This window comes from Festucalex cinctus, chromosome 2, assembly GCF_051991245.1.
Source record: "Festucalex cinctus isolate MCC-2025b chromosome 2, RoL_Fcin_1.0, whole genome shotgun sequence".
In the NCBI taxonomy this organism is placed as follows: domain Eukaryota; kingdom Metazoa; phylum Chordata; class Actinopteri; order Syngnathiformes; family Syngnathidae; genus Festucalex; species Festucalex cinctus.
The window spans coordinates 18,346,033-18,455,546 of NC_135412.1; the positions used below are offsets into that span (position 1 = coordinate 18,346,033).

The 109,514-nt window shown below is 39.9% G+C and overlaps 1 protein-coding gene across 2 annotated transcripts; it reads left to right on the forward strand.

Moving 5' to 3' along the window:
• Positions 1-40,651: 40,651 nt before the first annotated feature.
• Positions 40,652-96,336, forward strand: opn7b (opsin 7, group member b). 2 transcript variants are annotated; one of them, XM_077513479.1, is made up of 6 exons: positions 40,652-40,910; positions 68,724-68,811; positions 71,606-71,768; positions 72,248-72,375; positions 91,837-92,171; positions 94,417-96,336. In XM_077513479.1, exons 2-6 carry the CDS (start codon positions 68,724-68,726, stop codon positions 94,912-94,914), a joined length of 1,212 nt encoding a protein of 403 aa, XP_077369605.1. In that variant the 5' UTR covers positions 40,652-40,910; the 3' UTR covers positions 94,915-96,336. The 2 variants fall into 2 exon arrangements, with proteins under 2 accessions (XP_077369605.1, XP_077369606.1); XM_077513480.1 differs by lacking the exon at positions 68,724-68,811.
• Positions 96,337-109,514: the final 13,178 nt, after the last annotated feature.

Consider the following 109,514-nt stretch of genomic DNA (forward strand, 5'->3'; position numbering starts at 1 on the left):
TGAAGGCCAGAGTGGGAGGTTGAAGTACGGGGGGTAGTTTCTGCTGAGATGTCCTTAAACTATAATACTCACTACACTATGACTAAACAACAACCCCATCCACAGCACGGACTAAGAACTGATGATGCATGCTGGTGTGCTAAATTAGCACTAAGTGTGAAAACAGGAGCACTAAACCTCAGCTGCTTCGATTCCTCCAACACAGCTCAAGGTCCAAATGACCACGTGTCAAATATTTCCTTTACTTTTATGGAATTATGCAACGTGTAAAAATTTGCTGCAAAATGAGCCATTGCTCACAAGGTTCCGGGCCAGTCAGCCGATCACTTCAAGGAAAAACGCGTGTTCATTTTTCACTCCATGTCGGAGTGGAGTTGCTCTCGCCAGCGTCTGGCGGCAATGGTTTATGCCACATGTGAGACATTTGATGAAATGTTACATGTGGTGAAACTGACCGCTCTGTTCACAGTGAGTGGGGAAAAATGACCAGTTGAAATGAAAAATGAATTTTGGGTTGCAACGCGCCCCCGAGCAGTCTGGACAGGTGGCGGCATGACGCTTCCATGGGACAGGAAATGAAGAATTCAGTTCTTTCTCACAGTGTTTTGTTTCATTTTTACTCCTGTCTGAGGAGACTAATATCGATCTACTGGAAAATGTGGCTTCTATACTCGTTTGCTTTGGCTGTGGCCAAAATAGCTTCATAGCTAAAAATTCAAGGCACTTTATAGACAGTGTGACGTCACGTTGAAGTGCGCCCCTAGCGGTGGGGGTCTGGGCGTCAATGGGAGTGAATTAGAAAACAATCAGTGTGAGCTAGAACACAGGTCAAACAGTTGAGAAATCAGCTACCAATTCGATGGTGAACTTGTGCGCGGCCGATGGATGCTCTAAATAGCTCAAACAGAGATGAGATCATTCTTTCGGCTGTTGGCAGCGATTCTAAACCAGACGGAAGACATTGAGAAGTGAAAGACAAGCACGGTGGCTAGCGCGACTGCGAGCGAAACTACGACGCAACTGCTTTGCACCCACAAAAAGTACGAGGATATGCCCAGATCATTTTATATCAGGTAGTTTTTCTCTTTTTCACATACAGCTGGTCATAACATTAACCTCTGATTGTAAATTGGGCTTTATTTCTGCTGAGGGATGTGTAGTAAACGACGTGCGGTGTGTTTGTTAGTAGCTAGCAAGCTAAGATAGCTCAAAGATTTCGATATACAGCAAGATGACACAAACAATTTAATGAATGACAATTTACACCATGAATGTAGTGATCGACATACTGTTTCAACCAAAAACAACATACCTTAGGCTTCCACTTCCACTTTGCCCCCCAACAAACTCCATTTATTTTTAGCTAGCGGCTCCAAACGACTGGTTTCAATGAGTCGCAGTAATGTAGTGTCCTACTAGGGACGTTTTTTTGTGACACTTGACATAGTTCCCACCTTTTAACGAAAACGCTCGCCGAAAGTCAAGCTCTCTACATTCATTTGTTATGGGATGTTTGCCCCCCGGGAGGCGCTGCGGGAGCTAAGCAGTGACGTCAGCTGGAAGCGTCTATTGTCGTACCAGCACATTTACACATAAGGCACTCGAGGTCCCAGATTTTGTACAATAAGAGTAACGTATAAAATAAAAAAAATAAAAATTTACAAATATCAATTTCCCCAACACTGCTAAAAGAGCAATCTTGTAATTGTGATGATATTAGCCAGTGTTGCCATACAGTACTTCTCTTCTCTCAGTATGAATTATCATCAGCGTTGAGCAGGTTTACTGGCTGGCCCTGACACTGCCAAGCCTGTCTTTGTAAGCAACTTAGACAAGACGGAATGGTTCATCGACATTCCGCTACCCCCGGGACACCATGTAACATCTGCTGCCCCCAGCTGCTGGACTCACATGAACACAACTGGAGTACGTGTGGCAGCGTGAGCATTGTCCGTGAATACAAAACCGGCGGCGTAGGTTATGGTCGCAGCAATATCTACACTACAGCTGTCCAACTGCGGAGAGATGTCAGATTGTTTATATGCCATTTTACACTCCTCAAAAAAAGCTCATCATTGCACTTTATAGGAGTAGATTGCCATGTTAAAACTGCTAGCGTAGAGACTTGAACTCAGTTGTTTGTAGAAATGATTGAAGACCGAGTTGAACTTTGAGGATAAAGCATATTAAAAACATGAACTACAATTTTTCTTATTAATTTATGTTTATTTTCCCTTGTTTCAATTCAATGGTGTTGTGTGCTGAGAGGTTTGGATTCCAAAGGCGTAGACACAAATAAGATTTTATCTATTTATTCACATCGAGAGGCACAGAAACTCGAAGACACTGTACAAAGGAACAGGTGGACAATAATCCAGCAAAACACACACAATTCTCAGACCTTTAAATAGATAGTCAATCAATCTCATTGGTTGTAGCTAGATGTGAGTACTAGTACTGACATGGAATTCTCTGATTGGTTGTTGACTGGTTTCTAACCATATAGAGAGATTAAAGAGTTTTGACATCATCTAGTTACAAGCCGATTGCATCAGTTCAAATAAAACAAATAGAACCAAACATTAGACATTTGCCTCAAACAAATCATCAGTTCACATAAAGTCAACTATCAGACATTTGCCGCAAACAAAACACAGTCATGATAGTTTAACCCAGGAGTGACCCCAGACATGAGACAAGACCCAAACATTACTTCTGCATGACTCGAGTCATGATAAATGGTTTCTCAGAACTTCTGCTGCATTTGAGGATGGTCGGAAGTCGGATATATCCGAGTTGGTTTTTCCCCAGCTCCGACGTGAAAGCGTTCGAGGCGAAAGTAAACAACCAAAATGGCGATTAGTGATAAATTGTTTTTTTTATTTTGGTCCTCAAAACTCATTTTGACCTCCAGCAAACTTGCCTTCTTGCAATTTTGCTTAATTTGTTGTTTTTATCTTATTTCATAAGCATTCCATACAGCTCAGTAGTTCACCGTACAATTTCATGCAAGGAGATAGCGGCATACTATCACGTGCGTTGTGTTACGTGACATGTTGAATATTTATGAATGAAGAAAGCTATCTTGTTTCATACTCGAGAAAATTGTGTTTTACCATTCACGGTCTATGGTCGCCATTGTCGAGTGAAGTCACTTGTAGTCCGTCGGTGAAGTCGGAGTCCTTTTTTTTTCTGACTTCGCAAGTGGAATTTCCAAATTCAAAGGGGCGTTCCTGACACAGTTCCTGGTTTCAACTCAGAAAAGTCCGAGTTCAGACCATCCTCGAATGCAGCATTAGTTTCCTTTTAGCTATTCCACAGCTACTAGGAGGTACAACGGCGATGGTGGCAAAGAGTAGTCTGAGCACAGATTAGGAATAAACTTTCCTTCTCAGATGATAGCAGCTCAACATGTGTCTTTCCTATTCTTGCCACAGGTTATTAAAATGCACTAACATCTTTAACAGTTTTAAAATATTAGCAGTGAGCACTGTAAGTGTATCCACACTTTGATTTAATTATTATTCATTTTGGTGTTTAAAATGTTAAGTTCATTTACGTAAATTCATGTTTGTATTTAGCATCAATAATTGAAGATATAATGTTGCTTTATCTTGTATGCATACATGGTCTCCTGTTATTTTGGAGCGCGCACTTTCATTTCCGGGGTATAATTCTTATTGTTGTTTGAACTTGCACTACTTTTAGTTTGATTTGTATGTGTATTGTTGATTGTGCATGTTGTTCAATAAAAAAACAAACAAACAAACAAAAAACAAACAAACCTGTGGCTACTTGTAGGTTATACCTTATAGCCGCTACCAGAGTGTGACTGTGTGAGCGTCTTTGAGTGTCCAAAAAAGCGCTATAAATGTGATCCATAATTTTGTATTAAAGACTTAACTGTAATTTGCAAAAAAAAACAAAAACAAACAAACTTTAATTTCTGGGGTTGTATTTCCCTGTCAGGCAAGACGAAAAAGAACGATGCAGCAGGCGTGACCACGCGGTCAGTACATTCGATTTTATGTTATTAAGGACACACGGACTTCAACAATTCAAGACTAATTCCCTCTTTTGTGGCAGCAGCCAATGAGGTATTTTGTTTTCCTTTCACCGTGTGAAGTTATTAGCTATTGTGTAGCCATGTTCATTGTATTATTTCTGGACAGTTTTCATGGTTCAGATGGAGAGAAACTAAACCAGTCAAACAAAGCTACTTGAGTTTGTCTTGCCTCGAAAGGCACCTTTAGATACTGTACCGTTGCGTGCTTGTAGAGGCGCTGCTTATGCAGTAATGGAAGAGCATATTCTAATGCAAATTTGTGGACATAATTGTTTAGGGATTGAAATTGGAAAATGGATCACACTCATACAATGACATCCTTCCCTCACTGACGTGAATTGTATATCTGGTGATTTGGCTAATAATGGTGATGGCATATCCGCTGTTCTTTGTCAACACTGACCACTCCAGCTGCATATCTTTCCTGTGTATTCCAAAAGCTGAAATGGTCCGCAATCTCCATGTGGCTGATTTGCATTTGATATTGTCAGCTGGATGTATTGGCGGTAATTTGAATTCAGCACCATCACCGACGTCTCTTTCACATGAGCGTGCACACGATGATGATGATGATCCCACTGTAACTACAGCTCATTCACAGACTAATGACACAGCATGAGAAGCAATTAGGGGATTCAGTGTGCGGCTTGGAGACATTTTGACACTTGAAGTCAGTGGAGGATCAAACCAGCAATCTTTTAATTGCAAGACAGCCGCTCAGCCTCCTAAGTCGCATCGCTGCCGCTACATCAAGGCTTTTTCCTTTCCTAACCGCTCTTTCGACTGAGTCAATTTCAAATGAATTGAGTTGGGATGAATGTTTGGATTAGGGGCCTAAATTCCCATTCACCCAGGCACAGAATCTTCAGCGGAACCAACAAGTACACCCACCCTTTGAACTGGTCTTTGCATCACACAAAGCCGAGACTGTCGTAAACTGAAGTGACTTATTCTGTGGTTCTTAACTTTGTTGGAGGTACTGAAACCCTTCCTATTTCCTGTGCACATTCAACCCCTGAGACTTACTCACAGATTAATCACAAGTCAAGAACCGCTGGAATAATTTATTCAGAGGAAGGTATGGTGTCAAATATTTAAGCCGGAACTTTGTCATTGCAAAACGATCCTAAAGTTTGGATGTGATAATGGCTCATTCTCTTTGTATGCCTGCGTGTATGTGTGTTACGGGCTGATAAGAGTTGCTTGGACGTGTCCTCTGGATGTCACAATACCCTGTGGGAGAAGGTGTCACAGAGGAGGAAATCAGGCAGAACGAGGACGGCTCCGTTCTGTGATTGTTGTGTATGTGTGTTTATTACTGGCCCAGAACTGGCAATACAGTGCACATTGGTTCATAAGTCATTCACATTTACATGTTTGGCATGTCATGGCCATGTTAAAGATGGGTTCAAGGATATTTTTGTGGCTGCGTCTTCCGGGTGGATCATCTTAACGATTGTTTCTCGATCCTGTCAAGCAATCTGCGTAACGACGTCGCGCGTGCTCGTTCCTAGCGCACTTTGAGTGTTTGTAGCATGTAGCTAGCTTCGTGGAGTGAGCGTCGGATTCGGCCATTCATCGTTGTAGCTCCACCGAGCTGACCGCGTACTTTGAAAATAGCTGAGAGCCGCAAGAGGACATCCGTATGAAGCGAGGCGTGCAGAGACTGATGAAGATGATGATGAAAATGAGCTCGGATGTTAGCGACATTTGAGAGGCGTTTCCCCCAGACGAGCAGGGAACCATGGTAGAATGGTCTTCCGCAGTTTTTTAAACGTGACAAACAGATGTTTGGCTTCCACTTTTCAAGAACATCATTGAATCCACCTTTAATGGACTCCGAGTTTCAAATGAAATTATATTTCTCCAGTCGCATTGTATGATCACAATATCATGATTACATACGTTTAACAGTTATTCCATACGTTCACCAGTTAAATAGTTTCTTCCATGTCAATCTATGGAAAGATTTTACATTGTACATTAAAATAACTTACTTTAACCACCAGGATCTCTCGCTGTGCACAGGCCAATGGCAGAACCCAGGGTGGTTTTTCGCTTTTGCTGAAAAGTCCTAAGTCCGTCCATGTTCTGTCAAACCAGCTAGCTAGCGCTAAGCTAACCTGGGATGGTTCGCTTCTCTGGTTCAGTGTCCAAGTTGTATACTCCCTTCGTGCTAGGACTGTCAGAGACCAACAGTGAAATAATGACACGACACGTATACACTGCCTAGATTGGCTTTTAAGGACCAATTCAACAACACCAGTTCAAGTGATAACTGCAGGGTCGCTACTCTGCAGTAATTAAAACAACAGGAGGAGACAATGCTTTCCATTAATGTATTGTAGTGGTATGTACCACTGACAGTGGTACATAAATCCATCCAACCATTTTCTTCTTTTTGACAATTTATTTAGTTTACAGTACCATGTTTTTAAACCACTAATCAGTGACATGCTTCGGTAAAGTGCAACGTGTCACAAAACACAACTTATTTTTACAAACAATTTATTTTGAAAAGCAAATAAGGAAAAAATGATGATGTACCTGTTGCTCGCCTCTTGCTTTTATGCTTTTTTTTTGGTCCCCGCGTGATGTTCTATGACTGCTTGGCATGACTGCTCACGTCCACATCACACCGGCAAAGTGTGCAGAACCCGCGAAACGAATCTTGATCTCAATCGTCTCATTTTATGTTTTTGCATTTTTGCTAGCGCCGCCTTTTTTGCTGCTGTCAAAGAGGACTGCGAGGATATGACGTAGTCAGCCCCACGTGCAGCTTTGATTACATTTATTGAAGCAATGTTATACGAGATTTTTACTTGAAGCCACTCTTGGCCAATAACAGACCAGTTGTGACAAACGTTGAGTCACATAAACTCAACTGCGGCTCATTTTCTTTAGAGGAGGACAAACCAGCATCCTGCTTAGGGTTGCGCAGGGCACATAACTAAAATTAGGACTGTCCTGCCTAAATCAGGACGCCTAACCACCCTAGTGTTCAATGAATTTTTGACTGACTGCTCGTCAGTTAGTGATAGCGAATGCCTTTTCAACCATTCAGAGCACTTGTATTTTTGTTTGAAGATTGCCTTGCATATTTTTCCAAGTGACCATACAACGGGTCTAATTTTTATTAAAACATTTCCTCATGCTTTTGGCACTGTTGCAAACTTGCTGCGCTGACTGACCACCTGCTCGACCATGTCCTATTTAATGCATGAGCGACGATTAATTGACTTCACGCGATAAGTGCCGTTGAACAGCGGTAAAGTCAACACGTCGATTAATTGGTTCAACCCCTACTACCTGCTGATTGATGTTCCTAATTTGATGGCGACTGATGTTCACAGTCGATGCTACTTGGTGTGAGTCTCACCAAAAGGGTCTTAACGACGGTGCACCAAAGAATGACATATGAAGTTAGCTGATGAGCAGATCATATATCAGCTGTGTTGGAGAAGGGAAACATCCAAAACTTGAAGGACTCCAGCCCTCGAGGACCGTGATTGCCCAGCCCTGCTAATATAAAACAAAACTAAATATATACAAAACAATGCAAAAGTCCACAACACACAGTTCAGTGTTTCATGAGTTTGTCCTGATTACAGTCCAAATAACTGCTGTAATTGCGCTGTGCTCAGTGAGAATAATTGAGAGTCGAGCTAACGGGGTACGGAGAAACAACTTTGCCATTGTCAAAAATGATGCCTTTGAGTGTGCTGCTTGTTATGAACTCTGCTAATATTTCTTTTTAATTTCTATTTTTCCAACCTCTTTTTTTTGTAGGTCACACAAATCCATTGTGGGCTGTTTTCAGTGTTTGTGGCTGTGGAACGGAAGTGAAGTGAGAGATGAGTCAATGACATGGAATAATTGATCCTATCCATTCTTTCTCGGTGTTTCTTGCCACCGGGCGAACTATTGGCTGTGACAAAACAGATAATTCCACGTCCGAGAGAAATTTTGAAGACCAAAGTCTACTTAATTGTTGTCGACAATTCACAGAGAGCAAGACAGGAAACTCACCGTCTTGATAGCAGACAGCCACTGGGACTGGCAAACGTAAGTTTAAATGGGAAAAACGGAAATGGAATGAAAAAAAAAATGGAAATGGAAAATATTGAATTTGAGGTTCCCCAGGGATCCATTCTGGGACCTCTTTTGTTTATTATTTACATTAATGATTTTGCATTTTGTTGCAGTGATTTTCACAAAATAATCTTTGCAGATGAAACACATTTATTTGTGTCCAACAAAAGTATTGATCAGATGGAGAAACTGTTAAATAAGCAGTTAGGCAAGGTAAATACTTGGTTCAAGTGTAACAAATTATCACTAAATATTTGCAAGACTTTCTATATGGTCTTCCATCCTGGCAACCATAAGTTTATAGGTCCAGTTTCAGAATGTGACTCTCGATGGCATCTCTATTAAAAAAGTTGATTCCAGTTGAAGTTTTTAGGCATCTTCCAAAGGGAAGAAGCTTTGGTATGTCTTGATTGGAAAAGATTCTGACTTTTTTTTTTTATGATTGTGTTTTTATTTTATGATTTGTTTACAGTGCTTTGGTACAACTGCATCTGCTGTGAATGCGCTATATGAATAAAGTCGAGTTGAGTCTTCCAATCGCATACTTTTGGTATCCATAGGACAAAAGCGAACAAAAATCTTTTTTTTTTCCTCTATTACTCAGTCCTCGGTTCTTGATCGATTATTAACACCTTCTCAACAGAAACTTTATGCCCTGCAGACAATGTGGCAAAGGAAGATTAATTGTAACTGGTATCCTTTTTTTAAAGTACATATTTCTGTATACATTCCCTCAAAATGTGTCCCTGTGCTATATTTCTGAATCAAACCAGACATGAAAGAATCCAGAATGAGAATCTTTCGTAATTTCTCAGCCCATCAATAAGCTCCCCTAACTTTCATCTCCTCACATTTCCCAAGATGAAGGCCAAGTGATTTTTCACTTGCTGCTACAGTAGAAGAAATACCCTCAAGGCTGTGTGTTCAAAGATTTTCGAGGGGGAGAAAAAATATCTGGATACTGTACATTGAACAGGAAATGGGTTAAAAAATGACCAAGACATGAAGAAGTTAAGTAATTCCCAAAATGTTTCTCCGAACGTCGTTTTTTCATTTTTCATTTTTTTGAATTTTCTAATTGGGCAGTGCTCTTCTTTGAAGAGCATCCGAGGTTGCCGTTCGCTGATTGAATTGAGGGAAAATGATGGATCAAAATGTCTTAGTTTTCTGGAGAATAGAGAAAAGGAATTTATCAGTACAAGTGTGAAGAATTCTCTTCAAGTGGGATTTGAATATGTCTATTGCAACAAGTGCTTTCTTTCAACCACGAAGTAAGGCCGCAACTTCAAAGTTGATCAAGCTTTCAAACGGCACGACGCAGCACTTGGATGCGCAAACTTTCAGACGTGTTACTGTGCCAAGTTCATATTGTCATAAAAAGTTCCATTTAAAGTTATTTAAAGTTATTTCCAGTTCTTGTACTTTTACACAAAAGCCTTTTCTCATGCTTTTCTATGTGGCCTGAGCTAATGACCCTGAAACGTTGTCATTTCTGCAAATAAAGCTGAGAATTTCTTTTAAACGTCATAGTCATATTAAGTTGATATTGTGCTGCTAGGAATACATTTTGGCCAAGCTCACACACGCACACGCAAAAGTAACTACAAATGCACATGCAAACAGCCAAATGTGAGCTTACTGACAGGGTGGACATTTTTGGCTAATGTTGGCATTTAATGAGCAAATGGTGGTCCTTAATTTAGTGACATGATTTACTTTAGTAATTTACTATGACAGTGTGGACATGTTGCGCTTGACAACACCCAACTACACACATGGTTTGATGAAAATTATGAAATGCTGGTGTAAATATTTATTCTACAACTATCTGCGGTTTCAGCCCCCACTGAAGAAAGACAAAATGCTGGTCGTAATTAGGGATGTAACGATAAGGGAAATATCATGATATCGTGATATTCAAACTTCCACAATATTGTCGTTGTCATATTCACAATATTTAAAAGGAACACATATGTTAAAAAAAGAAAGGTTGATTTCCATTTGTGCAGTTCTAGCACCCTCTAGTGTCTAGTTTATTCGTGCAATTAATTTTCATTAGGGATGTTTTGGCCTTCTATGTTTAAAATGTATGCTAATTGACAGATGAAGGGGAACCTAATTTGCTTGTGAAGGGATCAATGTGTGCTTGCATTAGCAAGTAAGTGCCTCAATATTGTTATTAGAGATTGTAGCTGGTTTATATGCATTGCTGTTATGTACAAAAGCACAATATTGTGCTTTTTTTTTTTTTAGTATGAATTCTTTTTTTTCTTTTTTTTTTTTAACAATATTGGGATCTAATTTAAATACCCCCCCCCCCCCCCCCCCCACCCACAAACACACACACACACACACACACACACACAATATCGTGATAATTATTGTATCGTGACCTTCATCATATTGTGATAATATCATATCGTGATGTTTGGCTATCGTTACATCCGTTGTAATGTTACTGGAAAACAGGAATTAAAAAAAAGAAAAAAAACTTTCTTAAACTTCATAATGACACAGCGGACACAACTGCGAAATGTTCAAAAAAAATTATGAAAACGGGCGAGTTAAGTATCATCCATCCATCCATCCATCCATCTGTCCGTTGTGGACATGCTGGAGTCTGTCCCAGCTGTCTTTGGGCCATGGGGAAAACATGCAAACTCCACACTGGAAGGCCGGAGCCTGGAATCATTAAACCACTTATTACACACGCTCAAGTGATCAGTGTGGGACGTCCCAAAATTATGTACACCCAATGAAAAAAATAACATTAAATTAAGGAAACAGTTTAGGAGACACTGTACTATTGTGCATGCAAATGTTTATCACTTGATTTCTCTTACATTTTGGTGTAATGCAAATATATTAAAATAAGGAAATTTTTAACGTCTGTTTTAAACATCTTTTTAAAGTATTTACCCAGTACAGACAAAAAGGTGTATTTTTAAACCTTTATCTATATAGCAGCGGTAGGAAGACCCAGAGGGTAAGTTGGTTTATTGGCAGTGACACTAGAAAAAGTCGAAGAATCGTTCAAGAAAAGCCCCCATATGACACCATGATCTTGAAAATGTTCAGTAAAATGAGGTCCAAAGGGGAGCTGGTTTCATTTTGTGATGATTGAGCAGCCATTTAATGAGCTGCAATTTGTGTGCCTTTCCTTAATCACTAATCACATGTTCACTTTGAAAACCAAGCGGGCTAATACTGATTGGAATGTCAATCAGTATACGTTTAATTCCACTAAGTGCGGTTGCAACTTAATTTAATTTAGTGACGTGCTTTCAACCCTACTCACACCGAAGTATTCTAGATATGGTATGAAATGACAGACCCATCCATGCATCTGCAGTTTTCTTTGGTCAAATTATATCACACAAGTAAAGCCATCGGGTGAGAATTCAGTGGATAGCTTAATAAAGAAATGTTTGAATCAGCACTGAGAATTAATTCAACTCCGTGTTTGTCTGTTTCGTAAAAGTTTGCAGTTATTGATTATGAGATGGTAGTGACCTGAACAGTTTGCATTTTTAACTGAATGCTGCCTACTATCCAAAGGCCTCAGTAATGCTCGACTGCATAAATATTGACAGCTCACATTTACAAATGCACATCTATTCATTCATCTTGAGTAAGAGTTTCAACTCTGCCACCCAGAGCCATTTTTTTCACGACATAATGACCCTGACAACTCCACTTCTGCAACGATGCAATTTATGGTTCTTAAAGCACTGAATTCTTAACTTCCATTTCCAACAGCCTATCTCTGTCAAGATTTTCTGCAATAAAGGTCACCAAGATAAAATTACAGAGTAGATTGGACATACAGTGAATATAAAAAGTCTACACACCCCTGTTCAAATGCTGAGGTTTTTGTTATGACTGTGTTTTGCGTCGGGTCTTGGGGTCATTGTGCTGCTATGATGTTGTCAGTTGCTATATCCCTTATGATGATGTCAGTTGCTAACGCTTTCATGATGTTGATGTTGTCAGTTGCTATGCAGTTTCTATATCCCTTGTTATGATGTCAGTTGCTATGCAGTTGCTATGTCCCTTATTATGATGTCAGTTGCTAACTCCTTCATGATGTTGATGTCAGTTGCTATGCAGTTGCTATGTCCCTTATGATAATGTCAGTTGCTATGCAGTTGCTATGTACCTTATGATGATATTAATTGCTAACTTCTTCATGACGTTGATGTTGTCAGTTGCTATATCCCATATTATGATGTCAGTTGCTATGCAGTTGCTATCTCCCTTATGATGTCAGTCTCTAACTCTTTCATGATGTTGATGTTGTCAGTTGCTATGCAGTTGTTATATCCCTTATGATGATGATGTCAGTTGCTATGCAGTTGCTATGTCCCTTATGATGATATCAGTTTCTAACTCCTTCATGATGGTGACAGTTGCTATGCAATTGCTATATCACTTATGGTGTCAGTTGCTATGTCCCTTATGATATCAGTTTCTAACTCCTTCATGATGTTGACAGTTGCTATGCAATTGCTATATCACTTATGATGTCAGTTGCTATGCAGTTGCTATGTCCCTTATGATGATATCAGTTGCTAACTCCTTCATGATGTTGATGTTGTCAGTTGCTATGCAGTTGCTATATCCCTTGTGATGATGTCAGTTGCTATGCAGTTGCTAGGGTCCTGCCTGTGTTAGCAACTCTTAGTTTGTCTAATCACTCCTATTTTGTCATTTGGGCCTTCATTCTGTCATACAGTATTGTGCCTTGCCCTAGCGGGAGTTACTGAGTGACAAATTTTTCAGGACGTTGAAGTTATCTATTTGAACACTGAGGTTTCTTTTCCCTACACTTCTGCGCAAGCGGATCTTTCATGTGTTTGAGGTTGTTTCCATGCATCCAGCCCTGTTCTCTCAACTGAGGCTTCTGAGTCAAGGTTTCTCAAGTGTTTTAACCGAGGCCATCTGAGGCTCTTTGTTTTTACTGTGCTCTTTGTTTTTACTATGCATTTTTGTATATAAAGACTCAGTTCCCCAACTCCGGTGTCTCATCTGCATTGGGTCCAATTTCTGCACCTCACGTGACGTTTTTGCGATTTTAAAAAAAAAGAAGAAGAAAGAAACCAAAGAGAAACAAAAGGGGATGTGAACCAAACATGGAGGTAATGGGATTGCATAAATGTAGACACACTCATGTCAAATTGTTGACTTTCATCTATATTCTTCCTCTTCTTGGTCACTCCACCAAATCCGAGCCACACATCATTACTAGTCCATCATTGTAACTTTAAATCTCGATTGCCATCTCAGCTTCTGCTCTCCTCTCTGATGTTGTCCTCTTGCCTCTTTGTTTCCTAACTCTTGTCCTGCTGCATCATCTTCATTGCTTTCATGTTTTCCCTCCTTTCTTTTCTGTTGTTTCTGATGTCGCATCTTGTCTAAATTCTTCCATATCTCTCTGCTCATTTGCATCTCTTCGCTGCCGGGCCGTTGCTCACTTGAAACCAATCAGGGCTGCTGACTGCGCTCAGTTAATTGCTCCCTCGCTCAGCACAGCCTCAATCTTTCCAGGGGTGTGAGCAGGATGGAGTCGTTCATGATTCAGTTGGTTTGGTCAAGCATTTTGCAGTAGAAAGTAGAAGACGTTACATGCTTATATAAAGATTTGTTGGGAACTTACCAGATCCAGATACAAGCGGGCATGAAATAATAGCTTCTGCTCTCGGCTAAAAACGGGGATAATCATTTTTTTTCTAAATTATGACGCCGGGTTAGATTATGGATTCACTGGTCTGAATTTATTCAAAAACAGAGTCAAGGCAGCTTTATTTATATAGCACATTTCCTACACAAGGGAGCTGAATATGCGCCACATACAGTAGTTACAAATGCAATATTCAAAGGAATTCACACACAAAAAAATAGAATTTAAGTAATTTAAAAGCAAAATAAAGAAATAGAGTAAAATATAGTTTACTAAAGTTTACTAAAAATGATTTAAAAACACAGCGTAAGAATAAGATTTTGGAAAAATTGAATAATATAGAAATGCTTTAAAACAACTGAGGTATGAGGGAAAAAAAGCATAGTTTTAAACTTGGATTTTAAATCATTTACACTTAATTCTGTTGGAAGCATATTCCTTTTGTGTGCAGCATAACCACTAAATTCTGATTCGCCATCTTTGCTTTGAAATCTGGGCTCCACTAATTGACCCAGAAAGATACTGAAAATATACTGTAACTAGCGCATGACAGAAATTGAAAATAATGGTCTCCAGAGCAGCGTCTAACGGTCGGTCGAGTAGGCACCGGGTGAAAACTGACTGTGCCCGTGTTCTGCTCTTTTATCTTTGGCCTTTCTCCTAAGCCAGCATGTCCCTGGGTGATGTCATCACCGTCTGTTTAAATGGGAAAGAAACTGCTCTGGTACACCTGGGAAAATCCCTGCCTTGTAGCCTATATGTGAGCCTAAATAAGTTATTTGCCATTTCAAAAGGATTCTACAAAACACCCAGGATCCACATGTACAAATGTGTTCTGCCCTCCTAAAAGTCAAGGTTACAGTTTGAATGAATAATCCATGCACCTGAATATTTCACATTTAAATTTAATATGAGAGCCTTGTGTAATAATTAGGTTGTTTTGTTGATCAGAAGGAAAAAGGGAGGCTTCTTAACCCTGGAGATCCAGGATTGCATTTTTCCAGACGCCGCTGAAGGATGAATGCATGTATTAAGTGGCTATGTAGAGATTAAGAGCCTCATGGGACATTCTCAGCTTTGCAATTTTCAAATACATGACTTTTTCTCATATTTGGCAAAACTGTCAGTACGTAGTACATCAGTAAAATGAGTTGTGGAAAAAAAAAAGAAAAAGCCCTCCCTGGTCTTGTGCCTTTAATTTTATTTGTAAGAAACCACCACACCAGAGGAAAAATAACCAATCAGAGACACAAGGGCTGGCTTGGGCTTCAGGAGCTATGCTGCATCTATGGTGGAAAATCCTCTTCTCCTAAATAATAACTTTTGTCACGACGTGAAGAGGTAGGACCCAGACGCAGGATAAGGTAAGCCACCAAGGCAGCAGGTTTATTTCCGGCCAACCAGCGTCTCCTCTCAAGCTGAGAGGAGAACGGGGAAGCAAAAAGGTGGAGAACAAAAAACGCTCCACTGGGGAGGAAAAAACAGGCAAAAGGTATAGGGGACAACAAAAGGCGCTCCGCTAGGGAGGAAAAAGGCTCAAGGCAAAAGGGGTAACTAAAGGCGCTCCGCTGGGGAGGACAAGGCAGGTGGCGGCGTGACAGTACCCCCCCCTCAATGGCCGGCTCCTGACGGCCATCCGACCCAAAGAGTCCAAAAACAAGGGCGGGCGGAAGGGGGCACGGAGGTGGGAACACGGCCCACACATCCGTACAGACAAAAAGCAGTTCAGGAGGGCGTCCTCGACGCCCGACAAGAGAGTCCCAGCGGGGCCAGTCAGGAGGGCGTCCTCGACGCCCGACAAGGAGCAGAGGTGGCGGCGGGGTGTTCGCCGCCAGATGAGGAGCAGGAGGCGGCCGCTGGCCGGGCGCCGCCGGAACTGGTGCAAGAGGAGGCGGCCGCAATCCGGGCGCCGCCGGTCGAGGAACCGGAGGTGGCGGCCGCAATCCATGCGCCGCCTGACGAGGAACAGGAGGTGGCGACCGCAATCCATGCGCCGCCTGACGAGGAACAGGAGGTGGCGACCGCAATCCATGCGCCGCCTGACGAGGAACAGGAGGTGGCGACCGCAATCCATGCGCCGCCTGACGAGGAACAGGAGGTGGCGACCGCAATCCATGCGCCGCCTGACGAGGAACAGGAGGTGGCGACCGCAATCCATGCGCCGCCTGACGAGGAACAGGAGGTGGCGACCGCAATCCATGCGCCGCCTGACGAGGAACAGGAGGTGGCGACCGCAATCCATGCGCCGCCTGACGAGGAACAGGAGGTGGCGACCGCAATCCATGCGCCGCCTGACGAGGAACAGGAGGTGGCGACCGCAATCCATGCGCCGCCTGACGAGGAACAGGAAGTAGTGGCCCAGGCGAAGCGGCCAGGGACTGCGGCGGCAGCGGCCCAGGCGAAGCGGCCAGGGGCTGCGGCGGCAGCGGCACAGGCGAAGCGGCCAGGGGCTGCGGCGGCAGCGGCACAGGCGAAGCGGCCAGGGGCTGCGGCGGCAGCGGCACAGGCGAAGCGGCCAGGGGCTGCGGCGGCAGCGGCACAGGCGAAGCGGCCAGGGGCTGCGGCGGCAGCGGCACAGGCGAAGCGGCCAGGGGCTGCGGCGGCAGCGGCACAGGCGAAGCGGCCAGGGGCTGCGGCGGCAGCGGCACAGGCGAAGCGGCCAGGGGCTGCGGCGGCAGCGGCACAGGCGAAGCGGCCAGGGGCTGCGGCGGCAGCGGCACAGGCGAAGCGGCCAGGGGCTGCGGCGGCAGTAGACAAGGTTCCGGAGCGAGAGGCTGTAGCAAACGAGGTTCAGGGGCGAGAGGCTGCAGCAGACAAGGTTCAGGAGCGAGAAGCTGCAACAGACGAGGTTCAGGGGCGAGAGGCTCCAGCAGACGAGGTTCAGGAGCGAGAGGCTCCAGCAGACGAGGTTCAGGGGCGAGAGGCTGCAGCAGACGAGGTTCGGGGTTCTGAGGCCAGTCCGACCCTTCACCCCAGTCGCCACGGTCCAAAGCCATCAACTCTTTTATCTCTGCAATGACTCGGGCGATGTCTTCAAGCCTCTGCCAGGTCTCCAAGTTGGACACTCCCGCTGGGTCCATGCTGGCCGAAGTGTACTGTCACGACGTGAAGAGGTAGGACCCAGACGCAGGATAAGGTAAGCCACCAAGGCAGCAGGTTTATTTCCGGCCAACCAGCGTCTCCTCTCAAGCTGAGAGGAGAACGGGGAAGCAAAAAGGTGGAGAACAAAAAACGCTCCACTGGGGAGGAAAAAACAGGCAAAAGGTATAGGGGACAACAAAAGGCGCTCCGCTAGGGAGGAAAAAGGCTCAAGGCAAAAGGGGTAACTAAAGGCGCTCCGCTGGGGAGGACAAGGCACAAAAACAAGACAAGGCACAAAAACAAGGCAAGGCACAAAAACAAGGCAAGGCACAAAAACAAGGCAAAACAACAAGGCAACAGGAACAAGGAACAAGGAACAAGGAACAAGGAACAAGGACTCGAGGACTGTGGGACGCTTCCATGCACTAACTGTGTGTGACACTTCGGCAACGGAGGGGAGAATGCAGGTGGCTTTTATTGTCTTGGTTGATTGGTGGCAGGTGGACATGATCATGGGCGGGGACCGGTAATTAGTGAACTGCAGGAAGGGCAAGTGACCTGGGGTGCGAAGGGAATCAGAAATTCAAAATAAAACAGGAAACATGACTATGACAATAAAGGCCTGTCACGCAGGTGGCGGCGTGACAACTTTTAAAAAAAGAAAAAAAAAACATCCCTTGTTTGCCAACACCTGGACATAAAACTAGCAAATAGCAGTAAAGCAGGCAGCTGAGAGGATTCAGAAGCGATGTGGCATTTTAAAAAATTCTGTTTGAAAGGTAAGATTATCACCTCGTTCTGAGGTTTAATCAATTGTGCATTCTAAAAAAATGAAACTTCAAACCGATAGCATTTCCTGTTTTAGTAACACATTCTCCAATGCAAATAAGTCATGCTATCAACATAGCAGCCGTTTTTTTTAAAAGTGCTAATGCTAACTTAGTATTGCTCGCACTGCTATTTTGGCGACGCAGTATATGCGTTATTCATTTATGTTTGAGAATCACGATCATGCATGTTATGTTAGTGATGGGGCGTGGCATTGGTAGCAACTCGAGCGGGAGTCATTAGCGAAGTTGGATTCAGGGACGACTTCAGGATTCTTTTTTCTTCTAGTGCTAAAGGGGCTTGACTGATACATACTGTATGCCGGCGTCTTAGAAAAATCATTCACAAATCTATTTTTAAAATATCAAATAAAATGCTAGAGGGGCTTACACTGGGGCTACACAGATTTCTAACGGTGCTATAACCCCCTAGCCTCGGTGCAGCGCTCACCCTGCTTACATTTAAATCTTGTTCACATCATCTTGTTCCCCTTTGAGTTTCAATAAACATGCTACAAACAGGAATGTAGATTTTCTTTTTTCTCTTGCTCTTCTGAGAAGTTGCCAATTAGTCGCTGGAAGCCAAAGAAGGTCTGTGGTACGGTCCATCTCAGATTGCTGACCACCAGTAAGTCCGGTCGCAGCCTTTCAGAGGAGAGACTTTCAGATTGCACCGTTTGATATGTTTGTTCCCGGAATCATCTCGTGAAGTGAACCAAGTGGATAAAACAGAGAGGGGCCTATTCACTAAAGGTTTGCGTCACCTTTGCACGGCGCTAACCGGCAAAAATGGAGCAATCTGTGAGCGCCTAATTCACTAAACACGCACAGATGGGGAAAAATGGACACTAAGTTCGCGGCCAACCAGATTGCGCCAAGGTGCGCCGGTGTTATTTGCGCATATGTAAATTAGGTAATTTTCATACATTTGACGCAAAATATGCCCACCCCAATGCAAATGAGACTCATTGATATACAGCGTCTAATTCACTAACGCCAGCGCAAATAGCCACACCGCGTTTGCGTGACGCAAATAACGTTTTTGGAAAGCATGTATTAACCTGACGCAACCTCGATCTCCGGCAGTGCATGCCATTTGCCGCACAACATGCGCGGCTCATGACGCAGAGATGAGAGAGAGAGAGAGAGAGAGAGAGAGAGAGGGGGGAAATATTTCCGTGTTAGTTTAGGACACATAACGTAACCCGGCAATGGCTGGCGGGGAGGCATTTTACGATCATTTTTACTTGCCAGATGCATACTGTACGCCCACGCCAACCTCTGAATATATATTTATAAAAAACGATCACACCAATAATTTGTACTTCATGAATGAATGACGTTGTTGTCGTCCTCTCGGCTCTGCACAGCTTAATGGCGTTATAAACGCTTACTCTTGGTCTAACCTTGCTTTCTGATAATGTCATCTTTCTCACAACTGTTACTAAAACAACCAACAAACAACAAAAAACAATGTTTTTGGCGCAAATCCATCACCATGTGTGGTAAATCAGGTGCAAATTTGCTCCAAGCTGTCAGTTTTGTGGGCGTGGTTGCGCCGGTATATGATTAGAGCAATATCGTGAGTGAATAGGTGGGTAACTTGGCGCAGACTGCGGGTGCAGTTGTGGTGCAATATTTCATGTTATTACCGGACGCAGCGCATTCTTAGTGAATATACCCCAGAGTGGTGCCGCTGCAGACTGTGTAAAAATAAAATGGAAACTAACAGAGCCTTAAGAGACTGTTGAATAGATGATGCTTTTTGTATTCCAAGCACAACTTTGCTCCTGTTAGATGAATGCAAATGAAAGTGAAACAAAAGTACATAATAGTATTTCCTTTCCGTGCATTTAACTGAACTAACTTCATAGCTTGAGTTTGACAGTCTCAGTTGAACTATGTGAAAATGATTAACATAAGCCTCTTATTATAATCACATGCATATATAAGATGTAACTGTGAGATACAACCTGTAATTACTGCATTCTCAGATCACCAAATGTAAATTTGAGCAGTAGCAAGAAATCAAGATGTTAACCAGATGATTATTAAATATGATCAATTAGACCTCACACCGTTCTGATCGGCTGGATCGGGATCGGATGATATTTTGCATTTTATGTAAAATTGGTGATTGGCTGTAATGCCTTAATTTGCCCACTTGATCGACAATATTGATCGGCTACATGAAATAAGATATTACGTGTTATTTAATGTTTATCAGCGTTTGTTTTTTTGGTCGGCCGGGTCACTCGCTATCCCCCACAATGGTGGCGGTTGACCATAGAGTAAGCAGAAAAGTTGTTAAAATATTTTTTTCCCCCCCACACTGTCATCAGCCAAAAAATCCTGATCAAGTAAAGCCTGTTATAAATTCTTTGATTCATTCCATTCACGTCACACTGGAACAGTTGAGCCATGACCCCAGGTTTTCACCGGATGCGGTTGCGGTGCGGTTGCGGTGCGGTTGCGGTGCGGTTGCGGTGCGGTCCGGCGACGCAAGCAATTAGATTCCATTCATTCGAATGGTGCAGTTTACACCGCTTGCGGGTGCGTTGCGTGTCGACTGCGGAAGGCCTGCGGTGTGCCGCAAGCCTTCCGCAAGGATAGACCTATTTTCTATTTTTGCCGGACGCCGCAGCGGTAGGCCTCCGGCAAATGGCAAGCTAGCACAAAACACATCGAGCGGGACAGGAAGACCGAGGCAGTTTCAAAATAAATTTCCGGTTACCTTTCAGAATAAAACACTCGCCAGCTCCTATTTCGCAAGGTTTTCAGCAAAACGTGACGTGGGCGTCGCCGGGCCATGTGCTCATTCACGGTTTAGACACCAGCGAACATGGACGAGGAGAGGTTTATATTGGAGGTGGAAAACCACAAAATAATATATGACACGGCACATCCTTTTTATAAGGACAACCAAAAAAAGGATGCTGCATGGAATCTCATAGCAGAAAAAGAAGAAAAGGTTAAATCAAAAGAAGTCCACCTCTCTTTCTGCTTCTCTGTTGAGCACAGACTTTCTGTATGTTTGTCGTTGTGAAATGCCACATGATCGCGCGCGCGCGGTCCCGCGAGACACGTTGGAAGTGGGCGGCGACGGAGCTGCCGGACCGCAGCTGTGCGGAGCCGGTGTGGATTGACAAAAAAATTGACCCGTCCGGAGCACGCAGTCAAGACGCACCGCACCGCAACCGCACCGCAACCGCATCCGGTGAAAACCCGGGGTGAGGCCGCCTTGAACCTTTTTCTCGGGAGGATTTGAAACCTACAGAGCCCCGTAAGCAGGGTTGTCACTGTATATTGGCAATAAAGGTCATAATGTCCTCATAGTGGTTCTGGAATCTTTTTTAGTGTCATGATCGGAAGGAATGAGCAACATGTTTTACCGTACACACGTGTCAATTCATATTCTTGTAAATGTACAGCTGACATTGTGCAGCAGCAGGACTGTAGTGGCAAGTGTACTACAGCATGTTGAAACGGCATGCCCTGTGAAGAAGCATTTCACACAATCCAAGAATGCTTTGTGTAGGTTTTGCTTTCAATGAGTGGCGCCTTGCAGTGATTATCCTCCAAGCACAGATTGCCGAGTGGAGAAGCGGGCGATAACCGTGCAAACGGAATTAATATGCATTCTGAGTGTGAAGGGGTCATCAGGATGGAAGAAATAAAGCAAAGGAGACGTATGAGGGTCGTATGCTGACGTTCTATAGATGATGGTGAGAGAGTTGACGGAAAAAGGTAGAAAGATGCTTTCTACACAATACATTCAGAAAGAAGAATCTTGAATCAATTGTTTTCGTTTATGAATACATTTCGGTTCAAGTTTTTGCGTTGAATGTTATGATTGGTGAGCTTTACAGCTGCTTTACAAACATGATACAGCACTGCTTTCCTTTCACTTTGGAAATGGCCTCCCTTGTCCATCGAGTGACCTCTCGTTTGAAGTGAAGGTTCCAAGTAATACTGGTAAAAATGCTTGAATGACCACGTTTCATTCCAGACTGCAGATGCCCCAGGCCTAATTGAATAGTGTGTTCTTTTAATTAACACCATCACCTTCTGTACTCAAATGCGCAACGAAGTCACATTCACATTATTACTCCCCATCCCTGCAAAGATATCTCTTTAAAGGGTTTGAAATCATTTTCATTTGTGTTAAGTCGCTTTTATAGGTTCTTTCCACATCAAGGTTTTCATCAGTAGGCGGAAACTGCAGTGCAAACATTTTTAGGATTGATCTTTTTTATGAATAAATGAAAAAACGTCTTATCCAATACACTAGGGCTGGCCAATATATATATAAAAAATATTGATATTGCGATATTAGCTCATGCAATATGCATTATCACAAAGACATGCAATAATTTTCATATGGAATTTTTTGCTTTTACCTGAATTTGACCAATCAGACACAAACTTAAATGTGCATCACCATCCACTAGTTGGACATCATCTAGGGTAATTAAAATTAATTAACTACGAACACATTAAACCTGCTTATTTTACCACATTAAAAAAATTGTATTCTTTCATTCGATAATAAAATTATTATTTCATTAGTTAAATGTTAAATATCGCAATAATATCGATAACGCAACTACATCACATATCGCATGTTTTTCCAATATCGTGCAGCTAATATACATACACACATATATGTCCACATTCTGTGCAAATATAAAGATGCACTATATATAATATATATACTATAATAGCCAGCCTTATTTCAAGGTATCAGTACTGCAAACAGTATTGGCTTTAAGCCGTATTACGGTCACAAACTAGGAATTAGAAGAATAGAAATTTGCTATTAATTTCATGCAATTTTTAAGGAAAAATGCGACTTTGGGATATATCGGTCTTTCTTTAAAATGAACTGTCATTGTTTTTGTTTGGAATTGTTATCAATCAATCATCCATTTTCTTGACGACTTATTCCTCACAAGGGTTGCGGGGGTGCTGGAGCCTATCTCAGCTGGCTTTGGGCAGTATGCGGGGTACACCCTGGACTGGTTGCAAGCCAATCGCAGGTAACACAGAGACGAACAACCATCCACACACAAGCACACCTTGGAGCACCCACTTAACCTGCCATGCATGTCTTTGGAATGTGAAAGGAGACCAGAGTACCCGGAGAAGACCCACACAGGAACGGGGAGAACATGCAAGCTCCACCCAGGAGCACCCAGGAAGGCCGGAGCCTGGACTCGAACAGAACTGGGAGGTGGACGTGATAACCAGTCATCCACCTTGCCGCTATCAACCAATCAATTAATCTTTATTATAGTACATTTGCAGTACATTTTCGTCTCATCTTCATTAGTCGACGAAAATACTGGTTTAGTCACAATTATTGTTTATTGTTTTAGTCTAGTCTAGTTATTTATTATCTGCCTAAAAATGTGTGTACAAAAATATTTTTGTTTAGTTTTTATTAACAAAATTAACACTAGTTCTAATTACATGTGATATGGAACTGCATGCTTACTGGAGTTAAAAAAAAAATGTAATTATGATGGTGATTAAAAATCCAGTGCCATTAGAAAGACTAGTTGATCCAAGTAAGTACAATACCAGAAACTATTGCCGTCGACCATTAATTTTGTAGCAGTCTGCGCTCCCAGTGAGCTCGTTAATCTCTGCTGCGTTATCTTTCAGATTGATGACCCCTAGATCATCTACGCTGATGAATTGCCTTTGATACCTAATCAAGGAACGTTGTCACTTGGAAATGTGCAACAGTTAAGGTCCTAGTAAATGAAGCACTTGAGCTATCACAAGCAGTGACCAAATTATGACGCTTTTAATCCTGGTGCCGGTTAATGCATGTTGATCAGTGAATATTTATCATGTGCTGGCCCACATCTCGCGATTCCATTCACTGTCTGAGAGACGCGAATTTGTTCCTGATGGCAATTAATTCAAGATGAGCAATAATCACGTGTGGTTCTTTGCGCTCAGCGCAACGCCCTGACAAATAACATCATCAATGTGACGGCAAATAATTCAGAGTTAATGATGTAATGACGCTCCGTCCTCTCATTTGCAGCTTTGTTTCACACTTTCGTAGCATGACAGAGTGACAAGCGGTAAATCATGATTATGGATGAAGACACGCTGTTTAAATGGAACGTGCAGGTTGTTAAACATCTGAGCTATTAGCATATGGGCACCAAGGATCACAAAAGTACTTAACAAACCAAACACTATTCCTAGAAATATAAAGCAGAACATTTGCAGGATGTATCTGACATTTTTTGTGATCTTGCTGTACACTACAGGGAATAAATTGACATTAACAGGAGCCTAATTGGGGATTGAATCTGAAATCTTCCCCCACTGCTGTGTTCTACAGACCGTGATATTGAAAAGCCGTTATTTCACTTTCTTCTCCTGGCCTTAAAAGGATATGAGCCTAATTGCAGATTTTCTGCAGGTTTTTAATAATATTACTATGATAATGTTGACAGTAAAGGAATATTACGAAATAAAATGAGAAGATCAACCCTTGGATTTAAAGCTAGCTTTTAAAAGACCCCCACAAAGCCCCTTGAGCCAAAAGTTGTGTTGTTCTATTTCAGTCAATTTAAATCAGATTGGTTGGATTTTAACATGCATACCAATTCCATTATTCTGAGGATAGTTCATGTTCTGTTAAATAGCTCAATCATATGCGGGGAAGTCAACCCAAATATTTTCTATACAATGATATGTTGCATGTGCCCCCACTAATCTAAACACGGCATTCTGATTAATATTGCATATGTGCAATATGAGTTTAGCAGCAAAATCTACCCAGCCTTTAACGACCAATCATGGCTCACCTGTTTTGATTGGTCATTACTGTCATGGATGGTGGTGCGTGGATGTGATGGAGGACCCAAACGCGACAAAGCAGGGCAAGGAGGCAGAGATGAAGTCAAAGAGGGATTTAATAGAACCAAAACAAGGAGGTAAACGAGGTACTGGTCAGAAACACCAAATAAACTCCGGGAAGGCAAACTTGGGAGGAACTATGGGGCAAAAATGTGGCAGCATGTCAGGAGGAAATAATAATGAATCGATGCAGAGAAAGGGGTGACAAGAGACTAAATACACACACACACTAACTGATACAACGAGACACAGCTGGGCAAGACACAAGTGGCAGAAGGCGCTGATTGGTTGACACAAGAGGAGGGGTAGGCAAACACAGGTGGACATGACAAAACACAAATCACGACAATAACTCAAAGAAACGAGGACAAAATCAAACCAAACCAAAATCAAACCCGAGCCATAACAAAAGTAACAAAATCAACCCAAACCCAACCCAAACCATGACAGTTATCGAAGCCCTGAGCAATTTTGATGTCCTTTTCAGTGGCAAAATGGCTGCGCCCTGAGATGCGTAAAAACGGCCGGATTGTGCTCTTCCCTCATATTCCACAAGCACAATATTAATCGGAATACAGTGTTTAGACTAATGGGGCTGCATAAATGTTATTATCCATCCATCATCCATCAATTTTCTTAACCGCTTGCTCCTCTCAAGGGTCGCGGGGGTGATGGAGCATATCCCAGCCGGCTTCGGGTAGTAGGCGGGGTACACCCTGAACTGGTTGCCAGCCAATTGCAGGGCACACAGAGACGGAGAACCAGCCACACTCACAATCACGCCGTAGGGACAATTCAGAGCGCACAACTAACTAGCCTAGACGTTATTACATCAAGATAATTTTTGGGTTGACATCCCCTATAAAGGGGAAATTGATTTAATAATAATGTAGTAAAAAGTCATTGTATATGCCAGCACTAGCACTGCACTCAGATTAATAATGTGTTTAATAAAATACTAATTAGTGTCATCTGACACATTATATAGAGTGATGGCTTTACTTACGTGATCATGTGTACACCAAGTCTGAGACGGAAAACATGCACAGAGCAGAAAGTGTACCAAAGAGTTAAATTGTTGAACATCAACATCTTGAAATAAAAGATCTGCAAAAAGAAATCCATATCAGCTCTCAACTTGGTAACCGCATGGCGATATTGACACTGCTTTTGCACATGTAATCAAGTAGGAAAAGACCTAACATGGCGGCCCCCATACCCGACTAAAATGAGGCAGATGTGATCCTTTTTTTTTTTTTTTTTTTAAAGAATAAATACTTTATAAATTATCATAAAGAGCAGCTGCTAAAAATATGCACATTTGAAATACAAACTACAATTAAGATTACACAATAAGATATTTAGCACAAAGAACGAGTGGTGTGACCTCTCCGTGCAAAACAAGAAGGCCATCGCGTTTGAGGAACACATTTATCAAATCTTTCACCGTGACCAGCAGTCGGCTGACTCACCGCTGCGTTGCTCATTTCTTCAATTCATTTATATCACTGACACCCACACACGCTTGAACTCCCAGGCATGAACCCGTGGGGCGAGACAATCTGCGTGAGACCGTCTGAGGCGCAAACGAAGGGCAGGCTGGCGGAGGCGGCCATGCCGAAAAAGACCAGGAACCAATGGTGAAACTTGACATCAAGGGCAAGGCTAATGCTTTAGCATAAAAAGCTGGCTATGATTAGACGGACAGGAGCGCTGCCTCATCAGACCGCGTCATTGTCGAACGTGACACATGCTTATCATGCTGGGAAAAAAAAAAAAAGGTACACCAAGAATAAAAGCTGAACCTTGATAAACAATTCATCCCATGATATCACTTAATTGGCTAATCAATGCAAACAAGCTGCTTTCTATGCAAGGCTTGTGGAGACAGATTAAAAATCGGGCGTAAATCACAAATGTGTGGTTTGATTCAATTACTAAGAGCAAATCTTTAGAAGTGATTAAAGTCTGAAAATGCCCTTAAGTGAAACAACGTGATAAAATGTGATTATGTCTTCATATAAATCCTATCTTTTTACAAAAGCAGTCATTCTCTCTCTAACTTTAGGCAGAGAAACTCTGGTCAGTTTTTATTGGGTGACATTAAAACATTTTATTTAATGTCAGATGAGAGGACATTTTTCTTGAATGTGGCGTTTGTTTGTTGTCTTTTAGAGTCTCTGCCATTCTTGCATTTGACAATATGTGATATGTGTCAATGTTGATGTTGTCGGTTACTATTCAGTTGCTATGGTCCTGTATCTGCGATTGGCTGGCAACCAGTCCAGGGTGTCCCCCGCCTACTGCCCAGAGCCAGCTGGGATAGGCGCCAGCTCCTCCCACGACCCTTGTGAGGAATAAGCGATCAAGAAAATGGATGGATGGATGGATGGATGGATGGTCCTGTATTTGCCACTCTTATTTTGTAATAGTGGCCTTTATTTTGTCATCTAGAATTGAACATGGCCCTAGCACACAGTAAATTCTGTAATTTAAGTGGGACCAAATAGACTCAGTTTGTAGTGTAGGAATAATTGTAAATAATAAGTTATCATACAATTGCTGCAATGAATAACTGCTTCTGCTTGTAATGAAAAATGCTTTGCTCTGTTCCCACCCACTCACATTCACATAGCCGGGCTATTTGACGATGACTCAAAAAGCTGAAGAACCACAACATCTAACGCAGCAGAATGGTTCGAGTCAGTCTGCTGATGTCGCCTGTTTTCTGTGCAGAAATGATTGCAAACTTGACCACACATGTACTCGGCAATCTTCTACTCACATGCACAACACATAGACAAACAAGTACACTGTGTTCTAACTATGCCTTGCAGTTGCATTTTTAGGGTTGGAACACCCATGTAACTAGGGGCGTGGAAAGGGCGTGGAAAACCAAATAAATAGAGAAGGTGAGGAGAGGAATCTTCAGAGAGTGCAGGAGTGAATTGTATCAGTCAGTTCCTCTCCTCTCTCCTTGCGAGCCCTGAACTGAGTGTCTTCTCTCCTTTTTGTGTCATGTTTAATAGATGTCAAACAGGTAACTCTGACAGTTAGTATGTTGCTCTTGTCAGCTGGAATCTTCAAACTCCAAGAGACCAAAAAGATGTTTTTTGGTCTCCTTTTGGATGTAAGCTACCAGTAGGAGAAGCATAGCTCAGGTGGTAGAGTAGCACTCTCCCAAGCTGAAGGTTGTAATTTTGTTCCTCAACCCTTGAGTGACTTTTATTTATTTTGTTCAATTCTTTATTTTACTCTCTTCCAAATGTAAATATGACTCTAAAACTAAATCTATTTGGTCCCACTCTATATAGAGTAAAATTTGCTCTGCAGAATTTACTGTGCTCAGTGACTCTTTTGTCAGCACGTCAAGATTTATTCCATGTGATCTGCATCCAGCCCTGCTCTCTCAATCGAGGTTTCTAGGTCAAGGTTCTTCATCAAGGTTCCTATATCAGGTTCTTTCTTTGAGGTCATCTGCATTCAGCCCTGCAACCTATTGTTACTTTGTATTTTTGTCTATAAAAACTGTTTTTCAACTTCTGTATCCTGTCTACTTTTAGGTGCAAATTCCTCACACAAAAGCTTCCTGCCTCAACTGATATGCAGCTAGATGGAAGCACTTGTTTCTTTTTTTAACCTGTTCCACAAACATTACCAAAAAGTAGTGACTATTTACCTGATGCTGTAAATCTCTCGTACACAAACTGCAGTATTAAGCAAGTTTCTCAGATAGCAGTGGAACGGAAATGATAACACTGGGGAGAGTATATTCACTAAGAATGTGCTAAGGTAATTGCGCAAAATATTGCACCACACTTTTTTTTTTTTTTTTTTTTTTTTTTTTTTTTAAAGAGACGGAATATTGCACCACAACTGCACCCGCAGTCTGCGCCCAGTTACCCACCTATTCACTAAGGAAACTGCTCTAATCCTTTACCGGCGCAAACACGGCAACAAAACTGACAGCTTGGAGCAAATTTGCACCTGATTTACCACACATGGCAATGGATTTGCGCCAAGAACATGGTTGTTATAGTAACAGTTGCGAAAAAGATGACATTATCAGAAAGCGAGGTGGACCGAGAGTAAGCGTTTACGCGCCATTAAGCTGTACAGAGCAGAGAGGACGACAACGACGTCATTCATTCAAAAAGTACAAATTTTTGGTCCGATCGTTTTTAAAAATATATATTCAGAGGTTGGCATGGGCATACAGTATGCATCTGGCACGTAAAAATGATTGTAAAATTGACGATCAGCCCGGGCGTTACGTTATGCGTCCTCAACCAACATAGAAAAATCTCTCTCTCTCTCTCTCTCTCTCTCTCTCTCTCTCTCTCTCTCTCTCTCTCTCTCTCTCTCTCTCTCTCTCTCTCTCTCTCTCTCTCTCTCTCTCTGTCGTGCATGTTGTGCCGCAAATGGCATGCACTGGCATGCACTGCTGTCATGATCCCGGGATCGAGGTTGCGGCAGGTTAATACATGCTTTGCATAAACGTTATTCGCGTCACGCAAACTACATGTGGCTATTTGCGCTGGCATTAGTGAATTAGACGCTGCATATCAATGAGTCTAATTTGCATTGGGGTGGGCATGTTTTGCGACAAATGTATGCAAATTACCTAATTTACATACGCGCAAAAAACACTGGCGCACCGTGGTGCATTCTGGTTGGCAGAGCATTTAGTGACGGATTTCCCCATCTGCGCGTGTTTAGTGAATTAGGCGCTCCCGGATTGCTCCATTTTTACCGGTTAGCGCGGTGCAAAGGCGACGCAAACCTTTAGTGAATATGCCCCCATGTGTTCTGCTTGATGTCCAACTTTTCTACCCGATGTCCAGTATTTTACTTAACGCCCCATGTTCAAATTGATGCCTAGTATTCTCCCTAATGTCCATGCATTCTAACTCATGCTCAAGTATTGTCCCTGACGTAGTGTTCTTCATTATACCGATTCTTCTACCTTATGCCCTAAGTGTTCTGATGCACAATTATTCTACCTGATGTTCAGTATTCCCCCGATGTACAGTGTTCGACCTTATGCCGAGTGTTATATTTGATGTCCGAGTATTCTCACATTGTCCTAGCTGACGTTTGAGTGCTCTGATGTCCCTTTGATTGGTCCATAGAAGGTGAGATATCTCGGGTGCTCACAGCAGAGTAGGACATAGGGATGACAAGCTCAGTCTTCCCTTGTTTCCTCCATCTTAGTGCCTTTTAAAGGCGCCTTCCTGGAACAAGGAACATTTACTGACTTGAAGAAGAAGAGGAAGAAGAAGAAGACGAAGAAGAAGAAAAGGATTATCTGATGAATACATCTCAATATCTGTGCATGTGTGTGTGTGTGTGTTTCTTTATTTATTTTACAAGAGTTTCAGCCCAGAAGCAGCACAGATGTGACTTGTGGTCGTCTGTCGCACTGCAATCTTTATTTCTGGTCTCATGATTTAAACATAGTCTCGTAAAAGATATTCTTGGAACACTTCTAACAAAATCTCATCCTTCAAACACCCACGTGGATGACTTGAATGCTCTTTTAATCACTGTACTGATTCGTTTGTGTTTCTGCATCAGTTCTTATCAAAGCGCGAAATGACAGAAGGTCAAACACCGACTTGGGAAAAGTGTCAGTTCTGGTCTTATTAGATTTCAGTGTGACGTTTGATTCAGATGATCATAAACTACTGTTGAACAGAATCATGAATAGGACTAAATGGAACAGTCCTAAAATGGTCCAGGTCCTACTGGGTAGAAAGTTATGTTGTGGCCATACAGAATTGAAATCGGCGCCAATTAGAAATATTTTTAAGTCAAGGTTAAAAGTTTTTTCCCCCTCATATTTAGTGCTCTTTTAAAGATTTTTTAAATTATATACAATTTTTAGCATTGGTATCTACGTGTGTAAATACATAAACTTGCCTTGCCTATACAATAATAAATAATAATGATAATAATACATTTTATTTGCATAACGCTTTTCATGAGATTCAAACATTTTACAAGAATCAAACAACTAGTAACGACAGTCAAAAAGAACGATTACATGATTACAAGATTCCAACTGGTCTCCAGTGATACGAGTTTAGTGTTGCCAATGACCGAATGAACACCAACAAATAAATCACACAATTAACTATTTTGCTTACTCATATAAACACATGGAGGATGGAAGGTAACACAAATGTAGTGAAATATTATGACCACTGTGTTTCAGTTCTTCTTTATTCATTTGGCATAAACAGCTTTTGCAGAGAGGGGATATGAATGTTAGGCAGAATGCTTAAACTAAGATATAATGTATAACATCATATCCATCGTCCCAAAAAAAAAACAAGAAAAAGCAAAACAAGGGTCAATTTTGCACAGTCCGTGCAAGACTAAAGACTTTCCCCTGACAAATGTATTAAACCAACAAATGTGTCAGATTGGCCAAAATGTGTTGTGTATTTCATAGACTAACTGAAAGTAGACCTTTTTTTTTTTTTCAATCCTATTCCGAAAGAGCAACTCCATTTGTCTCAGGAACAGTGACAGCAAGCAGGCAGCAGCATTCAAATCAGGCAAAGCTGTGTTGAAAACAAGTGTCATTCTGCTTTATAAAATGATGAATTACCTGCTGAATGTGGACACAAACAAAAATTAAGAATGAGGTTGATAGCCGTAATAGAAATGAAATGAAATTGTGCATGGGAAAGCATTTGGTCAATACAGTAATGTTGATGTTTTCTGTAAAGACTAAGAGTCTTCAAATGCACTCAGTGGGTGGTGAATTATTATTATTATTTATTTCTTTTAAATCAATGTTCTGTTTCAGGATGTATGAGGTGACCATGCAACATATAAATTCTGTCATTAGGAGTTTCCATGAGCACCTGTCCTGAAAAACTAACATCCATCCATCCATCCATCCATCTTCTTATTCCTCACAAGGGTCACAGGGGATGCTGGAGCCTATCTCAGCTGGCTATGGGCAGTAGGCGGGGTACACCCTGGACTGGTTGCCAGCCAATTGCAGAAAAACTAACAAAGTATTTAAATATTGCAAACAGATGACTGTATTACACAAGCCTGTGTACACAACTGTGTACTGTGTACTGTGACTGTGTACACAAGCAATTATAATTATCACTGTAGGTGCGTATCCGCGTTGCCAGGTGGGAAATATAGGACTATCGTACCATAGACTCAAAATTATCAAAATTCAAAATCAAAATTATCGTATTTTGATGGAAATTATTGTACACCCGTCATAACCAAAATACACTGATTCGCAACAGTCAAATATAGTCGTTCTTGTGGTTAAGAGCACTCGCACTCAGGCACGGATTAACATCACTGATCTGTAAATATTACTGGATAGCCAATAGGCCAAGACTTTTGAAGCGCGAGGCCGCCATTATTATTACTCCCACGAAAGAAACGTTCCTCGACATACGAGCCTATACATTTACAGCACATTTGAGACAGTACTTTGTAGAAACAGCAGGATTTATGATGTTTTATTAAATTCGTTAAACGTAAACAAGGGGACTTCAGACATTTTATTACTTGCCTTAAATACATATGCTTAATGATGTTTACAGGAGGAAACTTGTATATTTGTAATTCAACAATAGATGCCTCTGCCAAATCTTTTATGAGGGTCTAAGGAACTAAATAAAAACTACCGTATTTTCACGAGTCGCACCTAAAAGCCTTTAATTTTTTCAAAAGCTGACCATGCACCTTATAATCCAGTGCGCCTTATATATGGATCAATATTGAGCCGCAACAGGTCTCGGTGACGAGCATGCGCAAAAGATCCCGCCATCTTGGATCGCTAGCTAATACTAATACTTTACCTCAGAGAAAATAATAAAACAGCTGTTTATTCATTTTGGGAGTGAATGGAGTTGTCAGAAAGCTGGTTTGTAAACTATTAATAAAGTTTCACTGACCTATCTGACTGTTTTGTTGACATTCCCTTTAGCGCAGCACCATCTAATGGATGCATAACGAAACCCCAGCCTCTACTATAGCGCCTTATATATGGAAAAAGTTTTAAAATATGTCATTCACTGAAGGTGCGCCTTATAATACGGTGCGCCTTATAGTGCGGAAAATACTGTGATAGAAGAAAAAGGGGTGTTCAACGCAGCACTTTTTTTAAAACCATTATTTCAGTCAACAACTCGGTGTTGCAACAACGGAAAAGGCTTACAATCGCCCGCAGGTTTCAAACAACCGGCAACGTGTGCCTGGCTTTCTCATTCTTTTATGTGTTTGTGGAAAACGCTGCTTATTTCTTCTTTCTTGACTCTCGTATCTCCTCACTATCTCCTTCAATGGAATTCATTTTGCTTCTGTTTATCTCTCTTTCTCCGTCTTCCGCTTTTGCCTCTCATTCACATTGTTTTGGTGGTTTGAGTCTTGCGCGATTTCCTGTCTGGGAGTGTCTCCTGGGGGCGGGCACTTACCGTTCAGCCAATCAATGCATGGACGTCACTCGTTTTTCATGCTCAGCAAAGCGCAAAAAAAAAAAACTGTCAGTTTCAGTTTCACCAGCAATAATATGAAATGGTCAAATTATCGTACATTTGCAATTTTTTAGGATTACTGATCGTACATCGTACAGAGGGTCAAATTATCGTACAAATACGCTAATTATCGTACACCTGGCAACACTGGTGCGTATGTAATGCATCAGGGTTGGTTGCATTCTCTCTAAATGACTTGATTGTCCCACCCCAAGGTCACTTTTGTCATTCTGTAAAACTAGTTTCAGAGGGGTGAGCAGATAAGCTTCTTGTGCAGGATTTAATGCAAATATTAACAGCGACAATATTACAAAGTGGCCTTGAGGCAAGTTTTGAATTTGAAACCATGAAAAATAAAATCAAGCAAACGGCTTACGGATGTCGTTGATTTCTGTGAACTGTGGGCGGTGACGCTGTGTGAGACTCATTTGTGGATGAAAAATGAAAAATTCATATATTAGCCGCATCATTGTATAAGTCGCAGGGTTGAAAGCGTGTGGCAATTACGGTACATGTTTATGGGAGTCCAAGGTGATAGTTTTCTCAAACCAATAGATTCAATTAGCAATTTATGACGTTCACAATGTGAAGGGACTTTTGATATTTAATCACCACGGCCCAATAAACCGTTCTGTCAATGACAGGTAACTGTCCTTACAGTTTAAATATTGCATTGGTCCATTTTGCCTCCAAGCACCACTAATTAATAAACTACATTAAATAAATAATGGAGAAACAAGGCTAGCGAAAATCTGTGGATTGGTTGTAACCAGGATGGTATGTAGTCCCCCCCCCATTTCATTTATGTCACGCCGCCACCAGGCGTGGCGGTTCATGCTTTTATTTTTGTGTCTCTGTTTCCCGTTTTACTTTGAAATCCTAACTCTCCTCTCACCCCAGGTCACTTGCCCTTCCTGCCGCGCCATAATTACCGGTCCCCGCCCTTGATTATCACCACCTGCCACCAATCACCTACTGCAATAAAAGCCACCTGCATTCTCCCCTCAGTGCCGAAGTGTCACAGTCAGTGCATGGAAGCGTCCCACAGTCCTTATGTCCTCGTTCATGTTGCCACGTATTTTTGCCTTGTTTTTGTGCTTTTTCCTCCCCAGTGGAGCGCCTTTTGTTACCCCTTTTGTCTTGTGCCCTTTTTCCTCCCTAGCGGAGCGCTTTTCGTTGTCCCCAGTACCTTTTGCCTGTTTTTTCCTCCCTAGTGGAGCGCTTTTTGTTCTCCACTTTTTTGCCTCCCTGTTCTCCTCTCAGCTTGAGAGGAGACCCCTGTTGGCCGGTAATAAACCTGCTGCCTTGGTGGCTTACCTTACGCCAGCGTCTGAGTCCGACCTTACCTCGCCTTGTCAATTTATTCATTTGTCAGATGTGCTGCGGTCCATAAATAGACTGACATGTCAAAATGTAACTCAAGCACACAATATTCCACTTTTAACAAACTGTACATTTCTTTTCCTTTTTTTTTTTGTGTCACTGTGTCACATCCTCACATCCTGACACCATGGTTATTACCATAATACATTAATGAGCAAGCAACAATCTTTAATTGCTCGCCTGACTTAAGTGGCCTCTGCTGTATTGGATATTTTGCTATGCCATATAAATTGCATACGGAATGAATGTGACGGTGTATTGATATATTAAACAGACACCATTAACTTATTGACTCGTATTATGCATACATGTGAAAACAAATGTTGGAACCTCTGCGTTAAGGGAAGAAAAACAGTAAAAATAAAAAGATGAAAATCAGGCGTTGCTTTTGAATTGTGGCTCAACGGAAAAAAAAATAAATAAAGAGAAACTCACAGGCCTGGACAAAAATGATGTCTTACGTATCCTTACCTTACTGTAATTTATTTTTTTTTCACAACCTTTTGAGATAATCAGTGCAGTCAAACATTTTTTGGAACTTTCAATCAGACTTTTGAACCTTTCAGCAGGTGTTTTTGTCATGACTCGGGTCATGCAGGAGTAATGTTTGGGTCTTGTCTCATGTCTGGGGTCACGCCTGGGTTAAGTTTGAGTAGAGTTCATGACCGTGCGCCAGAGTTCATGACCCGTTACGTCTGTTTTGGGTATTGATGTAACAGCATCCAGTTTCAACTAGTTTTAGGCTTTATAATGTCTGGACTATATGATGTCAGGAATCTTTTATGCTATATGATGTTTGTTGATGTCAGGAACTATCTGTAATTACTGGGTTAACAGCCAATCAGAGAATTCCATGTCAGCACTGGTACTCACATGTCTAGCCACAACCAATGAGATTGATTGACTGTCTATATAAGAGTCTGAGAATTGTGTGTATTTGTCGGATTATTGATCACTGTCGTCTGTGCTACTTTTCAGCCCAAGGGGGCTTGGCATCTCATGATTCTCGATGCATTCTCGTTGTTTTTAGTTTAGTCAAGTTATGTGAATAAATAGTTAAAACCTTATTTGTGTCTGTGTTTTGGGATCCAAACCCCTTCAGCACACAACAGTTTTGCCCCATGCACAAACTGCTTTGGTTGTCCCAGGTATGAAGGGGTCGATCGCCAGACAACATGATTCTGCTACTTCCATAAATGTTCAGGATTGAGATTGATTTTACAGAAGGTTGCTTCAGAATACGACAAGTACAATGTGTAGCCCTTAGCCAACCATAGGTCTCGGTGTGCTGACCCTTGTCATTGAAACGTGGCTTACCTCCCAGGTGGGTAAGAACAGTGTGGGTACCAATTAGACAAAGTTGGGCTGACCTTTCCTTGGTAATTGCTCTTGAACTAAACACCTTGGGCGGGATTGCACCACGTTTCCATCATAATTGAATGAAGCTGCTGGACTGAGGAGTTCAGCTGCAAGCACTGAAAATCTCTATTTTTACACCGCTGCTCTACTTTTCTCTTTCTTTCGGTTTGGCTACACAACTTCCAGGCATCAATTCGACAAGAATTACACAAGATTGGTTTAAAAAAAGAAAAAAAAAAGGGGGGGAAAGAAAACTTCTTGAGGCAATGTGTCAGGAATAACAAGAAAAAAAAAGAATTTTATTTTTCTTAACACAAGCAAAACAATCATTCGCCAAATGAGCGTAAAAACTTAGCCCTGCAGTTCAAACCAAGATTTCCGATTGGTCGTCCAAATGTGTTGTGAATCAATTCTGTTTTGGGTCAATGATTGCTAGAGTACAATCTTGTCATTCTGTATAACTTACATCTGCCTGAGAAACTAAAACAACTTCTGATTGTTTTTGAAGGACAAGCAAAGCAACACAACATAACGGTACACGTCAAACCTGGTAACACCCCGAGACAAATGCTGGTACACCTCATATTCAGGTCGTTTGCACATAAATGGAATAAACTGCCAACAGAAGTGATGTCAGCTCCGAGTGAAAATGAAAATGAAAATTTTAAATCTTAAAGCTTGAAAATTTAAGCTTACAAACTTTGCTTCCTGTCCCCTCTTTACCTTTGATTAATGTCTTTTAAACATTCTTTAAGTCGTGTTTTTTTTTCCTTTTTATTATTTTAGAAAACTACTAATTTCTTTACTCTAAATGTGTCACGGTGGAAGGTGTGTGGATGTGGAGTGGGTGAGGGGAGATGGACCCAAAGGCGGAGAAACAAGGCAGGGAGACAAACAGGAAGGGCGGCGTGAGGAACTTTATTAACAACAAAGATGGTGACGGACATGACGGAATGGAACGTGGACAGACTGGACAGGATGTAGACAAACTTGGCATGACGTGGACAGACTTTGATGTGAGAGAGGAACATTTTGGCTTGGATGTGAGAGAGGAACACTTTTGCTTGGAAGAGAGAGAATCTTGACCAAACGTAGAGGAACTTGACCTAAGAGCACCAGCGGCAGAAATAGCCGTCTTCGCGAGCCGGTCGTGAATCGCAATATTTCATCCATGGTGGTCTACATTAAATTGTAAATATGGTTCAATGTTGGCGCGACTTGCCACTCGGGAAATGTTATCTCAGATCCGCACGCAATGCAGGAGTGCAACCTTGACGTGGACGGTTCAAATGTTGCCGCCCCCTTCTCGCCGTGCGCCAGTTGTAATGGAAAACCGGCGGTTGCTGTCTGGTGTGGTTGCGTGAAGTGTGGTGTGGTGTGGTACACGGCCGTGCGGGCACGATGCAAAAGGCCCACATGATGAGACTAGGGGAGACAAAACCAGACAAAAGACAACATAAACACCCAAAACTAAACCAAAACCCAAACCCCCAAACCCGAAACATGACAAAATGTTTTTTTGTTTTTTTTTGTAAAGTTTACTGTTAATTTGTTTTAACATTGTCAATCTATATTGTTTTTGTAATTATGGTCAACTACTTTTGTTTTCTCTGCTTTGCTTCTGAGTGTTAACTGTTGTTGATGATTGTAGGTGTTGTGTCCTTGCTTGTGTAAAGCACAATGAGTTGCCTTGTGTATGAAATAAATGTGCCTTGCCTGACAGGAAGTGTTATGCTAACTTTGTAAATGCTTGTTTTTTTTTGTTTTTTTTTGTCTAGTTACTCTCTAATTATTAATTTGAATAGTACATTTTTATCATGGGACATGTAGTATTTCCGAAGTGAGAATTATTGACCATACACTGTTTTGACAAAGTCGGGTGAACTTACTTTCTCTGAGAGCTCAGGTACACTTTCTGGGAATCTGGAATGTGAATCAATATATAATATATCTACAATATAATAGAGCCTAAAGCTTGAAGCAGACCTCGTCTCACAAGGCAAGGCATTGACGCAATTGAAAAACTGCATAATTAAATCAAGAATTCATCATCAAGGGTGTAATAAGTGCACCGAGTTCCCCTTCATGCATATGCTTAAAGGCAAAGATGAAGAACTGACCTTGACAGCACTTGACAATCCCTATGAAGCCATAATTATCTAACAAAAGGATAGACGATTGTAATCACATATATGCTGAAGATGATATAGCTGCCCACGGCTGTTCATTTTAGTATTTGCATTTCTAGTGGCCAGCAAGTGAAAGTCCTCTCATCTTCTTCAGTATTTGATTGTGATCAGGGCATTACATTTGCACTCAAAAAGGGGGATGTAACCCAAAACATGTGAGTTCTAAGAACACAAACAAAAGAACTGCGATACACACAATGTTATTGGGTCATTGTTTAAAAAAATAAAAATAAAAAAATCGCTGCTGCACTGCTTACATCAGCCTCAGGCTATATTTTCATTTGCATGCTACTTATGACTTGTCGCTCTGAAGGCATGTGCATCGGATGATTAATCTAATAAGTTAGGCCCTGCGGGCATCCTGAGGTAATGGCTCTGCTCTTCATGGCACTTAAGCTATATGAAAAATGGTCGATGATGATGGCAAACTTCATTCCCTAAAACAAGACAACGGAGAGCGCTGCGTGTCCTTGTTGCACTCTGAAACGTACTGTAATTAACAAGTGTACATAACTTTGCTTGTGTGTATTACAATGCACTTGTGAATCTGTTATTGTTTTCTTCCAAAGGGGGGCCGAGACAGATATTTTTTTTTCCCCCCATGTGGCCACACTGGCTTGCAAGATGCAGCAGAGATGGCCAGAGGGACATGTGAGCAGCAGGATCTGTCTCAGTTGGATTCATCTTCACGGTGTTCAAAGGCACACAACAAAGCCACAACCCCTGGCAAAGCAAACAAGTAAGTACTGCCCATGAAAATCTCAACTTAGCACAAGACAATTTTAGAAAAGGTACTCTTCTCAGTATAATACCCATAATGCCACTGGTACATGCACAACTCAATACCCAGTCAAATTATGGTGAGGGGGAAATGCAGTATGGAAAGCATGTTCTGTAGACTTAATAATAAATCATAAAAATAATGAATAAACAGTCAAAAAAGCCATATATATATATGTGTGTGTGTGTGTGTGTGTGTGTATGTATTAGGCCTGCACGATATATTGTTTGAATATCGCAATTGCGATAGCCACATCACAAGATGTGCGATGTTTTTATTTATGTTTTTAGCGCAAGCAAACGTTTGTTTTGCTTCATAAAAGGTAGAAGCTACCTCTCCCGCTCCCCCCTCCCTTCTGCTAATCAGTCACAGGCGCTAGTAATTTGAATATATTTGCAAGTGCATTGTTGAAAATGTGTTTGAAAGTATTTAAATATGTCCGTACGTACCTGCAAATGCAGTATGTTTAAACGTATTTGCCAGTCATAATGGTCTTTATTCCGGATTGGCAGTTCCAAGACTGTGCAGGTGAGTATATTAACAGTAATTTACAAGATCCTTGCTCGCTATATTCCATTTCATGGACAAATAACTGAAAATACATCTGTGATGAAAATGATAGATATGCCCTCTTGATGAACCTGCATTTCCTCTGCTCACCCTTAATGGCTGCTTCTTAGTGCACCCAGCGAATTAGTCATTAACAAAATCAATTGACCGAACAAACTGGATTGACAGATTTCTTCTTAAGGTACCCAAGAAGACGCAATTTTAGACTTGACACGCCAAATGCTGCCAAAGGAGATGCCAGCACATTATTTCTTCAGGAAAAGAATTAAGTTGTGGTTTGATGAATCTGCTGTATAAGTATACTATAGTAAAGCTTCAGCCTGTAAGAAAGTGGCCTTCTTGTGGGCACTGAGGTATTCATGTAAGCAGGAAGTTACCCATCCAAGAAGACATGAACAGATGGTGCGGTGAAAGCAAAGGATGCCCCACAATGGCAGCGCAGAGAGAGAACTGAGAGGAAGAATTTGATTTATCGTATGCTTCGCACGTACGTTTATACTGTCCAGAGAGTAAGAGAAGAACAAGAAGAAGGTCTGCTCAAACTTGATATGATTTGATTGAATTCGCACTGGAAGGTTTCACAACACATCACGGGATACGTCATCACGATCACGTGACCAGGATAATGCCGTTCACCACGGTATGTTCTTATTTTGATACTCAATCGGTTTAAAGGTCACGCGGTCATTCACTTTCCCCCTTTGCAGTGCAGACCAAGGATGTTTTGTTTTGCTTTTTCTTTTATGAATTGTGCTCGCAGTCATGTCCGCTGGAGTTTTCAAAAATTGCATTTGAATTGGACGTGGCACATGTGAATATAGAAACACACACAGGCGTGCTTTCGCCACTGGCAACTATCTGGGCTGACTGGCTAACATTAAGCATGACGTTTCTTTTGCACTTCAAAGCAAAGCTGTGCCACCCGTGTCACCTTCACCCACCCTACAGGAACCCCCATGTGAGCGGGTTGTGATTTTTCTCCTCATATTGTATCTCCTCGGTGGCATACCTTTGTCCCATCCTAGGGTTTTCCCATGTGAAAGGTGAGAATATGATAACAAAATATTTGCGAGGGTGGGAGGAGGATGTGCATGTGTGCCATAAAGAGAGACAGAGTGGAAAAGAGAGCGAGAGATGCAGTGTGGAGAATCCATGTGTGTACGAGAACGAGCCTTAAGTAGAGAGGGGGAAAGCAGAGCAAGCAGCAGAGATCGGGAGAGTCGAGGAGAGAGAGCAGCAGCAGCAGCCCGTCTATCTCGTTCTGCCGCCTCTCGGATCTGCCCGAGCTGAGCGCAGCTGCAGGGCTGCTGCTTGCTGACTGCGGGTGGATTCTGTCCACATTGCCCCGTGGCTCTGCACACACAGTCCACAGATCTTCTCATCTACTTCCTTTACTGCCACACAAGATTGACGGTTCGATGCGTTCGCTCTGGACTTGAAAGACCAATGATCCCGAGACAGCACACCCTCTCACTAAGGTAGGCACACAATTCTTTGTACCGTCAATCAACTTTGGTTTAGAACAGGCAGCGCAGTGACTGTTCAACTTTATCCAAGAAGTGCTTAAAACAATTTTATTTCTGTACTTATCAGTTTCCGCCTCATTGCGCCTTAGCAACTTTGTGGCTTGTTCCCAAAGATTAACATGATGGCTTTTCATGAGCCCTCAAGTGCTGCAGATTCAATAAACTTGTTATGAAATTGGCATGCCACATTGTGAGCGCTGCACAGCACATTTGAGGAGGTGACAGCAATTTGGAATTTGTCAAGTGGATTACCGAGCCGTGACCTCTGAGGTGCCTTAATGTTCTTGTGGCGAGATGAGATGGATGTTTAACACTGTTTGTGAAAAGTCACGCAACAACGTGCTCCTCCGTCTCCATGTGACTGCTATTCTGCTATTAATTAATCAAGACGCACTCCCACAAATAGGGACGTTAGGTCCCATCTGGCTTTGCACAGCAAACACCTCTTGTACAATTGCGTCTAAACTGGGTCTTCTCACACCGCCTTGTATTCATATGTCTTAACATGAGGTTTTGTACTGCCAGTCTGAAGGTTTCTCAGTCTAAGTGCTGGCCATTATTCTAACAGATGATAACATAAACATAAAAGCATAATTCTTCACATACCTTTGGTGCTAATTAGATTCCACCAAAGGGCAAAGATCGCAGCTTTGCAAAAGTCCAAAACAGCTTTGTGTAAAAACATGCAGAAGACACAATTGGAACGACAGCACCAGTTACAAAAAGCATCAAGCCTGTCATTGCTTTGAACGGGTATTTGTCACTCCACGTTGAAGAACAGACGCAAGTGTTTTGCAAGCTGCAGTATGACGATGAAAGCCCATATCCAATATTCCTCATGAGAGACAAAAATATTTGTCAGTCATGCTGCCAGTATAAAAATATACGTGGCACCAACTTCTCTTTGCCAAATGTATTCTCAATTCCCATAACGAGGACCACAAAAGGCCCTCATAATAAAAGTGCTAGCTGGACTTCATGGTAAATGGACTGCTTTTTATATAGCGCTTTAACTACAAAGCACTTTACAATTTAAGCCTCACATTCACACACATCAGTGGTCGGCTGCTGCCATATCCACTGGGAGCAAATCAGAGTTCAGTGTCTTGCTCAAGGACACATCTACATGGTCACCAGGAGTAAGGATCAAACCCACAACCTTACGGATGGGAAACGACCACTCTACCACTGAGCCAAGCTGCCCCAATTAAAAAAAAATAAAAATAAAATTGCTGAGTGCATTCCAAGAGAGGACATTGGATCTTGACGGACAAAAAAAGCCAAGCAGAGACTGATAAGATCAACTTTTTTTTTGACATCTCCTGCTAGAAATAATATTTCAGTCATGGGAAGTGGATGAGAATCAGCAGCTGATACCATAGTCCTCAGTCGGAAAATGGTGTTGTGCCCATTGTGGATCGGGGAAGGGATCCCGCCCCCAAAAAGGTACTTCAATTATCTTGGGGCCTTGTTCACAAGTGAGTAGCGCGGTAGATCGACAGGTGGATCAGTGCAGTAATGCGGACTCTATTGGAAAGGCAGAGCTCTCTATTTGTTGTTCGGAATATGTTTCCAACTTCACCTATGGCCATAAGCCTGTCCAAAACAACTAAATTGCGGAAACAAGTATGAGTTTCCTCCGCAGGGTGCCCGGACTCGCGTTTAGAGATAAGATGAGAAGCTTAGTCATCCCGGAAGAACTTGGAGGAGAGTCGCTGCTCCTCTGCATTGTTGATCATGATAAGGTCGCTTTGGAATCTGGTAAGGATGGACGCCTCCCTGGTCAGGTGTTCCAGGCATGTCCCACCAGGAGGAAGACTCATGGACGACCTATAATATGCTTAAAAACTGTCTATGGATGAATGGAGGATAATAGAGTTTAAAAAAAAAATGTGATGACATCGCTTGCCACCCAATTACACGATTTTCGGCATGTATTTTGTGGAAAAATCAATTAAGCAATAATGGAGCCATAATTGGTGGTGGCACGATTCATTTAGCAAGTCAACATCTGTGAGCTCCTGTTGCGCTTCAACTGCAATGTGTGTTTGTGTTGCAATTAAGCACCCTAGTTATTACAGCCGTGCGACAGTACAAAGGCGTTGGCAACCGTTTCCACATCTGATTAGGAAAGACGGCATTTTGCAGTGGCATGTCAGGCCAGGGTCATAAACAAAAGAGTTAATGGATTCGTTTAAGGGCGACTATTGTACCTTTTCGATTCAACAGAGCAAGGTCAAGCTTTATCAGACCACTGTGCATTTGGTGTTTTCTGGCTCTCCGGTGGTCGCATTTGGATAAAACATTTTCCCTTGCTCCCTGTTTATGCGTACTACGTTTATGTCATGTTTCAAAGAGAGGTTGAAGATCAGGGCAGGCGCTATTAATCTTCATGTGCAGTGAGGGAATTCAACATCCTGATAAGACGTATCCATCCATTTTTTTCCACCTCTTAGCTTGCTCAGCATTCATGGGGAATCTACAGTCTATCCCATCTGATATGGGTGAGAAGAAGTGTACAGAGTAGCGCAGATCATCATTCAATAACAGGACTCAATTCATGTTTCCACAAAGTGGAAACATTTTGTAACACCAACGGGTGTATCCACTATTGAAGCACAGAACATACAATAGGCTACTAGGCATCGCCTGGGGCCCTTTCAAATTCCTCTCATGTTTTAAATTAGAGTCAAATTTGTCATAATTTCTTCAGCATTCTAATTAAAGTATAACAATTGTGAAAGGGTCACCTGGATAAACATTGCACTAAACTAAGCTGGGGGGAGACTTGGAAAAAAATCACATTGGGAAAGTCATACATTATATTTGTTTGCATTATCCACCCTGTCATTGGAAACGGTATCCTTCAACCTTGACTGCTGAACAGTAAACACATTCTATATAGGTCTCTTTTTATTGAGAACAAGAATACACTATTGACTGAACACGATTGTACATAAAACAGATTGTATGTTTAGTGGCACAGTTTTGATAATTGCCATCTACAGGAACATGTCACTAGCACATCTTGTTCTCTTTTGACTCACATCAGTATACAGCTGCATGTGTACTCAAGCAACACAAACGTACAATTAAGTAAGTAGCCCAACACTAATTTCAGTCTTTCAAAGGTCATCAAAGCCGAATGGAGGCTAATTGGTGTATAATGTTGCACTACAAAGCATTATTTGTTGAACCAACAGCTCAATGACAAGGTGAAACCAGAGCAATTTTGAAAAAAAAAAAAAAAAAATGTCATGGAGCTATAATGAGGATTACTGTGCAGCATTTACAGCAGCTCCCCAGCCAACCTTGGTGCGGAGCATTACAGGCGTTCTCATTTCAATACTATCCTCAATTTCATTACTTCAGCTGGCAGCTCCACAATTTGTATCTTGGGGTCAAGTTGGAAATACAGGCCATTGGCAGGTTTCACTATGGCTAATCAGAGTGACTTTACTACAGTTATGCCGATCAATAAGTCCTTCGGCCTCACCGGGTCAGTTTTTTTTTTTTTTTTTTTTTTTTAATTACCACTCATTGTCACATCCACCGAAGTCGGGTGAAATTTGTTCTCCGCATTTAACCCATCCCCTGGGGGAGCGGTGAGCAGCAGCAGGGGCCGCGCTCGGGAATCATTTTGGGTGATCTAACCCGCCAATTCCAACCCTTAATGCTCAGTGTCAAGCAGGGAGGCAATTGGGTCCCATTTTTATAGTCTTTGGTATGACCCGGCCGGGGGATTGAACCCACGACCTCCCAGTCTCAGGGTGGACACTCTACCACTAGACCACTGAGCTGGTTTCTTTCACATCTAAGCCCTATAATTATTTTATAGTGTACACACACCAATATGGGCATGCGAATGAAGTGATGACATCAATGGTATGTTGAGCAATGATGTCACTGGCCTCAATGGTATGGGATTTATGTGGCCGCCAAAATATTCTAGTGTAAAATGAAGATTAAAAATAGAGCAGTTAACAAGTTAGCACCTGTATGGGCATACAATATAACATTCAAGTAAAGAAAACTATTAGATGTGTTGAGCAAAGAAAGGTTTTTATGAGGTTTGTTTATACCTATTACATCAACAATTTCATACATTAAAAAACAAAGAAAAAAACTTAAAGAGATGTGGGGCGTGGACTAATCATTACCATTGTTATTTTAGTTAGCAATCATTGTTACCTCTCATTTTACATTTGAAGAATGTTTAGGCTTAAATGCTGTGTTCCAGCTACAGTATCACTTTAGTTTTACTGAAGCAATGCCACATGAAGTAACAACAACAAAAAAAAGAACACACATTCAGATAAATACAGAGGGGTGAGCGATCTCACCACCGCTGTGTTTGTGACAGCCATGTCACCCACCACCCATGTGCACTCCAGTTTTCTTTCTGCTCTGGTTTAAAAATATCAATGTGATTCCAGCAGTAAGCCACGCGAGCAGCTGCCATCTACTTGTGCCTGTTTAGTTCTCGTGCTGTGTCGCACTTTCTGTTGACTTGTGCTTCATGTGTTGAATCCATTCTCACTTGGATTTGTAGTGTTGAATTTATTTTTAGATGAAATGTTATGGAAATGTCATGGGGATAAAACACGATGGTCATGTAAATGTTGAGCTGATGGAAGGGTGAGTTTGCAGTGTTAAATCTGCCAGCAAGTCTCAATGTAGCCATGCAGCTGCACACATCACGAGTGTTCACGAGTGACTTTCAAACATGGTCGTTTGTTCAAGTTGATTATCTGATGATGGCGTCACTTATAAAAGTTAGTTATTGTGATAAATAGTCAAAAAGAATGCATATCTATCTTTAACAAATAATAGTGCCGACGTTTCTAAGCTAGCTAGCATTAGCACATTGAGCAACCCGATGTTAGCCACGGTTGCTATGCTTGTAGCATATGACTTATGGAGTCAGTGTTAGAAAAACGCAAAATGTTTTTGGTTTAAAGTTGTGTTTTCTGGAATGTACAATCAATTAAAAATAATAATATATATATATATATATATATTTTATTTTTTTAAAAAGGTGATAAACATACCTGTCGAGCAAAAAAATAAAAATAAAAATCTGACTACTTCTGCATAAAGAGTGAAAATTGCCCATACAAACACCAATAATTTACGTGTCATGCGCAATTGGCAACTAAAACAAAACATTCAACATAGATTTTGTTTGTTTGTTTGTTTGTTTTGACGAGTGTTGGTGTTGCCTCAACTTATCAAAGAATACAGGCATTTTTCTACCAGAGTCAAGGTTTCACAAATTTCCTATTGATTTCTGAACATTTCAATTTGGGCCAATTGATAACTGAAGAGTGGAAGCCAAGCAAAAAAAATATATTGAAAACAGACTTTTCTGCTAAATTCATATTCCATAAAGACAATATTAATTAATTCTTGTATCTCAAAACACTTGTATCTCAAGTAATCTTTTCCCACAGGAATGAATGGAAATGCCATTAATGCGTTTCAGCCTCCCATCAAAAAACAACTAAAAAGTTTTGGTTTGTTTTTAAATGAGACAGATTGCACTCTATAATATGACACTTGGAACAATAAAACATACAGTAGAGGCATAGTAGAGGTGTAACAAAACATGATTCCAATCGGAAACTCGGTATTGATTTGACAAATCGAATGGAATAGTTACGTTTTAAAGCTTGTTGCATACTTGAATCGTATTGTGCTGCATTTATAACGATATGTATCGAATAGTCTTTTTATAAGAGATGTACACCAGATAAATAAATCGGTTTGACACTGCCGATTGTTTCTTTGAATTTAATTAACTTGAACAGCTTGGGTTTTGGAGAGCTTTTACATGTTGCATATTACGACAAAAGCTACAGCCGTACAATATCAAATTGAATTGTAATCCCATTGAATCAAGCCAAATATTAAAATTGTTACAGCTTTGAATTGTATTGTACCACATGTATGAGGAATCATATTGCATCGTGTGGTGGAGAGACGCACACACCTAATACATACGACTATAAACCATGTTTATATAATATTAAACAATGTTGCTACTTGATGCTATTTTTAGATATCATTTTTTAATGTTTCACCTGTGTTTTATTTGATTTGAATTATAATACGTGTTGTCTTCATAATATTTCACATTATCGTTGCTGCCATATACCAGAGCATAACCCCACTGTGGGATTAATTGTCTTCTTGTGGATGATATATTATTGTGTTTTGACATGTCTTTCCTTCTGCACATCATATTAATTAATGTTAAATTGAGATTAGACTTTTTAATTTCCCCTGTCATACCTTGGATGGATGAATGAAATTACACAGCAGCTGTGACATTATTTCTCACTGAATTTTACTCTGCAGTGCTTCCACTGACATTGCATCAGCATACAATAGCTCCTGTTGTATTCATCCCAAAATGTGGCACAATTGAGCTTGTACAACTTCATTTATTACAGTGTAGCCACGCCCCTCACTAACATGCACCAGCACGATCTCATACATGGAAATTCATATGCGCATGGCACTATGAAAGTGCAGAGTCATGATAAATAGTCACAAAGAACGCCTTGTCAGCTTCAACAAAGTAGCAGCACACGCAATACTAAGTGAGCAATTAGGGGTGCAACAGTTTCAGATTTGGGTGTACAATTATAGTCTAAGTAAAAAAACGTGGTTGCATGGTTATTCTTGTAGACATAAAAAAAAATCAACAACAATAAGTAACTGAAAAAAATGTATATATTTTTTAAAATGTTGCTGCCTTTTGAATCAAATACAGCAGATTAGACATAGACGGCTCGTATGCTCCTAAAATAGGTCATGGACACTATGTATAACAAGTGGACATATGCACCCTCTTTTTCTTTCAACTTTCAATTTCTTTCCATTTCAATCATACTTAGAGGTGAAATGTTCATCCACTATGGAATCAGAATCCTGCCAATACTCGAAACCTCGTAATAAGGGTTTGAATCTCCGAAAACATTTTTTGTATGACTGAAAAATTGTTTTGAATCTCCCAAAAATTGTTTTGAATCTCCAAACATATTTTTTGAATGACTGAAAAATCTCTGAAAAAGCTTTAAAATCAACATAACTGTTAAGAAAAGACACACATTTTTAAAAGCACGACTTTACAGTGTTTCACCCACAAATTTTTAGAGGTTCAAAACGGTCATAAGCCAAGTTTCAAAAATGGCATTTTGGCATTGTTCTCCCTGGGCATTGATTTGTTTCCAATGTTTGAAACCTGTAAACTCTGAACGTTCTCAAAACGTTGAAAAACTATTTGCAAACCTGAAAACTGGGTTTGAATCTCCAAAAAGCGTATTCTATCATTCAAAAAGCTAACATTTTTTTTCTAATTTAATTTTACAGTGTTTCACCCACAAACTTTCAGAGGTTCAAAACAGTCACAAGCCAAGTTTTAAAAAAGGCATTTTGGCATTGTTATCCCTGGGCAATTGTTGAAAGACTGAAAATGTTTTCAAAGTTGTTTTGAAACTGCAATTCATTACACAACAGCGACTCTAACAGGACCATGGAAGAACTGCCTGGTGGAGTGTGGTGGCGTTAGAACACTGCCAAAACCCCGCGAATCCTCGTAACTTCGCACTTGAAACTTGAAGCCACAGTGGTGGTGTGGTTGGGAGTAGGAAGCGGAAGTGAACTTCAGTCCAATCATCTTTTCTGTTTGCTGAGCAGGGTGGGTCTAACACTTTGTGGCCAATTGGACGGACTTAAAGGGATCGTTCGGCTTTTTTTTACATGAATCTCAATTTCATCCTCACCTCCAGCATGTGCGATCAGCACTGACTTACCCCTGACAGCCTTCTGTGACACGAGTTCTGGTCCGGTGTTGGACGAGAGGAAAATAGTCCAGCAAGCTGGCTGGGGTCACGGAAATAAAGCGTTTTTCTTCTAAAAACAATTTGTGTTCAAATGAGTGATCCATTTACATCACAATACTCTTTTTCTGAAAAAAGTCAGACGCCATTACCGCCAGCCACTACTTTTCTGTTTGTTCGTATCACTGAGCTTAATGATAATCAGTTGTATGTATGGAAGTGGGCGTGGAAAAGTGGGACTTAGAAAAAAATCTGTCAGTCCCATTAAAAATGAATGGGGAAAAGTTGATCTTTAACAGTAAATTGTGCGAGTACTGTAAGTAACGTGGAATCAGACAATAAATACCTCGGAAGGCGTAAATTTTATAAGCAAGTTGAAATTTGAACGGTGTAAATCCGAAGCATGATGTGGGAGTTTTTTCTCGGCAAAAAAGTGAGGAGAATAAAAAAATCACAATAACATAAGCCAATATCAGCCACGGCTGCTACGTTATTCATCAACATTTTGAAGTTGTATTTCTTGGAATTCACAATCAATTAAAAGAATTCCAAACGGCTTCTGAATCGTCTCAGCTGCCTGAGGTCAGTTTGCTGGTCTTATGCAACTTTTTTTTGGAGGGGGGGGGGGCAAACGACATTTTCCTGAAATCCAAGTTAACAGGTTATCTCTGCGGAAGCATGCCGACTGTAAGTGTGGCTGCAAGGGAAATGAATGAATTGATTGACATGTCTTCCGTCACACGTTCCATCTGTAATTAGTTGTTTTCCCATTGGACGCTGTTGTTCTTTTAAAATGAAATTAGAGGTACGAGATTGGGCCAGAGAGGAAAGTCACCCCCCCCCCCCCCCCTCCCTTAAAGTATTTTCCTCACTGTCAAGTTATACTGACAGTTTTCACAAATGTAACGAAAAGTGTTTGCTCCTTTTTCTCTAAATGCAAGCTCTCCCTTTCGGCATTTTCAATTACATGTCCACTAGGTATGATACTCAGTGGTTGTAGGGCGCGTCCCGCCTCTTGTAAAAAGTCAACTATGTCAGACTCTTGATCATCCCAAATGAGGATACACAATATCGAACATGGGTGGACAATTTGTTCTTAGGGTCCTGATTCTCCAAACACTTTCTCCATCCAAGTATTATCAAGCGCCTTTTCATTTTGGCAAAATTGAGAGCAGCTAATTTATTTATGTTGCAAACTTTTCCCAGCTCTGCCTTGCGACAAATCCTATCTCTCTCTCTTTAAAGCGGCTCCCTCAACCTCATTAATTTCTCGCAGCTATTTGTCCAACCATGGAAACTATATCATCAGGTCATTAAAAAGATTTCACTGAACTTCCAGGACACCATTATTTATGCGTTCATTATTCATTTCTTACTTGAGAAAGAAACTTTTCTTTTTGTTTATCACTTGCGGTAAAACGTTATGTAGTATTAGTACAAAAAGCAGAAGGTCAGTCTGTAATATGTTGTTTACACACAAAAAACACCCATTTTTTTTTTCAAGGCTTATTATTTTGTCTTTGTTAAAAAGTAGCTGTTAATGAGGTACTTCAAGGTTAAGTCATGTCACAATGATTTGCCAGCAAGACAAAGTCAAGCATGATTTTCCTCAAAACTGTCTGTTGGTGTATGTCGCAGTACAAGGGCATCCTTTTGCTTGGTTGCGGCTTGTGTTTCTGTTTTAAGTCTTCCTGTGCTGGTTGACTGTATTGTGACAGACGGTGTCACCTGTCAATCATTATACCGATCGTGATGTCACTCAGCTTGTGTACATGTCATTCATTACATGCAGCAGCAAGGATGACCCTCCAAACATTAAAATATATATATATATAATTGCTCATAAAGATATATAATTTACCGTAAGTTGTTGTTTTTTTTTGATAGTTGGAAAAGATTACAAATTACATCCTTTTCCTGATGCAGTTTAGCACAAATAAGAACCGACCTGAATCCAACCTGCCTGCCTGGCCACCTCCCTGCACAGATGTTTGCAGTAATTATATTGAAATCGATTGTCACAACAACAGTTGAACGCCCGCTTATCGTCAAGATTCCAAAGGCACAATGACATGTTTGGAAGGAACAGTTGGTGAATTAATCAAAAGTAAAAACTGGCTAACTTTAACAAATGTGTAAAGTCAATTAGTTATGTTTCACATCGCTCCTAAACCATAATGCACCTTTAGAGTCTAATTTTGCAAAATGCCATCTGCTGTTATGAGTATTTATTATAATTTGCACAACCTTTCAGCATGTTTTGTAATGTTGCTCTAATCATATATCCAGTTATAGTGCGCAAACAAGCAATAACTTTGCACACAGTCAAGAGAAGTGCTGCTTAGTTGGAGGTTGAATGCTGCTGCACTGTACAAATGCATAACAGTGGCCGTTATTTTCCCTTTCAACAAAATAATAAGTGTAGTACAATATAATGACACTAATTAGTGGCTAAACCCTTCAAAAGCTTACCGTAATTAGCTTAACCACTCCATGTTGGACAGTTCACCATTTTTTTCTGTTTTCTGGCTCTGCGACAAGCAGATGGAATTTCTTTGTGTGCATGTCATGCATTTTATGCAATCTGTGTACGTTCACATGAAGCAGAAGGGGGATCTAACGCAATAACTCGTATTTCACATTTTATTGTTGAGTTGGTAAAATTGATTTCCTCATAAAAGAGCCATTTGGATAACACAATCTTTGTTGATGTGAATCTTGTGCTGAGGAAGCCATCTCACAAATTGAAGGTTCATGAATGATATGAAATGTTTTCCTTGGAAGATCGATAAATCGCAGCCTTGTGGTGCTACAGCTGCCACAGACAAACAACTAATTGCGAGTGTAGATGCAATATTGGGCTTGAGTACTGCAGAGGTGGCAGCATCAATTAATTTTGAGTGTCCATCATTCGCAATTGTCAACAATTGGGACTCCCTTCCGTCATTTTCAATCCATCAATATTTCAAACCGAACCAACTGTAATTATCAATCTAGCATTGTTATTTTAACCTGGCCTCCCTAATTGCTAAATTACAACCGCTATTTTAGGACCGACAATCATCTGTCAATGTTATTTTAACCACGCAGCCGTTATGCTAAATTACATTTTGACACCACTATCTTCCACTTGACATTATTTGCGTTATTATTTCTTTTCCTCACCAGTGGTGCATCCTGCGCTCATCAGCGAAATTACCAACATTGGATCTAACCTGCCTCCATGCAGAGATACGTCACGGACCACACCCATACTGTCAAGAGGCACTCGGAACAAATCACTCATACTTAATGCTTTTGTATGCTTGCTCGTGATTAGGAGAATGTCATCTCCTTCAATAGTGGTCCACATCCTGAAAGTCAAGGACATCTCTCATATTATGTGAGTGCAAGCATTTCATATTTTGCTGCAGTTCTCCATGTCAAGAAATGGGTCCACTGTGTATTGTTTTATGTCAAGGCTCATAAGTATACATGGGTGTGCTTCTCTCATGCGGGTTCATTCAAATGGATTTGACTCCAGTACTCTTAAAACTGAACCCAGAGGCAGTGACCTTAATACCCAGACTTGTGCAAGATGCGGCCAGGCGGCGCTGTGTTTATGTCTTGTATTTGTGAAGCATTGTTCCTTAAGTCAAAACTAATCACCCATCAACTCTGAAGTGAAGCATGTAAAGTTTAAGTAATGGCTTTCTGATCGCCTCCTTTTCGACAGGGCTTTCATTCAATTGACTTTTGACTCTTTTTGCCGCTGATATTTATTTTTATTTGTTAATCCTACAAATCACCTGAAACCCTGGCATCTCTCCCAGAATTCCGAAGCTCATTGCCCTATAAGCAGTTTAAACTTGAAACTCTAACGTGATATATGACTACTTTGCAGCTGGCGGGGGATCAATTCCCATTTCAAGGAACTTTAGATGAACGGCCAATCTCTCCAGTGTATAGTTCGTCCCACGTGAGCTCGGATACTCCACTCCCAGCTGTGATACTGAACAGATTCAGTAGAAAATGGAGACCCTGGACATGTGGGGACCGCTTTGAATATTACCACTGATGGACAGAAGTAGCTCAGATTGTAAGGAATCGGCTTTTGGACTGGAGTGCAATGGCTTCAAACCTCTCTGTGGGTAGTCACAGGAGAGATGTGCTCTGTTGAAGTCCCTTTGAGGACTTGGCAACTGAGTGGTAAACAGCTGTCGGGCTCACGTCGGTGACATCGCCTCACTCGAGAACACCGTTTCTCAGTTAAGCAATTCAATTTAATTCATGTATGTATTTGATCAAGAGCAGCTTTGACTGAGCTTTTGAGTCTTTGGTGCAAATGTTCTTCACAAGCTCACCTTACGCAGCCTCATTTTGTGTTTTATTTTAATTAATTTTCTAGTATTCATTAAGTCTGTGGAATTGAATTGATTAGTCCTAGTGAATGTCTGTAGAAAATTACAGGAATGTGTCAACTAATTAACAGTTTGTCACATTTCTTTTCAGTTAGTGAATGGCGCAAATCTTTTAATTGTTGACTGGAATGTGCTTTGTAGACCTTGACTTTTTTAGCCTCATGTATCCGCACATTTGGTAAGATGTTTCATAAGCACAAATACATGTACAAGAGTGAAGGCATTATTTTCAATATGCATAATAAAAGACCTCCACAGTTGAAATTACTGTGCTCATGGGAGTCCAGCAGTGCTTCGTGGGGGCTTGACGCTCACATAACTCAAACTGCGCTGATGCACTACATTTTTTTTTAGTACTTTACGCAACTTAATGTTTATTGACTTGAAGTGATTTGAATCAAGGTGAAAAATAAGAGCATGCAAGACATAAGAGTATGCTACGAGTAAATGTGTGTGGAGGGCCTCACAACCCTGAACAGGACAAGCGGTATTGAAGATGGATGGATGGATGGATGGATGGATGTTGTACAACAGTCAGGCATGAAACAAGAATCATGAGATCCATCCATCCATCCATCCATCCATCCATCCATTTTCTTGACCGCTTACTCCTCACAAGGGTCACGGCGGGTGCTGGAGCCTATCTCAGCTGGCTTTGGCCACCCTGAACTGGTTGCCAGCCAATCGCAGTTACACAACTTATATTATGACATCATGTCCTGTCTTTTACGATCTTGGCGCTAATCTTGTCAAGCACAGCTGTTGGGGGCGGCAGGACCGTTAAACATGTCACCGCTACCAAATCATCATATCATCATGATAATTGTCACACTTGACATCAAAAGTGCAGGGGTGCTGTTGCCATAAGTCAACCAGCTTTCCTTCAGTTTGTTTGTCTCTTTGCCACGCTGAGTCCAAATAAATGTTGACAACGGCGACTCAGCGAGGCGCTGTTGTAAGACACATTCCTAATGGTTGACTCCAAGGTGCTATTTCCCAGGGCTCATTTGCATGGAAGACTCCAAATTGTTGATTGTGGATTATATCACACTACAAAAAGCTTTTTTCTGGAACATCTAACCATAACGGGGATAACCATCATTTTGCAGGCATAAAGGAATAAAGGAAACTGAAACAGAAATGTCAAACGTGATTGGGTTTCTCCCAACACAAACCTGACAGACGAACCTACACTCACATGAGTGTGAAGCAAAATCCTCAAGATCCATTTTCAGTTTCACTTCAAAATCCTTGTTTGTTTTTTTTGTTTTTTTTTGGAACCATGCAATGGATGTGTTTGAGTGTAGAGGCAAACAATGCGGTCAGTGAAGACAGCAAAGATCCAAATAGAAGACGACAGATATATGTTGAGTAATGTTTGCAACTGTCCATGAACTAAAGCTGAAGGGCTTCATGTCAAGTTAAAGCGAGGAGCTGCGGGCCTCCCTGAGGCAAAGCATCATTTCAGTGACCGAGCACATTGAGACCCACGCTAGAAACAGAGGAAGGTGGAAGCGGACGTCGCTTGGAACACCGTTTGAATTGAGATATGTGCTCAATCCACGCATATATGCCTCATGATTGAACGCCACTGCTCTCATCAGCACCACGTGGAACCAACAGAGCAAAGGCGATGTGACATTGCAAGATCCGCTGATGGCCAAGAAAAAGGAGACATTCTCTCCAGCATGTTTTTTTTTTTTAAGCTATGATATAAATGTAGCACCAATTGACCTTACCGTGGCACACCCCTCGCCGCCCACTAAATGCGATGAGCAGCCCCCCTCGGACATTTACCGATCAAGATGAGCTAAAGTGCATTCACAGTAATGGCAAAGTTGTCAGATCTTCCTTGTGATTTCTCAGTCGGGTATTTTCAAGACGCTGATATTTCTCTTCGAAGGAAGCAGAGGGGATTTAATTTTTTTTTTTTATTAAAGGGTATCTTCACTCCCTCACCATGCAATTTTGCACCAAAACAAAGAAAATACGCATCGTTGTCTGCTGCTGCAGAAGTCAGAAAAAGACAGTCGCCTCACTCACTTCGACCAATTTTCAGGAAAACCGAAGCTGTTGGACATCATTCCTGTTAAGCAGGGTAAGGATGAATTTATATTACTTCTTAGTTTCACTGTTTTGCTGGCATTAATCGTAAATAGTCAGTCAAAGAACGCGTGGAAGGTTAGCTACCCGTAGCTATCGTTAGCCTTTGGCTAAAAACAAAAATGGAGAACATTACCTTTGTGCAGACAAAGTAGTTTCTGGTCATTTTGGAGGGATTCAACCTGTTGTGTGGTCTTCCACAACGTTCGATCCAGCGCAGACATTTTTCGTCGTTATTTGAGTGTTTAGGGAACGAAATAAAACCAACAGTGACTCTCTTGTGTCTCTCTTACACAAGCCGTTAACCATTTTTATGTTTTTTTTTTTCCTTGGCTTTGGATAACCATGCAATGCACCACCGGGAGCTGGATTGCTTTGTTTGTCCGTACCAAAACGCACTTACCGACTCAGACATAACGTCTTGCGTCTTGATTGGTTTACTCGGTCATGCGGGTGTGGTGTACGGTAAGGTCAATTGTGCTTTCACTAGACTGTTCTAAAATTTAGTGCCTAGAGGGTGACCAGATTTTCAGAATTAAAAACCTTGAATGTGCAATTTAGCTGAAAATCAAATATACAAAAAGTCATCACCAATGGACTATTTATAACAAATATAATTGCTCATAAATTTGGTTGTGTAAATATTACTTTAACTAATGCTAAATACTATCTTGGTTGAAATTTCAACAGCTATAAATAAATCAATGGACTAACCATTATCCAACCGTTTTTGGTCAGTCCTGGTGGCCTTTGGACATAACATTGGAAAAATGTGTACAAAAAGCTCAGCTTATGTTGGGTCTGACTGACGACCGCAGCATTAGACTATTAGGACTACATTTCTCATGATTCTTGGGCAAGGGACGTACAGTAGCTCAAGTTCCGGTAGGACGAAAACACGTCTGCTAGTGATTTAACTGTTAAATACCTTTTTAATTGGTTTGTTCACTATGACAACTGTGTGACTGACATGCACATGGCCCAAACAATTGCTTAACTGTGTAACTGAAACTGTGTAAATTGAGACAAAACAAAGGTGCTGGTGAAATCCACTGGGACTCGGGTCGCATGGCTCAAACCGCGACTGTCCTGGAAAAATGGAGATGTCCGGCCACCCCAGCCACATTATTGAAGATATTTTTAGGGGTGGCATGGCTCAGTGGTGGAGTGGTTGTCTTCCATGCGTGAGGTTGTGGGTATGATCCTCACTCCTGGTGGTCATGTTGAAGTGTCATTGAGCAATACACTGAACCCAGTGGACCTAGCTGCACCCTGCATAGCAGCAGTCGACCACTGGTGTGTGAATGTGTGGCTGAATGGGTGAATGTGAGGCATTGTAAAGCGCTTTGAGCACCATATTGTGTCGATAAAGCGCTATATAATAAGCAGTCCATTTACCATTTGAAGTTTTTGCCCATAAGTAAATGCAAAATATTGGCTGAATGTACAGCCCATATCTTAAAAACAAGCATTTATTTTTTATTTTTTATTTTTTATGGTTTGTTTGTTTGCTGCAAGAACATCAACAACAATGGTCTTTGTCAACATTTCTGCTGTTCCTTTCTGTCGTGGATGGTGATTATCACATATCCGTCTACTTTTGTGCTGATGAAAATGTGCTCCTGGAACGCCCATTTTCTTATCACATTTGATTCTGACGGCTGGGGAATTGGAAAGGGATAACACAATGAGAAGCCAAACAGGTTTGGATGCCACTCTAGACTGCTGCCTGGCACGAGGACAGAACCGGTGATTTGACTGCCACATTTGGGCCGCAGGAATGACAGAATTGTTGTGAGGCCAAAAAGTAAATGAAGGAACTGACAGTCATGCGAAATGAGACACCGGTGGCAACTTTATTCTTCCTTTTTCACCTCAACAGCAAATAAACTACTTGGAGATTTTTGAGATTTTTGTTCTAAGAAAGGTCAACCCTCCTGTCAGGGTTGGCTTGAATCAAACCAGATACCTTTAAAAACAAAAGCTGTGAGAGGGCCTGCTGAACTTGAGTCATGTTGATCGGAAATATATATATATATATATATATATATATATATATATATATATATATATATATATATATATATATATATTGTAACTCTTCTCTATTCTGCACTTATTTATTTATTTATTTATTTATTTATTTATTTAACACTGATGAAACTGATAGACTATATTTTTGTAGACAGCGCACATACGCTCGGGCATTAAAACTGGCATATTTTTACGCCGGGGCAAGTCTAGTTTTTAGCATGTTCAGAAATTTAACAAACCTTTTTTTTTTTCTTTTTTTTTTTTTTTCACTAAGATAGCAGCCATTTGACACATTGCTGTAATGCTCTTATGATGAATAATTATTTAGAGAAGGACGTTCCCCTTACCTTTTGCAATTCAAAGCTTAAAGAGATTCTTGACTCATTGAGCCATTTTAAGCAGTACAAACTTACTATTTTTTGTCTAGAACGAATTTGATAACTACATTATTTTTGTATACAATTAATACCTAAGTTGTTGTTTTTCGTTTTAACCACTCATTCACGCACTATAGCACACCATAGCTGACTTGTTTTCTGGGTTTGGTCAATTAACTGAGCCATGATTGGTCTTTACATACTTCCAAAGCACAGGTGATGTCATCTTCAGTTGACAGCAAGTGAGATTTTTTTTAAAAAAAGGTATAATACATGAAAAATAATTCAGTTATCGAATTCATTAATAACTTGTTACTGCTGAAAATGGCTCAATGAGTCAAGTGTCACTTTAACCCCCCCCCCCCAAAAAAAAAGAAACAAAAAAACAAAATGAAATCATTCTCTGTTACTGTGAATGCGGGATTAGAAACCATGATATCAAACCAAGTTTCATCTACAAGATCTGATCAAAAGCTTCACAACTGAAAGCAATGTAAGATTTGATGGAGATGGAAAAAAAAATAAAAAAATAAAGAAACACTCAGATACTGTGTGTGCTGTATTATATTGATATAATGTTTTAGTCTTGAATTTCCTCTTTCGGAAACACCTGCATGACAATGAAACATGTTGCATCTTTTGAAGTTACAGTTATCCCCCTGCGATACACTACAGCAGGGGTGTCCAAACCTTTTCCTTTGAGGGCTGCATACAGTAAAATCGAAGGATGCTAGGGCCATTTTGAAATTGTCTGACTTTATTAAACACGTTAAAACTAATAAATTGATTAATAATGTACTATAGTTTAGCTAGTTATTTTTAAACAGGACAGTTTGGAATTTTTCTTGATTTTGGGATGGCCCACACCCCTGTATCCCACAAGAATAGATCCGCCCCATCTCTGAACCAATCTCCACATTCAGAATCAAAGGAAGAGTAATCGGGGATCAAATAACAAAATTTAAATCACTTGAGGATCTTAGTTTATCATTAATGTGATGTGTTCACAAATTAGACCTTGCCACAGACAGCGGAACATGGAGGAAAACAGTTTTGCTTCTGGAACTGAAATCACTGACTTAATTAATTAAATTACAAAAAGAAATATTTCTGTTTTAGATTTAAATAGTTTATTTGCATATCTAGAAAACCAGGTTGAGTCAAAAATAATTTTTTTGTATATGCTGAGGGCCGCTAAAAAATAGATGGCGGGCCGCAAATGGCCCCCGGGCCGTAGTTTGGACACCACTGCACTAGAGCAAACCAAGGCTTTATAAAATGACGCACCAACCCTAAGCAGCAGCACAGTAAATACAAAGTACATATAAAAAGAAGTGAAGCTGAATGAATGGGATAAAAAGAATATATAAACAGAGAGGGCACAGATATAATTGATGACTCATGGGATCAATAGTGGTGGAAGAACATTGGCTGTCCAGTGTTCCAAATGCTCCAAACATAGATTGAAATAAATGATGTAATATGGATTATGTTGCCCTAAAAATCTTTCAAGTAAAACATAGCAGAAGTTATATTCAAATACGATTTCCCATGAGTTTTTGTTGTTACATCAGTCACAGAGAAACATCCTTCTTTCTGGAAGCGTCTGTGCTGGAATCAGCCAGCAAGCTGTCATGAATTGGGCAGATGGAGGGTTGGAAGGAATCAGAATTGCTTGAGATATTAAAGGGAGGCAGAAAAAACAACGACAACAAACAAACAACAAAAACCTCCAGAGAATCTAAATTTTTGAGCATTGTGCTGTTTGAAGCTCGTTTTTCAGTGCACAAGCGGCAAGAGAGGTGAGCAGATGGATGTACAAGTGATTTGGTGGGCCTCAAAAGTTGAATACAATCTGTCGTTCTGCCTTGGATTCACTTTAATATTGCCCTAATTTTGCTCTCAGAAATATTCATATTCATTCATTTCTTGTACTGCTTTTCCTCACATGAGTCGTCAACCAATTGCAGGACACACAATAACAGACAATCACATTCCCTCCTATACATAACATTGAGATGTCAATTATTTGTCATCAATTAACCAATTAAGAATCCCTTTTTTGGAATGTGTGAGGAATACCCACAGAAAACCCACACAAGAATGGGCATGAGTAACAGAACTCAACTCATTTTCAGATCTTCAGTAATGTAAGACTTGTCGTTCTGTACCTTTTCTGCTCTTTCAACATAGAGAGAAGACTTGCTGCTTGCTTTAGTATTCAGTACACTGACAGGAAGTGTAATGCTGAATGCTGAAAGGTCCGTCACTCAAAATGAGCACAGAGAATAAAAGAAGGCGCAAGAACATCTTTCATGAACTGAAGTGATGCCATGGAAACAAAGATTTCGCTACTAACTGGTTCATGTAAAGAATTTGTCCTCGTCTCTGTTGTCAAGATGGTCCAAGTTCAATAATAAACTCTTTTGATGTGTTTTTTGCTCACGCACAATGAACAAAAAAAATGCCGCATTGTACCTGTGGAAAATACCAAAAGAAAAAGAACTCCATCCATGCACACAGTTAGACTGCACTTTGCGTTAGACTGAACATGATAATCGGGCCTTTGTGTTTTAATTAATGTTACTCAATATGGTGCTGAGTGGAGTGTTTTTTTTTTTTAAGTTGTACAGCACTTAGTGTAAAAAGTTCAAGAACCTTTGATGTAGAGCATTTGGAGCTATTGTGGATGGATGGATGGATGGATGGATGGATGGATAGATAGATAGATAGATAGATAGATAGATAGATAGATAGATAGATAGATAGATAGATAGATAGATAGATAGATAGATAGATAGATAGATAGATAGATAGATAGATAGATAGATAGATAGAATCTGAGCAAAAAGAAAAAGAAACTGAAGATTAAGTTGTTGCATGTTGTTGGTCTATATACAGTCCAGTTATGCTACAGCAATATTGTACAATTTGTGCAAAATGGCAGTGTAATATTGACAGTGATATAAGAACATATTGATGAACTATAATACGCTTGTATATCATGCAGAAAAATTGATATTCATAAGATGTATGCGTAACAGTTCACATTGAAATTCATATGTGAACAAACTGCAAGGCATAAATATGGATAATAGTGTAAACAATGCATGGTATGAATGTCAATATGCTTAATATTGTATTATGTATACATTATTACACATTTCCCTCAAAATGAATAGTGCACAGTGTATAATATCTAAACGGTTGTTTTGGCAGTGAAGCTGAGTAGGTGCTTTGGAGAAAGAGTGCCTCGACTTCATCGTCAAAATTGGAAATAGTGTTACTGATGAAGAGGCTCCTGACAGACAAGCTTAAAATTTGACTCGCCGTCAACACACGCAACACACATTTGCTGGCTTAAAAAGGAGTAGAAGACTCACAGTACCCTTATCGTCGACTTTGTGCTCCAAGTCTCATTCCCATGCTTGTGTTAGTCATAATTGTGACAGCTTTTTGGTGGCATCATCCTTCAAATCGGAATGTTTTTCTACATCTTCGACTCACCCGGCCGATCTGAACATGCCTGTCACTTGCATCTTTTACTGCAAAGAAATTACTAATACGGGTCTTTCTAATATTGTGACAGTGAGAAAACATGCAATTATTTACGGTCACAGAGAAAAGAGTCACAAGATTTGTAAGGTCTTAAAAAATGGTGAGCAGTAGTTGGTTTGTGTTGGGAAAAAGACTGGAGGCTGTCTCTATCTTATAATAAAATAATCAGTCACGTCCTATTTACATAATCTCACTGTTGTACACAGCTCCAAGTGTATCTTTCTGTGCTCTTGGAGATGCAGCCTTTGCCAATTACTTTTGTTCTGGCGTTTTGCTTGCTTGTCTTTCTAGCTCAGAGAAACACAACCCCATTTCTGCTCTTTTATCTCTCGCATCGGGCCAATGAAACGCAGAGGAAATGCGAAGCAACAGCACTTCTGAAAAGAATACGTGCCGGCCCATTTGGAGGCTAATGCTTGATCGAGCTCACAGAGGAATGGACCTTGTTCGTTCTAGGACAAATTGTTGATGAGACTAACAAGACTTGAAATTGCAAGCCTGCAAATTACGTAACTGTAAAAACACAACTGTATTGCAAGTACCGTGGGTTTTGTGTGCGTGTTGTGTATGTGGTGCACACTTCTTATGCAATCATCTTACAGTATGTTGCACTCAGACAGGGAAAATCCAGACTCTTTCATGATTTCTCATCCCTATAAATGCATAGAATTGATTTCCCATATCCAGCAATGACCAAATACAGATGCATTTCTCACAAAAAAAATAAATAATAAAAAAATCTTACAGTCATGACGGTATATCGCTATGATCAGTTGGAGCAAAGAACGAATGTCATTAACTGTCATTGTAAATGTAATGAACTGTAGTATACAGCTTTTAATGTAGTCCCACAGTTGTTTGGCATGAAATTGATGTTACAAATTCACCCCATCCTTAAAATTGACAGGCAGGCTTGTTAGTATTTCAGCCTAACATATTATTAGTTCAGATCTAATATGGATATGGATTAATCAGCAGTGTGAAGATTTGTTTATATCATCTGCATGAGGATTTTCTTTTTTTTTCTTTTTTAATCTCTCTTGGTTCCTTTAAACCTCCTGAATGAAATATTGCCTTAAAAGACAGGCCCAGTTATCATAACAGCAACGGCAGACCATATTTTTGTGTATTTATCTGACATTGTCCACTGTACTGCAATAACAAATGCCAGATGGATTGTGCAGTAAAAGGGTTGCTCGCAGAGCCATCTGGCATCGAGCCAAAAGAAACGATTACCACTGAAAAGTAAATCTTCGACTGTAACACTCCATCATCTGTACTGATTATCTTGTGCAGGTTGCGAGGAAGCAGCAGTCAATCGCAAATTAGTTTCAGGGCGACAGGCAGACTGCTCCTCGGTCACCAGACAATCAAAGGGTGTCAGGGCTGGCGAAAACATCAAAACATGGACAGCTAAACAAAAAGCAAAGCAATCAAACAGTATTTTTTTAAACAAAGGTGGACGTAAACGTGAGAAACAAATGCGAAATACAAAATGAAAATCAATTACAGCAAAAGGTCGGCCCGAATAAATAACCCAATTAATGCTAAATCAGTAAAAGGGAGGATAGAGCCACAGAAGAAGAAGCTACATTCGGAACAAGGAAAGAAACATTTCATTCCCTACTTTGTCATCATCACATCACTTTGTAACCACTACTGTATTTTAGGACCGACAGACGGAGGTGGGCATACCGTCAGTCCGTCATTCGGCAACAAAACAGTCAGTGACAGACTGAGAGGTTCGTCGGTACTTGCCCCAGTCAGTGACCGATGAAAACCCTTTTCCTTCAGTGCTTAGAAACATAAAAAAAAAAAAAAAAAAAAAAAAAAAAAAAGTTTCCCCGTTGTCTAAAACAAAACAAAAAACAAAACCCATTTGTTCATCACATCTGGTTATTTCGTTAACAAAAACGCTTTTTCAATTTTAGTTTTTGCTATTTTGCTAGTATTTGTGAATTAACTATACTATAGATATATATTCATAGAGCAATGAGGGTGGATTTAAGTAGCGCTGTTGGAGTTTCGTTATATCTGTAAATTACAGTCTGGGATGAGTCACAAAAAAAGCAGAAAGTGAGATATATCAGTGATCATTTATAGCACTAAATTATCATAATTACCCCAAATGTTTTTCAAAACCCACAGGCACTGTAACACCCATGCAAATCCACCATCTGATTTTAAGGTTATATCATCACAACATCAAACCACTGAACTCCATTTTATTGCTTATTGCGGAACTGGAGCCTGTTCCAACTGACTGTGACAGTGACGGACTACATCCCGGATTGGTCACAGGACACGCAGGAACAGGCAACCATTCACACTCGCAGATCACGCCGATGGTCACGTTGGTTGTATGAACAAGAGTGGCTCAGGCCAGGGTGGTAGTCAGTCAGTTGCATGGCGTTTGCAAGTGGAAGGAGCTATATAATCCTCCCAGCATATGGTGAACATGTCGGACCAGTAATCTTGGTCATTCTCCTTCAATCATGCACCACTGACAGGTTCGGTTATGGGATATTGCCCATCTCTCATTTGTCCTCCTACGTTTGTTCCAACCTGCCATTCCTATATAGTAATAGTCTCCGCCCGCTCACTGTCCTTGACAGCGTCACCCTCCCCCGCTGTGTTTATACCGACGGTAAATTTGAATACAAGTGAGTTTTGGTTTGTCACAAACCTTGCAATCATTTGTTCATTACTGTACTGCAAATTTTCTCAGTGAGAAGGTGATCATTCCTCAGCTTCACTCCTAGGAGGGAGCTTTCATTTTATTCAATTGTCAATCTGCATTATGACTTCGGGTTTGTCAACAATGGACAAAACATTGTGCCATCAGGCATAATCTACAATACTGTACACAATCTACAATACATCTATTTCATGTATATATTAAACTGATTATAATGGGGAAATTCAATTTACACTGCTGCATTTGTTGAACACGACACAGATTATATCCTCCTGACTACCAAGAAAAAAAAATATTGTCCAATCATGTTTATTTTGATATTCCCCAATCTTCGTGAAGTAACTGGAATACTGCGAAGAAATTTTTTTTTAAAAAAAAGAAGTTTTTATTTTTAAGCTATGATGTGTCCACTACAGAGGACATTATTTTAAAACTTAAATGCTAGGCTCAAATACAGTTAAAATAATTCAAACAATACTTGAATGTGTTCTTAAGAGTCTTATAGAAAACATGCTAACAACATTTAAAGCCTAAATTTGTTCAATAAAAATTGTTATACACTTGCTTTTTTTCTCTTCCCTAAAAAGTGCTTGCACTGAGGGAAGCCATTTTCTTTCATGATGCAATCAAATGTAGCAAAGTTGCACCCCTACACATTTGGTATTATTGGAAAGCTCTGAATGGAGTTAATTCAATCGTATGCACTGGGTGGGAGATATTCTGGTTTAAAAAGGTCCACTACAGAGGACAAATTTGAATTGCTGGTAGTCAGGAGGATATTTCCAAAATCAACATTTTTCGAGAGAGAGAGAGAGAGAGAGAGAGAGAGAGAGAGAGAGAGAGAGAGAGAGAGAGAGAGAGAGAGAGAGAGAGAGAGAGAGAGAGAGAGAGAGAGAGAAGCTTCCATTTAATAGGTTAAAGTCAACAAATGCAATTTTAACTCGGACTTCATTACCTGACTCAATTATTTGTGTAGAGGCAATTAAAAAGTCAGTTTTCTGTCCCCTTTAAATGTCAATTAATATTTAGATGATGACACAATGTTTCTATGAACACTTAGTTACAAGTTACAATGAACAAGCATTTGCTCCCTCTAATATTGACAATTCCACCACCCATTATTTCTTTTAACAAGCATATTTATAATCTTTTATATAACTTGTTTGTTCACACATATTCTGTTGTGACATTGAATTCTACCCTTGGGGTTTAATAAAGTACAATTGCATATAATTCATCCCTCCCAGCAAGCAGTCCAGCACACCACAAACAAAGAAGAATATGGTAAAAGTATGTTTGCATCCCAAAACACTATAGCACATGATGCGGTAAAAAGAGCACAAACTGCATGCACAACACGATCACTTTTACGATATGAAATATTAAGGAGAAAGTGCAAAAGCAGTTTACTGTTTATAAAGAGTGTTAGTACAGGCCAGAACACTTCTCACCTGTTTTGGGTTGTATCTACAGTACTCACAAGCCATTTTATATGCACAGTCTTAGAATAAAAGCATGGTTCGCTTTGAAGATAATCTAAAGCTACTGAGTGTATGCGATTCATCCACATCAAGCTTCACAACTACCCTCAAGTGCACCCTCCGCCCACCTCAGAGATGCCGACACGTACATCTCTTGCCGGTTTTTGCTACCTTTTAGTCGAAGTGAAGTCATGGAGTAAATAAAAAAAAAAAAAAGGCTATGAATGCATTTTCATGCCATCACAGCACATAAATTCATCTAAAAGGTTTGCCTCAGCAACTTGTCAGCGTCTCAAAGAACAATGAATTTTCAGGTCATACTTTGTATGCAAATAACTGCTTTGTTTGCATGACAAAAATGATTTTTCGCCAGAATTTAATCTGTGTGACTACAACCTGGACTCATCTCATTTCTCTTGATGAGAATGTGAACGAGTCCGAGATTATCCAGGGATGTAGAGTCCTTCATGGAGGTCACATTCTCAGTCACAACCAGGTCGGCCAGTCACGCTCCCCATTTAAAGCCACGTATTGTTTTTCGATACAAGTTATTACAAGACTTTCCCATGAGCTGATCTTCTGTTGACGACCCGGCTGGCTCCGTCCTGCCTTGGAATCCACCTTATGTCCAATTCACACTGGCTGTGGAAGGGACGTGGTGCATTTTCCGTACGGTGGCTGTACGGACGCCGCAAGGATAGAATACATTCAAGTCTACGTGTCAATTCACACCAGCTGTGGTGCGATGCGTCTGCGGTGCGGAATGGATGCAGTGATGTGGAAGGTTTCCGCAAGTGTTCTATTTTTTCCGGATGCCGATTTTCATGAAGCTGAAGAAATTACACGAGCCGGGGAGGAAGTCGGGCGTCTCACATCAAGGTAAATCCGGTATATTTCAAAATAAAACCGTTTGCGAACTAGTTTTTTTTGGGAGGGAAGCTAGCTAACTACATAGCATGACATGAGTCGGACATTTAAGACAAAAAAAAAATCAGTTCAGAATAAATGAAACATGACAAAATAGCACTATTTAAACGCAAAACGTACTTAACATACTTTTTTGGGGGAGGGAAGCTAGCTAACTATATAGCATGACATGAGTCGGACATTTAAGACAAAAAAAAAATCAGCTCAGAATAAATTCAACGTGACAAAATATCACTATTTAAACACAAAATGTACTTAACCATGGTAGAAGAGTCATGGTAGAAGTCCCAGAAATAATGTCCAAAAAGCATATCAATGTTACAACAGACAAGCGTGGCTATTTACAAAATAGGACTCTATATGTGTATATAGAGTCCTATTTTGTAAATAGCCACGCTATCAGGCGGGTGCAGATTTCCGGACACGCAACGTGTGAAGTGCAGTCCATGCAGAAGCCATACGGAAAAACGCACTGCAAAACTCTTCCCCAATTATCGAAAGGCTTTCTATATGGACTTTGAAATTACCTGCTCTGTATCTGGACTGATGGTATCTATTTGGCTACCTAGAAAATACACAGAATGAGGACCATCTGTACTGACCCGGTTTTCGACGAAAACCTCCTTCAGTCGGTACTCAGCCGTGTATTTTTTCGAGGCATCGCCTCATAAAGCACTAGGGCTGGGTATTGCCGCCAACCTCACGATACGATACGTATCACGATACAGGGGCCGCGATACGATATGTATCGCGATACTTGATCTTCATGGCGATACGTATCTCAATATGTCACATTAATTTTCTTGCATTTTATAATAGTCATATGTATGCCTAAAGGATATGTTTGTTATGCTGACTGACAAAAATATTTTTGTTAGCAGCTCTTCTGGTTTACCACCAAAGCGGTGTGCCTGGTCTAAATTTGCAGCTTTCACAGACACACCGGGAACAATTATTAATAGGCATGAGCCGATATGAGCAAAACTATCAACGTATTAAAATGACAGCTCTAAAATGTGCTTATTTGAAATATTTGGGGAAACAAAAGCAGCATTTTTTTTCATGTAGCACATTCTACTTCGTTTTTAAACAAAATATAGGAAAACTGGTACATTAAGACATGTGCAATGTTAAGTTTATAAGTAAATAAATATTAATATTCTTCCTCTGCTTTAATTTTTCTTCGCAACACACAGTGTCCAATCACTGGTGAGCTATTTTTGCATTAATTGAGGGCAATTAACTTCAAAGACGCTGCTGGTTTTTATTTTTTAGCTACAATGCAAGCTGCAACGGCAAACGTTAACTGCCTCTTTAAAGTTAACAAGCAATATCGATTCTGACGCCTGCGTATCGATACGCGTATTGTAATGAGGCCCGCAATGATATATTGCCGTATCGATTTTTTGAGCACACCCCTATAAAGCACTCGCCGAAAAATCGTGCACTTTCGTCGAAAACGGGGGCATGCGTCGACAATGGGTTGACGGACAGACGGACGTGTCCACCGCTGACATCCGGTCAGTTATGCCCACGTATTTGAGGTTCTACTGATGACTCATCCATTCAGATTATTTTCATACGCTCCATTCAAAACTCCCTAAAGACTTGTCGCTGTATTGATCTTGCTTTGCCGGTCGATCCCTGCGTCTCCTGCCATGTTGTTCCCACCCAGCCTTTCTCCCTATCCATGAGTACTGCCTTAACACATTTTCCTGTCCCTGTGGCTGTTTGGGATTTTGTTACGACAGCAAATTATACATGTGTCCATCTCGTTAATCACAATTCATGGATTAAAGACATAATGAAGTGCGGATATATGACTGTCCCACTTCCTGTTAATTATGGAGTATTAGGTGACCTGGCCCTAAAACCCTTTTCCGGTCTGCAAAGGGTTTCTATCTGGGCTTTGAAGTTTACTGCTGTGTATCTGTACTGTGAAGTTACCTGCGTGGGTGCCCAGTGCCCACTCATTTGTCAGCGGACTGGCCACAGCTGATAATAAAAGGATTTTTTTTTCATCATTCCAGTGGTTTGGTGTCCTGCTTTTGGTTTCTACACCACACACAACCCTGTGACAAAGGGTGACACAGTGCCAAGCAAAGTTGTTGCAGTGTATTCCGCATTTATTTCTAAAAGGTATACAAACTATGCTAGCCGAGACTATTGACGGTATGTTGCTTATAGTTATGGAATTGGATCTGTCATGGAGGTTATAGTTCTGAACGACTGTGTAAATTCTTTGCGGAAATTGTTTGTTTTGTAAATGGCCAGGGGCTGAAAACATTATTTCTAATTATTGTATCCATCATTGTGTCTTTTCTCTCATTTTTCTTTCAGATGGGAAATGCCTCTGAAACATATCTATTTGTGTCCAGTATATCAAAAGAGAATGACTTCCTCATGGGGACGCTGTATACAATATTTGGTGAGGGTTTTGTTCTTTTTCCTGCATTGAATACTACAAAGTGTGTCAAGGCCACAATGAAAAAAAGGAAAATGATGCAACTACTTTTACAATAAATTCATTATGATGAGAAAAAGTCATAATATCATCAGAAACCAATATCCAATTATGAGAATCAATCCATGATTTAAAAAGTATAAATATGACTGCTTTAAGATGAGTATCTTGACTTTTACATTTATACGTTTTGGCTAATGTTGACGCACATTTACTACCAGTACAAGTAATTAAATTTGATTGTGCTAATGCTGTTCCAGGTATACATGCAGTTACAGTCGGTTTCTGGAATTGGAAAAGGTTTTCTATTTATACGATGACATTTTGCGCCTCCTTGTGTAGACATTAAAGGGGCTACTTAAGGATTTTGCTAATAAACGTTGAGGTGAGAGGCGATTGATGTATAACATCTTTGATGTTTAAATATCTTTGTATTGAGCTAAGTTTGGCAAGTTGTTGGTTGGAATAGGACTGAAAAGTGTGTGGTTGAGTGGTTAATTCAAAACACAAGCTAACCAGCGATGGAGGTCTTTTTATTGCTTGACATTCGACAATTGTGTGAGACAATCTCATTTCTCTATTTGCAACTTCCTTGCTTCTCTTACTTTAGCAAAAAAAAAAAAAAAAAGACCTTATTGAGGATACGAGGAGAGTAACAGACGGGCAATGTTGAAGTAGTGAGAAATGCTTGCAGAAATGAGACGATTGTTCCTCGATGACGTTATTTCATGGGGACTACGTCACATCATTGTCATTAGTCACAAATCCAACCATCTATGGGTTTGAATTACACAATACATCCATTTTGTTTCAAGTCTTATATGATCAACACTGTTACTTCTAACAACTTTGCAAATTTAGCGACAATCCCCAGCACACCATCCACCCAACGCCCCTCATTTGCAGCACATATTTGGAGTGACGTGTAAATACGTACAGCGTTGATATTTTGCTTATTTATTACGTTGAATTAAAAAATATTGTAAAATGAAAAAAAGGCTTTATTATATTTATGCATTTGTCAAAATGACAGCCTGAATACGATGCTTGGTTATGTGTAGTAATCACAAACCAATCTAATTAAATCATAATAGTAATAAATACTGGCCAAAATAGAACAGACAATCAGCAAAATACGTCTATTCAAATTAAAATCATCAAGGAAATGCCAAAACAGAAGATTAATTATTTAATTGACATCCTGCTTGAAGTCCTGCTTTATTTACTATCCAGCTGGTACGCTGCCATTTTTAGAAGTCAATGTCGAGGAGCTACAAGACTTCCGTAGAGAATACGTCAGTGGTCTCTTGATTTTATCTAGACTGCGAAACACCCTGCAGGCACAGACTTATATATGAATGGGCTAACAATGCCGCTTACTGAGAAGTGAAGCAACCGGCGGCCATCTTACGTTTCCACCGACTAAGTGTACCTAACTTGAATACGTTGATTTCTACGCAGGGTTTTCACCCTATTTTTTTTTTGTCTCTATGGCAAAAATGCTACAGTGTGTGGCTTTATCAGTAAGAATGTGATTATAAATTTTCTCTTTATTGCTGAGTGCTACTCAAAGATTTGTCTACATCATGTTGTCAGGACTAACCTGGCAATAGCCAGATCTGGTACTTCTCCACAGTTATTTCGTCAGAACATTCTGTACAATAATTCGAGCTGATTGGATAATTGCGACATTCTACACGTTTGTTCTTTAACCAATTGCGGGTGAAAATTTCTTGTCGAAGGGGGGAAAAACACGAATATCTTACCAGCTAGAAATGCACAAAGCGCCTCTCTCTGTTCATCATTCAACAAGGAAACGGTGAGTAATTCTGCGAGAACGAGAACAGAATGAATTGTAGAGTCCATTTGTCCATGTTGGGTTTGTTCGTTAGCCCCTGCGTCGGCGCTGGCTTCCTGGTTTCGACGCAGTTGCATATCCCGCCCTCAAACACAGTGTCGCTCTGTGATTGGTCCGAACCACCGGCGGTATTCTCTGGAGTTTGTGAACTCACAAATACCACAAGAATTCATCTTGCGAGAGCAAGTTTATGTCAGGACCGTCAACAATGAAATGAAATCAAAGCCCATCAGGACAAAATTTGTTGCGAAATGTAAAACTAAGTTCTGTAAGTCAAGATTCACGATACTGAGATAATATACTCTGAATGGTCAATGCTAACAGCTCGTTCTTTGAGAGGCTCTCATTACTCCATATCGGGATCCTGGCTTAAACTGAACAGAAGTTGTCACTAACAGTAGCAACATAAGATGGCCGCCCTCTGGCTTTGTCCTATTGTTTGTTAGTCCGCCGTATATGTCTGTGGCCCTGTGGACAGTTGAGTCGGCATGAGAACAACTTCCAGGTTGCATTTGAAGCATTGAGAAGCATGGAGCGTTGCAATTATGAGAAACAAGACCCACCCAATGTGTAGGTGGAAAGAGGGTTTGTGCGTAGGCAGAGCGCTAGTCAAGCTAGGGCCGCCACCGACTCCATAGAATTTATTCATCAACTAGAAGAATGATATAACCAGATGACTACATAGTATGGCAGACCTCATACACTTGTGGAAACTACATTTTGACTTTATTCACATACATTGTGAGTTTTTTTTCCCCCCGTTAAAAATGCTTGTAACATTACATTTTGTCTACAAAATTGTATTTATATATTATCCACTACGGCTCTACTTATCCTCTACAGAAAACTGTTCAGCTGCTGGAGAACTCTGATCAAATATTGTGTAAATGTCCCTGGTAGGTGTGCTGTCAATGCTGGGAAACGGGATCCTGCTGTTCGTGGCCTATAGAAAAAAGTCCTCCTTGAAGCCAGCTGAGTACTTTGTTGTCAACTTGGCCATCAGCGACCTGATGATGACCATCTCCCTGTTCCCTATTGCTGTACCATCAGCCTACACTCATAAGTAAGTCTCCTTTTATCTACTGTATTACATCACTTATGTCGTCTTCATCTGTCAAGGCCTTCTTTTTGTGAATTTGATGAATATGTCAAGCTTGCCGCAGCAGGAAAGATTACACTAATTAGACATTCGTGCTGGTTGTAGACTTACAAAAATGATTTAAAAAAATTAGGGTTAGGGTTATCCTTTAGTGCAATCACATCTAAAACATATACTGTAACTTAACCCATATAAACAACATATGCAAGGGTGACATAAGTGTGGCTGGAAATCATTTAAAGCATGAAAAGTCTTATTTAAGTTTGTGTAACCTCTTTTGGAATCATGACTACAGCTTGCTAGCTAGCCATTTACCATTACGCATAAAATGCTGACAAAACACAATTCCAAAACCGTTCCCCTCATTATGAAAATGTTGCAATGTTTTCTTTCTCCCCCGCTAACACCTCTTTTTTATCGACCCCCCACCCCACCCAACCCAGGTGGCTGTATAATAAGACCACCTGCATCGTTTACGCCTTCTGTGGCGTTTTGTTTGGCCTGTGCAGTCTGACTAACCTGACGGTGCTTTCTTCTGTCTGCTGGCTCAAGGTCTGCTGCCCAAACTATGGTAAGGTGACTATCACGTTATTATATGGAGTCCTGATTTTAACTTTTAATTGTGTCTTATTATTGTAAAGTAATAGTACTCCTACTTGGGTACTGTTTTTATTCTCAGCTGCCCTGTCAATGTCGATTTCTAGCATAGGTGAGGAGAGCATAGTTGGACCACTGGGCCAGCTCAACATTAGACTGGATGGGCTCTAGTTGCTGGGCCATGCACCTTTTTGGCATTTTGGAGATGCTCCAGTTGTAAATGAAGTGGGTTGACAATGGAACTTCATTTACATGTATATTTACAGTATATTATTATTAGTTACGTAAGAGAAGACGGAAATATTTCACGACCCACCAATTCTCTGCTGTGATAGTGTCATTTGTCTAAAAAATTGTTGTCAATACGCTCTGCAGGGGAGCCAATACTCCACTGTGCGCTCTTTGACAATAAAAGCGCTACTGCCACCTACTGTAGTGGATGTGCATTTACGCTTTATTCTATTTGAGGACTGATTTACATGCAAACTCCACGCAGCCCATGCCCCTTTGAATAACACTCACCAGGTAATCCATCTCTATACAGTAGAGTATATTAAACATGGAATGTAATTCCAAAAAGTACCACGTCCTTCTCAAAGGTCGTAGTGTTGTCAAGGTGAATGTGTTTCATTAAATGGTTTTACGGAGAGCTTTTCGTCATTATTCACCGGTGAATATATATAATATGTAAGAGAGCATCGTTGCAAGCGGCAGTGAAAATTGCAATGGGTCATTGTGGCATGACATATTTACAGTTGATCTGTGTGCAATTCTGAGCCCAGGCAAGCAACTTCGAGGCCATTCCACATTAGTGATGTGCTGTCTTGGAGCAAGATGGCATGATGTCATCGTTTTTTTTTTTTTTTAAATAAAGGTTTACTGTCTTAACTGTTTTCTTTTAATGTGGCAATAAAGCTGTTTAGAAGTATGAGAAAATGAGGCTGTAAAAAGGAGAACATTCAATATTGGCTATTTTAATGAGGCCATTTCATGTATTTTGGTAGAACAAACACATTCCACATATTGTTCCACGCTGAGAGTTGATGATGATTGTATTTTGATTGCCTTGCAAGTCTTTTATATATTCGGTCCCGTTTTAATTTCACTGTCAAATGATCAGCACGTTCGGCAGCTAAGTTTCTAATTCTGTAGACACTATGGGAAAGCTCATCTCTTCTGTCAACATTCAAGAATGTTTTTTTGTTCTTAGAGGAATGTTAATTTGATCGTAAGTGATGTTCTGACATTTAAGTGGAATATCAATTTGCAAGTTCAAATCAGACAACCGCTAAGTTCTACTGTTGTAGGTTTTTAAAGGACACTCTAATTTAAAAGCTACCTGCCAGAAAACTATTACATTTTAGTTTATCCTTCACTAGTCCAGATCATTTTCATGTTTGCAAACATGAAAGTATTTAAAAAATGATAACCATGTCCAAATAAAATCTGACAAGTGTGCGTTTTACGTAACCTAGCTCTGAAACTAACCCAAGCCCGCCTCTGGCAAATGACTCTTTTAGACTCACTCTTCACAAACACAATTAAATGTTGATTCAGAACAAAACTAACACTCGCACAGGTATAAAAGTTTAACACTGCGCTAAAGAAAAACACATTTGACTAGGAAATACAGAGAATACAAACTTCGTAAAAATAATTTTTTTTTTTTAATCTGAGCTCAGTCATACACTACTGAGAAAACGGTAGGGATATTGTGCTTTTGGGGGAAAATTTACAATAAACCTAAGCTGTGCTGTAACCGTTACAGGGAAGCTTAAATTTGAAGTTGTCTATTTTTTCCTTTTTTTTTTTTTTCTAATGCAGCTGTCCAACTTTTCAGTGCTTCAGTATACTTGCTGTTCTCTAACAAGCACACGCCAACATTCACAACATGGTGTTTGATCCAACAATTGAAAAATACATCTGCCAGTTCAATATTCGTATTTTAAGAGTCCTCTGCATCTTGCTGTTCACATTTTGACAACTGAAGAGGCTTCCAACATGGAATATTTTAGTGGGACGTTTCTACTCATTTTAGAGGTCGCAGAGAAATTCAGGCTTTACTGTATATGTTTCCTTGCAACTGCAATGAGTTTTAAAAACTTGCCGCTTCTGCCTCCAAGTAGTTTCTGGGGACCCTTTCAGCTCCAGTTGTGTCATTGAAGTCAAGGCCACATTTTAGGAGGGCTCTTTTTGAACCTTTTTCTTCCCCCCAGAAACACATCTATAATGCAGAACACACGACTCCAGAGACTACAAGACTCACAAATACAACAGTCTGAAATGCAAATGAGCACAAGCAATTATGCCCTCATGACTAACCCACCAAGAACTATGTAGCCTACAAAAAGCAAGTCGCCTACCAACATCCACGAAGCAAAGCTGCCCTTTTGTTCCGACATTACTTTATGCACTTAACAAGCTGCTCCGCTAACACCCACAAAACATTAAGTTGCAAAACAGTGTCAGGCCAACAGATAAATTAATCCTGATTTACGTATACTGTGAAACATTAGGTGCTCACTCTGTCAGTGCTTCAGTTTTCATATAGACAAGTACTGAAGACAGAAGTTGATATTTGAAATAAGTGGCATTGTCCATAGAGCAATGGAGCCTAGCCTATTGAACTTAGGGTACAAGATGGTGCACTTCAGAGGCATTTTGTGGGGGTGCTCAACTATCCCTTAACTCATTCACTCCCAGCCATTTTCACAGAAGCAATCCCGTTGGCTCCCGGCTGTTTTACTGGATTTTGACTGATTTTGCAAGGCCCACAGAATATTGTGTTCTATTGTTATAAAAGCATGCAACCTATCAAAAAAAAAGATTAAAGTCTCTTCTTTCATCAGGAAAAAAAGTATGTTTCTATCTGTTTCTGTTTTGCAGCAATTAGCATTAGAACTAAGTTTCATCAGTTTTCACAAATCTATTTAAAATTGTAAGTAATTGAGCTTTTTTTCTAGATAGCCCTGGTTGATCTCCTTTGCTTTGCTGCCACCTGCTGGCCGTTTGTGTAATAACTACCATTTCTGCAACCGTTCTTTGCAGTTGAGAGGCTGTATCAAAGGCTTCTGTATGCTCTAGCATTAAAAACAAAAAAACGTATAAATACGTCTTTGGGACACTTAGAACATTAAAAAACGTATTTATACGTTATTGGGAGTAAATGAGTTAATTGACCTTACCGTAAACCACGCCCACATAACCTATAAACCAATCAATACGCAAGACGTCATGTCTGCGATGTCACATGCGTTTTGCTGCGGACAAACAAAAGCAATCCAGCTCCCGGTGGTGCATTGCTTGAATGCGTGGTTATCCAAAGTCAAGAAAAAAAATCACTAAAAATGGTTAAACGCAGTAGTCACGGCTTGTATGAGTAATAGCCATTATCCCGATCGACTAACCAGAGTCCTGTGGTAGTCACGGCTTGTGTAAGAGAGACACAAAAGAGAGTCACTGTCCGTTTTATTCCATTCCCTAAACCCTCAAGCAACTATGAAAAATGTCTGCGCTGGATCAAACTGTGGAAGACCACACGAACGGTTGAATCCCTCCAAAATGATCAGAAACGTATACGTCTGCATAACGGTAATGTTCTCCATTGTTGTTTTTAGCCAAAGGCTAAAGATAGCTCCGGGTAGCTAATTGTCCATGCGTTTGTTGACTTACTATTTACTATCAATGCCAACAGAACAAACTTTGTACACACGACCAGTCAAATGTCTCCAAAATGACCAGAAACGACTACATCTGCACTAAGGTAATGTTCTCCAGTGTTGTTTTGATCCAAAGGCTAACGATAGCGCCGGGTAGCTAATCGTCCACGCGTTTGTTGACTTAATATTTGCTATAAATTCCAACAGAACATCAAAACTATGAGGTGATATAAATTCATTCTTACCCTGATTGACGGGAACAATATCCAAAAACTTCGGTTTTGCCGACAATCGATCAAAGTGAGGCAACTCTGTCTCTTTATGACTCCTGCGGCAGCAGGCAGCAATGTGTATTTCCTTTTTTTCCTTTCTTTCTTTTTTTTTTTTTTTTTTTTTTTTTTTGCATAGTGAGGGAGTTGACGATACCTTTCATTCAAAAATGTAACTCCCCCCCCTGCTTGCTTGGAAGAGTAATATCGGCATCCTGAAAATACCTGACCGAGAAATCACAAGGAAGATTTGACAACTTTGCCATTGCTGTGAATGCACTTCAGCTAATCTCGGCAGATAAATGTCAGCCAATAGGAGAACTTATTGTCATATGATGTCTTGCCACGCCCTATGATGAGATTGAGAGATTCTCTATATAAGCTGTCTTGTTATTGTCCACCTGTTCCTGTGTACAGCGTCTCTGAGTTTCGGTGCCTCTCGATGTGAATAAACAAATAAAACCGTATTTGTGTCTGTGCCTTTATAATCCAAACCTCTCAGCACACAACACAAGGTGCTACTGACAAGCTAACTGACTGGATGGCAACAAGCATTATAACTCCTATTAGACCATAGTGCGCGGGTGGTGCAAATAGAGGATTTTCTATATTAGTATTCAAAGCATTCACAAAAGTCAATTTCTGTTAATAGGTTTTACATGTTGTGCAGTCACTACATTTATTATGTAGTAGTGTTGCGAAACAAAAATTAGTTCTCTTCCCTGCAGAAATGAGAGCGGTTACAACATGTTTGTTTGATAAATCTAGTCCGTTCCTCTTTTGCTGTGGCTCAACATTCCAATAACTTCAGATTGGATGGTTTAGTCAAAGAATTTCCCCCAAAAAACGATATGCTTTTCTTTCATGGAAATTGCGTTAAAGTGTATAAAACTGTGAAATTTATCTTGCCTGGCCAGGAGCTAAGCGCCGCTTAAACCTCTGATCAAAGAATGCAGCACCTAGTGTGCATCCTGGAATGAGCACCAGTCACATGACAAAATTCACTACATTCACACATTTTTTTGGATACTGAAAGGTTCCAGCCAAGGATCAAACCTGCAGACCTTCCTTCACTCTGCTACACTGGAACATTTCTTGTCGCAGTCCAGAAACTCTTCTTCCACACCGGAGGCGGGGTTAGACCCTAATAAAGACGGTTTCTCATTTTTCCCCTGATGTGTTTTTTTTACATTTTTCCTTGCCCTTTTGTGGTTCGATCAGGGGATGCCCATTGATATTTGTCAACTGTGCGCATGTGAAGCCCTTTGAGACTCTTGTGTGATTACGGGCTACATTAATGACTTGACTTGAAAACGTCTTCTCTTTGGAGGTGAACGCTCTGGCATGATGAATGTGACGAATTAGTGGGGCTTTGTTTGTGTGTGGAAGATAGTATAGGCTGTTTCTATGGAGAGTTGAAAATGCATGAGAAAGGAAAATAAAAGCAAAGAAGTGTTTATACTTTGATGACACAATAATGTGAACGTTTATGTTCATTGTAACTGGAAGGCCCAAAACCATGATAGTATCTGCCGACTGCTGACACAAGCTTCATTTTTCGCATGTGGAATTATTACAAAGTGGCTTGCCGTCAAATATACTTGCACTAGACTGGTCCAAGGAAAACAGACTGAGATTTAATTAGATTAGAAATGTGTGTTCAGGTGGACTCAGTTATACATCCAGAATGAGAAATGCTTTTATGTGATGTTCTTTTTTATTTATAAAGCTGATAAAATGAATATTTTGTGAAATTTATCAATTCCAACTTTTCAAAAACAGTTCTCACCACTTTCTCAATGTAGATGAATCTGGAGTAGCCAACAAAAATCAAGACAAAACGACAAAACCTTGATTATTTTAAATGTGGTCTGTCTTGCCATAAGTGACATATTTTGCTAATGATCCAGTTCTTCGAGTCAGCTTCTGAATGAACGATGAGAGCCGGCTTCTGAGCCTATTTGTTGTGTTTGTTTTTTCCCTTTTTTACTTGTAACACTGCATGTGATTAATCAAGATGTGTTGGGGTGTCTGCGTTTCCACACTGAGAAGAGTGAAAGGGGAGGATGTAAACCAACGACATTGAAATGAGCATGAGAGCAAAATGAGCATAAAAAAAACAACATTCAGTCAAATGTTAGGTGAATTCTAAATAATGAGAAAATTATTTGCTTCAGTTGAGCTCCAGTAGAACGTCTGCATACTAATCCCATCAGTCAACAGGCCACATCAAAGTGTTTGTAGCAACGTATCGACCAATTAATCCAAGGATAAAGGTAGATAAAAAGAGATTGCTGCTGGCTTTTCTATGCCCTATGTTCAAAATCATCAGATGCTACAAAGTGCGTCTGATAAACCAACAAAACATGCAGACTTTTAAAACTGCATTCATCATTGAAACACATTAAATTTTGCCGAGTATGATGGATGACATTTCAGCAGATTAACCATTTGAAGGAAAACCACAGCAACCGTATTGAAGTGCCCATCTGCAACTCAACTCAGCTTTTATAAAGCACTTTAAAATAACCGTAGTTGCAATGTCATTTTTCACCTTGTGTCATCCAGGATTACAAACTGTAGAATAGATTTTAAAATTTTGCTAATCGCTGAATGGTTTGGGTCCTAATTGAATAAAAGTCCAATAGTACAGTCTACAGACTCAGGTCAATTAGTGGAGCCAAGAGTTCAACGCAAACATGGTGAAGCGCCTTTTAGCTGCTATGCTGCAAGCAAACTAGAATAAGTTGCCAACCAAAGTGAAATCAGCCCCAAGTAAAAGATATTTTCAATCTAGGCTAAAAACTACGCTTTTCTCCAAAAAATTTGATTAAGGTCTTCAAATCAATTTCACTTTAGTGTTTTAGTTTATTGCTTTCATTTGCTTTTAAATGTCTTGAAATTATTTATTAGTAAATATGTTGAAATGTTGTCAAAGTGTGTTCCTTTACTAATTTTAATAAGCTACCTTTTGTTCACTTTGCTTTACGAATGTCTCCAGCTGTTGTGTTTGTAAATGATTTTAGGTGTTGTGCTTTTGATTATGTGAGCCAAATTGAGTCACTTTGTGTATGAAAAGTGAAAAGTAGCAGTGAACTACGATTGCATTTATAATGTTGATATGACATAATGAGGATTCATGGCAAGATAAAGACTTCCCCCTTCGCCACTTTCATTTTTATTAAGGTCAGAAAAACTGCCTTAAGCTAGTTTTGTTATTGTTAATAGACACCTAATGACGAACAGAATGGTACACTTTCAAACACATCTTAACACTTTCGATTCGATCTAATCTGCAGCCTCCCGTGACTGTTGATTGACTTGTGAGAGCTGGATCGAAGCCCATAAAACAAAAGATTTGAGAGGGATGAGTCAGAGGCCTCCCTGCTTGATGGATTCATCCTGCCATGTGTTTCTTTTGATAAGCTCTAATGAAAACGGGGAGATGGAAATAACAGGGACTAAAGAGGAGTTTGTAGCTTGCTGACAACATAATCGATACAGAATTTCTTGTGTGATGTAAAGTGCATCTGGTTGGGAAAGTAAAGGCCAAGCTACTTTTCATTTAAAGAGACAAATTCAACATGTACTGAATGCTGCATAAAGTCTACTTTTCTTATTATTGAGCACTTTAAAAACTAAAGAAAACTCGGCAATAAACATAGCCTCATTTAAAAACAATACAATAATGTTAAACTTAAAAACAAATAAGACAGTAAATTAAAAGCCCGTGTCATAAGAGTCTGTGGACTCTATTTTCATATGACATGGATGCCATCCAGGCGCCCTCATACCGGTCACAGAAAATGTTCATAAAATCAGAATTGCTCTACAATGGAGGTACTTGTCTTTAGATTTGGCATTGTAATCGTTATCTATTATTTACAAAATTATTTCACCAAGTAGTCCCTTGGGGGGGGGGGGATTTTAAACCACCCCTGCAACAGACAAAAATCCACCATCATCATGCGCTCCACACTGTAGTATCTGTGAATGCCTGGCCTGTTGCGAGACGTGGGAATCGGCGGATGAGAGTGTTGTTGGCTCAAGGCGGCAGCTGGCTGTGATTAGGCATGGGCCAATCTTCGATTCTGACGGTATGATAACCATGACAAGGAGATTTTATTTATTGATTTTTTTTAAATTGGGTCAAATATTATTTTTAAACAAAATAAAGACTATTTAGTACATACAAAATGTGCATCATCCATCCATCCATCCATCCATCCATTTTCTTGACCGCTTATTCCTCACTTGGGTCGCGGGGGGTGCTGGAACCTATCTCAGCTGGCTTTGGGCAGTAGGCGGGGGGACACCCTGAACTGGTTGCCAGCCAATCGCAGGGCACGCAGAGACGAACAACCATCCACGCGCACAAGCACACCTAGGGACAATTCGGAACGCCCAATTAACCTGCTGTGCATGTCTTTGAAATGTGGAAGGAGACCGGAGTACCCGGAAAAGACCCACGCGGGCACGGGGAGAACATGCAAACTCCACCCAGGAAGGCCGGGGCCTGGACTCGAACAAATGTGCATCATATTAAGTTTAAATAAATACATAAATAAATAAATAAATGTTAACATTCTTCTATTTTAATTCTTAGTAAGTTACAGCGTTCCATCACTGCTGAACTAATTTTACAACAGGCATGTGGGCTATTCATGTTGTCCTCAGGGCTAACCATTACCCGGGGGCACCATCCATCCAACCATTTTCTGAACCGCTTGCTCCTCACATGGGTCGCTGGGGGTGCTGGAACCTATCCCAGCTGGCTATGGGCAGTTGGCGGGGCACACCCTGGACTGGTTGCCAGCCAATCGCAGGGCCCTGGGGGCATCATTTTATAATAATAATAATAATAATAATTATTATTATTATTATTACTATTTCAAAAAGGTGGCTCATTTACTCAACTCTGCAGGTGGCAGGCCAATCATATTGAGCCATGCTTATTCAAAAAAGAAAAGAAGAGCTCATTACCGGTGACAGCCTATATTAGCGGTTATTGAAATTTTAACTTGTTAAAACCACAGTAACATCAAACCGGTAATTGTTCCACGCCGAGCTATGACTTGGCTAACTTGTCTGCATGTTGAGCAACAGCGGAGGGATTATAGTTGATTGTAATTTGTATAAAAGCTTTGTGTTTATTGTCTTTTTGTGGCATTTTCGCTTGGTGTGCGTGCTGAGATTTAAGTAAAATGGGGAGCTTTGCCTCAATGAAGCTTGTGAAACAAGGGTATAAGGTGTAATTGTGTCAGTGTAGGTACATTCAGTGAGAAAAGATATTGGTACATTCTTGCTTCACATTTTTTTTTTTTTTAAATAATTGTCAAGTCAACACCTGCAACATTTAAAATACACAGAAGAAAGAATGAGAAGACACAAGGATTTGATTACTCGCGAGGAGAAGCTGACAGAGAGTTGTGCGCAGATCACAAGCTCCCAGCCCCTTCTGACACAACTCCCGACTTCTCCTCTTTTATTTGGGATTCCCTAACATACACAATAGGCTACACACTTGCCTCTGAGGAAAATGGGAGTACTGGCAGCAATGTGATAAGCAACTCCAGCAGTCGTAAAATACAGAGGACATCCTTTAAATCGTCACGACTACTAATCCTTGAAGGCTGTAGTTCTTCATTCCCACATTCCAGATGTCCTCAGGTTGAATAAACATGCAGCAGCTCCAAACCCATAGTGAAATACTGAATACATAGTTGGCAATTAACTATGTAATGAGAAAATATAGAATAATATATACACAATAACTCTAACATTCCCCCCTGTTTATTATATATTTGCTCAAAGTCTCAGATCACCTATGAGTTACTTCAATTAGATTTTCAACTGCAGGATCATATTTACGAAAACAAATACATTTACACTCAGAGGCAATGTTAATCTTTAGTCATAGTCGGCTGGATCTGAAAATAATTCAAGCATATCATAATGTACATTATCCAATGTTTCTGTATGTTATTCTCAGCATTAATAATTCAACCAGCTGTCTCTCTTCCTCTTCATGATGGCCCCAAAAATCAAAATAAAAAAGACAGCCCCAACTGCGTCTGATCGCATCTTACGCTCCATTTGATTCAGGAAAGGGACTCGTCTCCTTGAGTTGTCCCTTCTGACACATCCTGCACAGTGAGACAGGTCCTGGACTTCACAGCGGTTGGGGGAACTTTGAGGGTAGCAAACAATGTGCTCCCAAAGTCTTCACTGACTTACTTGGTCAGACTTTTCACAGCGAGTCAAGCTGCTTGTTTCTGCTCTGACCTCACTTCAGTCAGGCTTCGTTCCGCAACCTGGCAAGCTGTTAGTCAATGGTACCTGTTTTGTGCCATGTGATAGGTGAATCCAGGAGAGTCGTTCAGCGATCTTCACAACCTTCGGGGCCAACAACACTTACAAGGGCCTTCCCACCTTAGGCTGGACCTTTAATCAAAGTCAGTCACTACCCTTGATGGGAGGCTTGCCTTCCTGCTGAGATAGAGAGTCATCTGGCATTTGATTAAACATTTTCACTTCCTTATCATTTAAACAATCTTCTCATATAGTCACTTGAATAAATTTCTTTCATCTGTACGGCTTAACAGGTTATTACAATAGGCAAATTTAAATGGTCCACCACACGAAATTTCAAACGAGCTTAACTGTCTTGTTCCTTTTACAATTTCCCAAATTACTTAATCATCAATTATCTTATCTCCATGCTTTGATCATGTATTTTTCTCGCTTTTCTGTTTTTCCCTTAAACAATGTAACATATAAAGTGACTTTCATTCATTACTCCAAATAACTAGTACGTCATATAGAGACATGATCTGTTCACACAATGCTTCTGCCATAATAATAACATCCAGTTGTTTTTCTGGAACAATTTCAACTCATTGTTACATTTTTTAAGACCATCAATCAGTACTTGTTAATATTGACATTGTCTTACTTTTTGTTCAATTCCATAAAATCCATAGCCACTAACAAAAATTGTAAAATATTAGAAACATCAATTCCATGTATAACAAAATTCTAAAACAAAATTCCAAAAACATAAAAACTTAAAAAATTAAAAATATAAAATTTACATGCGGTATTGCCGTATTGTTACCAACTCCCCCCTTTTGAGACATTTTTATGGCTCACAACTCAAAATCATTATCCAAGCCACTTCATATAAATCTTATGCTGCATGCAATTTAAAATAATTTCACAATATTTACAAAAGGTTTTCATTTTTCCTTTTTTTCTTTTCCACTACAGTGTTCCCTCGTATATCAGTGGGTTAACCTTCATACAGTCATTTTCCTCTTCCAAAAAATTACACAGCTGTACAAAAATCCACAAAATCAGCACTTTTTTTCTTTTTTTTTTTTTTTTTTAAACAACTATGGAATTTAAAACAATTGGGACCCTGTAGCCTTCACCGCTCTGGCCCTAATTTGCGAAAGAACACTGTAGTTTACATGTCTTGGACGGATAGAATTTTATAGTCTACCCATAGCATAGTAGTAGTCTGGCATTTCTTCAAAACTAATTGTATCATACTACATCTTGTATTGTTTACAACCATATAATCAAGTTTAAATGTAACACATCTTTCCCAAAGCCATATGTAGTTAATAATAAAGCCACCATGAATATCAATCATCTTGTACACAATTAATATAAAATACTGGCTTAAATTCTACTTCATGCATTCTAAACAAAACTCATAACCATGTCAGCAATCAATTGTCTGTTCAAATGGCCTTCCAATATCTTCGTAAAGCCACTACTATCATTGTTCAATTTAAATCACAAACTGCATTTTTCACATTCATCTATCTATTAAAATTTGTCAAACATTGTCGTTGTTATCAGTATCTCAATTCAATTTCAGTAGTAGAATTGTTAGCATAATTATCCACCCAATTCATGTATAATTATATATGTATAATCACAAACATCAAAAGTTCATAACAGGTCACAATTTCACTCAGGAATTTAAGATATCATTTTGTAATTTGTTTCAAATCTTAGGGCCGACAAAATTACTTCGTTTTATCGTTGGGTCTCCATCATAACCACTTTACAATCAAAACAATCTCAATATTACACCCTTGTTGCACAAAAGTGTAATACACCTTTATTTACATCATTCTCCAATTTCTTCTTTCTTTTAAGTTGTTGCTGGTTTTCATTTCACAGCTCAATTTTCTTTCATGCCATAGAAGAATTTTGTCCATGCAAGTCAAAATCTGACTTCCCAAATGTACCCAAACAATTTCGAATTGCTTGAGAGGGTATTGTGGGACATTCACAATATCCTTGTAGTAATAATATATATATGTATGTATATTTCCCTTCCAGTGCAAATTTAGACCAGAATATACAATTTGGGTGTACTGTTATAGTACTTATTCATTCCTCAAATTTTCATCAAGAATCCAAATTATCTAATAATATATTTCCAGTTAGTAAGTTTAGTATTTTCAATCAGCACTTCTGCCCTTTGCGAGTCCTTAATCACTAGTCTAATTTATCTCCAATTCAGCATTTTACTCAAATAAATCATCTTTAGCATAGATGATATCTGGTCTGTTTGCTCTGATTTCCACTTACTTACATGTTGTCAAGAAACCCAACATCAGAATGAATGAATGAATGAATGAATGAATGATGAATTCATAAGGAAGCAGGTTAAACAGTTCTTCCTATTTAGTTTTAAAGAAAAACAAAAGTTCTGTCATCTCCATTTGTTCTGCCATAATTGTTATATGCAGTGTCACTGTATCAAACTCATCATCAGTTTACAGGTAGTCAGTCAACTGTGACACTCGTAGGTGTGGCATTGTTTTCGTTCTCACATTTATGCTCAGAGTGACATAGCTTATCATCTCCCTTCTTTACAATCAGTTCCCTCGCTTTTTGTAGTAAGGCGTCAGCTACCATTTAAGAATTTATTTAGGATATAGACTACGTCGTAAAAATGCAAAGATCCTACACCTTTCACATAGCGATATCCCTTTTTCTACTCAGCTTATCTTTTTATTACCATGTTGCCATCTAATGTAGACACCAAGACTAGGTCTAATCCAATTTAATATAATTCTGCTTACTGGTTTCGTTTCATCTTTGTTTTTTATGTTCACCTTGTTCAAATAAATGGCCGTTTTTCCACCAACAACAATTACCAGGGCAATAAAAATTCCTCATGGGGCATCCAAGTACTATCTCGGCAGCAGGGTCTCACTAACCTAAGGTGGTTACTTTGAGGGGTCAGTATTTTTACAGCAGCTCGTCTCAATCAAACTCATTTAAATTAATTACAGAGAACTCTAAGACACTGTAAAAACACAATTCTAAATTCCCTGCTGAACTTTTGCAACCAAAAACTCACTTTACCCAGAACTCAAAGATCCTGGGCTTGTTGGTGGAAAAGCAACTATTAATAATTGTGCTCCTTTAAGAACATTCAAATTCAATTATAAATGCCATTTTTTTTCTTCTTCATCAAATTCAAATCTCAGCTATTTATTTATTTTAAATAACTCACCACTAATAAAAGGTTTGCCTTCTAAACCATTTTAATAATCTTTTCCCTTCAATGCCTATTTTACTTATCAGGTTCTGGTGAGGGAGAATTTGTTAAATTCCACAGTCAATCACAGCAGGAGCTAAATCAGAATTCAATTAGGAAAACATTCCTCCGTGTAACTAATCTTTTATACAAACTTCAGGACTATATTCAAAACGACATTGTAAAGGCTCTTTCTTACAATTTTATGTTGTTCTCTAATCTGGATCTGCATGAGTCACACCAAATCTATTAGTAAATATAAACACCACAGTAATGAATTTTTAGAACATTTAACTCCTAGTAAGTATTTTCAAGTCAGTCAATAAGGTTTAAATTACTACCTGTTAAAAAGTCATGAAATCATTGCATTTCCATATAGAAGCTTCTACTATCAGTGTGATATCAAGGCCTTCCCCATTTGGCAATTTGACAAATGGTGCCATTACACACTTTACAATATAGTCATAGCTGAAAACCATCATTACTTAATTAATTCAAAGTTTCAAATTTCTTTAAACTAGTATTTAGTAGACTAGATTAGCATTATTTATCAAATAATCTATATCATTTTAAACTATCTATTTTATACTTTTGAGGGTAATTTCTTAACTCAGTGTCCTCTAACGTTACACCTTCCTGTCTTATCATCATCTACACCACCACAACTTGTTCTAAACACTTCACAAATCCCACTTTAAAATCATCCACTAATTCATCTTCTCTTTATCCAGTTGTTCTAATTCTACCATAATCAATTCTACTTTCACGTTTCTCTCTTACTTTTATCATTTCCCATGCTCAAAACAGTCCAATAAAAAGGATTTTTTTTTTTTTTTTTTGTCAGAAGTCCAACAACTTGTCATCAATCACCTACTTAACTCACTCTCAAACAATTAGCTTTACCATCCAAAAACAAAATACACAATTTTCACCTGAGGACCGGGTGATGACCCTTTCTGGGACCACTTTTTGGTCCACGCACCTCATATTTGATACAGACCAAAATTTCTCAATTTCACCGTTTTTAACATAGTTATGTTAGACACGATCTAACAACCCCTTATACACAATTTAAACCCTTTTAAGCCGTCGTCTTTAGACAATATGACACACAGACACATACAAGAGCTCACAGAGACAAACACAGTGAGAAGCCACACACATACACTTTTACAGACAATACACTTATGCCTCGATATCATTAGGCTGTTAAAGCTCCAACTTTCCATTTCATTTTATTCCTTATTTAATATTGTAGTGGATTACCATTATTATTGTTATTATTTTTACTATTGTAAATTAAGCTGGCCAGCAAAAGTATATCTTGTAATCCACGTATTTCAATGCTATATTTTAGATGGATCTAATTTTTCTATGAACATCCAATCCTTACTGGATAGTTCATCTTATAGCTCACCTTTTACTGTTTATTTTCCCCCATTTTATATGAATTTGGTACAGTCCGTGAACCTAGAGTTTCCTAGGGACTGATAGGTTCAAATAACAGGGTGACAATAAATTTCTCACTGTGGTAATTCTCAAGCTTCTACCCAATAGGGCGGAGAATTCTTGCCTTTGCTTCCACAATGAGTTGTCACTTACAATCCTGTTTGTTTAAAATGAAGTAAGTATCAAATGACACTACACTTCCATTCACTTCACACACTCACACAAGGCCCTTTTATTTTCTGCGTTTCACGGAATTTAAGTACGTACACGACTCCGGCATCGTCTCTTTACACGGACGTTACTGGGCTCCGTTCCCTTTACTTGCCATTGACTAGTATTCACAAGGTTTTTCCTCCCACACAGTACCTTCGTGCAGGCTGCGACAGTACCTTCGCGCAGATTTTACGTCGACATTCACTTCACACTTTCCCCCGGAAAGTAAATTTTTTCTCACCCAGATGTCTTCTCGTCCTTTGGATTCCCGTCAGCCTTCCAGATCCCAGTCACAGAGACGAAAATCCAGTCCCAGAAAAGGGTAGTATTTGCCGTGGCCACGGTCTTCCTGGAGGTCGACTCTGCAACTGGAATCCTTTAGGCGTCCTGGGATCCGGCTCGAAAGGACCAAGTTAATGTCAAGTCAACACCTGCAACATTTAAAATACACAGAAGAAAGAATGAGAAGACACAAGGATTTGATTACTCGCGAGGAGAAGCTGACAGAGAGTTGTGCGCAGATCACAAGCTCCCAGCCCCTTCTGACACAACTCCCGACTTCTCCTCTTTTATTTGGGATTCCCTAACATACACAATAGGCTACACACTTGCCTCTGAGGAAAATGGGAGTACTGGCAGCAATGTGATAAGCAACTCCAGCAGTCGTAAAATACAGAGGACATCCTTTAAATCGTCACGACTACTAATCCTTGAAGGCTGTAGTTCTTCATTCCCACATTCCAGATGTCCTCAGGTTGAATAAACATGCAGCAGCTCCAAACCCATAGTGAAATACTGAATACATAGTTGGCAATTAACTATGTAATGAGAAAATATAGAATAATATATACACAATAACTCTAACAATAATGCTCTGTGTAATACAAGCTGGTTTTGAAATTTTAATGTGCCGCTGAGATGGTTTAATCAGTGGAAGGATGCTTGACATCAGATAAAAAATGTATAAGGACGAGCACACACGCACACACGCTCCATAACACGACAGTGCATTGTATGCCCCAGGGCTTAACCAGCTGCCCCCACCCCTCAGTTTGGAGTTTAAGAGGGGTTGACATGCAGCTGAAGAAGCTTGGTGGTGGTGCAGATAAGGCTTGCAGTGTTCCCCTCTGCACTGATGATGCAATCACTAGAATCAATTAGTCATTGGCGATGAGTGAGGGCTGCTCCGGTATAGCTCACGGATCATTTCCCATCCATGACTGTAACCACACAAATATGAATGGAAGTGCATGGGTGGGGGCTGGGTTGGGGATTTTAAATCATACCACAAGTAGTTTATCACTTTATAATGTTCTGCAACGATCATTTCCTATGTGAGTAGTAAACAAATACCTCACAGCTGCATGTGACAAATTGTCTCCTTATAGACACACGTGTGTCTTTAGATTCCTAGAATTAAGAATATTGCCACCTCCACGTGTGGTTCATGTGATTACTCATGTGGCTGAAGTCACACTAAAGCAGTGCTTCTCAATTATTTTTTGTCATGCCCCCCTTTTAATAAGAAGAAAACATCTTACGTTAATTCAATCATATGCACTGGGTGGGAGATATTCAGGTTTAAAAAGGTCCACTACAGAGGACAAAATTTGAATTGCTGGTAGTCAGGAGGATACACAATGATGATTAGTTATAATACAGCAGAAAAACATTTCATTCACGCAATGAGCTCACCAGGAGCAAGTAGGCGTCCATTTGGAATTTGACATTGTCACATAGGAACTGAGGCTGGGAGATTGACCCCACAATTTACGTGTTAAGGACGACCTTTGTAATACCCAAAACAAGTTTTCCACTGGAACATCATTTTTATTTTATTTTTTTATTTTTTATGTCCAAAGTTGATTCCACTAACAGATTGGACAAATGGAGAAGCCTGAAAATGCTGTATTTTCATCCTCCGTACTTTGCCACACTTTTGCATCAAGTGGTTGGGTAATCATGGTTTTATTGATCCACCCATTTTCTATACTGCTTATCCTCATTCAGGTTGCAGCTGATCCGGAGTCTATCCCGGCCGATTTTGGTTAAAGATACACCAAACTGGACTCCAACTGCACATACAACCATTCATACTCACATTTACACCTTTCGGCAAGGCAGGCTTGAATTATTTTGTATTTATTTATTATATTAATACGTATATTTTTATGCTTTTAGCCTTTAATTAATAGGACAGCTAAAGAAGTGATAGGAAATTAAAAAAAAAAAAAAAAAACGCCAAGTAAGCCAAGTATAATAAATGAAGCTTCAAAATCATGAAAAATCAAGCCCTTGTCTCAGCTACACTGTGGGCGTCCGAGTCATCGAGTCATCGCAGAGGTGCTAGCCATCAGCTAGCTCATGCGCTAGCAGGCTTCTTGGGTTCTTTGAACTCGGCCAGCGAACAGGCGGCAGGCTCCATTGCTGCGTCACCTCCTCGTGGTGTTGCGTCAGTGTGATGGTCCACACACCAGAGGCACTTCAGGCAAAGTCAACTGTTTATTCAACATGACAGCACACCTTATTTAGCCCGTGGCTCACACTACATGACAAACATGAGAGCACATACTTTCTGCTAGTTGTTATAGACCCACAGTCCTTATTGAGTTCCAATATATTACAGTAGCTCGGATGACACAAAGGTACACAACAAAATCAAGTTGTTCTGTAAATTGTGGGCTCTAGGTATGATGAATTTTGGGGGTTTAGGCATAGCTAGCTAGCTAGCTAACTACACGCTGCAGTGGTAGAAATGGGCAAAGTACGTGTAACTATAAGTAACTCACAATTGCAACAGATAGCCATTCGAACAAAGGCACTCAGGGGTATATCCCCTAAGAATGCGCTGCGCCGGTTAAATTACTTGCTAACGCACTCACACATATACTCACTATGAATGCGCTGCATCCGGTAATAGCGCGAAATATTGCACCACAACTGCACCCACAGTCTGCGCCCAGTTACCAACCTATTCACTAAGGATATTGCTCTAATCATATACCAGCGTAAACACGCCCACAAAACTGACAGCTTGGAGCAAATTTGCACCTGATTTACTACACACGGCAATGGATTTGCGCCAAGAACATGGTTGTTATAGTAACAGTTGCGAGAAAGATGACATTCTCAGAGAGGACGACAACGACGTAATTCATTTATAAAAGTACAAATTATTGGTGCGATCATTTTTTACAAATATATTTTCAGATGTTGGCATGGGCATACCGTATATGCATATGGCACGTAAAAATGATTGTAAAATGCCTCCCCGCCATTGCCGCTTAGCCCGGGTTACGTTATGTGTCCTGAACCAACATAGAAAATTATTCTTTCTCTTTTCTTTCTCTCTCTCTCTCGAGGTTGCGGTCTCATTTACATTTGGGGTGGGCATATTTTGCGTCAAATGTATGCAAATTACCTAATTTAGATACGCACAATTAACACCGGTGCACCGGGGCGCAATCTGATTGGCAGCGCACTTAGTGACAGATTTCCCCATCTGCGCGTGTTTAATAGGCGCTCCCGGATTGCTCCATTTTTACCGGTTAGCGCCGTGCAAAGGTAACGCAAACCTTTCGTGAATAGGCCCCTCAGTTCGTATAAAGTGGTAGCCCCTCTACCTCTAAAAATGAGGAAAACTCAAATGACTATATCTTCTCAATTTAATACAATATCGTTCTAACTTCTAAGACTTTGTTCTCAGCACTTATTTCCAAACTGGCATAATGTTTTTTTTAGAAACAAATCTCTGAATTCACTTTAATGGTTCTTCAAGTTTGTAATAATAATAATAATGATAATAATAATAATAATAATAATGTTAACAAGATTTCATTTGTATTTAAACAACTAGTCCTTTGAATTTGTTGTTTTTTGTGAACTGCGTAATTTTTTCCCCTATATTGACACTCACATGTCTCCACATTAATGGTGTTGCGTAATCTAATAAAAAAGAAGCTTTCTTCACATTTTCAGTGATTGTTTATTTATTCTCTCTTATCTTCGTTTATTTACCTCTGTCCATCATCACTCCCACTGTAACGCGTTGATCTATTTGAAGCGTTATTTTTTTGCGCTTTGCTGACGTTGAAATGACGAGTTTGTTGTGATGTCCTCTCCACATCCTGTCATACATGTCTCCATATAAGCACATACTGTTCCCCCCATGCAGCACGTCTGTGAGAACGCAGCTGACAAGACACAGTGCCCTGCTCTGTTCGACTGACCGTGAGATTTGTTTTTTCAACCCGACTCTTGGTTATGCTTTTCCTCAGGCAACAAGTTCTCCTCCTGCCACGCCTGCCTGCTGGTCACCGGGGTCTGGTGCTACGCCGGCGTGTTTGCTGCGGGGCCCCTGCTGGGCTGGGGAGCGTACGGGCCCGAACCGTACGGTACGGCGTGCTGCATCGACTGGCACGGGCCCAGCCATAACTCTTTGGCGATGAGCTACATCGTCTGCCTCTTCTTCTTCTGCTACATTCTTCCTTGCATCGTCATCTTTCTGTCCTACGTGTTCATCCTGTTGACCGTCCGCGGCTCCCGCCAGGCAGTGCAGCAGCACATGTCCCCTCAGAACAAGATCACCAATGCACATGCGCTTATTGTTAAGGTATGATTCCAACACTTATTAGGTTTTTACACTACACGCACGTATGACACTCTCCTCTGTGGTGTGTCAAATTTACAAGATACAGTTCGGCACAAAAATATTTGGACAGTGACACAAGTTTTGTGATTTTAGCTGTTGACAAAAACATATTGACGATACAATCATATAATCAATATAGAATTAAAGTGCAGACTCTGCTTTAATTTGAGCGCATTGACATCCAAATTGGAACAAGGGTTTAGGAATTACAGCTCTTTAAAATGTAGCTGTCTCTTTTTCAGGGGACCAAAAGTAATTGGACAATTGACTCAGAAGGCTGCAAAAATACAAAATAAAAACAAGGGCCCTTCCCTCATTAACCTGTCACCAAATACAGTTAAAAGATCTGGAGTTGATTTGGTGTGGCGTTTGCATTTGGAAGCTGTTGCTGTGAACACACAACATGATGTCAACGGAGCTCTCAATAGGGGTGAAACAGCCCATCCTGAGGCTGCCAAAAAAAGAAGAAGAACAAAACCTTTAAAGAGAGAGCAGAAATGTTAAGAGTGGTACATTGTTTGGTACATTGTGAGAAAAACAAAATGCACTGGTGAGCTTGTGAACTTAAAAAGGTCTGGACATCCATGGACGACAACAGTGGTGCATGATCACAGAATCCTTTCCATGGTGAAGAACAATCGCTTCACAACATCCACTCAAGTGAAGAACACTCTCCAAGAAGTAGATGTATCAGTATGTAAGTCTACCATAAAGAGAAGACATCATGAGAGTAAATACAAAAGATTCACCACAAGGTGCAAACCATTAATTAGCCTCAAAAATAGAAATGCCAGAATTGACTTTGCCAAAAAAATAAAATAAAAACACACATTCTGGAACAGCATTCTTTGGACAGATGAGACGAAGATCAACCTGCACTAGAATGATGAGAAGAAGAAAGTTTGGAGAAGAATTGGAACAGCTCATGATCCAAAGCACACCACATCTTCTGTAAACATGGTGGTGTTGGTGTGATGTCATGGGCATGCGTGGCTTTCAATGGCACTTGCTCACTTGTGTTTTTTGATGATGTGGCAAAAGGCACTGAATTCTCAAGTGTATAGGGATGTCATTTCTGCTCGGATTCAGCCAAATGCAACAGTTGATTAGACGGTTCTTCAGAGTAGAGATGGACATTGATTCAAAACATACTGCAAAAGCAACCCAGGAGTTTTTCAAAGCAAAGAAGTGTAATATTCTTCAATGGTCGAGTTAATCACTCGGTCTCTGACCAATCGAGCATGCGTTTCACTTTCTCACGGCAAAACCTAAGGCAGAAAGACGTTCAAAGATACAACAACTGAAGACAGCTGCAGTAAAGGCCTAGCAAAGCATCACAAAGGAGGAAACCCAGCGTTGGGTGATGTCCATGGGTTCTCAACAAAATATTGTAAATTAACTTTTTACTTTACGTTATGTTTATTTGTCAATTACTTTTGAGCCGCTGGAATAGGAAACATTTGCATAAAAAAAAATAGCAACAATTCGTACATGCTTAATCATATATTTCTGTTCAACCTCTTGAATTCTGCACTTCAATTCCATTGTAGTTGTTTCCATTTGAATCCAATGTGGTGGCATGCAGAGACCAAATCATGAAAATTGTGTCACTGTCCAAATATTTTTGGGCCTAATTGTATATTTAGGGACTTTTCTTGTTCATAGGGACTTTAGCAGTATTCAAATTTAGAAACAATCAAATTAAAACTCCTTCACTGCCAGCCATTTTAGAAAATTTAAAAATTTTCAATACCCACGCGATATTACATTCAATAATTATATATAAACCGAATCTACCAAATGACAGAATAGAATAGAATACTTTTTGCCTCGTCCCGTTCTTTTATAATTGACAGTCGAAAAATGTAGGTTTGCCAAAATACAGCCATTTCTCCCATGGACTCTGAAACTGTGTTTATTTCATATAAAATGGGGCAATGATGTCATCTACCGGTGGTTGAGCATCAGTAAAGTTGTTTCCAAGTTTGACATTTACAGTGGAGCATAATCAGATTATCTCCCATTATCCCCGCTCTAAAAAATATATAATTGACAAGTATACTTGTCAAAGGCAGTGAATGAGTTAAGTTTACCTGGAGAGGTTATAGTAAATTTTCCGAAAGTCAAAAATCCTGAACCTTTTATGAGCAATGTATGGAAATTTATGTCTACTGGCATGTGTTGTTTTTTTTTTCTTTGTTTTTAGCTGTCGGTGGCAGTTTGCATCGGTTTCCTGACAGCGTGGAGTCCATATGCGATCGTGTCCATGTGGGCAGCTTTTGGTAACCCCACCAAAGTCCCACCTATGGCTTTTGCACTGGCCGCTATCTTCGCCAAGTCCTCTACAATTTACAACCCAATTGTCTATCTGGTTTTTAAGCCCAACTTCCGCAAGTCCCTCTGTCGGGATGTAGCCTTGTGCAGAAGGTCACTCTGCGGGTGTTTGTGTCAGCACAACTCAGCCCAGAAGGGAACGTGCCGGCAAGCTCATCACAAAGAAGAGTGTAACTCTACGCAGTTTTCCAACGGACTACTGGAGAACCACGGCGCATGCAGACATTGCACTTGTGCGGAGATGACTACTCCAAGGGACCTCTGTATCGACTACGGCCCTCAGCCGACTGCTGCCATGCTCCAGGGGTCGCAATTTGGCGAAGTGGCGGTCAGTCAACTTTCCAATGAGCAGCAGAGTGACTTCCTCTAGGTTGAACTGGCGCCTGCATAGACAAGCAAGCGAGTGAGAAGAAGACAGTGATTGGATGAGAGACTGACGACAACTAGCGATGACAATTACGTTCACTGATGACAAGAACAGGTCAGGACTTGAAAGGCCAAAGTTTAAAGACGCCTCAAATAGATGATACTGCCAAAACACAGCTCCAGTCATGCAACAACCAACATGCAAGCAGATCAAAGTCAAATCAGGTAATGCAACGATCTGATCAGATTCCAGATCAACTTTAAGAGGACTCGTGAAATGATGATGATGAAACTACCTTTCATGTATTTATTATGAATAATGTTTGTAGTGTAATCATTTGATGCCGTGTTTGGTTTAGATATTTATTGATGCATGCCTCAAACTGGAAGACAACATGGTTGTAGTAATGTAAAAAAAAAGAAAAAAAAAAGAGGATTTTCCTTTTTGCTGCATTGGTTTCAAGGTGTCAGCTGAAGTCATTTGAGGCAAGCATCCAAGCATCCGCCGGAATTTACTCAATGTCACTCAGCTGTCGCCAGGAAAACACTGTGACACAACATCCGTTCCATTCTTTACCTAGTCAGTAAGAAGACCTCAGGACAAAAAAATATATGCCAAAATCAGATTAACTGGTTAAACATGTACATTTTCTGAAAAGATAATATCTTGAAATAAGCTACAAATCTTGAATTGTACAAAAGATGAATTGCACTGTGACAAAAAGTAGTACATAGGAACATTCTGACAGAATTAGTGGTATGCTTTACTTGGAAGAATCACAAATATGAATGAAAAGCTAAATAATGCAAATCTTAGTAATATTTCTTCCAGTAGCAATGTACCCGCTATAATTTGCATTTTCCCCTGAAATGTTGTTAAGCTTTGATTTAAAGTGTTGATAAAAGAGAGAGCTGGCTCTTATTAGCATACCCGACAAGTATGAGGCGCTTAAGAGGGACTTAGAGTATGCCAACATATTTTGGCATCAAAGAAATCAGGTAGCTTGTCCCATCCAAAAACAACAACTCTGCAGCTGTGGGAATTTTTAAAGATGAAGTTGTGGTTTCTCTTATTTATTTATTTTATTAAATTATTATTTTACAAAGATGTTGTTTTTCCATAACTTTGATGATGTTTCGTTTTATTAGTTTATATATTTATTGTTTTGATACTTGGCAAAAATGTGAGCGATACACAGATTATTTTTTATTTTTTTTAATCAGACAATCAAACACAACAATGGAAGAGAACAACAAATGAGAAGGTGCTACTGCATCACCAATATTAATTTTCATTAAAAGCCCCAAAGAACCCAAATAATTGAAGAAATGTACAGACTTGTCAAGACTATTAAAAAGTAATATGATTTGCTGGATGTCCATTCATGCAATATTAAGCTTGTTGCTGAAAAATGCTTATATATAATTATATGTTTATATATATATATATGTCCTTGTGAATAATAAGAGGTTTGGAAAATGGCTGGATGGATAAATATGCAAAGAGAGAGAGAGAGAGAGAGAGAGAGATAAAAAAAAATTCTAAATAAAAATATATAGTATATATACGGCAGTTTTCATTTCACTGACTATTTTGTGCAGATCCAGTAATTAATCCAGGTTTAAAAAAAAAACAACAACATTTAAATTAGAGGTTGTAAATGGGTATTAATAAAAGCCAAGTGAGTGAATATTTTGGAAGGCGCAGTATTAGAAATATTCATAAATATATATATTGTATAGAGAGATTGCCTTTCTATACACGCATGCAGGTGACTTGCATTAATTTATTTCTCATGGCTGAATAATAATAATAATAATAATAAGTTAAGATTGGAAGTGTCGGTAAGCGATAATCATAAGAAACATGAGAATCACAGCTCTTAAGATATGACCACAAAAAGATGGGTTACGGAGGAGAAGACTTGCAAGATGCCAACAAAAATCGCATCTTGTTTTCAGGAGCGATTGCACTTTTGTGTGTTTCCACGAGGTTTTAACTTGAGCTTTAAAAGCACTTGACCTTTTTCTCTCTCAGGCGGTAATTGAATGGTTTGTTTTACTGACTTCTCTGCACTAAACTCTTCAGGAAGAGTGTCTGGACGAAGGGGTTTTTATCAGATGCCTACGATGGCTTTTCCAATACTTTACTTTCCTTCTTGGGTGTCGACCCAGTGCAAATGTATGGTAGATATCTTTGCATAATAATAAAACAAAATGAAATTATCTAATCCAAACTGGCTGCCCTCCGTTGTATTTGCTTGAAGTATACGTCTTGTAATTTTTTACATGTATTTATTCTACAAAGCAACTTAGTTCGACAGAGCGGAAAGAGCTGTTGTAGTGCAAAATTGACAGTTTTGGGAATCCTTGAAAATACCTTTTTTTTTTTTTTTATTAAGTCCATTTTCAAAAAGTATATAGCCTAAGCACTTGAAAAGTCTAGTATAGTGCCGTACTTTTTTTTTTTTTTTTTTTTTTACAATTTCCGACTAATTTCTCACAAACTCATGCGGCTTTTAACATCGTATGATTTCAGGTCACAGACTGCTGCATGTTGTTTGTTGTTGTGGAGTTTTTATTTACTTTTTATTTTTTTATTTTTTTATTTTTTTTTACCTCTGATGTTTGTCAAAGAATGTGTGTCAACTTAACTGAGCTTTTTCTAATGTCAGTAGTGTGCTCAAATGTCAAGGGTGAAAAAAAAAAAAAAAAAAAACATGAGCCAGTAATCATGTGGCCCAGCATCAAGAAGTCTTCTGTTATCGCAAAAACAAGCAGGGTACAGTATCATCACAAATATTCTGTGCTACATGACATATTACTTTCATTTTTTTTCTGGTTAAAAAAAAAAAAGTTTGGAGTGCTTGTTGATCCAATTTGAGACGTAACACTAAAATATGCTTCAGTTTGCAATGTAAGTACTCAACTTTATGCTAGGTATTGTGTTGTATGCACTGTACAGACATTTGTGAAATTGTTGTCCTAAATTTTTTAAACGCACAAATGAGACAGAATATGATGAATGTGATGCATTGTAAAAAAAAAATTAAAAAAAAATGTAAATAAATAAATAAATAAAAGTATATGTTTGTATATGGAAGAAAAGTATATCAAAAATGTTTATCAGATTATGATTATTGAGTTTATTGTGAATAAATTAATCTTAGCTGCACTGTAAAAGAAATTATAGTTTTCAAAAAGAACATTGCCAAATGGATATTCCGTTTTGCTCAAAAGTTCGCATACCCTGGCAGAATTCCTAAAAATTCCCAATTTGATTTTTATGGAATTCAATTTGAACTAGATGACATTTCAAAATAGCTTAATCGTGAAAGATAACATAGCAATAAACCAAATAATTAAAGAGGCCGCACTCAGTCATTAGTATCCAAATAAAATATTGCCAATATTTGACATGGAATGCAAAACTTATGAGCACAACTGTATCCAAGGCCAAAAGAATTTCTCCTTTTGTCACGGGTGCAGCTGAATGATGAATAAATTTCATAAAGAATTCCTGGACTTCTATCATTTGTTTGGCTTCAAGAATTTTGTCGTATATTCTATTGTCGTGTCTGAATGTTTCAAACAGGTAGGAAGTAAAACACCAAAACTTCAAAGCTTCGGCACTTTCATTGATTTTCCAGATAACTATCAGCCAAAATAGCCATCAATACATTTTGAACAAAACAAACATGCGCATGATGGCCTTGTCTCAAACGCTTCACGACCACTCACTCATTTATTATTCATGTACAACACCCGGAAAACTGCTCTGGGAGCGTGTGCTGAAATGACCCAGACACAGCAGAAAAGCATAGTTGCGAGGAGTTTTGTCAGGGATGACACGGCATGACTTGTTTTTGTGATTGGCTCCCTCCAAGTCAGCCCTCGGATCATATGCGTCAAACTCTCGCCACGCAATTACATTCGGCCTGCAGAACCATTTGATTAACTAGCCCGCGCAGGCTGTAAACACTTCTAAAAGCATGACACTGCAAGAGAACAAAGTATCTTGAAGAGTGCAAACATTATAAGTCAGAGTGCCACATTCAGCAATACCAAAAGTAGCAATAATTTAACTGTACACGACTAGAAACAACACCGTTTAAACTATAACACGTCTGCACAAAATGACACATTGACGGGGCATTATAACACAGTCAAACGTGATAACTGTAACTACTGCAAAGCATGCTAGGAATTGCTTCTGCTTCTAAATCCTTAACACGCCAGAATATTTGTTTTAATGGCGTGTTGTGAAGCATTGATGAAGCACAAACTACAAGGCCCTGTTAAGTTTAAATGGTTACTTCACTTATTTAACCCATTTTATAGCAATAAAAAATTAATATTTTGCCTATAATAAATTTTATATTTTCATAATTTTTCATGTACAATTAGTACGTTTAAAAACACATTTTGCAACTTGCTGTCGACTGAGAATGACATCACAAGGGCTCAGGTAACCAATCACAGCTCACCTGTTTTCTAGGTTTGATCATGTGACATTCACAAGCTGACCTGTGATTGGTTACCTGAGCCCTTGTGATGTCATTTTCAGTCGACAGCAAGTTGCAAAATGTGCTTTTAAACGTACTAATTCTACATGAAAAATAATGAAAATATCAAATTTATTATAGGCAAAATATTAATGTTTGACTGCCAAAAAATGGCTAAATAGGTAAAGTATAAGGGATACTTTACGAGTAGTAAGTACAAGTAGTAACATGTGATTAGGGGTGTGAATTACCCAGTACCTGACGATTCGATCCATATCACGATTCATAGGTCACGATTTGATTCAATACCGATTAATCCCGATTTGAATTTACAAGTCGATTGTTACAATTTTTTTTTACGCAATTAAAAATAAAAAAATAGCATTCAGTAAACTTGTACATGTACACTGTACGTTTTGTATGAAAATATATTTATTGATCTCAAACTTCAGTGTTATAACTGTGAGCCACTGTATTTAACGTACAGGTTGTAACCTTTTTCATGTTAGAACAGCATTAAAATAAAATATTATGGCTTCATGTTCCATTAATATAACATTCTTTCATGCTTAAGGTGTGAAAGTTAGACGTTTTGTTTAATATTTCTTCATCAAAAATGGATGTTAAAAAATCGATTCGGCTGCTTATCGAATCAATTGCGTGCTGTAGTATCGCGATATATTGCCGAATCGATTTTTTTTAACACCCCTACTTGTGATTGTGTTTTGCCTCTTTTATGTGTTATTTTTTTACAGATAAGGTTTAATATATTTTTATTGTTTATTGTTTGTATTTGTGGATTAAAGTTTTGCTATTTTTGATATGAAATTATTGTAACTCAGTGACACCCTTAGTAACAAAGGGAGGCAATCAGTGCTGTATATTATGGCCTGTAAGGGTGATGGGAGCTTCAGTTGATTGACAATGAGACAGTCAACATAAGATGACGTACAGGTTGATTTGCGATTTTGAAACAATGTGTGTAGGCTCCTGCCTGCCGATTTGTGGCCCGAAATGGAAGGAGATGGTCCAGTCCACTGCTCGTGAGTTGCCTCACTGATGGACATTACAGTCTGTTACCCCTAACATAAACATGTTGCTAAGAATAGATGCCAGCAAATGGCATCTTTGCCCCCGTAGGATTATTTTGTCCTTTTGTGACCTTTAAATATTAAGAACGTTTTTTAAAAATCTGGTCATTTTCAAGTGCCCCAAGACAAGTGTGACGTCATTGCCTTGAACGGGCCGGGGGTGGGGTTTTGTTGGTGAGCTGGGGTAGAGTTTGTCTGGGTTAGCGGTGCATCATGGTGACGTGGCCACCCACAGTGCACCTTGGTCGGCACGCACCAACGGTCCGCTGACCTGAACGGAGATGGGCAGCCTGGAAATGAGGCCAAATTTCATGTTTTTTGTTTTTTTTTTGTTTTAGATTTTTAAGGTATTGTAATTGCTCTTGGTGAAGAATTTTCATTTCTTTTTCTTTAAAAAAAAAAAAAAAAAAAAAAAAGAATTTTCATTTCGGTGCATCCCTTGTAAAAATGACTGGATATTTTAGCATGAGCCAAAACGGTAACTTAAGCCAAAATTAGTGAATAGGAAAATGGAAACTACATTAAAATACATAAATTACCTATTTGCATACCTTAATAAAAGACACATTTTCATAATCCTATTGTAATGAGAAATATTTTAGTCTGTTGTTAAATATTACTGTTGAATGACAATTCAAAAGATATGGCTAATTTATTTTTTTAAATTAATTTTCAATACATTTACAGCAGGGTACCAACAATTTTATCCACATATGTCTAATCAACACAGCCTTCTCGACCAAAACTTGTTTGATACCACCCTGAACAGAGGTCACATCGCTGACCTTCATCTTTGGCAAAATTTTATATGATGCTTCAGTTCACGGCCCTAATCTAGAACTTTTCCTCACTAAACAAGCCTATGGTATTAACCTCGAGGCTTTGAGAGGATTTGCTCACCCCTGGACACACATGGAGGCAGATGGACATGATCCGACCGCCTCACCTCAACATATCCCTGTGGAACACCATCTGCCACAATACGCTGCCAGGTCCACGAGGAGTAGAAAGGTATGCAATTATGTGTTGAACTACATTAATTAGCTCTGTTTGTTACATAGGAGTTTGAGTATAATAAGGAGTGCCTCGTGTTTTAATTAATAATTAGTTATGAGTGAACTATTTACCACTTCAGATTAGTGTCAAATTCTTAATTGACACTAATTGGGCTTGACAACTACTTATTTGTCATTAAAGGCAAAGTTGTTTTTTCTTTATGTTGATATCATTAAAGTTAGTCTAATATTTAGTCTTATGAAGTCCCATATGTATGTTGTTTTCCCACTGATCTTAATAATCCCCTCATAATGTGACAGTGTTTCTGGTGGGGCCCAGGCCAGGCATTTATCGCCCATGGGCAGACTCTCTGAAACAAAACAGTCCTCATCTTTGCTCCCACAGTCTGCATGGAAAATTCAGACACGTTACACTGCTTTGGCAGTACAAATAATTTCAGTTTTGAACATGGTTTTCTGTCTCCCGCTTGTGAACGTGCCATCCACTCACACAGGATATTAATCTAGTTTTATTTTCAGTCTGACAGGACAGTTAATTCGATTAGACAATTCTAATATCATGTCACAAAGTAATCACTTTTACGAGAAAAGAATGAAAAATGTTGTTCAAGATCACTGGATGATTTGTTTTCTTTTTCGTGCATCAGTGCTTTGCAGTGCCTGAAGGAAAAAGGCCAAAAAGTGTGATCACACAAATAAATATATTATTTATGTAATTTAGGTGCGGATTTCCTGTGACCTAACATGATGATGCAATTATATTACAGTACAGCACTACTCCTCCATCGGTGCAATTACTAGACAGCAGTGTCATTATTTGCATGTCTATGGCTCAGAGGTGATTATTTTTAACATAGCAAAACTGATGTTGACGCCAGAGGTGGTTTGTATTCAAGGTTGTACTATAAAAAAATCCAGAGAAAGAAAAGCAAATATTCGCCAAACTATCACGGCTCTTGTGTTTGTGCTTGCTTGTTGTATTTTTCTGCTGCTGTCGGGTTGAAGTAACGGCCCTGACTTGGTCATTCAAGAAAGTCTTGTGTCACTCTCACAATAGTTTTTTGGGTCATTATCTATTTATAAGATAAAGTGTCATCTTGGTATTTTAGTAGTGTGAAAGTAGGCGATGTCATTATTACTGTGACACAGGTTGTCTTTATTCTACACTGTTCAAAAACATCTGTCAACATTATCACTATTAAAGTGGAAGTTTGCAATAAAAACACATCCATTTTTCTCACATTTATTCACATTTTTAACATGACCTCACAGTAGTACATGTGGAAAATGACCAACGCAAAATAATTTTTCCACTCTGGTCCCATCGTGTACATCTAAGTACTAAATGTCAATGTCTAAGTAGAAAATCGACTAATCCGTGACAAAAAAGGCGTGACTAGGAGGGGTCAATCTTGGCGGGAGCTTTGTTTTTTTCTTTTTGTAACTGCATTTAGCACAATTTAGGAACAGGGAGGGAATGAAGCCAAGCGGGCTTGTACAGCAGTGCAGTCTCTTCAGAAAATAAAATCCTATGTAAATTACTTGCTAGACAATAGATGTAGCAAAACAAGAAAATAAAGTATAAAAACAAAAGAACAACTGTACACAGAAACAACCTGGAAAGAACACATGAACGCAGAATAGCATTTCATGGCAAAGAGAGAAAAACGGAACTTATGTGAAAACTCAGGGTGAGAAGAGAGAGAGAGAGCGAGAGAGAGAGAGAGAAAACTCGATTGAGAGAGAGCAAGGCTGGATGCAGAGCACTTGGAAGAAAGCTTGCATGGAACAAACCTTGACGTACTGACAAAAGTGTTGCTCAGTAACTCCCGCTACAGGAGCATGCTCAATTGTATTTGACAGAATAAAGGCATATGATAAAAGGAAAGTGACACAACTGACAACATCATCATCGTCTGTCAATTTTTCAAAGTTTCCAGTCATTTGTTAAAGGGCGACAAAACAGGTGTCAATATTGACGGAATGCCCACCTCTGGCAACTGCATAATAACTGACAACGTTATAATCACAAGAGACAATTGGGAAGCTGCTGCTATGTACACTGAGAGCAAATCGGAGTTCAGTGTCTTGCTCAAGGACATTTCAACACAGTCACCAGAGATGAGGATCGAACCCACAACCTCACAAATGAGAGACAACCACTCTATCACTGAGCCATGCCGCCCCAATAAAGTATTCGCTCACGGTTAACTTTTCATGGTCTCGCTCTACGTGAATTTTTTTATTTTTACAGTAATGTACCCATTTTATAAAATTTATGAAGGTTTGAACATTGTGAATGTTTAAACAAGAGAGAAATTTGAGAAAATCTTAATGCATCAATGAAAAAAAGGTGTATAAATGTGTGGTTAGGGGTTTTAGAGCATTAAAACATTTATAATAAATGTAAAACATAAAGCTAACTACCCGTACTTTGCGGATTTCATTTATTGCGGGTATTTTTTGGAACCTAACCCCAGCGGGAAACAAGTGAACACTGTATAAATCTAAACTTTATGTGTAACTTTTTTTTTTTTTTTGGGGGGGGGGGGGGGCAATTTAAACAATTGTGTATTCAGTGGCATCAATGTGAAATATTTATTTGCAATTATAGAGATGGTGTTGCCACTGTGCCACCTGTTGACGTTGGCCTGATTGAATCATGTTTTGGTTCGCCAATGTGAAGAGAAGCACATTTCCCCCTTTCTGGCCAGAGCCCTCACCTTCTTGATTTAATCACACGCATCCCCTACTCAGATCTATCGGACTTCTGCAGTTAGCAAGACTCCAAACTGCGCATCTGCGGTTGCCTGGATTTGCATTTCACTCACTGAGTCGTCCTGGTGTCTGTTGTTTGTTTGTTAAGTCCCATCCCCACATGGCTTTGATCTTGTTGTATAAGAGCCAGATCAATTTCATTGTTCACGGTCAACTCACCCGCGTGGACATGTATGGTTGGTTCACCAGCCAGCCGGCTTGCCTCATTAAACTTGCATCTTCACAGCAGACTCATGTTGCATAACTGATTACTGCCGTGCATGTCTTTAATAGTGTTGGGTTGTTGTTGTTTTTTTAAATACTTAAATAGTTTTCTTAGCAAAGTTTTGTCCTCATGTTCATATTTCCTACTGCCTGACTCAAGTCTTTGGCGGAACCATACTCAAGTCTCCATTGCCTCTCTCAAGCACTCAAAAGTCATCAGTGGTGTTAAAATGTCAAGATTTCAGCCTCACCAGTGAGTTACTGGTGCTGTCACTGGCAGTGACAGCACCAGTGGTTCCTTATTGGCACTTTGGCCCTGCCTCGTTTATGGTGGCACAACACCTGTGGCGGTGCCCATGCTGCTTTCCTCATCTGGTCATTGTCAAAATACAAAAGTAACTATTTGATATTGCATGACTTCCATTGTCAGGTTGACATTTATTAAACACAACAAAAAGGAGAGAAGGCACTCAGTTCAAAGCTCGCGAGGAGAGAGGAGAGGAACCGACTCATACAATTCACAACTGCATTCTCCGAAAAAATCCCCTCCTCACCCTCTCTTTTTATTTGGTTTCCACGCCCCTAGTTCCAACCCTGATAATGCGAATACAAAACATAGTTGGGATGAAGTGTACTTCTTTGTCTATGTGTGTGTGCATGTGAGTGGAAGATTGCTGAGTACATGTGTGGTCAAGTTTGCAATTATTTCTTAACAGAAAACAGGCGGCCTCAGCAGACTGGCTCTAACCATTCTGCTGCGTTAGATGTTCTGGTTCTTGTGCTTCTTGAGTCGTCTTCTGTTAAGATAACATATAGCTAGCCTATATGAATGTGAGTGTGGAGCAGAGCAAAGCATTCTTCATTGCAGCAAATGTATGCTAACATATATTTACAATAATTCCTACATTCATTCATCCCGGTCTACTCCTGACCACATGCAGACAGGTCAATGACACGACGTCATCTTCGGTTGCCCTCTCCTTGAAATGACGTCGTCAAAGAACGATAATTAATTTTCTACAAACATTTTTCCCTCCTGCCGCCTCTCTCCTTTGCCAATCCCATGCATCACCTCGATGGAGTTTATGGTGGGACACAATAAATTTCATAGAGTAATTTTTTATGTTCGGTCCCAGTCTAAACAGAGTAAACTTTACCCTCAGAAGAGAGTTCTGTATTCAAACAGAGGATTCCACACAAAACAATTACAAGCGAGCAAAACTGATACTGCTGGTAAGTTAAAAGGCAGAAATAAAACTGAAAACAGTACTCCTGCACTGAGAGTCACCCCCTTCCATCATCAACCCTCCTCCTGGTAACTGATTGATCCATCCAACCATTTTCTTGACCGCTTATTCCTCACAAGGGTCGCGGGGGGTGCTGGAGCCTATCTCAACTGGCTTTGGGCAGTAGGCAGGGTACACCCTGGACAGGTTGCCGGCCAATCGCAGGGTGACTGATTGATAGTTAAATATCCAAATGGATTATGAAAGTGAAGCCTTTATTTCAGGTAGATTAGAGATTGGATGTGTCTGAATGCAAAATCCTGTGCAAGAAAATGAGGCAGAATTGCATCTCTATGGTAACAAACGAAGACCTGCTTTTGTCATGTCTTATACAACACTAAGTAGTCACCAAGTTTCAAGAGAAAAAGTCAAACTTTGTGACCACTGTATTTACGTTTGAAAGAAAATGGTGATATGAAATAACACATCCACAACAGTTACAACACTGGAAGTTTTCTCAGCTCAGAGAACTTGGCAGTAGTGTTGGTGGGTCAATCTGCAAGGACTTTGCTTTAAGAATTTGTCTGCTTTGGTTCCAAAAAGCACAGAAATGTGGATGTTTTCTGGTTGGGTTTTGAGATGCCAGTGTGCTTCCAAGCAGTGCTGAGGCCCCCTTAAGCAAGGTACTGCCCGACCTACAGCCCCCTCACTATGACTTCTTTCTTTGCAGATATTGGTTTCTTTTACAAGTGCAGCATGGCATGGAATATTTTATGTCTTTATTTCATTTCATTTTAAAAGGTGAAGTTCGCAGTGATTTAAAAAAAAAAACTGTCACGTTTAAAGGTGCATTGTGCAGTTCACAAAGGTCATTCGAGAGCTTTTTCTACATCATACATGCTCCACCAATGCCCAGATAAGTACAAATAGTCATTACTTTTTTTTTTAGTCTGACAGCACCTATTAGTTTGTATCTTACGTTCAGTGTGGCGTGTTCGGGGCAAACACAGTTCCTTGGGGGAGTGGAGGGTGACATCACGCTCATCCCTGCGGACATTTAGGCCATGTACACACATACTTTAAAACATGCATATCCCCCTCTCCCAGTGTCGAAAAAAAATCCGTCCACACCACCACATTTGTAGAAAAGAAAACAGCCATAGCTAGCCAAATTAATATGTTTGGGGTTTTTTTTGTTTTTTTTTTTGTTTTTTTTTTTTTAAGTACATTTATAACATTGCCCTGTACTTGGCTGGCAAGTCCAGGGTGTACCCCGCTTACTGCCCAAAGCTGGATGGGATAGGCTCCAGCACCCCCACGGCCCTTGTGAGGAGTAAGCGGTTAAGAAAATGGATGGATGGATAACAATGCCACACGTTAAGGTGGTAGCAGTTCCCCAATTCCTATCCAATCAGTGTAAGCTTTTTATAAATAAATAAATAAATAAATAAATAAATAAAAATACACCCAAAGTGAGTAAATGGAGCACAGAAGAAAACAAAGAGGATAAATACTAAATTTTAAAACGCTTCACTTGCCTGTTTTTTGACGTGTGTAGAGTGATGACGTAAAACTCCGTTTACGACGGGCACACGGAAACGGGGTTCCGGAAAAATGCTCAAATCTTCACTTTAGCTGGAGTTTATGGAAAGCTTCGTTCTTAATGAAAACAATCCCCGCGGACGTGTGGATAACAGGGCAAAATGCAGAAAAATGTCTCCCGTTTGCAAAAACCCCGGCTACGTTAAAGCAGGTGTTAGCGTACGACAAGATTGGGATGGAAACTGAAAAGAAAAACAAGAGACCAGCTTTGATTAAAGGCCAAACTTCAGCTCAGACTCCAAGAAAGTCTAGTGTTTGTTGTGTGTTCCCTTCCTGATTTTTTTTCTATTCATCTCCCCTGTTTTCAGGTAACTTGCTCTTCCCATGTGTTTCCTGCCAGTCTGATTGTCTTCCCCCTTCTGATTGTTTCCACCTGTTCCCTATTACCTTTTGTGAGTCGAGTATATCATCTGTGTTCCCATTTGTCATGTGCTAGTTCATTTTGTCTGGTGATTCAAAGTCCTATAAGCCTTTTTTTTCTATTACAAGCTCCAGCTTTTGTGTTTTGTTGATACTTTGTCTTGTTTGTTTGTTTGTTTGTTTAGGACAACAGTTTTCCCTTCAAGAAGATTGATTTTGTGTTTATTATAGAAGTTGGCTTTTGCCTTTTCCAAATGACTTTCTGCCATACATTCTGGTAATGTAATTCGCTTTTGACAAATTCATCCATAAATTGCAACTGTTTCAAAACTCTGCTCCGCAATCTTACTATATTCTCCCCACCCAAGTTGAATCACTCCCACCCTATAGCAACTTAGGCCTGGTACACACAAAGATAAATTGTACTGTTTTTGTCCCAATATTACAATTTTTATACACCTTATTCATTAAGCAATAAAATATTTGAACTTCTTTGTTTCTGTTTTTGAGTTGTGCATTTGTGTTCATACCGAGTCTGGATGTGACGACCGGGTGACTAAGTATTGTTGGCACGAGTCTCTAGCATACTGTCTTTTTGGCGATGGCATGGATCTGGTGGAGGTAGAATGGTTGTCTCCTAACCCAAGGAAACAGAGGAATTGTCAAGTGTAATGAGAAAAACTATTAGTTTTGGCTAGACTGGACTTGGTACTTATCAATAGGATTTCAGTTTTATCACTGTTGAGTTGTAAAAAGTTGATGTTTACATTCAGAGAAGCAGTCAGTAAGGGAGGAAGGAGGAAGAGTGGCTTGGTTTGTTTAAAGTTGCCTGCATCATTTGCCATTTGCCAAAAATTAAAAATGATAAATAATTGGGGTAGCACAGTGGATGAGTGGTTAGCACATCCACCTCTCAGTACTGAGGACTCGAGTTTGAGTCCAGGCTCGGGCCTTCCCAGGTGGAGTTTGCATGTTCTCCCCGTGCCTGTGTGGGTCTTCTCCGGGTACTCCGGTCTCTTTCCACATTCCAATGACATGCATGGCAGGTTAATTGGGTGCTCCGAATCGTCCCTTGGTGTGCTTGTGAGTGTGGATGGTTGTTCGTCTCTGTGTGCCCTGTGATTGGCTGGCAACCAGTCCAGGGTGTACCCCGCCTACTGGCCATAGCCAGCTGAGATAGGCTCCAGCACCCCCTGCGACCCTTGTGAAAAGTAAATGGTTCGAAAATGGAATGGGTGGATAAATAATTGTTCATGTGTTAGTATTAAGACTTAGGACTCCGCCAAGTCAGCTTCCCAACCAACGGTGTGTCTGCAGCTTCCCGGTCACAGCAGCACACTGTCTCATATCCATTTTATCAGTTTACCAAAATGATGGAAATGTACACTTTTCCTTCATCTAAATTCAACAACAGTAGGCTCACCTGACACTCTCAGCAACTCAAAACAAATCAGGACCCCTCTCACATTTATGAAACTGAACGCATAGAGTATGGTAGCATCAAATATATGGAGCAAAATAAGTACTGTCTGTAGGGTATTAATAATAATTGACCACCACTCCCACCTTCATGCATTTTATGCCCCTCCAGGTCTAATTCTGATATCCGAGGATGGATCTGGAAATACTGTAGAGAGTAACATATTTCAATCCTCTATTGTTTGACAAAAAGGGCTGAAATGTTGTGAACGTCTCACACGGAAATACAAAATAAGTCTGTAACATTGAAAACTCTATAGCTAATAAACAGTGACCTTTTGAATATTACTAAGCTTGATATGACAGACATAGTGACATTCTATATAATTAGTGCAGCTTGATA

Coding starts and splice junctions, on each gene's coding strand:
- opn7b (XM_077513479.1), top strand. CDS start 68,724: ATGGGAAATGCCTCTGAAACATATCTATTTGTGTCCAGTATATCAAAA. Junction 71,769..72,247: donor CCATCAGCCTACACTCATAA/GTAAGTCTCCTT, acceptor CACCCAACCCAG/GTGGCTGTATAATAAGACCA. Junction 72,376..91,836: donor GGTCTGCTGCCCAAACTATG/GTAAGGTGACTA, acceptor GCTTTTCCTCAG/GCAACAAGTTCTCCTCCTGC.